The sequence below is a fragment of the Lissotriton vulgaris genome, chromosome 1_1 (genome assembly GCF_964263255.1).
Source record: "Lissotriton vulgaris chromosome 1_1, aLisVul1.2, whole genome shotgun sequence".
NCBI classification, from domain to species: Eukaryota; Metazoa; Chordata; class Amphibia; order Caudata; family Salamandridae; genus Lissotriton; species Lissotriton vulgaris.
The window spans coordinates 1,529,957,612-1,530,101,790 of NC_141685.1; the positions used below are offsets into that span (position 1 = coordinate 1,529,957,612).

The following is a 144,179-nucleotide window of genomic DNA, read 5'->3' on the forward strand; positions in this document are numbered from 1 at the left end:
GAACGTATTTACAATAGGTATGTACATATTTATATTTATATCTCGTACCTAAGGATGGGGAAATAGCTATACACACACATAGGTTTTCTACAATATCCCACTCATACCAGCTAGTCTCACGGCAACTTAGGCCCAGACTAATCTACCCTGGGGCAGTTCTGATTATTTACCATTACACACTGATCACCATCAGTGCTCACTCGACACGCAATCCGGCGTGCCTTACGCACTAGGCTGCAGCCCTAGTGCTCTCTTCCTTCCAATCCCGAGGCCCTAGACACTGGTATCCACCCCAGTGTTCTCTCACTCGCAGCCCGATCCGCAATCCGGCGGATCTACACACCAGTGTCCCCCCTGGTGCTCTCATTAACGCTGCTTACCAACGACGATCACTCTCCTATGAATACCTTTGGAAGGAATCTCTCATTGGCTACTCGGGGTGATACTACAATAACAGGAATTAGCACAACTTGCCAAATTGAATCATGTACCTTCTGCTCTCAGCATCGAATGGTCCCTCTCTCCCTCATTATTTAGTCACCTCTTACCTGACCGGGATTTACATCCGTTCATGAAAATGATGTCTGACTAGAAGACCAGGTTACCCTGATTGAACAAGAATACAAGGCACATGTTGGTTCACTAAGAACTGGGGTATTTTATTACAATGATTATAAACACAGCACTATACTATAACATATATCCTGCAAAGAAAAGTGAAAGGTTAGAATGTACACACTATGCAAAGTGGGGCAGAGGTCACCTTATGAGCACAAAGTCGGGGTTCGACAGTCATTTAGGTTCCCTTCTCGTCTGTGCCTTGGCTCGTCTCGGAATCACACCTCAGCAGTCACGAGTACACGTCTGCACCGCTATGCTCGGTCTCCTCCGCTTCTCTCCAAGTCACTGGAACCTTCCTCTTTATTAGCTGCTGTCTCTCTCTGTCTCCGATCGCTCCGCACTACTCCTCTCTCCTCTTCAATCTTTCTCAGAGAGTATTAGCCTCATGATCTTTCTCGGACTTCAAAATGGCGACTGTCTGCCTGGAAATAATTAATGGCATTGATGCTAACGGCTAGCTGCCGCCTACAGACTGACTGACTCATCACAGCCTAACGCTTTCGCTAATATGGAAGCTTGTCCTTTCATGGAAAGTTAAGGCCAGTAACCTGCCGCCCACCAAATTTTTGTACCTCCCCGTACCAAGGACACGTTCCCAGCCGGCCGGCCTGATGTTGTGTCTTCGAAGTGGAGAAAAATACAGTCTTTCGATAAGGGCCAGCCTGAGCCAGTTCTCTCCAAGCGAACAACACTTCGAAACTAAAACATTACACTTGACCTAGAAGCATCTCAAGCTGCCGGGGCAGAAAGCAAGATGGAGTCTCTCCCGTTTGAGGCCTACAAGGCCCGAAATAAGCATAACTCCATAGAAGGTATACTAACACTCTTGCAAAAGGACGGATTATAACTAATACTAATGAATCTATCCCCTAGCTTAAGTTTATAAGCCCTGATCTAAGCAAAAGGGTACGAAAGTGCATTACTGTGCCTTATGAATAGGCCCTGTTTATAGTTCTAATCCCTGCACTAGAAGGATAATGGGCTGGAGTCACCTCCAATCATTCTCCCTCAAAGGAGGGCCGAAAAAGTCGGTCAGAAAAGTGGCCCAATAACATACAAATAGCCCTGATTCTTCCATAACAGGAGGAAAGCTAACAAGTTCTTGGGAACTTGTAGGATATAGAGGCCCAGTTGTCCCTCATTGCAGAGGTAGCAGGGAGCAGGCCAACATAGCTGAGCAGAGTGCATAGGCAGTACAGCAAAGCAAGTGACAAAGGGGCAGTCCTTCCTAGCAGCGTTGTACATCATAGTTGCAGAGTCTCCTCCAGACCCCAAAGTGAACCAATTTGGGGATGTCACAGCGAGGTCCAGTACTAATACCAAAATGTGTCTTTGAAGTGTGGGAGACAACAAAAGACAGCTGTCTTTGATCCTCAAAAGGACCCTGCCCTTTCTTCTCTGGCTCCAGGCACACTACAGGCGGTTATATAGCTATTTGTGTTGGAATAGGCATAGCCCTATTCAGGTGGAGGTGTCAGCCGCTCCCTCCTTCTATGTTTAATAAAGTCTTAGTGCAGGGCTATATTTTGACTTGATAATGTCAAAGCTTTCAAAGGTTAAAAAGATACATTTTTTAAAAATTTGAAGAGCGTTCACTTTCACATTTGTAGTCCTGTCAAGTACCACTCATTAGTGGTCATACTAGTGCTGGTGTCCGCATCACCACACTAGAATGTACATTTATTTATTTCCATAATTTCTTTTTGTTTAACTTTTTCTGCTGTGCTGGCTGAAGGGCACAAGGACCTGAGAGTGGCATTCAAACAATTTGCATAGTATTATTTAAAATAATTTTGTTTGTGTTTACAAATATCATATTGGTTTTGAAGGGATATTTCTTAAAATATACATTTATTTATTTTCATATTTTATTTTTATGTAGCCATTTTCTACTATACTGACTGCCACAAGGGCCTGAGGGTGGCATGCAAAGTATTTAAAAATAAAGTAAAACATTCTTACCTAGCCTGCTTCTGCAAATAACGTTTTTGTTCTTTCTTAAATAAATGAAAGATTTTTAATTGATATTTCTTATATTATAATCAATGCATATTACACTCATTTCCTAACTTATTTGTATTTAGTGGTTTTCTTAAATACTGATAGACCCAAGGGCTTCAGAGAGCTATATGAACTATTTTAAATACAATATTTACTTAATTATTTTGCAAAATTGCCTTGCTCAAAAATCAAAGCTTTTGCTGACTTCCTAAAAATTAAATGTTTGTTTCAAATTGATATTTCTTATACATTTAGCTATTTAATATGTCATAATGATTACTGGGCAATCAACGACGTTGAATAGCTGATGCAGAAAAGGAAATGGCCAGCCGTCATTTTTGGTAGGAACAAAATTACAAGTGTGTTTCTTTGTGGATGTGCAACCTGGCTTAGTACCCTGGCCCTCTTCAGAAGTCAGTCTTGCTTGGCAACACAGAAATTCTCTGAAATAATGTATGAGTTTTCTTTTATGAATGCCTAGAAGAACTGATTTTTCAGTCCATTTATCACAGAAATAGTGCGGAAAATTGCACCAAAAAATGGCAATTTTTAAAAATTTTCTTCGCGGGGGGAGAACCCCCCCACACCCCCCTTATTGCCGTCGGGCCCGCTCGCTTCGCTCGCTCGCTCACGTTCGTTGATGCCTACTTCAATAGCCCCACCAGGTTCAAATTCCACCAGCCGCCACTGGGGATCACACCCTTCGATAACCCCTGCTCACCCCCTTGGTAGCTTGGCAGAGCAGAACAGGCTTATCTCAGAGGCTGTGTGTTAAGCAATTATGACCACATACAGTAATAAAGTGAATACACTACAAATGGACACGACACCGTAGTATTATAAAAATAAGTATTTTTATATAAGACTTAGCACAAGACCAAATAACGGCAAAACTGTACACAATCGGAATAAATACGTTCGGGAAGGAAAAAGGATAGTTCAAAGGTAGTTTCTTCTTTAGCACAAGAGTCTTTTAGTATCAAGCAAATCTTCTTCTTGGAAACAAAGTTTGTAGCAACAGGGTAACTCACACGGGAGCTACACAACGCTGGGGCAAAGATAATCCACAGGTTCGGCGTCGACCGCGAGGAGCGCTGCGCCGGGCCTGGAGTCACACGGACCCCCAACAACACAGTACCTTAGGAAATTGAAGCACACGATGATCAGCGGCGTCGAGCACTCCGGCGTCGCGTCTTCGGTGTCGATCAGGCCACAGCAGGCGTTGTCGATGATGCAGTTGCACAGAGTGAGCAGCGCTCACGGCGTCGAAGGGCACACGGTTGATGCGATCAGCAGCGGGGCAGACACGAGGTCCTCTGGAGTTAGAGCCGTACTCCTACTCACTGGCGTTGCTGCTGGCGTCGGTTGGGCCCAGCGTCCGATCGTCGTGATTGCTGGTCCTTTCAGAGAGGCTGGATTCACACTTCCAGCAAATAGCACTTTTAGCGGATGAAGTCCTTTAGCCCTGTGACTTCAGCAGGAGACTGGCACTCTTCCAGTCCTTGGAGATTTTCTTAGCAAGCGTGAGAGTACACACACAGTTCCTCTCTCCTGGTTCCTTGGCAAAAATAAAGAAGCACTGCAGGATTCCCCCAACAACAGCACACTGGCAGAAGGGGTAGGCAGTCCTTTAGATCAGCAGGCTTCTTGTCCTTGGTTACAGGGTTCCTTGTCAGAAGTGATCTGATTTCCTAGTTCAGGGGTCCTTCTCTTATACCCCTTTTCGTCTTTGATCCCTTTGTCTATGCCGGGGGTTCCCCAACATCCTGGGTCTGCGGTGGGTGGAGCTAGGTAGTCGCACCTGGTCTATTCATTGAGCCGGGCCGGGTCCTCAGACGCCCCGCAGGAGGTGGAGCCAGCATTGATACTGGCAGGAGCAGAGCTATCGCCCTCCTGGCAGGAGGTGGGGCTAGGATCGTCCATGGCAGGCACAGAGCCATCAGTCGCTTGGCAGGAGGTGGAGCCAGCATTGTATCAGGCAAGGCAGGCTATCAACAACTACTCTCCCCCTACTCTCAACGTAAATGTCCCACTCATCCCACACTGACTCATCCAGACCTCGTGGAGCCACCCAGCTCCTGTCACACACACGTAAGACCAGCAGAGACCAGATATGGTTAGACAAGAAAATAGACACTTTCTAAAAGTACTACTTTTGAACCCAGAGTCCAAAAACCATCCACACCAACGGATGCGTAATTAAACCCCGAGTTCAGGGATACCAAACTCGACATTGCACCGTACTCTCCGAGCCAGCTAGGATCATAGCCTTAATAATCCCGGCGGCCCATTCTATCCAACGGAGAGCAGGCTACCTCGCAATAGTGAAGCACTAAGATGGCGGCACTTCACTATCAGGACATGCCAACCTGGTCAGGCTTGTCCTACCTTACACTTACAATGCACCCTGCCCGGGGGCCTACCATAGGGGTGACTAACATGAAGTTAAGGGAAGGTTGGAGGGGCTGGCAGGTAGGTATACCTGCGCAGCTGACGTGACAGTGCAAGACTGCACGTGGGTCTCGCAATAACCGACCCGTAGACATTCTTTTCCAAGGCCGCTCCTGTGGGTGGCACAACACGTGCTGCAAGCCCACGAGCGGCATTTGTATTTACAAGCCCCGGCACTCCTGGTGCACTAGACTAGGGACTGACAGTAAACCAAATAAGCCAAACATGGATACAATAGATACATCATTTTAACAGAGGGAGCACTTGCGCTATGGCACTGATCAGCAGTGACACGGCGCCCAAAGCATATACCAGCAAAACATCGTAAAAACAGTAGAGGCAAACAGAAAAATGGAGGAGAGACTCAAGCCAATGATGTCAGGTCTAACACGTGTCCCCTCCAGCTGAAATGTGGGGAGAACTACCCTTAACCTAGGGAGTCCTCATCACTAAGGCGGAAAAATCTGGACAGACCATCAGCATTGGCGTGATCTGTGCCAGGGCGGTGTTCCACCGTAAAGTCCATCCCCTGTAGAGCAATGGACCACCTCAACAGTTTTGGATTCTCACCCCTCATTTGCATCAACCATCTGAGGGGCCTGTGGTCTGTCTGAACCCGGAAGTGAGTCCCAAACAGGTAGGGTCTTAGCTTCTTCAGCGCCCAGACCACAGCAAATGCTTCTCTCTCTATCGCACTCCACCTCGTTTCCCTGGGAAGTAACCTCCTACTGATGAAGGCTACAGGCAAGTCTCGGCCCTCTTCATTCACCTGAGCTAGAACAGCCTCCACGCCATGCTCTGAAGCGTCCGTCTGAACAATGAATTCTTTCGAAAAGTCGGGTGCCTGGAGTATAGGTGCGGTGCACATTGCAGTTTTCAGGGTGTCAAAGGCCGTTTGACAGGCATCAGTCCAGATCATGTTTCGTGGCTGCTTCCTGGAAGTCAGCGAAGTCAAGGGGTGCACAATGTTACCGTAATCCTTGACAAACCTCCTGTAATAACCCGTGAGTCCTAAGAAGGCTCTCACCTGCGTTTGGGTTTTGGGCGGTGCCCAAGCCAGGATGGTATCGATCTTGGGTTGCAGGGGGGCCACCTTACCACTCCCTACTTGGTGCCCCAAGTACACCACAGAACCCTGCCCAATCTGGCACTTACTGGCTTTGATTGTGAGGCCTGCTCCGCGCAGGGCCAACAACACTTCCTGGAGGAGGCGCAAGTGTTCCTCCCAGCTGGCGCTGAACACTGCGATGTCGTCCAGGTAGGCGGCGCTGAATTCCTCCAGTCCAGCCAAGACCTGGTTGACCAACCTCTGGAAGGTGGCGGGGGCATTCTTCATCCCAAAGGGCATCACCCGGAACTGGTATAGCCCATCTGGTGTGGAGAACGCTGACCTCTCTTTTGCCCCATCGGTCAAGGCGATCTGCCAGTACCCAGACGTTAAGTCAAATGTACTAAGGTACCGGGCAGCTCCCAACCGATCGATGAGCTCATCAGCTCTGGGGATGGGGTGCGCGTCAGTCTTCGTGACCGAATTGAGCCCTCGGTAGTCCACGCAGAACCGGAGTTCTGGTGAAGCACCAGGCGCTGCAGCCTTCGGGACCAAGACCACTGGGCTGGCCCAAGGACTGCTAGAGGACTCAATCACCCCTAACGCGAACATTTTGGAGACCTCCTCCTTAATGTACGCTCTGACCTTGTCAGTCACCCTGTAAGCCTTGTGCTTCACAGGAGGGCTGTCTCCGGTGTCAACGTCATGGACACACCAACGCGTGACACCCGGAACCAAGGAAAACAGATCCGGGAATTGTCCCAACAGGTGGCGACAATCCTGTTTCTGCTCAAGGGTCAGTGTGTCAGAGAGGACCACACCATCCACTGACCCGTCTTGCTCCTTAGCATACAGGAGGTCAGGAAGAGGCTCACTCTCCTCCTCCGTTCCAGCATCTGTAGCTAAGAGCATGCCCACTTCGGACCTTTCTAAGTGGGGCTTCAAACGGTTGACATGCAGGACCCGCAAGGGGTTCTTGGGAGATTTCAAGTCCACCAAGTAGGTGACATCGCTCTTCTTCTCCACAACCTTAAACGGTCCAGTCCACCTGTCCTTGAGCGCACAAGGTTCCACAGGGGACATGACCCACACTTCCTGACCAGGCTGAAGTTCTACCAGAGTGGCATTCCGGTCGTACCATCGCTTCATCTCCTCCTGGCTGGCTTCCAGATTCGCCTGAGCAAGTTCTCTGAAGCGCCGAGTCTGGTTCCGAAAGGCCAGCATGTAACTGTATACATCCTGGGGAGGTTTCCTGGGAGATTGCTCCCAGCCTTCCTTGACCAGACTCAAAGGCCCTCTTACCGGGTGACCGTATAAGAGCTCAAAGGGGCTGAACCCTAGAGCCTTCTGCGGTACCTCACGGTAAGCAAACAACAGGCATGGCAAGAGGACGTCCCATTTCCGCCTCATTGGTTCTTCAAGACCCATGATCATGCCTTTCAGGGTCCGGTTGAATCTCTCAACCAGCCCATTTCCTTGAGGGTGGTAAGGAGTGGTGAACTTGTAGGTTACCCCACACTCCTTCCACAGAGACTTCATATAGTTCGAAATGAAGTTGGTGCCTCGGTCCGACACCACCTCTCTGGGGAACCCCATCCGGGAGAAAACCCCCATCAGTGCCCGTCCCACCACGGGGGCCGTCACTGTCCTGAGAGGGATGGCTTCCGGGTACCTCGTGGCATGGTCCACCAAGACCAGGATGAACCTGTTGCCCAGGGCTGTCTTGGGGTCCAGGGGCCCAACAATGTCAATACCCACCCGGTCAAAGGGGGTGCTGACCACGGAAAAGGTTGGAGGGGAGCCTTCTGCTTCCTTCCGCTTTTCCCACTTGCCTGGCAAGTGCGACAAGTCTTGCAGTGGATGTCTACATCCCTTCGCATCTGAGGCCAATAGAAATGGGTGACAAGCCTGTCATAGGTCTTGTCCTGCCCCAGATGTCCAGCTAACGGTACGTCATGAGCCAAACCCAGTAGGAAGGCTCTGAAGCGCTGGGGTACCACCAGCACACGGGCTGACCCAGGCTCAGCAGCCTTAGGCTCGCTATACAGGAGGTCGTTCTCCCAGTACACAAAATGTGACCCTGACTGATCACCTGAGGATTGGGCTGAGGCCTGCTGCCTCATGCCCACAAGAGAAGGGCACACCTTCTGTTCCGCACAGAATTCCTCCCTGGAGGGACCACCATCCTGCTACCAGTGGGTCAGCTCGGGCAGATCTCCCAGTTCGGCAATTTGTTCCCCTGTGGGCTCCAGGGCATCCCCCTCAGGGTCTACCTCCTTCTGGACCACGGGAACGACGGGGGCCGGTTTCCCGCGCCTCCTGCCTCTTCTCTTCACAGCTGGGTCCTGGGCCGTACTTTCAGGCTCCGGGACCCCATCAACACCCTTACTCGCTGTCATGGATCGAGTGGTTGCACACACCCACTCTGGCACACCCAACATTTTCAAGTGCGCCGCTCTCTCCACCTTAGCCCAAGGGGAGTCTTCCAAATCATTGCCCAGGAGACAGTCGACAGGCATGGCGGGCCTCACAGCAACCTGAAGAGTACCTGAAACTCCCCCCCATTCAAAGGAAACCTGAGCTACCTCACACTCTTTCTGGGAGTTGTCGGCAGCTATCACGGGGTAGAATGCGTGGGGAACCACCTGCTCTCTGGACACCAAGTGACATTTGACAGCTGTCACACTCGCTCCGGTGTCTCTGAGAGCTTCCACTCTATGGCCATTAATGGTCACCCACTGCCTATATTTACTAGTGTTACTAGGCAGAGGGGGTGGAGGGACCATTTGCATGTCTCCTAGCGAGACCAGGGACATTTCTGCGGGACCCCTCCCACCATGGACAACCATCTCCTCCCCTCCCAAGGCTACACTTGCCAACTGACGAGGGGGCGCATGCGGCGGTGCATTCGAATCCTTCTTGGGACACTGGGGGTCATAAAACCGGTGTCCCACCTGCCCACAACCGTAGCAGGTTAGGGGGCCCCTATGAACAGGTTTACCCGTTGGAGCCCCTGGCTTCTTCTCAGGGGCAGGCTGGGAACCTTTCCCTTGGTTCCCTTGGGGATTACTTTGGGGCCCTTTCTGAGACTCCTTCTGTTTACCCTTGTCCCCCCCACTCTTCTGCTGGGGACCCTGCCCACCTTTGGCTGAGTCTCCCACTGGACCCTTGTGGACCCTGGTACTGACCCAGCGGTCCGCCTCCTCAGCAAGTTTTCTAGGGTTAGATATCTTGCTATCAATCAGGTGCTGGCGCAGCTCTGGAAAACAGTTATTAGACAAGTGCTCCCACGCAAACAAATCATAGAGAGCTTCATAACTTTCCACTTTGCTGCCCTTTACCCAACCATCCATGGCTCTGCAAAAATAAGACACATATTCAACCCACGTCGTACCAGGCAACTTCTTGCATTCTCTAAAAGCTTGTCTGTACTGCTCGGGGGTTAAACCATATCGCAACATTAAAGCATCTTTCATATGAGCATACGACATCCTATCCGCAACAGGCATGTCTAACAGGGTATCTCTTCCCTCATTCACAAAGCGACCCCACAACCCCGCTCCCCAATTCTTCTCAGGGACCTGGTGGGCCAACAATGCTAACTCATATGCTTTAAACCACTGACCAATATCTTCATTCTTATTGTAATCTTTGATCACATCTTTCGGGAAGTAAAACTTACTTTCTGCAGGCTCGGATGGAATGCTGCCACCAGAGGGATTCAACTCTAACTTTTTAGCTTGGATATCCAGTTCCCTCAACCTGGCTTCACGCTCCAAAGCTAACTTCTCTCATTCAAACTCCAACTTTTTGATCTCTAAGTCAGCTTCCCTTCTACCTCTTGCATTTTCTAACTCCAACTGCCCATTTATCTTTAGCCTTGCCATCTCCATGTTGTAAGCTCGCTCTTTCGCCCTTTCGTCTCTTTCTTCAGGGGAAAGACCTTTGGAGGAAACACTGCTTCCGGGAGAGGGCACAGGTCCATTCACTAGCACCTCCTCATCCCCTTCCTCTGTGGGTACCACCACCACATCAGAGGGATTTCCGGATTCCCACCAGGCCTGTAATGCTTTATAAAAATCATCTTTTCTCGAGAGGCCGGTGGTAGGAACTTCAAACTGGTTGCAAAAGTGTTTCAGCTCATCTTTCTTGTATCTCTTTAGCTTACTCCTCTCGAACTCTTCAACAACAACGATGGCAGGGGCAGTGACTCCGTTGTCACTCATGGTTACAACTGGCAGTGTTCAGAAAATCAAGTTTCAGAAAAGCGGAGAACAAAAATAGGATCCTTCCGAATCAGATTGTGACTGCGCTATGGTCTGCTTTCACTATGTAGCGCACACTAATCACTGTACATGGGTCATAAATGCAAGGTCCAGATCCTCTCGCTGCTGCCAATGTTAGAACCGGCTGTCTCTAGTTGGCAGAGGTATGCACTTCTGACAAATAGGGACACTCCTTTTCTAGTCAGGGCAAGGGGATCACACCCTTCGATAACCCCTGCTCACCCCCTTGGTAGCTTGGCAGAGCAGAACAGGCTTATCTCAGAGGCTGTGTGTTAAGCAATTATGACCACATACAGTAATAAAGTGAATACACTACAAATGGACACGACACCGTAGTATTATAAAAATAAGTATTTTTATATAAGACTTAGCACAAGACCAAATAACGGCAAAACTGTACACAATCGGAATAAATACGTTCGGGAAGGAAAAAGGATAGTTCAAAGGTAGTTTCTTCTTTAGCACAAGAGTCTTTTAGTATCAAGCAAATCTTCTTCTTGGAAACAAAGTTTGTAGCAACAGGGTAACTCACATGGGAGCTACACAACGCTGGGGCAAAGATAATCCACAGGTTCGGCGTCGACCGCGAGGAGCGCTGCGCCGGGCCTGGAGTCACACGGACCCCCAACAACACAGTACCTTAGGAAATTGAAGCACACGATGATCAGCGGCGTCGAGCACTCCGGCGTCGCGTCTTCGGTGTCGATCAGGCCACAGCAGGCGTTGTCGATGATGCAGTTGCACAGAGTGAGCAGCGCTCACGGCGTCGAAGGGCACACGGTTGATGCGATCAGCAGCGGGGCAGACACGAGGTCCTCTGGAGTTAGAGCCGTACTCCTACTCACTGGCGTTGCTGCTGGCGTCGGTTGGGCCCAGCGTCCGATCGTCGTGATTGCTGGTCCTTTCAGAGAGGCTGGATTCACACTTCCAGCAAATAGCACTTTTAGCGGATGAAGTCCTTTAGCCCTGTGACTTCAGCAGGAGACTGGCACTCTTCCAGTCCTTGGAGATTTTCTTAGCAAGCGTGAGAGTACACACACAGTTCCTCTCTCCTGGTTCCTTGGCAAAAATAAAGAAGCACTGCAGGATTCCCCCAACAACAGCACACTGGCAGAAGGGGTAGGCAGTCCTTTAGATCAGCAGGCTTCTTGTCCTTGGTTACAGGGTTCCTTGTCAGAAGTGATCTGATTTCCTAGTTCAGGGGTCCTTCTCTTATACCCCTTTTCGTCTTTGATCCCTTTGTCTATGCCGGGGGTTCCCCAACATCCTGGGTCTGCGGTGGGTGGAGCTAGGTAGTCGCACCTGGTCTATTCATTGAGCCGGGCCGGGTCCTCAGACGCCCCGCAGGAGGTGGAGCCAGCATTGATACTGGCAGGAGCAGAGCTATCGCCCTCCTGGCAGGAGGTGGGGCTAGGATCATCCATGGCAGGCACAGAGCCATCAGTCGCTTGGCAGGAGGTGGAGCCAGCATTGTATCAGGCAAGGCAGGCTATCAACAACTACTCTCCCCCTACTCTCAACGTAAATGTCCCACTCATCCCACACTGACTCATCCAGACCTCGTGGAGCCACCCAGCTCCTGTCACACACACGTAAGACCAGCAGAGACCAGATATGGTTAGACAAGAAAATAGACACTTTCTAAAAGTACTACTTTCGAACCCAGAGTCCAAAAACCATCCACACCAACGGATGCGTAATTAAACCCCGAGTTCAGGGATACCAAACTCGACATTGCACCGTACTCTCCGAGCCAGCTAGGATCATAGCCTTAATAATCCCGGCGGCCCATTCTATCCAACGGAGAGCAGGCTACCTCGCAATAGTGAAGCACTAAGATGGCGGCACTTCACTATCAGGACATGCCAACCTGGTCAGGCTTGTCCTACCTTACACTTACAATGCACCCTGCCCGGGGGCCTACCATAGGGGTGACTAACATGAAGTTAAGGGAAGGTTGGAGGGGCTGGCAGGTAGGTATACCTGCGCAGCTGACGTGACAGTGCAAGACTGCACGTGGGTCTCGCAATGACCGACCCGTAGACATTCTTTTCCAAGGCCGCTCCTGTGGGTGGCACAACACGTGCTGCAAGCCCACGAGCGGCATTTGTATTTACAAGCCCCGGCACTCCTGGTGCACTAGACTAGGGACTGACAGTAAACCAAATAAGCCAAACATGGATACAATAGATACATCATTTTAACAGAGGGAGCACTTGCGCTATGGCACTGATCAGCAGTGACACGGCGCCCAAAGCATATACCAGCAAAACATCGTAAAAACAGTAGAGGCAAACAGAAAAATGGAGGAGAGACTCAAGCCAATGATGTCAGGTCTAACACCGGGCTATCTAAAAACAAACTTTTTACTGCCTTGAACGAATCATATATCAAGGGAAATCCTCAAATATACTTCAACTACTCCCTCAACCCCCAGACTCGTAACAAAATATTATACATGAGGCTGCTAGCCCTACCAATCTTTGACTTTAACCCCCAGTGGGCTCGGTGGAATGAGCAGCCCAATTGCAGGTTTTGTAACTATAAACATGAGTCCTGGCTCCACCTGCTTTGCTGTTGCCCATTCTTTACCACCGATCGACGTCGCCTACTGATCCCCGTCTTTCGAGAACAATCACTGAGACACTGTAGCGAAGCATCGACTTTGTGTTTTAGTAACAATTCAGCCCAGGCATTAGCAAGAGCTGGGAAGTTTGTCGATATCATTTTAACTGCACTGCATAAACGCCCAGCATTAAGAACCTGATCATGTTTTTACATATTTTAAAATTTTATTCTAACATGCATTGCTCTGCTTGTACATTACGGTTTTTATTAACTGTATAATAAAGATAAGAAAGATAAGATACATGTTTGTGGACATTCCTCAACTTCTAAGGCAAACAATATCTTGGAATGCCAACTTGAACATCATGAGTGGCATTTATGACTGCAGAGATCTCCGCCCTTTTGGTGGACATCTCTGCCATCCTGAATGGTTCAGGCCTAGAAGGAATCCCTCTGTGAATTCCTGGCAAGTGTAACAATGGCAGTCAGTTGTAAATATATGTTAGGGACCAACTTTACCTTCGCGAAAAGGTCCCATTGACAAGAGTGTCCACACGTAACTGTTTTAAATATTGTCTCTTTAAATTATTTGTAAAGCTTCCAAACTTCACTGGGCTCACGAGGGCATTCTGTACCTTTCATTCCCTCAAAGTATGGGTCATGTTCAGAAACATCTTTTTATTTTGCAACATGGTGCTTCATTGATTCTGCAAGATGAAGATTTTCTTACCATTTGATACCAATGAAGCTAAAGAATTAAAACATATGCTGCAGGGAAAGGAGCGGGGGGATCCTGCTGTTTCCCCAGGCCAAACTATGCAGGGGCATTCACCAAGAGGAACAAAAATAGAAATCATTATTTAATGTGTGCTGCGCTTCAACTGTATAATTAATCAGGGAGGGTGGCATTCAAATTAACATCACAGCCTGTTCTTCTTCAATCGATTAGATTCCAGAAATCCATTAAGTGTCTTAATATAAGACAAATTGCACTAATTAATTTGAAAAGTAAGTATTAACGGAGTACGTGCAGTTATGTCTTTATGAGGTATGATACAGATATATGATTACTGCCACAACTCTCAAGAAGTCTGCCTACATACCTAAATGCTACATAGATATTTTCTGATACTTTAGTAAGTTATAATGCAAGTACTTAATGTGAAATGTACATTTTATTAAATTAGCGTAGAGATAATGTAGTCATAACTATGGTCAGGAGCATTTCTTTAACACATCGGTCTCTGTTACATCAATGGTAGGGTCACCAATAGCTGGAAAGCTTCATTTGAGCAGACAGTAAGGGGCATATTACCAAGCAATAGCGATAATTATCGCTATTGCTTGGTTAGAGACAAAAATTTACCGCTGAGCTGCGGCGATTGTTACCGCAAATAATCCTTGGTATTACCAAGGTTTATCGCAAATGCGATAAAAATTGCCGCAATGCATGAATATCGCTGAAAAGTCAGCGATATTCATGCATTACCGAGCTAATGCTCTTAGCCATGTTATCCACCTCCCATTGGATAACATGGCTAAGAACTTGTTAGCTTTTGGAGATATTCGCGCTTAGCGCGAATATCTCCAAAAGTTGGTAATAGGAGATAGCGATGTTAGCGACTGTTTTCAGTCGCTAACATCTTGGCACGCCCACTTTGCATATCATTAGTGATAAATATCACTGACATGCAAAGTGGGGCCCAGGATGGTCGCTATCTCCTACTAGCTGTCGCTAACTGGTGTTTGCGACAGCTAGGTAATAGGGAGATAATTTTATCTCCGCTTTTTTGGGTTTTAAAGCCAAAAAAGCGGAGATAAACCCCCTTGATAATATGCCCCAGAGTGTTTTCCACCCGGCATTTCCCTGGTGGGCTGGAGCATTTGCAAGTAGGTCTTTAGGGCAGGTACCTCGCTCACTTTCTCCTGCTTCTCTGGGTAATTACAGCAGGCACAGGCCGTCATGTGGATGGTTTCTCGTCACTGCCTTCAGTTATGGACGGAAGATCCTTCCAGTAGCCACACTGCCGCGGACACTTGCACATCAAGCAGGCAGTGCTGCCAGGAAAGAGCCCCAAACAGGAAAAGCCACAGAGACATAAAAAAAACTGTAGTCCATAGAGACAGCTTCTGGAGTCTTGCATCATCATTACCTGGGCACAGATTGCACCTTCAGAGGTGAAAAAAATTGGATCCAGGACTTGAAGTACTGAAGGAGGAAGCAGGTCTTCAGGGCAAGGAGAGCAGGCAAGAAGAGACAGAGCAAGGAGGTAAACGGGGAGAAAACTGGCACTAATCAAGAGAAGGAAAATTCCCAAATAGAGCCAGGAGTGAGGAGCACAATGAAATCTACCACTCGAAGCACTGTGATGCAAGAAGCAGAAGAATGTCATCCCTTTTATACAAAAACAGACAGGAAGTTACATCAAAAACCCGTGCCACCTTTTTGGATTGGGAAAAAGGCCATTTGTTGGACCTGACATATGAGTCATCCCCAAACTTTTTCCCTTCACCCCTTCTATTTTCTGAGTTGTAATTTTGATAGCGTTACAACTATGTGCACTTTACTGGTGCAAATGAGTGCTAAAGTGCATGTGCTCACTCCTTGGTAAAATTGGCCTAGACCTGATTGGCACATTTATTTACCTATAAGCCCTAGTAAAGTGGAACAACATAATCCAAGGGACCATAAATTAAATGCTACTAGTGATTCAGCAGCACTTGTTTCCCATCCACTTAAGTAGCCCTTGAAAACATGTCTCAGGCCTGCCATTACAGTCTGTGTGCAGTTTTACACTGCCAATTCAACCTAGCAAAATAATCCTTTTGCCAGGCACCAGCACTTAATAGTCAACAATTGCACCAATTACAGCTTGCCACATGGGTGTGCTGTTTATCTAATTTAGAGATGAGCACTATCTCAGTTGTTTATTAAGTCAATATTCATTGATAATACCTGCCGACCAAGTTCTTATAGTGTTGGGGCCTGGAATAGTCTAATTTCTCAAACTTGTAGGCATGTGGTGGTTAGTAGTTGTGTTGGTAGGGTCGCGGGCTGCACTGGTAGGGGCAATGTGTGGTGCAAGCTGTAGTGGCCTCCTGACAAGGGCAGAGGCACTTAGATTTTTACAAATTAAGCACTGCCCCTCAGGTAGGATCTGAACAGCACATAGAGCAGTGTGCACTGTGTTTAAAAATTGGGGCATGTGCGTTTACCTTTTACATGTCCTAGTAGAGAAAAACTCCTAAATTCTTTTTTCACTACTGTGAGGCCTACCTCTTTCATAAGGTAATGTTGGGTTACTTTATCACATTTTACAATTGATACTTTTTGTTTGGGAACAGGTAGAAAAGTCATGTTTGATGTGTAAATAATTATAATGTAATATCGTCTTTAATGGAAAATTTGGATTTGTGAGAAATTAGGGCCTGCATGTAGTGCCCCCTTCCACAGTTTTTGCCCCCATTTGACCCCATTTTTACCTACTATGTGTTGATTTTCTGACTCTGATTGTGCCCTGGGCTCTTCTAACTTGACCCAGTCCCTGTGCTCTGATGATTAAAAGCACATAGCAATTAAATATAGTTACAATTGGTACTGGCATACCCCTGTAAGTCACTGGTATAGAGTAAGGCAAGCAGGATTTAAACTACTCATAAGTCACTAGTATTTAATAGGGCAGTGGCGTTTAAATGCCCAGAAGATTCCCTGCACTGTGGTGTGAACTCCTTTGTTTCCTCTGTCAATTTAAAGGCAGCCCTGCTTGCAGACTGTCTTTAAATTTTAATTATATGCACATTCGATTTTGGAATTAAAGTTACTTCCAAAGTAATAATCTACCTTATTTTTACATATGTCTCTCCAAAAGTCTCCCCTAGGGGCCCCAGTGGTAGGGTGCCATGTAACTATACGCAGGGACATTATAAAAGATGATTTATAAGCCCTGGTGAGGGAAAAACTGCCAAATTAGTTTTTTTTTTTTTTTGTATGTTCTTATATAGCGCTCCAATCACCCGGAGGTATCTCGGCGCTTGCATTGGGAACCCGTCCTGGCTTTTCCCTGTGAGATAGCCCCTACAGGGCATCTCCAAGGTGAAAGCCAGGCATCCCGCCGCGGGGGGGGCCGTTGTGGAGATTAAGCAAGCTTAATGCCCAGAGTTGCAGAGTGTGAACCCATGATTAGGGCAGGCACCGAAGCAAGAATTATCAAGTCCGTGGACATTTGAGCTCAAGACCCTGCCGCGTCAGGATTTGAACCCTGGTCCCGGGTCTGACCTCTGCTTCAGGGTCTGCCTGCTCTAACCAGTGAGCCACACTTCTCCATTGTAGATAATTAGCTCCATAGCCTAACATTAGAATATTTTATGTAAGTATAAATATTGGCAGGAGCTAGTTGAAAATGTCATTCAAGGACTTAAAATGATAGCAATGATATATCCAACTACTTGCCACTGTTAGATTTATAATAAGTATCTGAGTAAAAAAAGGTATTAAACTTTATTTTCCGTAATCCAAAATCCAGCCTTTCAGCTGCCCACTCCTGATAGACAAGCCTCTGCCAGGCTCAGCCAAGCTGTGTGAGGTTGGAGTGGCCTGCTAGAGAGACAAAGGATGTCCTGTGGGTGGAGAACTGCAACTGCAGAAACAAAAGACAGGATGAGGTAGGGGTGGGAAAACTGGTCTTCAAAGGCAGAATGACACTTTCGGACTGCACAGTCTCACCCCCACACCCTGAAATCTCAGCCACACCGGAGCCCCTGTAATTTAATTAGGGAAAGGGGGAAAGGGGAGTCTTAAGGATTCTAAGCCACGCCAATGGGTTGGCTTAGACTGATCTAACCATTAAGGAGAGAATTTCTCCATGTTTGATTTTGAAAGAATAGTGCTTTCTGGGACAAAAATATGGCACACTATAGAGGAAGTGGTCTTACACCTGGGTGGTGTCCTACATCTCATTGGTCAGGGGTGCTCCCCTGCTGGATGTCCAGGAACACAACATACTTATGGAAGAGTTGTCAAGCAACTCAGATCTGCTGCCTGAAACTACAGTGAGAAAAAGGACTGCTCTTCTGGAAACCTGATCTGCACCCCTAAGGTCTGCAGTCTGAAGGACTGCATCTGTTGCATATTCTGGTACTACAGCCTTAATGACTTTGCCTTGCTTCAAGAAGGATTAAGAAGTGAACTCTCTACAAGCTACGGGTTCCAGAGCCCACCTGCATCATCTCCACCAAATAGTTCCCATTCTGGAGTGTGTCCACTGGACCTTTAAGGCTTTGGCCAGGTGCATTGTGGGAATTTTAGTCTCAATATCCCATGGACCAATTTAGAGATTCTAGACCCCTGGATTGGTGTTATGGACACTTTGAACCCTCAAGGAGATATTTTAGAAGAAGATCCAGAAGTCTGGATCAACTATTGCAAAAGCTCCATACATTTACCAGGTTCATTGTTGTGTTCCCAGACACCAAGAGGCAAACTACACCATCTGAACACTTGCCTGGTGTTGTGTACCACTTTCCTGCATCAAGAAACACTGGAAGTCGGTGCAAAGAACTTTTGGCTTTGTCCCGGTTCAGCACAAACGTTTTTTAAACCCTTTGAGCACTATTTGCTTCTAAGCATTGTTTTATTTTAACTTTTTTTTCATATCTCTGGTTCCATACATTGGGGTTTTTTCATTTTGGTGTCTTTTTGTTCATGAAAATATAACCTATTTTTATAAATTGGTTTTGAATTGTTATTGTGTGTTGTTTCCTACTTATGTAATGTATTTTTTTTAATGCTTTGCACACCGGTCTCCTAAGTTACACTTGCCGGGGGGCACTATGTGGCGCACAACCAAGATGGCAGCACGCCTGTGAGGCTCTGGTTGCTTGGCTCCCTAATATTTCATGTATCCTTTGCCTCTGCTGAGGAATCCGAAGATGCACACTGGGACCGGGTAAAACAAAGCATCTGCTATCTCTGGTGACTCTTTCAGCTGGGACCTCAGCTCTGTGTGGTGATTGGAGCCGTGTAAGGCGGGCTGCGAGAGGCACTTGTGATCAGCTCAGTGCCCTGTTCGGCGGCGGCACCCACTCGAGCGGCGTGGTTGGTGGGCCTCATTACGCCCGGGCGCCGACTGCGGAAGACTGCGTCCGCTACGAGCATTGGTACCACCAGCATAAGGATTTGTACACTGACGAGAGAGGATATCGGTGGTGAGTGTTGCTGTCCCACGTCCCTGTCCCTGCCGCGGCTGACTTGGATAGACTCCTGCGGCCCTGCTTGGCATGCAGACTGTGTCATATCAGCACTCACACCTGACAGGCATTGATCAATCACGGCACTCGGCGAGGATCAGACGGAGTATCTCTGTGCATGATAGCCCTTCACTCCACAGAGGCGTTGTGAATACCTACAACGGGGTGCCGAATCAGTGCTCTGGGACCGACTGTGAACCTTTTTGGACCTTAAGCAATATTATTTGCACGCTCAATTCTTTCTGCCTAGTGCAAAGCCACTGGGAGGCTCATTGCCCAGCCCGGATCTTATGTGCATGCGGGGGCCTCCGGCTTTGGTGGACAGTACTCATATGCCTCCCCCGTGGCGGTGCAGTCGGGACAATACCTGTATACTGCGCTGACGGCCCTTGTATGGATGGTGGCTGGAGACTGGACTATGTTGTCCCCCCGGAGGTGCAATAAATACAGTACTGACTGCGCGTCCATCCGACCTGCTTGCTGCTACAACAACTTACCCCACATAGGGATTGCTTGGTGCAAATCTGCACATCCCTCGCTAGCGAGCCGCCCAGTCCTGCCCCACCTGTGCTGAAAACTAATGGAGAGGGGGAAGACCCTGAAGGACAGAGAGTTCCATGGCAGAGTTCAATGGCAGAAGTCTCCATTTGTAATCTTTGTGCCTACAGTGCGCAGTTCCACTCGCACATGCCTGGGGCAGAACATACAGTCCCCGCGTCCGTCTTGTGCAAGCCGGATCAAAAGTCCAAGCTGGTGTTTGATGCCAAGAGGGTGGCCACGCGCTCGAACTCAGAAGACTTAAATCCAGCAACTGGTGAGATGGCGCACGCACCACCCCCAGCGCAGGGAGATGAAGTCAAATCATTGCTTCTGGGCTTGCAAACACAGCATGTCCGATCTGTACAAGAAAATGGATACCATGAATACCCGCCTGGATTTGCCAGTTCAGAAGGTGGACAAGCACGACGGGCAGTTGAAAGAAGCAAAGAGGCCTATATCAGACAATGCGGATACCACCTCAAAACTGCAGCAACAGGTGTCACACATGGATAAGCTGCTTAAAGTAATCTGAGCAAAAAATGAAGACCTAGAAGCCCGCATCCACCGAAACAACATCAGGATCAAGGGAATTCCAGAAAGCACCTACACGGGTCATAGGGTGGAGTACATTGAGAGATTGTTACTTGGCACCAGTGAAGAAGATCCTTTCTCCTCCCAGTTCATAGTGGATCGTGAGCAACACTCCCTGGGACCTCGGCCCCCTCCTGGTGGGTCCCCAGGCCAATTGTGTCATGACTTCTCAATTTTCAAGATCGAGATGCCGCTCTGAAGCTGGCAAGACAGCATAAGAACGTATCAATATGAAGGTGTGGAATTCACCATCCTTCCCGATTTCACTGTGGCTGTGCAGCAGGGGCGAAGCAAGTTCATGGGAATTAAACAAAAGCTCTGCAAAACCTAGATTGAGTACACCCTTCTGTATCCAGCCTGCCTGCGGGTGTCCCATCATGGGAAAAGCACCATCTTCACAAATCCGCACCAGGTGGAAGAATTCTTAAAATCGATCCATCTGGCTCTTCTGGGGTTACTTCAGAGGAGCGTGCTTCTTGGTCGCCTTCTCCTCAAACGGATTGATGACTTTCTCCAGAGGACAAAATGTGAAGCAAAGTACAAGACCTCTCATGGTACTAGCGCTTCTCGCCAGCGCTATATAAAACTGTTAAAATAAAAATAAATAAATAAATAGCCCCTGTGGTATGATTTTGAGGGCCTTTCGGAGTAATAGTCTGGAGGGGGTGAGAGGATGACTATCAGCTGTATCCAGATAAGTGACTCTTAGAGCTGCAGGCACCATGTTAATCCCATTTGTAAACTTTGTTTGTAATTATGCTTTAGCATGGCAGAGGGTAACACTCTATGATGAGCCAAGCGACCCCCTCCTCCCCCCTGCTGGTTCTCTCCCCTTTGAGACACTAAGTCCGTCACTGTTCCTGGTGGTGGGAGGAGTGGTTTTTGTGCTTCCCTAGTGACCCCTCACATGGGAGAACCTCCTCACCACTTGTTGGTCATTTTTGACTTTATGAATTGTATCTATTTGCTATGCATTGTCACGGCAGAATCAGGGTTTGTATGGGTGGACTGATCCCAACACGATTGGGGTGCCATGGCGGGTGGGGGTGGGTAGAGTTCTGTTACTGTACTTTAAACGTTCCAGCATGATACATCACCAACTGAATGCAACGTCACACATGGCACCGCTTACATGCAGACTACTTCATATGGCATAATTTATTACCCTGATACCTTATAGTTATGGCAATGAACACTGACCCCTTACAGATCAATATACTCACGTGGAATGTCAGGGGCATGGGCGACCCCTGTAAATGTAGACAACTCTTGACATATCTAAATAGACACCAAATAGACATAGCTGCACTTCAGGAAACACACACTGCATCCCACTAGTTGCCCTGCTTCGGAAATAGATAGGCGTTGGTCAGAGTCTTCTCATCGTATTCGTGCTATTCACGGGGCACACTCCCAAAGGTACTCCCTTTGTCTTGGGCGGCTTGTTGGGGGACATCTCTGGTAGGATCCCAAATGATGTAGGGCGGTACAGGACGGGTATCTGATGGGAACACTTTTTTCACCAGGAATACCTTGGATTCAGGGATTGTGTTCTTTCAATACACACACAGTTATTCAGATAGCTACACTATGTTTTCGTTGACCCATTGTTATACTTGGTTTTTTCAGGACATCTCTGGTAGACATTGCCTGCTCTGGGGTGTCCTGGGTAGGCAATCAATCACCTTGGTCTGCTGCTACGGCCCTAACATTGATGGCCCCAAACATTACACCTCTCTTTGGGGCAGATCCTAAAAGTGGGCTTGACACATATCCTTTGGAGAGGGGATTTTAATATGACACTGTGCCCTACACTAGACAGTTTTCACCCTCAACCACATCACTACACAAAAACACTGGAGACACTTTCACAGCTCCTCCAGGCCCACAGACTAGTAGATGCATGGAGGCATGCTTACCCAGGGCAGAGAGAGGGCACATACCACACTACCGCCCGTGCCGCTTTGTCTCATTTAGATTATTGGATTGGCTCTCGTAGTGTGGTCCCTTGGATTGCCACTGTAACCCATATGGCCAGAACATACTCCGATCATGCACCCGTGCTTCTACACCTGACTCTCCCATGCTCCACTGCCCCCCACCCCCCATTCAGCTGGAGGCTGGTGCCTGAAGCACTCTTGGGCATGGTTTTTCAGGGAGAAGAGATTTCAGATTTTTTTAGCCGTAACAAAGGTTCAGTAGCTAGCATGAGCACTCTTTGGGAAGCTTTTAAAGTCACGTTCCGTCGATTCTGCATGGCAAAAAGCTTTGGGGTGCTTCGTGACATTCAATGCAGTTTGTGTCGACTGGGGGCGAACTCAAACTTTTAGAAGCAGACATGTGGTGTGATCCTTCGGGCACACAGAGAGCTGTCCTTCGGGACAAACTCACTGAATATATGGATACTGCAGAGCGGGAGACTCGCTTCTGGGGGAAACACTTCATTGAACGTCGCTATCGGGAAGGAGAGAGACCGGGTAGGGCACTAGATATGAACGTACAAAAGCCCAGATTCTCTATCTATATTTTATAGGTGCTGGATGTGTCGGGCACACACCACAAAGATAGGCATGACATTCTCAGCACCTTCACCTCTTTCTATGAGACACTATACATCCCCCGGCGTATCACCCCCTCAGATTTTATTCCTTTCCTAAAAGACATTGCCCTGGGATGGCTAGGTGAATCCGAACGGGAATTTCTGGCTGCACCTTTCGAGGTAGACGAGTTTAGAAAGGCAATTATGAAAATGAAATCCAGAAAGGCACTGGGATCTGACAACCTACCGGTAGACTTCTATAAGACTTATATCGAACAGCCATATTACAGGAATTCTATAAGGAGTTGTTGGAGGCTCAAATTATACTGGGTACCATGGGGGAGGCTCTCATTCTCTCCCTACTGAAGCCAGACAAACCTACGGATCAATGTGATTCGTATAGGCCTCTATCTCTTATTAATACGATGTGAAGATCCTTGCCATGCTCCTGGCAAATAGACTCAGCCTCTTAATGGAGAAGTTAGTATTACCAGATCAGGCAGGTTTTATACCTGGAAGGGCGACCTCTCATAATTTGTGAACGTTATTCTCCCTTATGCACAGTGTTGATCCTAAGCTGGCGATCGTGGCAGTCTTTTTAGACGCCACAAAAGCCTTTGACTTGGTGGAATAGGACTACCTATTCACCATACTACAATGCATGGGACTCGCCGTTGGATTCCTTTTGTGGGTACGTCTTCTTTATGCCTCCCCCACAGCTCGGCTGCGTATAAATGGACATGCCTCCTCCTCCATCATGCTTACAAGAGGCACTCGTCAGGGATGCCCTCTCTCCCCGCTTCTGATTGCCCTTGCAATTGAACCCCTTGTGGCGAGACTTCGGCAAATCCATCCGGAAAAAGCTCTTAGATGCTTTCTGCATCCCATATTGGTCTTGTTATATGCGAACGATGTTAGTTTATATGTGAAACACCCAATCCATAATCTCAATCAGCTGCTGCGTGAATTTGTGAGATTTGGTGGTCTATCGGGCCTTAGTATTAACTAGTCCAAGTCTCAGGTTTATCCACTTATCTCAGTGGCGGTGCCATTCCCTACCAATTATCCCATAGAATGGTGTGCTGAGAATGCTGGGGTGGCAAACAACCACGTCTACAGTGGGATTTACTCACTTGTCCATACTCGCAAGGGGGTTTTGACATGCCCAATTTTTAATTGTACTATCTGTGCGCCCAGGTGCATTTCGTGCACCATTGGTTTCACCCCCCCAGATACACACCCCAGGTTGCCACAGACAACTGGTTAACGCATCCCATCCTGCTAGACGCGATCATCCTGTCAGTGCCTGAAAGTAGGCCTGAGGCACTGTCTTCAGTTGACTGCACTATTAAAGCTTGGCAGCGCCTCCTTCATATACTTAAGGCGCTAATGCTTTACTTTCTGCTATTTCCACTCACATACCACCCGAAAGTGCAGCTGCTCCTAGAGGCAATATTCTCCAAGACTGAATAAAGTTTCAGATCAGTAACTGGGGTGACCTTTATCTAACTGGTACATTTAAAGATGTGTTGCAATTCTTTCAAAAACCACAAGCGTCCTCTATGGATATTTTTCTGTAAGTGCAACTGAGAAAAGGTATTAGGGAATACACACCATCATACCCCAAGAAACCCCCCACAGTTTCCCCACTACAGCACATGCTGTGCACCCCTGAGGCCCTGCATCTGACCTTATACTACAGTCTATACACGGAAATTGAATACATCCTTGCCTGGCACGTGCCAAATGGAGCATGGAACTGGGATATGACATTACAGACCAGCAGTGACACTACTGTTGCAAACAAACCGAGCTTGTCTCCTCGAATAGTCAGCTCTGTATCAGACGCCTATACATTTTTACATCGTACATACTACACTCCTGCCAGGCTGCACCGTTATGGCCTGCGGGAGAATGCACACTGCGATAGATGCAAATCAGATAATGCTGACTTTTTTCATTTGTCATGTTTCTGCGAGGCAATACATTTATATTGGCAACAGATGTTCGAAGCTTTGACATACATGACTCTATCTATACTACTAATATAAAGAGAGAACTGTGTCCTTTGAGCCAGGTAAACTCGAAAAGTACACCACCAATCAAAACACCCAAGACATCTTTGAAAACCTCACGGCAAGCAGAAGGACATAGGCTATTAAAAATAAAAAATATACGGTTTAAAAAATTTAGAAATAAAAATAATGTAGTCCCTTGCAAGTAGCGCCAGCCGCGACGTCTGCGTGATGACATCATTTGCACTCCCAAGACTTCCTGAACACTTCCTGAAATGGCGGTGAAGATCGCGACCTGCTGGGAGGACTGCCACGGCCCTGCTTGCTGCTGGGCGAAGTGGCGGCCTGTGCGGGCGTGGCGCCTGGATCGGGACCGGCAGCTGAAGTAAGGATCAGGCTCTCCGGGACACGGGCGAGAGGGGGCCGGGGCGGAAGGCGGCCGGGCCGGGCTGGGAGGGGGCCGGGCCTGGAGTGCACAAAAGCCTCAAATGCTTCCCTCAGCCCCTTGCTGCCCCAGGCAACGCTGGGGCGGGCTGCTAGTTAGAAATACAGATGTCCCCACTGCTGGCGTTGTTGCGGTAAACCGAGGCAATTCCAGCTGCCCAGCGTAAATTCTTCACCTTTAGCATACTACTGGCTAGGCGTAGGGCGGCCTGTAGATGAGGTAGGAGAAGGGCGCTGAAATTAAAGGAATGGCTAGGTGATCTGATTCTGTGGCAAGAGCAGCTGAATACTTATGCTGAGTTGATCCCTGCTCCTTCCAGACCTCGAAATATATGGGCTCCCGTGAACATGAACCTCATTGAACACCCACTTCCACCGGATGCTGACACAAATTCATTGCCTAGATACAATATGTGCTCTAGACCACCTACAACTGGGTGCATATACTCTATGTATTACATAAGATTTATCAACTGCACAGCCTGTTTGTTCCCCATTGCTATTCTTGTGGGCTCCTTTTTTCAGGCCTTAGCTATATGTTCCTGTATAAAGGACATGAACAGGATGACGCCCTCTGATGGACATAAGATGCCAAGTAGAAAAGACTCAAAGGATATTGCAGATAATGTATACATTTCCTTTTTGTGTCATGTGTTGCCGTGCTTCAGTGATTGTACATATGCAGCAACCATATGTTTGACATGTTTGTTCGCAGAATAAAACATAAATAAATAAATACTTTTTTCTTTAAAGTTACATCTGCCCGCTCGTTGTCAACCCCCAAGAGTTGGGCAAGGGAACAATTTATTGAGACCTTGACTAAACCTTTTTATTGTGCTTGTGGCCTTATTTCTAGTGGTAAATCCTTAGGTATCACTACCAATAAACCACTTTCCACCAGCATTTTACATTATACTTCTGAAAATGTCACATTTAGAAAGTTATACAGTGAAGACAATACATTGCCAGAATCGGTTTGAAGGTACTATTTTTAATACAGTAAAAAAAATTCATTTATATGATCAGATTCATTAATCAACATTAACTGTCATCCTATTTATCACTTTTTTTTATCTCAAAGGATGTTTTGCATATCATATGCACCAAAACAAAATATGATTAATCATTACCATTGCAATTTGTCCCACTTAACCAAACGTTTGTGCCGAACCTACACCATTAAATACAAAGAAATCGAACCACATTCACATGACTATTATCCAGTTTAACTCATTAAACAGAACCATGGTACAGAGTGAGCGTCTTATTTGTCCTGTTCATACTCCGTTACGTTACAAAAAAACAGGGGTTGAAACAAGACCTTCAAATAAGAAGCAGTCCAAATTTTCAAGTGTTGGCTCCTCATGTGAATTAACTAATTCAACTCAATGATAAAGGATGGTGACGCAATTCAACCCACTTCATTAAAGGGTCTCATCAGGACATCAAATCAAATCAAATCAAACCAACTTTATTCGTTTTTTCATAGTAATAGAAACACCATAAAAGTTCATGAAATACATTTTACACATTTGCTCAATTTATAAAAACAGTTAAAAAACAGAAATTATTTATTACTGTTCTATTTAAGAAAAAAGGGGAAGAATAAAAAAAAACAGTTTATAAAAAACACACTTAACTATGACGTATAATCTTTGTACTCAATTCATCAAATCTTGATTAGGGCAAATTAGAAACTGATCGGTATCAAAGATTGGAGCCATGGCGTATGCAAAATTTAAGAAAGCGTGCGATCGCTTTTGCTATTAGTTCATTTTCAAGATATTGAACCGCCAAATATGCTGGGCGGCATTGGCGTAATCCCCAATGTTTCAATATGGGTAATAGCCAATGCCTCCGGGGTGCCACAAAGAATTTACAAAATAGTGTTGTATGTATAGTTACTGTTTTGATTGAAAATCACAAGGACATGGTAATAGTTTTGATGACTAGTCATTCTGTATGGGAAAGGAGACCATTAAATGGAACATGTTAAACCTAAAACGTGTCAGCAGCAGTTTTTCGAATTGGGTTACTCTATACATCAAGTATGGTTCTACAGAGAACACAGTTTGTACCAATAGACTCTGCTGAACAGAAGGTTTCTGAGTCTCTTTTAGCAGACGTACCTGGCGCAGATGCGCGAGGCATGCTTTCTTTAAATCTGACTTTGAGATATTGTTTAGGGATAATGGATCAGTAAAAAAATGTTCATATCCCATATCTGTTAAAAGGGCTTTAATGTAAGCTAACCATTTTATCCTTCTGTAATGATCAAGTGTCTGAATGTCTTGTATGATGGATCTTGTTAGGAGACATTGTTCAGTGACCCAAATTCGGCGCCATAGCATTACAGGCTGGGCTTTTATGATGTCTTCTAGATAGTCTATGCCCAGCTCTACATGGCAAGCATATGTAGAGGAATTTTTCGATAATCCAAGTAAGAATCTTAGAAAAGAATTTTCCACTTTTTGTAGTTCAGTCACGTTTGCGAAGTCCCATATCCCCGCTCCGTAAGTGGCGGTGCTGGCACATTTGGCATTGTATATTTTTAACATTCCTAACGATGGTTTCTGGACAAGTTTTTGTGCAAATGATCTTAATGCCGTTGTTGCTCTTAAAAAGGATAATTTCCTGGCGTTAATTGCTGCCTTCGATTTAAAGTTTTCATCGATTACGATTCCCAAATATTGAGTAAGTAAGTTTTTATTTATGTTTTGGAACTCGTGAGAGGTCCACATAAAATTTACATACACAATAACAATCCAATAGTACACAAAAAGAGGAAACAACACACATAATTAATACAGATCTAAAAAGCATTTAAAAAAGTTAAAAATTCTGGAACAAAACATTTCATTAGGGGGCTTAAGAATAGCATCAGAAAAGGCACTAGCAGATAAGATTCCAAGTTCTAAGCAAATTGGTCTCACCCATTTACGACGAGATTTTGTCAAAGCCGGACATATGAATAAGACGTGGGTGAGATCTTGGATCGAGATGCTGCACAAGGTACATTTGTTAGAGGAACCATTCCACTTGGCTAAAAGGTTATTCAGTGGTAACATATCTTGCCTTAATAAAAACCAGAAACGACGAATGCCGTGTGGGAGATTCCAAGTAGCGTAGAGTTGCATAGTTTTAAGATTAAAGGAACTAATCACCGGCAGATCGCCTTTCTTTGACCTTATCTGGTCTCTATCCAACGAGAAACTTAGCTTCCACATTGCTAATTTTAAGGAAGCTTTTAACTGGTAAAGGGATAAAGAAAAAAGTGTAGATTCCTCCAATTGCAATAACGTGACCGCCTTTCTAAAGTTTTTTACAATTGGGGAAAACTCCTTTAAAGGACCTAATAATTCCTTTTGGATAAGGTGTCTTAATGAGGTTGGTTCACATTTAGCTAGGTGAAAAATCCATCTTACTATCCCAGCTAAGCCCTGAACCCAACTACTTCTCATGCCATACTCAAGCCTAAGAGAGGCTACAGAGCAGGCGGTATTAACAGAGGTTAGTTGACGCAGGAGTCTACCTTCAATAGTGTGAAGAAATCCCCAGCTACTCACATCAATAAGTTCAGTGCCATAGAGCAGGGAGGCCGGGATTTTTGCACGGAAAGCTTCAAGCAGATAGGGAGAATGCCGTTTTCCTGTGGCTTTATAGAGTGCATTTAGGCCCTTACCCTGCATCAGAACCTTGCGCGTGTTATTCTCAATATGAGCCTTATTGCTCATATTACCACATATTATTTTCCCTAAAAACGTATAGGATTTCACAATTTCTAACTTTTGGCCGCCTATTGACCATGTGAAATTCCCATGAGAGTATCTTTTCTTTCCGATTAAACACATAACCTTGCTTTTGGAGATGTTAATCTGTAAAAAATGCAACTCTGCGAACACATGTAATGCATGCAGACGATTTTGCAAACCTTTCGGTGTCAGATCTAATAACAATATATCGTCAGCATACATTAAACATGCAATAGCTTTATCTCCCAAAACAGGGGCAATACCACTACTCAGAGACAGAGCTTGAGGGAGATCATAAACATAAAGGGAGAATAATAAGGGGGCCAGTAAGCATCCTTGTTTGAGGCCATTGGCAGAGGGTATGGAGTGCGACAAACCTCTTTCACCTCCCATCATTATTCGGCACCAAGTGTCCGTATGGAGGTTCAGTATTAAATCCAACAGTATAGGTGACATACCTAAGGCCGATAGTTTCCTCCACAGCAAAGGACGGTCGAATGCTGTGGAGAAATCTATGAAGGCTGCATATACTTTTCCCCCCCGGACCTTGATATATTTATCCATAATCACTTGTAAAGCTGTTAAATTATCCAGGGTGCCGTGGCCTTTACGGAAGCCCGTTTGCTCAAAAGGAAGAATGTCACATCGATCCACCCACTCAGTCAATAATCTCAACAGGCATTTAGCAAAAACTTTGCCGATGGCGTCTAAGAGAGCAATCTGGCGGTAGTTTTGGGTAGAAAGTCGATCGCCCTTCTTGAAAAGGGGGACCAAAATACTCCCTTTCCATGAAGGAAGGACTGACCTGCTTAAAAAGCAGTATGCAAATACAGGAAAGAGAATTTTACTCCATTTTAAACTGCTCTGCTTTAGAGCAGAAATAGGCAGCTCGTCTGGACCCATAGCTCCAGATGAGCGCATTTCCATTATTGCCTGTTCTATAGACTTTTCAGACGGAGATTCCTCTACGGCCCAAGGAACCGCCTTGAAACTTCCAACAGGAACAGAAACGCCATTACTTGCATCAAGATTTTTTATATGGTCAACCCAGACACGTTCCTCAATAGGGATGGGTGAGGGCATCGTCCTTGCACCACAACCCCTACCTATTAAGGACCAGAACGCTCTTGCTTGGCCATGAAAAGTTGCCTCCCTCAGTTGTATCCAAAGTTGGTCCTCCCTATCTTTACGTAATCTGAATTTCAACCTTTTCCTTCTTCTTTTTAACAGGGCTATACATTGAGATCTTTCGGGGAGAATATTCAAATATTGGTCCCTTACCAATTTATTTATTTCTTTGTTCAACAAACGAAGGGAACTAGGAGGAGGGATCGGGGGCCTATCTCTTTTGGGATGTCTAGCTAAAGAAGTCACTTTCATCAATAGATCTGAAAAACGTACAATTTCAGCTCCATCCCAGTTGACCAAATCGGAGATTGCTTCATCAAGGATGCTCTCCAGCCCCTTAAGGGCCTTTCTATCCCAATGACATCTCCCTGATGCGCTACCGAAACTGACCAAGTCCCTATTTAGCGACCAACAGTCAGACATGGGGGGTAGAATATTTAAAGAGATGTCCAAGGTAGAATGGTCGCTGAGACACGTTTTAGAAATCACCAGGTCATTCAATAAAACAAAAGTAGAATTAAAAATATTGATATGTTGATGTTCTCTCCAGCACTTCTCCTTTCACAAATAGTCTTTTGGGTTTTGCACTTTTTTTCCCCGCATGCATAGTAAAAGTTTTTTTTACATGTAGAGTCAAATTTAAGCTCAACATGAAATCACAATATTTATCCAATGCTCGCTGTAATTCCACAGGGGTTCTAGCTAAAATGACCGCATCGTCGGCATATAACAAGGCAGGTATCTGCCGACGACCAACTGAGGGGAGATCTTTGCTTCCTTCCAACATGGCCTCAAGCCCATTTGTATAAAGGGTGAATAAAAAGGGGGCCAGCACACATCCTTGTCTGACCCCCTTTTCCACTCTAAAGCTTTCTGTGTGTTGGCCCTTGGTCCCAAATCGCACTCTACCTGTTGTTCCGGTGTAAAGTTCTCGGAGGAAATCCACAATAGGAGGGTCAACTCCCATTGCTAAAATGATTCTCCACAGTCTTGAATGTATAACACAATCGAAGGCTGCGGACAAATCTACATGCACCATATGGAACGCAGTCCCCTTAGCCTCCACATATTTCCCTGCCAATAAAGACAGGTTTAATGCTTGGTCTACAGTACCTGACCCCTCTTGGAATCCGTACTGTATTTCTGATATGATGTTTTGCATAGCTGAACATTCCTGCAGTCTCTCGAGAACGATCCGACCAGCGACCTTCCCAAGAGAGTCCAGGAGTGAAATAGGCCTGTAACAGGTCGGTGAGTTTCGGTCTCCCTTTTTAAAGATCGGGACAAGTACTGATGTTTTCCACGATTTTAACAGACCTTCTTCTGTGGTGGCATTTAGGACATTCGTCAAGAGCGGGGACCAAAGATCTTCCTCATGTTTAAAAATATCAACAGGAACCCCGTCTGGCCCCGGGGCTTTACCTGTTTTTGAGGACTTTAGTGCTTTCTTTACCTCCTCGTGTGTGAACTGCAAAGTTAATGGATAAGTGACTTGGTTCAATGAATCTATATAATCCATGCCATGTGATTTCCCTATACTAAAAACTTTAGAAAAGTGGTTTACCCATTCATTGTTAGTAATTGCAATATCAATGGATGGTAGATCCTCTTTGTCTGTAAGATATGGTGACCTTACTATTTGCCAGAACTCTGCGCTATCTTTAAGTTCCGAACTTTTCCTAAGACGCTCCCATAAATCAGCTTTTATCTCTTGTTTTCTGGTTTTTATCGCTAGGGCGTATTCTTTTCTTAGGCTAATGACCTCCTCTCTATCTCTTCTATCCCTTCCTAAAGCTTTTTTTAGTTTTGAGTATGCTTTAGTACAGGCTGGACTAAACCAGCCTTTCTTCACCTGATTTTTTTTGTTTATGGGATCTAGGGAGTGCCTTCTTTATATTTTGTGAGATAGCATTGAAACTAGTTATTACATTGCTACTTTTTATCTCACACCCCAGGCAAGTTAGAATATCTGCCTTACATTCAGTGACTATTTTTGCAGTAATAGCTCTTTTATCAATGTTATCCCACTTTAAAGTATAGCCATTCAAAGAGCCTAGCTCAAGATTTTGTTGGTCTAGTAATGTCAATATGTCAAGTTCTTTTTGTTTTTTTAAATCACTCAAGGCGATTATAATTGGGAAGTGGTCGCTCAGCGGGTTTTTAACTACTTCGAATAGTTCGATGTTTGGGCCTTTATGTGCTGAGATCAGGACATAATCTATCAGACTCATTAGTCCCCTACCGTTAAATGTTGGTGTAAAAGGTACTTGGAAAGACCTCAATTCATTTGCGAAGCCCAATTCTAATTCTGTTATGACCTCATTCATTTTTTCGCCCCCAATGGAATGTGTGAAGTGTGTTATCCTATTGCCATCATCTTCCTCAATTCCACACTTATCAGTGTTATTATTCACGCATAGGTGGAAATTAAAGTCGCCACCCCAAAGTATTGTACATGATTTATTAACATATTGCTCCTTTAAATCTTGGAGAACTAGGAAAATCTCTGAAAGAAGGTTAATCAACTTGTCTGCTTTCTTGTTGTTATAGAAATTTACTGTGACATATATCATCTGTTTAGTTCTCTTTAGAATAAATATTTGATAGTTCTCTTTTAATTTCAAAGTAACGATTTCCTCGTTGCATAGAGTATTTGCTATGTAAATAATTAGACCACCACTACTTCTTCCAGATGGAGATTTTTTTGCTGGGGAAAAAAAGGTCTTATATCCCATCACATGTATTGGATCAATAGCCCAGGTTTCCTGGAGACATATAACACTACTCGTGTTAACTTGGTTCAGGAAGTTGGGGTTCGTCACTTTAGCCAGCAAGCCAGGTATATTCCAAAATGTTAAATGTATTGGGGAGGCAGATGAATTATGACTAGAGGGAATAGGTTTAATTAACAGATTTTCCGGTGGCATAGCACTAATTCCTACTTAAAATGAATTGGCCACATCGATCAATCCCATTCGGGTAGAAGGAACAGAAGTGTGTTTGTCAAAGACAGTTACTATATCCTTTTCCTCTCTGTCCAAAATGCTATCTATCGCCTGCCCCTCTGAAGTTAATGTATGCATAGTTGGCCCTTCAGAGTGGTCATTCTTTTGTCAATCATTAAAATCCAGAGTGGACAGTGCACTAAACCTATTTTGGACTGGGATGCTGTAAGAGTTGCCTGATGCAGCAGCAACTTGATGCCAGCGAGGGTCCCTGTATTCTTTATACGGCATTGTGGAAAGATAGGGATGAGTCATGAAGTGCGGATGTATCTGTGCTTGGTGTCTTTGTTTGGGAACATTCGGATAAGTAAATTTGGGATACTGATGTAAAAGGGGGGAGTTGTTTTCTGTCATCTGATGGTGATCAAAAAAAAGGAGTAACTAGATTAGGTCCCATGGTTGTGTGAGTTGTAATCAGGTGCCTATAAAAATATCCCACCGGGAGAAGGGTGGTATTAAATTCCCAGACTGAAGGTGAGGGAGCCCTTGCCAAGGTTTTTTCAGCCCATTGTGGATTCTTAAAACTTATGGATATACAATCCCCTTCAAATTTTTTCTTCAGGGGGCCTATCCATCCTACTCTCTGAACATGATTTATTTCTCCTGAGCATTCTATCGGAAAGTTACAATTTACTATCAACCAATGCAAGATCTTATTTTTCAAAGAGGAGGAAGTTTCCTCCTGTTCATGTCTGAGTATAGGAACATTGACCAGGACCAGTACATAAGCACCACAATTAGGTGGCAAATTGATTCGTGGAGGAATCTGTCTTGAATTGTACGGCGGATCATGTAATGGTCGAGGTTTTTTGAAAGTTGAAAAAGTGGCATTTTGTTGGTTAGATGCCTTTGTCATGCCATGGGATGCTACTATCTTCTTCCCTGCATTTGTAGTTGTAGCCTGGGTGTTAATAGTAATGTTCGGGGTAGAACTACTTTCTATGAAAGAGTTATTTAAAGGACTTTCTTTGCCTGCAGAAGCTACTGTTTTTGGTTTTGTCGCCGTGTCTGCAGGTGGGATGGCTTTGGCTTTCAGTTTGGAAGTTATAGGTTTAGTAGTAGTTGTTTTTGGTCCTGTAAACTTTTGGGCCTATTTTTTTCATGATACGGGCCAGTCTAGATTCAATTGGTGACATAAAGATGGCCAAAAGGTCAGCAACTCTTTCAATTAGTTGATCATTTTATGTGGGTGCGTCAGGGTTGACCGCACGCGTCTGAGTGTTCCCCTGGATATCTTCAGTTGAAGCCCCTGTATGTATGGTTATTCTACTAACAGTGGGATGTTTGATTGTACCTTTCCTGATTTGTGTTTTTGTTATGTTACGTTGTTCTGTAACAGAGGGAATAGGCTTTGTTGGTTGCTGCATCCGTTTTCTAGTGGCACCCTCTTGCCTGGGTCTTGTCAGTGACGCACTATTCTCTTCTACAATTTCCGGAGTGGGATCTATATTTAAATCAGGTGTCTTTTCTAGTTCATTACTCGCATCGGAGTCGCAGTCAATGAATGGATCTGTTGCTGACAAGTTGATCTCATTAGGGATAGTGTGAAGGTCAGCTCGGATTTCTCGAGAGCAGCCTGCTTGTACATTATTATGTTTTGCTGGTGTTTTTACAGATAAAATGCTGCCAAGAGAGGAGCGTTTGGTTTTTAGTAGCTCTTGTGAAACCCTACGCTTGGCGGACTCTAGGTCTTGTGAGACTCTACGCTCAAGGAGTGAAATACTGAGGTCAATTGCATCGTTTGTTCTCGTTATGAAGCTGTCAATAGGGCCAATAATGGATGCCCCGGCCGCAGCTGTCTTACTTCTACTTCCCCTGGTAGACATTATATTATGCAAGTAGATACTCTAAAAGTAAAAAAGTTCACTTGACTCTAATGATCTCAGCGCAAAATAGTGCAATACCAGGATACTACTGGCCCTGTGATGATGATTTCTTAGCTAGTCAAAATATTCACCGCCAAATTTACCTGCTGGATATGAAAGTAATGATGTTAGGGGGATATACCCAACCCGACCTCCTTGTCCTCGGAGGGCCACAGAGGGCCCGCCCTTTGCCCGGGCTTAGCCCGGCGCTCCCGCGCCGCGGATGTGGGGCCTGATTTAAATGCGCCGCCTGGAGCGCTGTAGAGGGCTACAACTTCCGGTTGTGGGTCAAGGGCTGCTGGGCAATGTAGTATGCAGTCCCTCTCGCTCTTCCCTACTCGGCGGCTGCAGGTGACAAGCAGCGGCGAGGGGAGAGCGGAACACCAACACCGGTCCTCCCTCAGTAAAACGATGGTTGCTGGGCAAAAGGTATGGCGTCAGCAGGTCCGTGGCAAAGTCAGGCACAGTAGCATTTCTCATCAGGACATAGAACTGGCACAGGCTGTGAAATAATGAAACATTGAAAATAGGCATTGGCATTCTGGTGATTATGTGGGGAATATTGTTCTTAATATCACCCATCCGATCACTTCTACCTTTGATTTCAGATCAAAATCATTGTAGAGTTGTATGTCTTTTTCAATTAGTGAGCAGCTTTGCGAAAAAAAAGAAAGTTGTCTAAGATTTAGAAATGCCCATGTCAAAAACTGTAAGTGGATAAAATCAATCAAGGAATCCGCCAACTAATAATACAGCATTATTCAAGGATTTGTTGAAAAATTCTGTCAGCTTCACTAGTTAATCTTTTTCATGACTATAATCATTAGAGAATGATTTTAAATGGACTGTTTTATAAGTCATCCAATCTGATCCCAAAGGAGGCAACCTGGAACACAGTCTGACTAAAATGTAATTTAGCAATTTAATACAGTGATCGTTGGCCTTAATGACATGTCTGAACTTCATAACCTAACACACCAAATCGGGGTGCATTTGAGTTAAGAGAAAATTCAAATATCAGATCTTTTATTTTCCTTTCTCTGTTTCAAATACAAGAAGATGATATGATGAAGAACGAATACTGTACAAAATGTTGACATCCAGCCTGAGATGCATATGCCTTTATGATGTTGTAGCCCATATGGACTAAACTACTAGTTCCAATGCCCCAGAAGGCGCTTACTACATGAGCTGCAGCGACACAAAAAGCCCCAACAACTTGAACACTGCACCTGTATAATGCTTGAAGGGAGTCCTACCCAAAAGTTTACTGGGAACCAACTGCAGACCGGGACCTAGCTGCTTGCTGATCCACCCCAGGTGCATCACAGATTGGCCTGTCTTCACAGTAGCTCCAAAAGTAAATCCTGTTCAGCAGCTGCTCACAGGAGGGTTACCCAGCCTAGTGGAGCCTTCGTTGGCTACAGGCTGCATCGTCGTCCTGGTAGAGATTTTCAACCTTCAAAAAAAGTGAGAAAGTTCAAACATAGAAATCTTCACTGCAAATTTGTTCACGGATTGCCTGATGACGGTGCCTCCTCCTTGGACATCACCGGCTGCCTTGCCCAACTGAACTTCCACTTTTCAGACATTTTTCTTCAAAATTTCTTCTAAGTGCAAAAGTAGGCCAAGATGGGGATCAATCCACTATATGTATCTGAACTGCACTCCATCTCGGTCAGCCATAACTTTTGGCGTTGTACCAGTCTCATGTCACTAGTAGGCCTGGGAGGGGAACTCTGCTCCATTCATAGAGTTTGCTGAGTTTTCTGCACTCCACGCTCCATGGAGCACACTAAGGGGCATATTATCAAGGGGGTTTATCTCCGCTTTTTTGGCTTTAAAAGCCAAGAAAGCGGAGATAAAATTATCTCCTTATTACCTAGCTGTCGCTAACACCAGTTAGCGACAGCTAGTAGGAGATAGCGACCATCTTGGGCCCCGCTTTGTATGTCAGTGATATTTATCACTAATGACATGCAAAGTGGGCGTGCCAAGATGTTAGCGACTGGAAACAGTCGCTAACATCGCTATCTCCTATTACCAACTTTTGGAGATATTCGCGCTAAGCGCGAATATCTCCAAAAACGAACACCTGCCCCTGAGCAGTTCTTAGCAATGTTATCCAATGGTAGGTGGATAACATGGCTAAGAGCATTAGCTCGGTAATGCATGAATATCGCTGACTTTTCAGCGATATTCATGCATTTCGACCGATTTTTATCGCTTAGGAGATATACCTTGATAATAGCAAGGTTCCTAAGCGATAAAAATCGCCGCAGCTCGGCGATAAAAATATCGCCGCTAAGCCAACATAGCGATAATTATCGCTAGTTGTTGGTAATATGCCCCAGAGTTCTGAAAATTGTTTTCCTTGCTTGTGCTCACCACCATATATTTTTCTAAAGTGGTATGGGATTTTTCTTGTTTTGTGTTTTTAAATTATTACCGTTTGTATGCTACATACATACCCTACACATTGCCTGTAAGTTAAGCCTGGCTGCTTTTGTGCCAAACTATCAGAGGGTTAAGAGCACATTAATTTCGTTTTTTTTTGTTTTGTGGTTCACCCTGACAGGGATTGTGGCTTCTGCTTGAGGAGGGCTCACACTCTCCTCAATCAAAACCCCAATTTCTTACACCAATGAACAGACTTTTATGGCAGTAATCTTTGAATGGGGAGTTTATGTTTTCCCAAACTTATTGACGCTAAGAGAAAGGCAGGGTATAGAGTCAAGATGGAGATGCTGTTGCTGTCCTGATAGCTTGGCACCCCATGGAGAGTACCATTGCAGGACAACATTGCACCAGTAGGTCAACCTCAGTAAGGTTCATACCTCCAGCACCCGCCAAAGATGTGTCCAATGCCTGAATGAAACTAAGAAAAAAGTATGCCCTCTCTCAGAACTCCAGGTTTGTCTGGGAATTGTCAAAAAAACACTTTACTAATACTGGGGCTTCAGGAGAGATACAGAGGAAAGAGTAAGAAGGAGAGTAAGATGATTGAGAAAGAAGAGAGCAAGGCTGGTTTGAACATTTTTGCCAGGGCTGCTTTTGATTCCCGGGCCAGCTCTGTATTTGAGCATCTGAATCTCCATGAAATAAAAATATTATCCATGAATATAGCACATACAACGATAATTGTATTTCAAAAACATTAAGGGCCAGATGGAGGTGGCTAAATACGAGCAGTAATGCAGAAATTCACAGAATTTCTGCGTTACCGACCGGTATTTAGCCATGTACAATTTAGGTAACACCAAACGCCATTGCAAATAAGAAATCGCTAAAAATAAGGGAAACCAGTTAGAGATTACTTAGTTTACGATTAGCAGACACCGAAACCCCAAATACTGAATCGCTAAATAAGAAATCTTTAAAAACTCGCAAATTGATGTACCAAAATTCGCTAATACTGATTGTTACATTTTTCTGTATTTAGGAGTCGCTAATTACCACTGACTCAAAGCAGGCGGTAATCAGGTGCACTGCATTTAAACAGCCCCAAAATGCAACAGTATGACTACAATGGCGGCCTTCTATTTATTGCAAGGCGGCTTTGTATGCAAGCAGCTGGACTGAGGATCTGGAGTCAGGAGGAACGCGTGTACAGACTGCGCTTTACATTGTTCCAACTGACTGAGGCTGAAATCCATGAGAAGAACAGGCTAGACCCCAAACCATCCTAGACCCAATACGGGACCTGCACCCACTCCTGAAGCATCAGACACCAAGGGTGCACGCTATACCAACACATGTTCAGGTGCTCTGTACCCTGCACCTACTTGCATCAGGTAGTTACCAGGGGGTGATAGCTGTGGCAGGTGGTGTGTCACAGAGTTGCTGTCCCTTTTTTTCAATACTTTCCTGGATGCCATGATGCAAAGAATGCCTCACTACATGCATTTCCCCAGCACACAGTTGGAACTGCAGAAAACCAAGATGGATTTTATCAAAAGGCACAGTTCCCACATGTAATAGGGTGCATTGACGGGACACACCTACCACCTGCAGCTACAAAGTACACATATCGGAACTGCAAATCTACACCTTCTATCAACGTGCAGGTAATATGCGATGCGGACCACATCATTACTTACATTGTAGCCAAATTTCCAGGAAGCATCCATGACTCCTACATATTCAAGAACAGTGGGATCTACACATGTCTGGCTGGGGGCGACTTTGGAGAAGAATGCCTGCTAGGTAAATCAATGTGACATACCCTGATGTATACCTTGGATGAATGGCACTTCCTTTCTCACTCAGGTGAAAGCACATATGCAGTGCGGGCATTTATCCTGATCCATGTCTCAACCCATCTACCCCAAGTGAGAGAAGATACAATGTGGCATATAGATCTACGCTCAATGTTGTGGAGCGCACATTCAGACTCTTAAAAAGCAGGTTCCTCTGTGGCCACAAAAGTGGAGGTGCACGTCAGTACCACCCCATCATCTGCTGTAAAATAATAGCAACATGTGCAATGCTGCATAACCTTGCCACAAAGATATGAACAGCAGTGGATCCAACTGACTTCGAGGACGAGGGTGAGGATTGTCCACAGCCAGAGCACAGAACAGCAGGTGTGGCAGCAGCACCAGATGGGAGACACAGATGGGCTGAGATCACACGCAACTATTTCTGAGTAAGTAAGGAGTCACAGCCAGTAACTGTAATTGAGTGACGGTGTTTTATTAACCTTAAGTCAGGCAAGAGCATAACACAGCGCCACAACATGAAGGCCTCAACATGCCAGGCCAATATGCTATAGACATTCCAAAGGCGAAATGGGTTACATCACCCATTTCACAATACCAGGTGATGACTTGCATTATTTCCTGCGCCGACGTGCAGCACTGCTGCGTTCCCTAGGCACACTGACCTCACTGGCGGTCTGTCCTGTGGCAGCGCTGTGCCGTTTGCTGCGCCTCCTGGACTCGGTTATCTGGGGCGTGATGCTACTGCGGCTCGTTGCCTCTTCACTATCCCCCAATCCCCTGCACCTGTAGTAACTATTTGGTTTGTTTGTAGCACTTCCAGTGCACTGGTCACTGTGACCAGCCCCCTTGCCACGTTACGGCTGCAGTGGGCCATCTTCTCCTGCATGGCCACCGAGCACCTGCAGAGCACAGAGGTGGCAGTGGAGAGGCGGTTCACCGCCTTAGTGTAGTTGTCCAATTTCTGCTGCTCCCTGCGCCTCGCTAAACGATCCTCATCCATTTTGCTGCACAGTAGCCTCACTGCCTTTTCCCTCATGCCCTTAGCCACAGTATTGTTCATGCTGCTAATGCCCTCCTTGATTTCCAGCATGTGTCTTTTCATGTGGACCATCTGCCATTGCACTGATCTGATTGCCTTGCCTTGCAGGCGCTGCACCTTGAGCATATTCCCTTCAAGACCGGTGAATGCGCTTGGATCCTCACCCTGTGCAACAGGACTGGCTACCCTTGCTCTGGGGCGTCTGACACCTGTGTGGGCGCGCTTGGTTGGGGACTGTGTGCCTGCAATGTTGTCATCCTCTGCCAGCGTGGAATATTGGTCTTCCATGCAGTCCTCCTCGGACACCTCCATCTGCTGGAGGCTAGCCACTGTATGCCTTCTGGCTCTCTGTGGTGGTGGCAGTGGTGATGGTGGTGGTGGTGATGGTGGTGTGGTGTGCTCTGCAGGCGACAAGATCTCCTCCTCCTGTGTTTTCTCTCTCCTGGGTGCCTTTCCTGTGTCCCCTTCTGCAGCCCGGCACAATGGCTCGCCTGTGGAGACAGAATGTACATTTGCTCACTTGTCTGGCAGCATTTGCGTAATAATACATTTCATGACTGCCAATCAAACTAGCTGTCCTCTGCTTGCTAATTGCTGATATGTGTCACATGCCTTTGGGTTCAGTGGAATGACTGTTATGATATGTGTTACTTCTGACTACATCTCCCATAATGCGTTGCTGGTTGTTAGTAAAACATGTACTGGAGTGGGACTCATACTGCCTCATTGGGGATTGGGGTTAGGGAGTGGGGGGCAGAGCATGCTGTGCATGCATCTTACCTTGCCCGTTGCCAGCTCTGGCTGAAGCTGTCTGCATCCCCAATCCCACTCACGCTCTCCAGCTGGAGGCTGGACTCCACCAGGAGATCCAGGGCAGTTGGAGCAGGTGCTGTGGATCTCCCACCACCTGTCTGCTTGGCTTGCTTCAGTCTCTCTGCCAACCTCTCCTTTGCATGCTTCCTGAGGTCATACCAGCATTTTTAAGTTCTTCAATAGAGCGCTGGGTTACACCAATTGCATTAATCCTTTCCTGGATAACCAGCCATATCTGCCTCTTCTGTGATTCAGGGACATGCAGGGAATTTTTGCCAAACAGTTCATCATGGTCCTTTGTCACCTCCTCAATCAGGACCTCCAGCTCCCTCTCACTGAATTTGTATTTCCTTTTGCCATCTCCTACCTCCTTTTTCTTCCCTGGTTGTCCATTTCTGTTCTGGGATGTCAGCAAAAACTTGCAAAAGTTGCTCCTGGGTTGTTTGCTGTGCTCCCTGCCTCTCCAGCAGCTTCAGGATCAGTGCAGCTGCATGGGTGTGGACAATTCCTGGTTGTGAGGTCATGAGGAAGCACAGAATTGGCTGATTCAACATTTCGCGATTTTTCAAAATACCGGATTCGCTAATTACCGAATTAGTATTAAGGAATCAGTGATTCGGTAATTGTTTTAGCGATTTTTGCCGAATCGCTAATATTTACTGATTTTTTTATCTACATCTGGAATACAGAGTTTTTAATTACGAATCTGTAAAATTCACTATTAAGGACTCAGTATTTCAGTTTTACCTATATCTGGCCCTTAATGATCAAATGGTCACATAGTATCTTTCCTTTTTATCTTTTTTCCAGATAATTCATTTGGGTTTTCAATGCCTCTTCAGTTAAGCTGCACTTTCCCAATCAATTGGTGAAAACCCCCTTTCACTGCAAAGGTCATACTCTGGAAGCTGCTTCAACAAAAATCTCAGGCACACTCTTCCAGAACATTAGCCTTTTTAATAAATCGAAGCACTTGTGAAGTGACTTTCAGCAGCTAACAAGAGCCCCATCTAAATGCTCAGAGACAATAAAAATATCCTTTATGAAATACTCCGAAATTATTCCCACGAAATCCCATAGCACTTGAGAATCAAGCCAACTTTCTAACTTTCTAACTTTGTGAGCATCTCATCTCTTTCTCCAAAAGATTAATTAGGTAAAGGAATGGCTGATGTGATATTCAAGCAGTCCCCTCTTTGCCTGGCTTCTCTTGTGATTCTTTGTTTTCATTTTCATTTCAGATCACCTATCCCCAGAGAGTCAAATCCATTTTGAGATCACTGAAAGTCATGCCTTCATCTTTTGTCACTGCCTGAGCATGACTTCTCAAGAAGTTTGTTCCAATCATCACTCCTATCATCAATTACCTACTCAACATTTCCATTTAGCAAGAGTTTATAACAACCACCTCAAAATGTATAGCCCTCCCTTTGCTAAAAAAACTCTTACCAGGACCCTACCTCCTTGGTTAATTATACATGCTTCATCAACTTGCTGCTCCTCACCAATGTGCATTGAAAATGTGCTGTTTCTCAACAGATTCATTTAGATGCCCTTAACGGCCTTCCACCCTAGCAATCAGGTTTTAGGCACAATCACAGAACAGAAAGTGCTTTTTTCATTTCTGGAATTAAGGGTGGAGGTACACTTTTGAAGGTATTGGCTGCTCATTAGTCATGCCGGACCTATCTGCGATAGTACTTCACCCCCCCCGGTCTTGTTGAGGCGACCGTGTTATGTAGCTCAAGCTGATTGCCACATGTTCGGATTGTTTAAGTCAGTCTTGCAAACTCACTCAAAGGAAGTTTAATTAGGCCCTTTTCTTTTTTATGAAGCCCTTCAATGGTGTGTTGTGTTATACTACAGGGTTCGCCACTGTCACCTGCTTAGTTGAATGCATGCTTTGCCCCTCTGCCTAATTTCTTCGGGGACTAATCATAAGTGACAACATGCAAATGTTTATCACATGGTCAGAAAACAAGAACTTTGTGACTGACCTACTTAAGTTTTCAAAAGTATTACAAAGTATATTTGTGACAGCTGTTTTAAAAATATCACTGTTAAAAGCTCATATATTTAGGGGTTGCGAATTACAATTAAAAACCTAGTCCTGTACATATTTGTGAAAATGCATATTTTCCAGGGGGTCAGATTTACATGTTCTAACTCCAGCCCCACAAACATAGGGGAAAGCGCATGTACAGTTAGAAATAAACGATACTATTCAAAATCCAACCCCATAGGTTAGAGCATATAAGGTGCTCAGTTATTAGCCTAATGATAGCCCCATACATTTTATGAAAAAAAAGAATTACTAGTGTTAATCCACTCAAACAAACATTAGAGAAACTAGAACAGTATTTAGAGAGGGTCGGATTTTCTAATCTTATTCCAACTCCACAAACATATGGGAAACACACACATATTATTGAGGCTCTGATGTATGACTCTATCTCCAAAGCCACAAGCATAGAGGAAAAGCGCATATACTAGATGAGGTCACATTTACTATTTTAGGCTGAAACCCACACACATTCAGGAAAGTGCATATATTATAGAGGGTCTGATCTACTATTCCTACCCCAATTGCCTAAATACTAGGCAGATTCATACATTGTATTGAGTCCAATTAATTTAAAAGCACAAAGCGCCAACTATGGTTATTTGGATGTGCAGGATCAGAACAAAGTCACAAGTTCAAGGCAACCCCTTGAAGCACGGGCCTGGATAAAGACATTAGGGACCCCATTAGGATGGCGGGCGGGAAACCACCCCGACTACCATGGACGCGGGAAACAACCATCCGCCGGGACCATGGAGAAACCAGCAGTCAAATTAGGATCACCCGCCAAAAAAGACCGACCGCGGCGGTAGTGGGTGAATAAAAACCACCTGACGTGGCAGGTGACAATGAAAACCGACTGCGCCGGTCGGAAACGCAGCAGAAAAGCAACAACCCGCCACAAGCATAGCGGAGACACCGCATGCGAAATTAGGAAATCCCCAATGGTAACGCGGTACGATCCACTGTTTCCGACCGCCACGGTCGCACAATGGAGTGAATGGGAGAGCCAGCAGAAGAGCTGGAGCATAGCCACCGCAGGGGACGATCCTCACAAAACATCGCAGTTGATACAAAAACACCACAACAAAGGCAAACATTGAACACAAAAAGTAGCCAAGCCCACCCAATACACCAAACACATCCCAATGAAACAAATATATGCCAAACAGGAACATACAATTTCCAGGACAACTCCCACAACAAGCCTGACAGCAAAACTCCATTGGGACACAACCACATAGCTGAGTATAAAACCATCTGCTTCACTGATCACAATCCTTTGAAACACTCCAGAAGAGAAGGGCATACACCAGACCTTATAGGAAAGGCAAGAGAACACAGCACACATACCACCACCACCATCACACCAGTACCAACAATCCCGCAGCACATAACACACCTCACACACAAACACCACACTCACAGCCCACACCCTTGCACCCACGAACACTTTACACGCTACACACCATGGCATCACAGAAAATGCCCAAATTCACAGAGAGTGAGTTGACAGTCATGGTAAATGAAATAGTCAGAGTGGAACCACAACTGTTTGGTAGCCTGGTTCAACAGACATCATTAGCCACAAGGACAAAAATGTGGCAAAGGATAGTCCAAAGGGTCAATGCAGTAGGGAACACCCCGCGATCCAAGAAGGAGATCATGAAGTGGTGGTATGATCTCAAGGGGGTTGTCAAAGAGAGGAGAAGCAAGAACCGGGAGCTGGCTGACAGGACTGGCGGTGGCCCTCCCACTCCGTCAAAACCATTCACACCATGGGAGGAGACGGTGCTTGCCATGCTGCATCCTGAGAGTCTCACAGGAGTATCCGGGGGAGTGGAGGCTAGTAGGTACAAACAAATGTTAACCAACACACTGATATGTACTTTCTTGCACAACCCAAACACCATTGCATTGCTCACCTTCACCTAACAGGTAGGTAGCCATCTTACCTGGGAGGTCTGTGTGGGGGAGGGAGGCCTGTACCACTACTCCCACCATGCACCCTGTCCCACACCCCAGCAGGATCGATCACTCCCTCACCCAGAAGCACTTGGAAGCCATTGCATTGTTCACCTTCACCTAACAGGTAGATAGCCATCTTGCAAAGGAGGCCAGTTTGGGGGAGGGAGGTCTGTACTACTACTCCCACCATGCCCCCTGTCCCACCCCTAAGCAGGATGTAGCACACCACACCTACCCAGAAGCACTTTGCATCCATTATATTGTTCACCTTCACCTAACAGGTAGGTAGCCATCTTGATTGGGAGGTCTGTGTGGGGGAGGGAGGCCTGTACCACTACTCCCACCATGCCACCTGTCCCACCCCTAAGCAGGATGTAGCACATCACACCAACTCAGAAGCAGTTTGCAGCCATTGTATTGTTCCCTTTCACCTAACAGGTGGGTAGCCATCTTGCCTGGGAGGTCTGTGTGGGAGAGGGACACCTGTACCACTACTCCCACAATGCCCCCTGTCCCACGCTCCAGCATGACGCATCCCTCCCTCACCCAGAAGCACTTGGAAGCCATTGCATTGATCACCGATATCTAACAGGTAGGTAGCCATCTTGCCTGGGAGGCCAGTTTAGGGGAGGGAGGCCTGTACCACTACTCCCACCACGCCCCCTGTCCCACCCTTAAGCAGGATGTAGCATACCACACCAAACCAGAAGCAGTTTGCAGCCATTGTATTATTCACCTTAACCTAACAGATAGGTAGCCATTTTGTCTGGGAGGTCTGTGTGGGAGAGGGAGGCCTGTACCACTACTCCCACCATGCCCCCTGTCCCACACCCCAGCAGGATGGATCACTCCCTCCCACCCACAATCATGTGGCAGTCATTGCAGTGTTCTGCTTCACCCGGGTAGGTAGCATGTACGTGCAGTCACACATCTGTACCAATGAAATGGTGCCATATGCCAACACCCGCCCTCTCAATGTACAAATATGCACACCGACCCCACTTGACATACACAGTGTGCACACAGGTAAGCGAAGGGAACGGTCACAGATAAACAAGAGTCACACACCAATGGACATGCACAAGGAAGACCGTGCACAACCATGCACAGCACACACTGATGAGTGCATTGCCATGTGGCCCAATCAGCAAAGAGCATGTAAAATCACTGAAAGCATGTGTGGGCTCATAAATACAAATATGTACATTACAGGTCAAAGTCATGCAGTACAATGCAATGGCCACTCCATGGCCAGATATAACGTCAGCCAGGGCATACGAATCAACATTGGGAGAACCATCAAACTCCTTTGTGCTGGTCCCTACATGGGAACTGGTCCCTGTGAACATGATCACAGTACGATTTGCATGCAATACATCGACATCTGACTACATGCACGAGCAATGTATGTACCTCTGCATCATGTCATGAGGCACAGTATTGCACATAGCATAAGATGTGAAGATCAGTCAATTGTGTAGTGTACAGACACTGGATGACAAACAGCTAACATAATTCCTGAGTGCACAACACTGAGCATTCCCCATCTAAACCACAGGTCACCAAGAACTCACTGCTGAAGACAACATCAATGACCAGCAGAGCCAGTCTCCACCCCCGGTACATGGACTCTCGAATGTAGTCTCCCAGGATTTTCGGGACAATGAGCTCGGGCTGGCCCATCTGGTGTGCCAGGGAGCACCAGGTCCCAGGATCCCATCCTCCCCACCACCACTTCTGCAACAACAACAGCACAGCAGAGCCCTTCTGTTATGGCCTGTGCATCCACTACCACCAGTGCCACCTGCAACACCCTCCCCGTCCCAGGGGATGACCAGCCCACACCAACAACTGTGGACCGCGGGGAGAGTGTGAGTGGACCCACAGTGGCGAGGCACCATTTCAGTGGCAGCAGGGCAGGTGGGAGGGCCAGGGTTACCCCCAGACATAAGGAAGTTGGGACCCATCCCTGGGCCACTTCACCAGAGTCATCGGGCCTACAAACAGGTCTAGGGACAAAGTGGCAAGTCTGATGAACTCCTATGCGAGCTCATCTTGCTGATGAGGTCCATCGACACCCGCATCGGTCAAATGGTGGACCTCATGGGCCAGCAAGTGGCGTTACTGAGGGACAGGCCTGCATTCCAACCAACACCTCCAGCCCCCTCTGGTGTGCTGGAGGATGACAGTTCACCATCCTCCCCTGCGGCCACTGAGAGGGGTGAGTCTTCAGAAGCCTCTGGCACCACAGCAGGGCCCACCCCAGTGAAACGACCAAGGGGCGGTCCAAAGAAGAGCCTGGGAGTCTCTGGAGGCAAAGCACCAGCCAAACATCAGTCAGAGCCAGCCCTGATGGCAACCCTCTTCCCCACTGCATTGACTGTTTGGACTGTCCTTCCCCACACTGACTTGGGAATGGCACCTGTCTGTTGGACTGGGTCACCACATCAATGTGGTGTCCACTCCTTCATCTCATTTACCATGACTGTCACCTCACTGCTCCATCACCACCTTCATGTTTATCTGCCCGCCCCCTCACATGTCAACTTTGTAAATAAAATACCTTACACACCTTTATTGTGTCTGCTTTGTCCTTTGTGCAAGATGTAAAGTCTTCAAGATGCCCATAATGTATCAGAAAGACGTACTGCATGTAGGAATGGATACATTTGAGGCACCCAGGGAAACACAACAGAACAACATTCACTGGTGTGAGTGTGGCATCACAGACATTACACTACATAGGCCATCTACATATCCCAACATGCAGATGATACAATGGGCCACAAGTGTCAACAAACATGTCCCTTATACATTCACAGATTACATGTCACTGTCACACATCCACACATAGGCCTTCATGACAACAGGAATCACACCCAGACAATGTACATGTTGTACATAGTCACCCACCTTCAAGTGAAGTAGCGGGTGATGAGCTGTTGACGCATGCACCTCATTGCTCCTCTCCACTGTCCTCATCACTGGACTCAGGTTCTTGTGCAGGGGGGCCCTGGGTCCTCATCATCATCAAGGAGCAGGGGAATCTGCTTGCGAATGGCAAGGTTGTGAATCATGCAGCATGCCACTACAACCTTACTCACCTTCCCAGGCGAGTATGACAGTGTACCTCCAGTTTTGTTCAAGGCAGCGGAAACTTGAGCAGGCCAAAAGTACTCTCAACCATACAACGTGTCCTGCCATGGGCCTCATTGTATCTGATATCAGCCGGGGTCCTGGGATTACGCAGTGGGCTCAGCAGCCATGGACAGCTGGGATATGCAGAGTCACCTAGGAATGACAAACACACATTGCAATGTTGCACAGGCAGAGGGCAGCAAATCACACACCCAGAACGCCATACGACTAGGCATACTCACCCACTATCCAAGCACGCTCAGGAAGCAGATTAGCCATCAGCCTGGGCACAATACTATTCCTCAGGATGTAGGAATCATGGGCTGAGCCGGGGAATCTGGCACACACATGTGAGATGGTCATATCGGCCAGGCACACCACCTGCACATTGATCGAGTGATAATGTTTTCTATTACGGAAAATGTGCTCACTCACCTGTGGTGGCACAAGATCGACATGCTGGCCATGGTCTCCTGGAAGAATCCAGTGGCAAAATAATGAAGGGATGCCATCACCTAGTAAGTTGGTTGAAAGCTGTTGGATAGTGGCGACAAGGCTGCAGGTGGGGCTCCAAAAGATCACAAAGGGTTTTCAGCGTGGCTTTGTCGAGATGGAACTTGCAAATGATTGCTATATCCTCCATGTCCTCCAGCAGTATCAAGAGACGTATCAGATTCGGCCTCCTCCTAGTTGAGATGAAATTGCACACATGTCAATGACATCCATCATGAGATAGCCATAGCATAACATGATCAGGATGAAACAGAATGAACAAACACTGACTTGAGGGATCTGTGACACACCATGTTACATGGGTATAAGTTTGAGCCACACAGAGACTACACCTCTCCATTTACAATACACCAGTATGTAAAACACCACATAGGTCAATGTGAATGCGTGTCATCCAGCCATTGTGCAACAAATCAACACAACTGTCTCATACTCACCTGTTGTATCTGTCACACTTCAATGCATCATTCAAACTTGGCACACATCCGCAACACAATGATCAAAGTTAGCAGCGAATTGAAAATTGCGTGTATGAGCACATAGATAAGCACAAGTAAGTAACAACACCATACGATGAGACACACCTTGCCAAGGTCATCAATGCCCCACAACACATTCATATGTGTACATATTGTAGAGTCCTCTACAACACTGTCCTACCTCACCAACCATCTAATGCATTTGTGACATGTTAGGGACTACAGACCAATGTATGTCACACATACACAACCATGGCCCATGTAGGCACCTGTGGAGTCAATGGAACATTGACATTGTGTGCAAGATGATGTCCACTTCACCATGTAGCCACTGTGCACTGTTGAAGTGTTCCTGATGGACATTGACATTGTATGTGCCACAAATTGCGGTCGCTACCACCTGGCCCCGGCGTTGTGTCACCAGCACACCCCCTTCACACAGGTGCAGTAGTCATTGACATGAAGACATGGGAAGATGGCAGTTGGTATGCTTCGCCACCCTACTCGCGGTAGCTGCCGCCTGGCCCCGGCGATGTGTCACCAGCACCACCCCTTACACAAGTGTGGTTGTCATTGGCATGGAGACATGCCCAAATGGCAGTTGGCATGCTCCGCCACCCTACTCATGGTAGCTACTGCCTGGCCCCAGCTGTGTGTCACCAGCACCCCCCCTTACACAAGTGCATTAGTGCTATCCATAGAGACATGCTTAAATGGTGGTTGGCATGCTTCGCCACCCTACTCTTGGTAGCTATCGCCTGGCCCAGGCGGTGTGTCACCAGCACCACCCCTTACACGAGTGTGGTTGTCATTGGCATGGAGACATGCCCAAATGGTGGTTGAGATGCTCCGCCACCCTACTCGCGGTAGCTACCGCCTGGCCCCAGCGATGTGTCACCAGCACCACCCCTTTCATGAGTGTGGTAGTGCTAGCCATAGAGACATGCCCAAATGGTGGTTGGCATGCTCCACCACCCTACTCGCAGTAGCTACCGCCAGGCCCCGGCGGTGTGTCACCAGCACCACCTCTTACACGAGTGTGGTAGTGCTATCCATAGAGACATGCCCAAATGGTGGTTGGCATGCTCCACCACCCTACTTGCGGTAGCTACCGCCTGGACCCGGCGGTGTCACCAGCACCACCCCTTACACGTGTGCAGTTATCATTGCCATGGAGACATGGGAAGATGGCGGTTGGCATGCTCTGCCACCCTACTCACGGTAGCTACCGCCTGGCCCAGGCGGTGTGTCACTGCCATGGGGCATTGCCTACAGCCAATGGGAGCGATGATTGCGGTGACATGATGCAATTTTGAATATTGCGGTAGGCATGCTCCGCCACCGCGGAGGCGGGCACTGGATGCTTTTGAAAGATGCACCATTGCGGTAGCACACCCGGGCCCCTGCGGTGCATCACCGCCATGAAGCATTGCCTACAGCCAATGGGAGCGATGATTGCATTGGCATGACACAATTTTGAAGATCGCAGTAGGTGTGCTCCCCCACCACGGAGGCGAACATTGGATGCTTTTGAAAGCTGCACCATCGTGGTAGCGCACCCCGGGCCCCTGCGGTGCATCACCGTCATGGAAGATTGCCTACAGACAATGGGAGTGATGATTGAGGTGGCATTATGCAATTTTGAAGATCGCGGAAGGCGTGCTCCGCCACCGTTGAGACGGTCATTGGATGCTTTTGAAAGAGGCAGACCTGGACAACCAATTGTTGCAGCTTGGCACCTTAGAAACGACCCAGGGGGCTACAAATGTGTGGGAGTGAGCCTCACATTTCCACTGCTCACTGAGCCTGCTGCCTGGGACCCTCATCTGCTGCTGCCTCCAAAGCCTGCTGCCTGGGACCCTCACCTGGTGCTGCCTCCAGAGCCTACTGCCAGAGACCCTCATCTGCTGCTGCCTCCAGAGCCTGCTGCCTGGGACCTTCACCTGCTACTGCCTTTAGAGCCTGCTGCCTGGGACCCTCACTGCTGCTGCCTCCAGAGCCTGCTGCCAGAGAACCTCATCTACTGCTGCATCCAGAGACGGTTGCCAGGGACCCTCACCTGCTGCTGCATTCAGAGCCTGCTGCCAGAGACCCTCATCTGCTACTGCCTCCAGAGCCTGCTGCCCGGGACCCTTACTGCTGCTGCCTCCAGAGCCTGCTGCCAGAGACCCTCATCTGCTGCTGCCTCCAGAGCCTGCTGCCTGGGACCCTCATCTGCTGCTGCCTCCAGAGCCTGCTGCCTGGGACCCTAATCTGCTGCTGCCTCCAGAGCCTGCTGCCTGGGACCCCTCAACACCCAATTCCACCACAGGTGTTCCATGTCCACAGGGATGGCCAGGACAGAGAAGATCCGTGCCAGTCCATTCACAAGTGAGGAGCTGGAGGACCTGGTGGACGAGGTGCTCGCACAGTACCCAAGGCTGTATGGTGCCCCAAATGTTGTGGTAAGTCATCGTAAAGGGAGGTGTAGGGCAGGGGGGGCAAACATGTAGTAGTACTTCTGTAGTATATGCCTGAGGGTGTGGGGATGTGTCATACACTGACAAACATGCTGTCTCCAGGGGGAAGGAGTGTGTGTCCCAATGTCACAGTTTTCCCTGCCTACAGTTGTATGTTTGAGTGGAGTGTGTTACATTGTCAGCCATACAGAGCCACCGGATGTTGTCCATGCAGGTGCCAGGACAGTAATTGCTTGACTGATTGTTCTGTGTGCCCCTATTGTCCGACTCAGTGTGAACCCAGATGCTCTGCACAGTGCACGCCCACCAAGACGAGATGACATCACTGCACTTACTATGTCCTTACTCTTGTTCATTCACACGGAAATCCAAATATGCACCATCTGAGCCCGGTATAATTGCACACTACCACACTTGTGTTGATGTATATTTTGTTGGTGAGTCCATGTACCCCGACGCCACACACATGACATACAGATATGTTCACAGGACATGCTCATTGAACGCTGCCCAGTCATGCACACAGTGAGTCTACACACAGACACAGGTGAATATTTGATGTATGTAGTGGCCCGACATGCATAGGACTGGAGATGTGTGCAAGCCACAGAGGGGGTTCAGTGCAGTCATTCTGCATGTGTGTGAGATTATCACGGACCCTATACACCCTGATAAATGCATGCAATCACATCCGCTTGGCCCATGCATAGTGCCCATGTGAGATGTACCCCAGGGTGGGATGGACAGAGATTACATTTGGTAATGAGTCTGTGTCTTGCTACTGTACTGATAGATGTTGGTACATGACACTGTGTCACTGATCATTTCCCCATCTTTTCTCCCATGCCTGCAGCTCAAGGTACACCAATGTAAGGCCATGTGGAGGGCCATTGTAGCAAAGGTGCGAGCCCTGGGGGTATCTAACCGATGACGCACCCACTGGCACAAGAAGTTGGACGATATCAGCCGGTCATTCAGCATTGGGATAGTGTGGGGAATCTATTTGGGGGTGAACAGCAGTGTCCACTCTTTGAGTGTAACTTCATGTATGCATACTTTGCATGCACCTTGATCGTAGAGGCCCACACATCTGACAACAATGTGCCCCAGAGTACAACCTGGTGTTTGGCATGGGCTACTTGCCATTGTGGACTGTCATGTCCTAGTAGGTGTGTGTGTTGTCCCCTCCTGTTTCCTCAATGTCTGTCAGTGGCAATAAGTGGTGTGCCCACATCATTTCCCTAGGTGTGGGCAGAGCAAGTTGTGTGTCTGGTAGACTTCATCCATGGGCAGGGTGTTGTGCTGTGTGGCCTTAACATGGCTCAGTCATGGTAGATATTCAGGGTTACAGGCACTGTCTATGTAGTGAGTTGCCGCAATGTGATTACAGAGTGTGGTGGTCAACATGTAGATGTGGTCATCTTCTATACTGCATTGATTGAATAGCTTTGTCCTGTTGAAGACACTAACCCAACCCTGCATATCTCTCTCACACAGATTCACCAGTGGACACAGAGGGACAGGAGCCACCTGAAACCAGTGGTGGCGAGAATATCACTACAGCTGCACAGGAGCCCAGTGACACAGAGGTCACCAGCGTATCAGAGGGGGGCCGTAGTATGCAGGAGGAATCCCTGCCTGAGACACAAAGTACAACATCATCTGATGCCAGCGGGGTTGCATCCATGTTGGCAGGCACAAGGAAATGGGCACTCTTTATCATCTTCTACCACACAACGGCCAGTGCCCACCCTCCCATCCACTTCCTCTGGTGCTGCCTGTGTCTGTGTCAGTAAGAGGGGACGAGTTACATTTATACCTGGCACCGCTGAGCCTGCACCTGTCCCACCTGCTGCCCTCAGTGCTGAGTCTGTTGAGCTCTTGCACCAGCTTTGTGTGGGCCAGACAGCCCTGCTCAATACCTTCAGTGACCATGACAAAAAATTACGTCAGGTGGTTGCGTAAATGGAGGGCATACAATCTGACGTGGGTGGGCTACACCATACAGTCCAGGCTTTATCGTCCACAGTGATGTCTGCCCCTCAACAGGCACATACTCCCATTCCTGCTCCAGTGCCTTTGTCCACCCCCCAGGTCAGTGGCCACATCGGATGATAGTGACCATGGTTTCCATGAGTCACAGTCACGATACAGCACAAGAAGCACCCAGCAGAAACAACCCAAGTGGGCCCACCCGCAGACACCATCCCCACAGAAGAGCAGAGCCACCCCAGAATGCAAAGAGTCCGTCAGGGAAGAGCAAGGCCGAAAAAGCAATGAAGCAGATATCAGGCTCACATGCCTCAGAGGCATCACCAGCGAAGGACTCTCCTGTCCCTAAAACTTCACGCAGAGCTAGGCGTGCAGTGTATATGCCCACTTAGGAGGTGTTATATGGCAAGGGTACACCTAAGAAGGGTTCAGGGCCACATTCCCCTGCCGCATCAACTCCAATTCCAAGCCCAGTGAAGCAGGTGAAGGAGGGCTCTGTAGGGACTACTCCGGGCAAACAGGCGAAGGAGGGCACTGTAGGGGTTACCCCTGGTAAACAGGTGAAGAAGGGCACTGTAGGGGGTATACCTGGCAACAGGGGAAGGTGGTCCAGAGGCATAGCCAAACAAAGTGTTCCGCAGGATCCAGCACGTCACCAGACGGAGTGCCAGTGTGTGCACCTGATGCGGGTCTGTTGGTGTGTGTTCATGTTGTGTCATCACCAGTTCTCTTTGACCCCAGTACATGGAAGGCATTTTGAATTCCCAAGTAGTGAAAAGGCACCCTTCAAACCTCTCCCACCCACACTGTGTCACAGGTCTGCATCATTCCACCTCCACATGCCACTACACCCCCTGGTCCAAACAGCCCTCCAGCTTGCCAGCCACTGATAGCCCTACATCACCTGGGCCTCTCTCTCCCCAGTCAAGTGGTCCTGCTGTCCCCAACACACAGCCAGCTCCAAGTCTGCTTGACAGCCAAGAGTGAGTAGTAGCCCGCCTCACACACCTGTCTCTCATACAGGTGTGCTAGCCCTGCCCATTGTTTACCACCTGGGTGTGTTGCTGGCCATGGAAGGGTACAGTCAAACACACTCACTGGCCCTGTTGCTCTGCTGTGTTGGAGTCTGCCCTGTGCAGCCTCTCATGTACTTGCTGTGCCACCTGCCATGGACACTGGCCCTGTTGCTCTGCTGTGTTGGAGTCTCCCCTGTGCAGCCTTTCATGTACTTGCTGTGCCACCTGCCATGGACACTGGCCCTGTTGCTCTGCTGTGTTGGAGTCTCCCCTGTGCAGCCTCTCATGTACTTGCTGTGCCCCCTGCCATGGACACTGGCCTTCCTGTTTGAAGTTTGCCTGTGCATATTATCTTGCTTAAGATCAGCATTTTGTGCCTTGCTCTTGTCTACTATTGTTCTACTGTCACATCTGTGCAATATGTGAATAAAGACAGTTACATAAGTTGTCTGTTTTGTCAGTGTCCTTGCTGATTAAAGGGGCATATTATCAAGGGGGTTTATCTCCGTTTTTTGGCTTTAAAAGCCAAGAAAGCGGAGATAAAATGATCTCCCTATTACCTAGCTGTCACTAACACCATTTAGCGACAGCTAGTAGGAGATAGCGACCATCTTGGGCCCCGCTTTGCATGTCAGTGATATTTATCACTAATGAAATGCAAAGTGGGCGTGCCAAGATGTTAGCGACTGGAAACAGTCGCTAACATCGCTATCTCCTATTACCAACTTTTGGAGATATTCGCGCTAATCGCGAATATCTCCAAAAGCTAACACCTGCCCCTGAGCAGTTCTTAGCCATGTTACCCAATGGTAGGTGGATAACATGGCTAAGAGCATTAGCTCGGTAATGCATGAATATCGCTGACTTTTCAGCAATATTCATGCATTTCGGCCAATTTTTATCGCTTAGGAGATAAACCTTGATAATAGCAAGGTTCCTAAACAATAAAAATCGCCGCAGCTCGGCGATAAAAATATCCCCGCTAAACCAACATAGCGATAATTATCGCTAGTTGTTGGTAATATGCCCCAAAGTTCTTTTGGTGTGTGCATTTGGTTGACTGTGCCCCAAGCTCAATATGTCACTTCAACATTGCCAAGCTCTTTGCCCGAATCACAACAGGGTCTTCAGTCTATTCAGACACTGATAAATGTGTTATCTGTGACGTCTATTTTACCTGTCATGCAATTCTCTTTTTTGTGGTTTGCTATTGTTGGCTACATTGTTCAGATGTCAGGTTGGGGAACACTGACAGCACAGGATGTGATGCTGTGCACAGGTTGGCATGCAGGCTGGGCAATGTCATCATGTATGTGTGTTATTCTTTTATGTGTGCCCAGCTGTGTATGGTTATCTTGTGTTGGCCCTTAATCCTGGTCCCATGGTCTACATGAGATGTGTGCTCCTGGGTAGTCAAGAGGTGTGCAGTGTGAAGGGTGCGACTTTGTAGGGGGTGTGGATGTGTGTGTGCCCCTGGATTGTGAAAGTCACACATGTGTCACCCAGGAGTTGTGTGCCTGTTGTTTGGATTGTTCTGCCCTGTGGATTTGGTTGCATGCATATGTGTGAGTTGTCTGTTGTGCACTGTGCAGTTTGTTGGTGAGTCCGTGCTGTTCTGTCTGACTCCTACTTGTTGTTTTTGTCATTTATGAGTGTGCAGAGGGTGTGACTTGCATATCAGTGTTGTGTTTGTTTGATCATCCATGTGTCTTGATAGTGTTTATGTGGACTGTGCAGCCCTGCTGCTCCACACTGCCATTGTGGTTGTGTTTCTCATGCATTGCAGGCACATGATGCTTTTTATCCTCCTGTATGGCATGGTGTGCGTGGTGTAATGCCATCCCTTATGTGTGCCACGCATGCCTGCCCATTGTGAGTCTGCACTCCCTCTATTTGAGTATGCTACACCCTTTAAATGTTGACTACTGACTGGGGGAACTTCATTCACTTACCTGCCGCCACCGCCGAGAGTCACTCCACGCCAGCAGAGCAGTCGACCAAGCCGCCCACCGCCGAGAGTCACACCGGGCACAGCAAACCGCGCCGCCGCTCCGGGAGGACCACAACTCCCGGCAGGCATCGCGGCAGCACGAGGGAGTGACGCGGAACGCGCCAGCAGGGCGCAGGGCGCACAGCCAGCCAGCTAAAGGGAGGAGGAGACCGGCACAGCGGGGGGAACTTCATTCACTTACCTGCCGCCACCGCCGAGAGTCACTCCACGCCAGCAGAGCAGTCGACCAAGCCGCCCACCGCCGAGAGTCACACCGGGCACAGCAAACCGCGCCGCCGCTCCGGGAGGACCACAACTCCCGGCAGGCATCGCGGCGGCACGAGGGAGTGACGCGGAACGCGCCAGCAGGGCGCAGGGCGCACAGCCAGCCAGCTAAAGGGAGGAGGAGACCGGCACAGCGGGGGGAACTTCAGTCACTTACCTGCCGCCACCGCCGAGAGTCACTCCACGCCAACAGAGCAGTCGACCAAGCCGCCCACCGCCGAGAGTCACACCGGGCACAGCAAACCGCGCCGCCGCTCCGGGAGGACCACAACTCCCGGCAGGCATCGCGGCGGCGCGAGGGAGTGACGCGGAACGCGCCAGCAGGGCGCAGGGCGCACAGCCAGCCAGCTAAAGGGAGGAGGAGACCGGCACAGCGCGGGGAACTTCATTTACTTACCTGCCGCCACCGCCGAGAGTCACTCCACGCCAGCAGAGCAGTCGACCAAGCCGCCCACCGCCGAGAGTCACACCGGGCACAGCAAACCGCGCCGCCGCTCCGGGAGGACCACAACTCCCGGCAGGCATCGCGGCGGCGCGAGGGAGTGACGCGGAACGCGCCAGCAGGGCGCAGGGCGCACAGCCAGCCAGCTAAAGGGAGGAGGAGACCGGCACAGCGGGGGGTACTTCATTCACTTACCTGCCGCCACCGCCGAGAGTCACTCCACGCCAGCAGAGCAGTCGACCAAGCCGCCCACCGCCGAGAGTCACACCGGGCACAGCAAACCGCGCCGCCGCTCCGGGAGGACCACAACTCCCGGCAGGCATTGCGGCGGCACGAGGGAGTGACGCGGAACGCGCCAGCAGGGCGCAGGGCGCACAGCCAGTCAGCTAAAGGGAGGAAGAGACCCGCGTCACGGGACGCGAGCGGGACGCCCGGGGCTAAGCCCGGGCAAAGGGCGGGCCCTCTGTGGCCCTCCGGGGACCAAGGAGCCGGGCCGGGGCCACACCCTTTTCAACCTTCTATCCTCACTGCTCGTTTGAGCAGCTCCCAATCACGTGAGTGAGATCCTGTTTTTACAATATTACATCTCGTATTAAGCTAGCACGGAACTATCAGCCATTATGACCACTAAAGTTACTATGGACAATTTTCTTATAAAGAAGGTAGCGCAAATTAACAGCAACAGGAGGGCTTCACTGGGTTTGGAACATTCACCTGCTATTACTATTGCACCAGAGCCCCCGGTTACTGTTCCTGATATGTCTGTGGTAAAGGAACACCCGGTTCCTGCAGGCAAAGTAACTATTGTAACAGCTATGGTCCATGCGGGCCACCATGATGAAATCCCTTGTGTTCAAGCTCCCACAGTGTTGGCCTTATCATCTACAGGAACAAATGATCCTGTAAATAAAGAATCCCCTAGAAGATTCAAGAAAGCCCCAGTAAGACGGAGGGGGAAGCAAAGCAAGGCGAGCCATAAAAGTACACAAGGAGGGGGGAGTGTGCCTGGAACTGCACCTCTACTCTTTGAGTTGAGGTCTTCAAATTTGGGAGGAATGGGGGATGCTACTTCACAGAGTCGACCTATAGACTCTGTGATGCTTATTGATTTCTCACAATCAGGGATTACAGACAATACTGATAATTTTCCTCTTGACCCCATTACAATGAGCAAGCATCTTTTGTCTAGTACGCCAACTAGCTCATCACTACTGGACTCACCTACAGGGAATGATAATGGTAGGTTATCAGGATCCCCAAAAATGCCCATTGAGTCATCTTCAAGGTCTTCTATTTCCCCATCCACTGTAAGAACAAGTAAAAAAAGGGGGGGTGAGCCACTGTGTAATCGAGCTCAGAAGATTAGGAAAGGGGTAGCTCAGTCCCCTCAGTCACAAAGTGGTCAAACTTCATTAGGTGAAGAGGCCATGATGGCCAAAATTGTAGAACTAATCAGGGGTGTGATGCAACCGATTCTGGATAAGACCAACATGATGTGTACACACTTAGACATCATAGAGAAAAAGGTTGAACAGAATTCCCTCCTTTTACATGACCTAATAAAGGGCCCGGGAAAAGCTAAGACGAATCCCATAGTAAAGAATCCCATAGTAAAGGCTAACCCTCTCGTAAAATCTAAAGTTATAGCTCCCCCTATAACATTAGCTCCTATAACGCCAGTAACCAAAGCACCAGCACCTGTGTTAAAAAAGAAACCAGTGCAAGAAAAGGGAAGAGCAGGTAGCCCCACGATCATGCTATTAACTCCCACACCGCAGCCGCCTATAATTCAGCCAGCGGCCCCAGTAACTAAAGATCAAACTCTGAAATCTGGGGGATCTCAAAATCAGGGAGGCAGAAAGGACCCTCTAACACCTAATCCGAGAAATGAAAATCCACCAACCATCGCCTTAGAAAAGACAGGTCACACTATAGACTTACCCCCAGATTCTGCCCCTTTCGTTATTGTAATGGCAGGGGTTCCAGAACTACCTACAGGTAAATGGGAAGATCACGTTGCCTTACGGAACAAGGTTACTTTTTGGCTCCGAGACAACAGACCGTTGCCTGCATCTATCAATGGTGAAATCCTAAGTGTAAGGCGCGCCTATTGGGTAGGAGCCAGACCTAAGGATAGAAGGGGTGATGTAATAGTCATTAATTTTAAGGATTATAGGGCCGTGAGGCACATTGGAGATTGGTTCGATGCCAGTAGCAGCGATGCCATCTCCACACATCTTTTATCCTATTTCTATCCCTATGCACCATCAAAAGATCATAATAAACAGGGCTGGAATAGGCAGTTTTTCAAGAAACCATTTCACCAACAGCGGGGGCATAGAAACATGAGACCATGGGATAGGCCCGGTTCAACGAGGCCACCACCTTTGATGGGTTATCCTGTTTATGTAAATGCTCAGGACCCCCATATTCACATGCAAAGGTTGAAGTTGTTCTATCCCAGACATCAGTCGCTAGATTACCAATACCCCTCCTTAAATAATCAATATCCACCATATCCGAAGTCTAACCCCCTACAAGGGAGACCATGGAATAACAGGGAGTTCCACCCATACATGTATAATCTACCTATCCAAAATCGCTTCCAGATTTTCACTGGTCTGGATGGGGTCGATTGACAGCAAGCTCAGATATCCCAAGAAAATCTGGTTGGGAATACATTTTTTCCTCCAGCGTTTCAACCTTACATCAAGGATATAGTTCCCCCTAAAAGTACTGAGACTTTGAGCGAGCTTCTCCAGGATATGCCAACTCTACAAAAGGTCCCTAACCCTGACAGTTTGTCATCATGCGACAGAGATACTCTGGAGCAGATGCAATCTCCCATAGTTGTTGTTAATAATAGGTGTGGGGAACAGGCAGGAGATGGCCCGACCCAGATGAAGAATGATCCATGCGCATTGTTGTTTTGGAACATAGCAGGGTTCAGGCAAAAAATTACTAATCCAGCCTGGGAGACAGTAATAAACGGCCAGGACATAGTGGCCTTGCAAGAAACATGGACTCAGGAATCAATCCATGTAAATGGTTATAAAACCTTTTTCACACCCGCTGTTGGAGGTCATTTTGGTAGAGCTAAGGGTGGATTGACCACGCTTGTTTCAAATCAACTTAAAATTAAACAAGCTCATTGCCATTTAAATTCCAGTTATTTCCAACTTATAACCCTACGGAATCTTAAAGGAGCTGTGGTGTTAATCATTAATTTTTATAATAATGTCCCGAAAGATGACATTCTGGTTGTAATGAAGCAGCTTAAGGAGGAAATTCAGTCAGAGGTAGACAAAAATGAAAGGGAGTTGATAATTTTATGGGGGGGGGATTTTAATTGTTCATTATGTACTAAAGGGAATCAGGGACTATGTGGCCTAATGACAGAGAGAGATATGCACTTGACACATTTTGATCATACTCTGATGGGGGACTTGCTTAATGAATTATTATTCATGCTTGATTTAGGGTTTGCAAATGAATCTGCCCTAGAACCCACACCCTTTACACCGACTTTTGTTGGTAGAGGCTTAGCAACAACCATTAATTTCATCATCGCCTCCAGTAACCTTAATCACCGACTGTTGGGGGTTACGAACATCCAATTACCCATAAGTGACCACCTCCCACAATGTCTTAAAGTAGTAGACTTGTTCCCAGACCCATCGACGGCCGCGCCTCTAGTCGAGACAGCGGTTGATGTTGTCCTTGGGAGACAAAATGGGTACACACTTAAATGGAGCAAAGTAATCCCCACAACCTTTTTTAAGGAACTCTGGGAGGTGTGCTCTAATAGTTTTAGGATTTGCCTAAATGACAACTCCACTAATGATCAAATTATTGAGCATTTTGGAATAATTGCTATAAACATAAAAAGCAGCCTAAGGGTGGAGGCAAAACGTAGAGGCAAGGGACCCAAGAGTTGGTTTAATAACGCATGCACTAGGGCATTGAATAATTTAAAACAGGCAGTACACAGATGCCCTAGGGATAAAAATGAAATAAGAGAGTGCAGATACACATATACTCAGGCCCTGAAAGTAAGGAAAACCGCGTTAAATAAGGAGGCAATAGATTCCCTTTGTGAGGCCTCGCAATCTAAAGATTCCGCTGCATTCTGGAAAGTAATTAATACCCCTTTCCCATATGAAACTCATACGGCGCGAATCGAGATAGCAATATACGAGGACAAATGGGTAGATCATTTTTCAAATCTTTATAAGGCACAGGAAGACATTCGTGGTGGGGGTCCTAACTCTAGCTTGGATGTACAACAGAGTTACAACTTGGTTGTAACACTTGATGAAGTACTTCTAGCCTTGAGATCTACCAAAGGCGGTAAGGCTGCCGGACCAGATGGGATTCCGGCAGACCTATTTAAAGCTAACACTGAAATCTGGGGGCCTATGTTGGTACAACTTTTTAATGCAGCTCTCTCAATGGGTCTGAAAAAATCCTGGTTCACCTCAGTCATTGTCCCGATTTACAAGAAGGGGGATAGGAACAGTTGTGCCTGTTATAGACCAATATCCCTTCTTGACTCATCAGTAAAAATTTTGGGACGTGTTGTGCTGGCAAGACTTCAAAGTTGGGCAGAGGAAAACGACATTATTAGTGATTTGCAATTTGGTTTTCAAAAAGGGATTGGCACAATTGAGCAAGGCTTAAACCTAATGCTTTTGCAGCATAAGTATATAAGGATAAAATCTGAACGCTTATATTTTACTTTTGTCGACCTTTCATCAGCGTTCGACTGTGTATCACACTCTAAATTGTGGGGTATAATGAAAAGTTTGGGAGTGGATAATAACATTATCTGCTTCTGGAGGGAAATCTACAGTGGAGCCACAGCTTCTGTTCGTTACGGCAGGGGAGGAGAATGCTCCAGACAATTTAGTGTAGGTCGCGGAGTGCGGCAAGGTTGCGTATTGGCACCTTTTCTATTTCTTCTTTATATTAATGGGCTCGAGCGTCACCTGCTGCAAGAGTGTAGGGATATACCCAGGGTGGGGAGGAGGGAAATCCCTGCGCTCATGTATGCGGATGACGCAGTACTCATGGCACGCACTCCTCGCGCTCTGCAAAAACTAGTAGTCAGTTTTGAGAAATTTATGCTGAACCTGGACCTACTGTTAAACTGTAGTAAGACTTTTACAATGAATTGTGGCCCAAAACCAGGTAAACTGATGAAGCTTATGTTTTTAAATAATGTGCCACTGGATAACACCTCAACCTTTTCTTACTTGGGCATTTTATTCCATGAATCAGGTTCCTGGACAAATGCAATTAAGGCTAGAACTCTTTTATTTATGAAAACGATCATGGCCCTACAGAACTTTGTTAGAAAATTGGGCAGGAAACCGATAAAAGAAATGTTAACCATATATAAAGCTACATGTTTGTCTGTGGCTATGTATGGCTCAGGTTTGTGGGGATATGCAAATGTTGATCAAATCCAGCTGGTAGAGAATACATTTTTGAGGGGAGTTCCAGCAGTTCCACAGTGTGCAGCCACATTCAATTGTCACGCTGAACTTGGTCAACCGTACATAACGGATATTATCAGAATTCAACCTATCCTACTGTGGCATAGGGTATGGACTACTAATGAATGCGTTATGAACCGGGCCCTGATACGTGACACCCTCAGTTTGGACCATGTGGACAGAATGGAATGGCTGGGTTATGTAAAGCACTTTCTAACCGAGATTGGATTACATTCATATTTTTCGGACCCAACCTCAATGGATATTATTTCCAGGAAGACACTAAAAACCATCTGTCTGGACCACCTGGTGGATAAGAGGAAGAGAGTGGAAATTTTGAAACCTTCAGTACACTCTCATCTTCCTACTCTCTGCGAGACTAACACTGTACAGCCATATTTATCCCTGTCCATGACTAACTATGATCGTTTTCTTTTAACTCGTTTTAGATTTTGTATATTTTTTAGATTAGTATCTTTTCCATGCATGAATTCATGGAACCACATTTTGCCCACCTGTTTGTGTGATGGTACGTCACAACAATCTGATATACACATCCTTTTTTCCTGCAAATTTTATAGTGCCATACGTAGGAAAACCATTGTCCCTTTTTTTAAAAACATGAATTTAACTAGATGTCGCCCAGCTTTTTTAGAAGTACAGAAAATGGACACGATTTTAACTGTTACTGTGATTTTAAATTATTTAAAAAGTGTTTTTAAATTCAGGAAACAAATGCTAATTGAAATAGCTTAAACCTCCTACTGATCTACCTCACTGCACCAATAATCATGAGATGTAATTATTGTAATTATTGTAATCAATGTATTTTGTTTTATGTCTGTTACTTTTATGGTTACTTGTTTTTAACCGAATAAAGTTTATTGAACTGAACTGACTACTGACATGCAAGACAGTTCACTTTGATGTCAGCTGTCCCCTTGGTTTACATGTGTGTGTGCCTTCCCATCACTTCATTTGTGACACTGTGCTTTGTGGTGCAGTTCCTGGGCCAGGGTCGGACTAATTTGCATATAGCCAAGTTCTGAGCTGGGATGGTGCAGTGAGCTAAAAAACGGTGATGGATCAAGCCCTGATCTTTGGACTGGGTAAGAGTGGTCTGCTTAATTCAGACACTCTGTTCATCACCACCCCCTTTTCTGAATCGTTTTTGTCCACCATAAGAGTGGAGGGGTATACTCAGATGTGAGTCCCTTGCTCATTGCACCATCAGGATTCAAGCAAGGCGGGGCCGAAGACGGCTGAAATGCCAGAAACCGGTCCCCGGAAGCTTGTTTCCTTCCCAGTATACGAATTGGCTTGGTAGTTTGGTCTGCCCTGTTCCCATGATGCACTGGGCCAGGGTCGGACTAATTTGCATATAGCCAAGTTCTGAGCTGGGATGGTGCAGTGAGCTAAAAAACAGTGATGGATCAAGCCCTGATCTTTGGACTGGGTAAGAGTGGTCTGCTTAATTCAGACACTCTGTTCATTACCACCCCCTTTTCTGAATCGTTTTTGTCCACCATAAGTGTGGAAGGGTATACTCAGATGTGAGTCCCTTGCTCATTGCACCATTAGGATTCAAGCAAGCCGGGCCGAAGACGGCTGAAATGCCAGAAACCGGTCCCCAAAAGCTTGTTTCCTCCCAGTATAAGAATTGGCTTGGTAGTTTGGTCTGCCCTGTTCCCATGATGCACTGGGCCAGGGTCGGACTAATTTGCATATAGCCAAGTTCTGAGCTGGGATGGTGCAGTGAGCTAAAAAACGATGATGGATCAAGCCCTGATCTTTGGACTGGGTAAGAGTGGTCTGCCTAATTCAGACACACTGTTCATCACCACCCCCTTTTCTGAATCGTTTTTGTCCACCATAAGCGTGGAAGGGTATACTCAGATGTGAGTCCCTTGCTCATTGCACCATCAGGATTCAAGCAAGCCGGGCCGAAGACGGCTGAAATGCCAGAAACCGGTCCCCGGAAGCTTGTTCCCTTCCCAGTATAAGAATTGGCTTGGTAGTTTGGTCTGCCCTGTTCCCATGATGCACTGGGCCAGGGTCGGACTAATTTGCATATAGCCAAGTTCTGAGCTGGAATGGTGCAGTGAGCTAAAAAACGGTGATGGATCAAGCCCTGATCTTTGGATTGGGTAAGAGTGGTCTGCTTAATTCAGACACTCTGTTCATCACCACCCCCTTTTCTGAATCGTTTTTGTCCACCATAAGCGTGGAAGGGTATACTCAGATGTGAGTCCCTTGCTCATTGCACCATCAGGATTCAAGCAAGCCGGGCCGAAGACGGCTGAAATGCCAGAAACCGGTCCCCGGAAGCTTGTTCCCTTCCCAGTATAGGAATGGGCTTGGTAGTTTGGTCTGCCCTGTTCCCATGATGCACTGGGCCAGGGTCGGACTAATTTGCATATAGCCAAGTTCTGAGCTGGAATGGTGCAGTGAGCTAAAAAACGGTGATGGATCAAGCCCTGATCTTTGGATTGGGTAAGAGTGGTCTGCTTAATTCAGACACTCTGTTCATCACCACCCCCTTTTCTGAATCGTTTTTGTCCACCATAAGCGTGGAAGGGTATACTCAGATGTGAGTCCCTTGCTCATTGCACCATCAGGATTCAAGCAAGCCGGGTCGAAGACAGCTGAAATGCCAGAAACCGGTCCCCGGAAGCTTGTTTCCTTCCCAGTATAAGAATTGGCTTGGCAGTTTGGTCTGCCCTGTTCCCATGATGGACTGGGCCAGGGTCGGACTAATTTGCATATAGCCAAGTTCTGAGCTGGGATGGTGCAGTGAGCTAAAAAACAGTGATGGATCAAGTCCTGATCTTTGGACTGGGTAAGAGTGGTCTGCTTAATTCAGACACTCTGTTCATCACCACCCCCTTTTCTGAATTGTTTTTGTCCACCATAAGCGTGGAAGGGTATACTCAGATGTGAGTCCCTTGCTCATTGCACCATCAGGATTCAAGCAAGCCGGGCCGAAGACGGCTGAAATGCCAGAAACCGGTCCCCGGAAGCTTGTTTCCTTCCCAGTATAAGAATTGGCTTGGTAGTTTGGTCTGCCCTGTTCCCATGATGCACTGGGCCAGGGTCGGACTAATTTGCATATAACCAAGTTCTGAGCTGGGATGGTGCAGTGAGCTAAAAAACGGTGATGGATCAAGCCCTGATCTTTGGACTGGGTAAGAGTGGTCTGCTTAATTCAGACACTCTGTTCATCACCACCCCCTTTTCTGAATCGTTTTTGTCCACCATAAGCGTGGAAGGGTACACTCAGATGTGAGTCCCTTGCTCATTGCACCATCAGGATTCAAGCAAGCCGGGCCGAAGACGGCTGAAATGACAGAAACCGGTCCCCGGAAGCTTGTTTCCTTCCCAGTATAAGAATTGGCTTGGTAGTTTGGTCTGCCCTGTTCCCATGATGCACTGGGCCAGGGTCGGACTAATTTGCATATAGCCAAGTTCTGAGCTGGGATGGTGCAGTGAGCTAAAAAACGGTGATGGATCAAGCCCTGATCTTTGGACTGGGTAAGAGTGGTCTGCTTAATTCAGACACTCTGTTCATCACCACCCCCTTTTCTGAATCGTTTTTGTCCACCATAAGCGTGGAAGGGTATACTCAGATGTGAGTCCCTTGCTCATTGCACCATCAGGATTCAAGCAAGCCGGGCCGAAGACGGCTGAAATGCCAGAAACCGGTCCCCGGAAGCTTGTTTCCTTCCCAGTATAAGAATTGGCTTGGTAGTTTGGTCTGCCCTGTTCCCATGATGCACTGGGCCAGGGTCGGACTAATTTGCATATAGCCAAGTTCTGAGCTGGGATGGTGCAGTGAGCTAAAAAACGGTGATGGATCAAGCCCTGGTCTTTGGACTGGGTAAGAGTGGTCTGCTTAATTCAGACACTCTGTTCATCACCACCCCCTTTTCTGAATCGTTTTTGTCCACCATAAGCGTGGAAGGGTATACTCAGATGTGAGTCCCTTGCTCATTGCACCATCAGGATTCAAGCAAGCCGGGCCGAAGACGGCTGAAATGCCAGAAACCGGTCCCCGGAAGCTTGTTCCCTTCCCAGTATAGGAATGGGCTTGGTAGTTTGGTCTGCCCTGTTCCCATGATGCACTGGGCCAGGGTCGGACTAATTTGCATATAGCCAAGTTCTGAGCTGGGATGGTGCAGTGAGCTAAAAAACAGTGATGGATCAAGCCCTGATCTTTGGACTGGGTAAGAGTGGTCTGCTTAATTCAGACACTCTGTTCATTACCACCCCCTTTTCTGAATCGTTTTTGTCCACCATAAGTGTGGAAGGGTATACTCAGATGTGAGTCCCTTGCTCATTGCACCATTAGGATTCAAGCAAGCCGGGCCGAAGACGGCTGAAATGCCAGAAACCGGTCCCCAAAAGCTTGTTTCCTCCCAGTATAAGAATTGGCTTGGTAGTTTGGTCTGCCCTGTTCCCATGATGCACTGGGCCAGGGTCGGACTAATTTGCATATAGCCAAGTTCTGAGCTGGGATGGTGCAGTGAGCTAAAAAACGATGATGGATCAAGCCCTGATCTTTGGACTGGGTAAGAGTGGTCTGCCTAATTCAGACACACTGTTCATCACCACCCCCTTTTCTGAATCGTTTTTGTCCACCATAAGCGTGGAAGGGTATACTCAGATGTGAGTCCCTTGCTCATTGCACCATCAGGATTCAAGCAAGCCGGGCCGAAGACGGCTGAAATGCCAGAAACCGGTCCCCGGAAGCTTGTTCCCTTCCCAGTATAAGAATTGGCTTGGTAGTTTGGTCTGCCCTGTTCCCATGATGCACTGGGCCAGGGTCGGACTAATTTGCATATAGCCAAGTTCTGAGCTGGAATGGTGCAGTGAGCTAAAAAACGGTGATGGATCAAGCCCTGATCTTTGGATTGGGTAAGAGTGGTCTGCTTAATTCAGACACTCTGTTCATCACCACCCCCTTTTCTGAATCGTTTTTGTCCACCATAAGCGTGGAAGGGTATACTCAGATGTGAGTCCCTTGCTCATTGCACCATCAGGATTCAAGCAAGCCGGGCCGAAGACGGCTGAAATGCCAGAAACCGGTCCCCGGAAGCTTGTTCCCTTCCCAGTATAGGAATGGGCTTGGTAGTTTGGTCTGCCCTGTTCCCATGATGCACTGGGCCAGGGTCGGACTAATTTGCATATAGCCAAGTTCTGAGCTGGAATGGTGCAGTGAGCTAAAAAACGGTGATGGATCAAGCCCTGATCTTTGGATTGGGTAAGAGTGGTCTGCTTAATTCAGACACTCTGTTCATCACCACCCCCTTTTCTGAATCGTTTTTGTCCACCATAAGCGTGGAAGGGTATACTCAGATGTGAGTCCCTTGCTCATTGCACCATCAGGATTCAAGCAAGCCGGGTCGAAGACAGCTGAAATGCCAGAAACCGGTCCCCGGAAGCTTGTTTCCTTCCCAGTATAAGAATTGGCTTGGCAGTTTGGTCTGCCCTGTTCCCATGATGGACTGGGCCAGGGTCGGACTAATTTGCATATAGCCAAGTTCTGAGCTGGGATGGTGCAGTGAGCTAAAAAACAGTGATGGATCAAGTCCTGATCTTTGGACTGGGTAAGAGTGGTCTGCTTAATTCAGACACTCTGTTCATCACCACCCCCTTTTCTGAATTGTTTTTGTCCACCATAAGCGTGGAAGGGTATACTCAGATGTGAGTCCCTTGCTCATTGCACCATCAGGATTCAAGCAAGCCGGGCCGAAGACGGCTGAAATGCCAGAAACCGGTCCCCGGAAGCTTGTTTCCTTCCCAGTATAAGAATTGGCTTGGTAGTTTGGTCTGCCCTGTTCCCATGATGCACTGGGCCAGGGTCGGACTAATTTGCATATAACCAAGTTCTGAGCTGGGATGGTGCAGTGAGCTAAAAAACGGTGATGGATCAAGCCCTGATCTTTGGACTGGGTAAGAGTGGTCTGCTTAATTCAGACACTCTGTTCATCACCACCCCCTTTTCTGAATCGTTTTTGTCCACCATAAGCGTGGAAGGGTACACTCAGATGTGAGTCCCTTGCTCATTGCACCATCAGGATTCAAGCAAGCCGGGCCGAAGACGGCTGAAATGACAGAAACCGGTCCCCGGAAGCTTGTTTCCTTCCCAGTATAAGAATTGGCTTGGTAGTTTGGTCTGCCCTGTTCCCATGATGCACTGGGCCAGGGTCGGACTAATTTGCATATAGCCAAGTTCTGAGCTGGGATGGTGCAGTGAGCTAAAAAACGGTGATGGATCAAGCCCTGATCTTTGGACTGGGTAAGAGTGGTCTGCTTAATTCAGACACTCTGTTCATCACCACCCCCTTTTCTGAATCGTTTTTGTCCACCATAAGCGTGGAAGGGTATACTCAGATGTGAGTCCCTTGCTCATTGCACCATCAGGATTCAAGCAAGCCGGGCCGAAGACGGCTGAAATGCCAGAAACCGGTCCCCGGAAGCTTGTTTCCTTCCCAGTATAAGAATTGGCTTGGTAGTTTGGTCTGCCCTGTTCCCATGATGCACTGGGCCAGGGTCGGACTAATTTGCATATAGCCAAGTTCTGAGCTGGGATGGTGCAGTGAGCTAAAAAACGGTGATGGATCAAGCCCTGGTCTTTGGACTGGGTAAGAGTGGTCTGCTTAATTCAGACACTCTGTTCATCACCACCCCCTTTTCTGAATCGTTTTTGTCCACCATAAGCGTGGAAGGGTATACTCAAATGTGAGTCCCTTGCTCATTGCACCATCAGGATTCAAGCAAGCCGGGCCGAAGACGGCTGAAATGCCAGAAACCGGTCCCCGGAAGCTTGTTTCCTTCCCAGTATAAGAATTGGCTTGGTAGTTTGGTCTGCCCTGTTCCCATGATGCACTGGGCCAGGGTCGGACTAATTTGCATATAGCCAAGTTCTGAGCTGGGATGGTGCAGTGAGCTAAAAAACGGTGATGGATCAGTCCCTGATCTTTGGACTGGGTAAGAGTAGTCTGCTTAATTCAGACACTCTGTTCATCACCACCCCCCCTTTCTGAATTGTTTTTGTCAACCATAAGCGTGGAAGGGTATACTCAGATGTGAGTCCCTTGCTCATTGCACCATCAGGATTCAAGCAAGCCGGGCCGAAGGCGGCTGAAATGCCAGAAACCGGTCCCCGGAAGCTTGTTTCCTTCCCAGTATAAGAATTGGCTTGGTAGTTTGGTCTGCCCTGTTCCCATGATGCACTGGGCCAGGGTCGGACTAATTTGCATATAGCCAAGTTCTGAGCTGGGATGGTGCAGTGAGCTAAAAAACGGCGAGGGATCAAGCCCTGATCTTTGGACTGGGTAAGAGTGGTCTGCTTTATTCAGACACTCTGTTCATCACCACCCCCTTTTCTGAATCGTTTTTGTCCACCATAAGCGTGGAAGGGTATACTCAGATGTGAGTCCCTTGCTCATTGCACCATCAGGATTCAAGCAAGCCGGGCCGAAGACAGCTGAAATGCCAGAAACCGGTCCCCGGAAGCTTGTTTCCTTCCCAGTATAAGAATTGGCTTGGTAGTTTGGTCTGCCCTGTTCCCATGATGGACTGGGCAAGGGTCGGACTAATTTGCATATAGCCAAGTTCTGAGCTGGGATGGTGCAGTGAGCTAAAAAACGGTGATGGATCAAGCCCTGGTCTTTGGACTGGGTAAGAGTGGTCTGCTTAATTCAGACACTCTGTTCATCACCACCCCCTTTTCTGAATCGTAGCTCTATTTCCGGAATTATACACGGTTACGCGCACCCTGTGATTGTCATCTTGAGTAAATTGTGTATTATATTTTCTTTAGGGGGTCATTTTCTGCATCACAAGCATTACCTATAATTGTTGGTTATTTTGTGCACTGTGATTTCACTTCTAATATGGCTTCAACGAATATGTCTCAACCTACGCCGTTTTAAAATGAATACGGGGAACCCAATCTCCCGTGGAAGGAATGGGTGAGAGTGTTTGAATCGTATCTTATTGCTATTGGGGGAGAGAAATTCAGTGCGTTCAAAAGGTAACATGTCCTCCTACACAATCTAGGCAACCAGGGTAGGAACGTTTTTGACACTTTGCCAGTTCTAGATTTGGATGAGGCGTCGAATGCTTACGAAGTGTCATTAATTAAGCTGCGATTACATTTTGGTGATAAAGTTAACATTGTGTTAGAACGCCACAAGTTTTTTTGTAGAGTATAGAGAAAGGATGAACGTATTGCTAGTTATGTGGTAGTGTTGAGGGGTTTAAGTACTTTCTGCCAATTTGGGGAACTCAATGATTCCCTCATAAGAGATCATATCGTGAGATGCTTTAGTAATAGCAGAATACAAGAGAAGTTACTCCAAAAACAACCTGATTTACATGAAGCTATCGAAATAGCTAAGTCAATTGAACATGCAGCGAAGTGCATGATAGAGATAAGACCTAAATCAATTCATGGGGAGCAAACCAATGCTGAAAGCAACTTAGTGTCAGAAATTGAGGAAACCTCAGATGAGGGAGAAGTATTAAAAACTAAAAAAGGGGAGAAATACTCAAAGGTTGACAAATCCAAATCTACTAGTACCAACAAACTCAAGTGCTACCGTTGTGGCAGCAATAACCATATGGCGAATAATCCTACGTGTCCTGCAGTTTCAGCAATGTGTAAGAAATGTAATAAAAAGGCCATTTGTCTAGGGTCTGCCATAGTCTTATTTCAAGATATTCTACCACTTCTAGTTCTCAAGAGAATAAGTTGCAAATCCATTAATAATTGTATTTCAAATAAGAGAGTCAGAAGTTGCCAATCACATAGAATATCCCCAATGTGAGGTCAGTATTGAGGCAAGATGGTTACAATGTACGCAGACTCTTGTTCGCCATTCACCTTGATGAATATCTCGGATTTTGAGAATATCAACGTGTGTGATGAAAATGATTTATTGGGGGTGGATATCAATCCCCATAGCTATACCAAAGAACCAATTCCGGTCAAAGGTATGATGAACTCTCACATCACCTTTAAAGACCGTGTGGAGGAAGGTTCAAACCTACTGGGATGGCAACATCAAAAAGAACTGGGAATAATACTTAATCCTAACAGCCTTGAGCAAGTCCTTTCCATGGGCTCACCTAATTCCAGAGACAATTGGGTTAAACATTTTCCTGAGGTATTTTCTTCGGAGTTAGGTCTCCTTAAAAATTTCCAGCACAAGATTAAACTCAAGGCTAATGCTAAACCTATCACCCACAAGACTAGGCCCACACCACATTTAATGAGTGAACCCCTGAGGAAGGAGCTGGACAGACTTCAAAATCTAGGAGTCATCCGCCCTGTAGACTGCACCGCATGGGTTTCTCCTGTGGTCATAGCTAAGAAGGCCGATAACAACGGGATAAGATTATGCATCGAGCTTAGAGACCTCAATGACAACATTATTGTGGGAAGGTTTTCCCTTCCTCGCATTCCCGAAGCATTAAGCACCATGGGTGAGGCGTGTTGTTTTAGTGTTCTTGACCTATCGAGCGCATACCAGCAGGTGGAGCTCCTTCCTGAGTCAAGAGAACTCACGACATTTACCACTCCTTTAGGTTCCTTCATGTTCCTCACTATGCTGTTTGGTCTGGCATCCGCGGCTGCGGTATTTCAAAAGATAATGAAGCCCATCTTGGAAGGAATTCCTCATACGATATGCTTCCAAGATGACGTTTTAATATATGGTGCCACTAGTGAGGAACATGATACACATCTCAGGTCAGTTCTAGGAAAATTCAAAGAAGCAGGGCTCACTCTCAATGAGAAGAAGTGTAGAATTGGAGTGGCGTCTGTGGATTACTTGGGGCACTCAATTTCCAGAGAGGGCTTCTGACCTAAACTTAGCCTTTTGGAGGCCATCGAGAAAGCTCAAGCTCCCACTCATAAGCAAGAATTACTTTCTTTCCTTGGGCTGGCGGAGTAAATGGCAAAGTCTGCAAAATACTTTGCGGACATTGCTGGAGATCTCAGAGATCTCACCAAGAATCCTTCCCAATTCAAGTGGTTAGAAAAACACTAGAGTGCTTTTGAGGCCATTAAGTCAGCTATCCTTAATGCTCCATATTTGTGTAACTTTGACCCTTCAAGGAAAACCATTTTGACCACAGACGCCAGTAATAAAGATTTAGGCTCTACCCTGTCCCAAGTCATCGCAGGCAGAGAAAGAATAGTTGCTTTCGCCTCTCGTACCTTGAGCAGGGCAGAAAAGAACTATTTGGTAATAGCTCTTGCCTGTTTCAGGGCTGTGAGACACTTCGACTTTTACCTATGGGGCATTAAGTTCACCATTCGCACGGATCACAAACCCTTGATGCACGTTTTCAGTTCTAGGGGGGCTACCAGTTGTACAACCAGAATTGCCAAATGGGTGTTAGGATTGGAAAGTTTCATTTTCAAAGTTGAGTTTGTTGCTGGGGAACACAATAAGGCAGCAGATTTCCTTTCAAGAGCACCATTAGACAAAGTGGAACAATTTGAAGTTCCAGAATTTCCTATTTTGCAAGTACATTCTACTACCATTAGCAAAGAGGAGTGGGCTGAGAGTATGAACGGTGATCAAACCATCAGCAGGTTGAAGGATCTAACTATAAATGGGAAAGGAGGTCTGGGACTACCCGACCTGACGCTATATTACCAAGCAACACAACTCCGCACCCTGGTGGAGTGGAGTAAGTGGGAGTCAGAGCGGCATTGGCTTTTTCTGGACCAGGCGGTGGCCGGCCGGCCCCTGCAGGAGGTCCCTTTCCTTCATAGACAGCATAGACCCCCTAAATTATATGCCTCTCTCATCACCAGAGTCCCGCTGGAGGTGTGGGATCAGACTAACGCCCGACATGGTCTGACAACATTCCCGTCACCCCTGACACCGTTGCTGGAAATTCCAGATTTTGGGCCTGGCAGAGACATACGGGCGTTCGCTCGGTGGCGCCCAGCAGGCTGTGGGGCTTTATTTCACCTGTACTCCAACGGAGGGGTGGCACCATTTGAGCACCTGGAAACTCAGCCAGTACGAATATTGGCTGCTTTTTCAGAAGACAGACAAGCGACTCATCTCGGACCTCTACCGATTGCTTCTGGAGTGATACTCGCGAGTCTACAATGCGGGGAGGGCGCGCTGGGAGAGGGAGCTGGAAAGGGATCTGAGCAATGCGGGGAGGGCACGCTGGGAGAGGGAGCTGGGAAGGGATCTGAGTAATAAAGAATGGGAGGACATTTGCTATTGGACACGACACTCTGCTTACCACATGGGCCTGAGGTCCACCTTTACCAAGCTGGTGTCATACTGGTATTACACGCCCGAACGGTTGCACAAGATGGATTCTTCCCAAGAAGCGACTTGCTGGAGAGGATGCGCAGAGACAGGCACACTAACACACCTTTTGTGGGATTGCACGCACATTCAGGGATACAGGAAGGTGGTTCTGGATGAAATTGATGCTCACTTCGACACGGAGATTCTGAGATTTCCGGCCTATGTCCTTCTGGGGCTTCCTAACACCATTACTTTTCCCCTTAGAGCTAGAAGAGGGCGACTGATCACGATAGCGCTGGGCTCCGCTGTTCAGACTATTCTGGCCTTATGGTGCACGGCGCAGGTGCCTACCATGCAGGGCTGGCTAGGCAGGCTTTGGTCAGTCTTAGGAATGGAGAAGTTGTCCCTGGTGAAAGCAGAAGAGGGGGCCAAATATGCGGAGTTATGGCAACCCTTTTTGTCCCTGTTGGCCACAGAATTCAGGGAGGTGACATGTCCCGCTATCTACGGCTGCTACGACTATCTCAGCTAGATGATGGCACTAAGGTTGAGTGAACGGATGCGAGTATGGATTGAGGAACTGGACTTGGAACGAGGGTGGTGGGTAGGCAAGTTGGGAGGGGGGCGGGGAAAGGGGGGGGTTGGGGGGGTTTGCTCTCTCTTTTGGCATTTGCACTTCAGCATTGCATTCAACCTCTATTCGGTATAGCACTGGGACTCAGTTTGCCATGTAGGCTTTGTGATATGCTTTATTCTGACGATCCGGTTTCATATCAAGCATTTGTCGCACATACAATGTTTGCTGTATGCTTACTGCACTACCTGAGAGTCTTGTGTTCAATAAAAAGATTTAATACTAACTATAAATGGGTGACCTGAGAATCGCAAAGTTGTTGATGAAGAGTTGAGTAAATTCTGGGAAGTGAAGCATAAAATTAGCCTTCACGAGGATTTGCTCTGGAGAAAAGACAAAATAATACCCCCAAAGAATTTACTAGATAAACGGATTGACCTAGTCCATGAAGGACACTTAGGAAAAAGCCTCACTAAGAACAGACTCAGGGAGCACTACTGGTTTCCAGGTATGGATTCATTGGTGGAGAGCAAGGTGAAGAACTGCCATTAATGCGCAAACAGCGACAAATCCAAACATATTCAGAAGGCTCCATTATCCCCAGTGTCAATTCCAAGTAAACCATGGGAAAAACTGGCGTTGGATATCATAGGACCAATCAACAGGTCGGGCATGAACAAGCGGTTTATCTTCACTTTAACAGACTGCAATTCACACTGGGTGGTGACGAAACTGGTCAGTGTAATCACGACTGAATCTTTAATCGAATTTTTGAGTAACTCCTTCTCTAACAAAGTATTCCCTCCGCATTGGTTACGGACAACGGAGTACAGCTCACATCATCAGCTATGTCTGAATTCTTGGAGAAGCTTAAGATTGCACATCTCAAAACAGCATTGTACTGCCCTCGGGCAAATGAAATGATCGAAAGGGTGAATAGAATGATTAAAGAAAACATCCAGTTAGAATGTGCTAATGATGTCCCGGTAGAGAGGTTGATTAGGGAGTTGTTATGGGCCTATCACACTACTCCCAACACAGTAACTGGCATATCTCCTTTTTGTTCTCTCAGAAGAAGGAAACCTAGTACTACGTTCTTCCCTTCTTGGATGGGTGGGGGAGACTTATATACTCAGTCGTTTGAAGAGGTTAAAGATAAAGTAGAATCGCATCAGGCCAGATATAAAGAACTGTATGATGTGAAACATGGATGCAAGTCACAAAATTGGGCAGCAGGAGAGTTGGTGGTGGTGAAGAGACCTAATCTCAGGGGCAACTATGAGTCAAAATATTTAGAGCCCAAAGAATCATAGAGGTAAAGAATAACACAGTGACCTTAGAGAATGGACAAAACTGGAGCATGGACCGGTTGGCAAGATACCATGATACCGGGGCTCCTGCGAAGGGGAACCCCCTTGGGACCACCGGCCTAAGGGTGCACACCAAGAGGGCTACCATTACACCTAACTGGCACAAGGACTACAATATGTATTAAATGTGTTAGGTATACCTGTATGATCCTGGTTTCTTGATTTGTTAGGAAAGGACCACAATATGTGTTAACTCTGTTAGGTATACCTTTATACTCCTATTTCTTGTTTTGTTTGGAGGAAATATGTGTTATAACCTTTATACTTGTCTTCATTCACATTGGTACTTCCCTCCTACCCCCCTCCTTTTTCCTCAATTGGAACGTTCCTCTGTTCCCTGAAGGCTACCTTAGAATCTTGAGAAAAGTAGGCTGAGAATGACTACAGTACTGTGAAGAAGTTTCCTGTGTATACGGATGTATGTCGTTACAACGCATACTTTTACTCCGCATACCATTACAACGCGGTATTTACAACGCATACCGCTACAACGCATAGCGCTTTGGGGTGCTGGATAGTGGTAAGTATAATTTACTATTCTAACTCCAGTCCCCGTGGACCCTAGGGAAGGTGTTGGATAGTAAATTAAACTTACCTCTTATCCTAGAGCGCCCCCCAGCGCCATGCGTTGTAACGGTATGCGTTGTAATGCCTGCGTTGTAGTGGTAGTGCGGAGTAAAAAATGCGTTGTAACAGGTGCATACCGTGTATACTGGTGGCTTAGTGGTGGCTGTGAATAAAAGACTTACCATTTCCTTGGTTCCGGTATTCTTTATAACACATGGATTTTTGCAGAACCAGCCAGAAACCTCACTTCCAAGGGCCCAGGACTGGATTGGTACCATTTGGCAGGGCAGGACTCATAGGTGGAAGAGTCCGTAGACTGCAGAAGGGTTGAACAAAGTCTTTGATGTCCTTGAGATGTCAGAACAGGAGGCAAGCCAGCAAGCTCTTGGAGTTACTTGGTTCTGGGGATGTGGAAATTCAGTTCCAGTCCTCCTCACACCAAGCAAGGGTCAGCAGGCACCATGGCACAAACAACAGAGCTGGAGTCCAGGGAGCATATTGTCAGTCCTTTCAGCAGCAAAGCGGTCCTCTTCCTTACAGAGTGTCCTAAGGTCCAGAGTGTACTGAGTTCGTGGTGTCAGGCGCCCAGATGTGCCTTTAGAGTGGGGGAGGCTTCAAAGAGAGGCCTGTTAGGGATGTATGACGGTACAACACGTGGTATTACCATGCGTACCGTTACAACGCAGGTTTTACGACGCAAGTCGTTACAACGACTTGCGTTGGGGGACGCTGGATAGTGAATAGTTTAATTTACTATTCCAACTCCAGTCCCCGTGGATAGTAGAGAAGGTGTTGGATAGTAAATTAAACTATTCCCTACCCTAGAGCGCCCTCCAGCGAAAGTCGTTGTAACGACTTTCATTGTAAAACCTGTGTTGTAATGGTACTGCGTCGTTAGAGTTTTGTTGTAAAGGATGTTTCCCCCTTTGAAGGCCTTTGAAGTCCTTTGAAGTCCACAAGGTCCCTACCCATCCTGCCCTGGCTCCAGACTCACTACAGGGGGTATGCAGCTCTTTGGCTGAGGACATGCACAGCCCTATTTAGGTGCAAGTGTCAGCTCCTCCCACCCATTTAGTCCAGGAAGGTCTGAAATTTGCACCACATTACAACCTTAGATCAGAATCCATGCATAAAAGCAAGTGCAGGAGGGGTCAAAATGTCCCTAACTCAACTACACTATTTAAAATACATTCATAGAGCCTTCGAAAAATGCCATACTTCTGCTTTCTGGGGTAAAGTCTTAACCTATCCTAAGGGGCATTGCAGGCATATGTTAGTAGTTTCATGAGGAGTTGTAGTGTTACTGCATTCTCTCTTACATCCATAACTGTTAAATTGATTACCCAACTGCTTATAGCTGCCAGCTGGGTAATAGAACAAAAGCAAAGGGCCAAGATCCCCTCAAGATGTTACTTGGTACAACGAAATTTGGAGCATTTATGAGATGAAACATCTCACAGCTGTAAAAGGCAATATGGCTTGACAAGTTTGATCAAATTTGGTAGCCATTCTATACATATGTCAATTGAGCAACTCAAAAAATTAGTATGTGTAATTTTATTACACCTGTACTGTTGTGTTTGAGGACTGCCAGTCATTCGGTTGCTATGATCTTATACCATGAAAAACTTTCAGCAAAGCTGTAAAAAAATGCACAGTTATTTGTCGGGTGCTGAAATATGCATCATAGTTGTAACAGACACATACACACCTACACCCTTGTTGCTGTAACAAGCGTGGGCATTGCACTTTACCTGGAAAGAAGCAGAAACAGCGGATGGATTGCTGCTGGCAAACACAGATGCCCCCAAAAAATGTTCGACACAATTTCAGATCTCTAGCTGAGTTGCTTAAGGAAATAATATTCTGAGGGCCAGATTTATGATCCTGTCACACAACGCAGAACAGCACACTGCTTGACAGGGAGAGAGGAGGAAAGCCCATATCTACAGAGATATGACACTCTCCTCCCCTCTCCCTGCTGAGCGCCATGCACATACCACTACAGTGCAAGGTTGTCTGCTTGAGTCTAGCATAGGTTTTGTACTGAAGGGCACCCTTCCAGTACAACATTCTATGCCTAGACAAACTGTAAAACCTTTCCTAATTTGTATGTGTTGTGTACAGTGTAGCACACATGCACAGTCAGAAAAGAAAGGAGAAATAAGTGTATTTCTTCTTTTAATGGCTGCTTCAAAGTGGCGTTATTTTTTAAAGCAAAACCCTGTCTACTTTTGTTATTGGAAAGGGCTTTGCATCAAAAAATATGGCTGGTTGCACGGAAACACATGTGTAACATCCTGTGATGCAGCGTAGTGCAAATGAGCGCTTTTGCTCTTTTGGTGTACTTTAGGGCGCCTTTTCTAAACAAAACAAGGTTTGCGCTAAAAAATAAGTCCAACAAAAAACTTTTTGTATAGGTTTGCGTCACTTTTGTGATACAATCCCAGTGCAAATGTTTGTAAATCTGACCCTGAATCTTATCTCGCGGCACTGCTTTTGTGACAAAGATTTCAGATACATGATCTGAAACTTACTGGGCCATTTAGGATTTAGTGACATGTAAGACCTGCCATAAATTGGCTGGGGTCCTACCTCACAAAAACAGAGGCATACTCACATCATTCTGAGGTGTTGGAAATTCCAAATTGGTGATGCTAGAGTCTCAGCTGACTAATCTATTAGAAACCTACGACCCAACAGCCCATTTGCCACAAGGCCCCCAGGTCAATGTATTGGACTGTCCACCTTATTTAGGGCAGGACTTCTGACGCATATTTTGCCTGCCTTTATCAATAGTCTCTCTTGCATGAAGAAATCTTCCTGGGCTTGAGGACCATTACTTGTGTGCATTTCATATGCAAAGTGCAAGTTTAGGGGATTATAAAACACAAAAAAACTATGCACACCAGCCATCAGCAGATGTTGGTCTGCCAGAACAGCAGTTCTGGTGGAATTTCTCACGCTATGTCACTAGAAGGACGTTCGCTGAAACAATTGCCAACAAGCTGGTGAGGACCACCAAATGCGGCATGTGGTCCTCTTCTGTCTGGCGAAGGCAAGGGCCTCTGCCATACCTGTAGGCCACCAACCTTACTAAATTAACTCCACTAGTTGCTCATTCTCCTCAGATAATTATATATTTCATAAAGCAGGTTATTAATGCTTCCCGTTCAGTCCTTCTGTTGAGTAATGACCCAACCAGGAGTTGGAGTGAGACTGATCTAACTATGTCAGTCATGCTTCAGCTGCATATGGTCATCCTATTACGGGTTTTAATTTTTATAGTGTTCGTGTCAGGATGTTTTTCTCAGTTTAATATAGAAACATGAATACAATTTTACATATAAAAAAAAAATAAGAATAATTTAATATTTTTTGTAGGATAAATCTCGGCATTCAATGTGAACAGTACACCCTGAAGAGTGTTGATCCACTGTTGTCTCCTTCAATAAGAACTCTCTGACTTCTGATTTTGAAGGAGTTCTGGTACTGTAAGCTTGCTACTTCAGCGCCTTGAAGGACCTCTATTTTAAAACACAGCTGCGCATGATAACACGCTCTTGCTGAGATCAAGGGAAGGTAATTTTAATGTCCTCGCCTCCAAACAAGAAGTAAATTGGAGATGTAGCAACAGGTCAGAACAGAAACCATGCAGTTTAATTATACCATTAGTGTAGCTCACCCGTGGCTCGCCCTTTCAGTCAGAACACAGTTATTTCACTCTCCACGGGTCGTTCGCGGATTTCTCTCCTCATTATGAAGTTATAGAAACAACAATCAAATCTATTTCATAAATGTCTGCCTGTTTAGTTTCTCTTTTCTCTGTAATAGCGTTTATTTTCAAGGATTACTCTGCTGGCAATTAGAATAAGTGGTTATGGAAAACTACCCGTAATTAGAATGAATTCAGGGACGTTTCATTCCAGGCGAAAGTGTAAAGTAGCAAAAATCTCCCTGAAGTTTGCTTTCTCAACTTTGTGTTAGTTTTTTTCAATACACAAACACAATCTATAAAATGAAAAGAGAGAGAGAAGCATGTAAATTACAAATGACCATAACAAGGTTAAAATAATTTACTTTAGCAGAATAACAAGAACCCTAAAAATGCATTAATATGATCATATGTTTCACCCATAATCAAATGAGTGCTTTTATTTAAACAGGAGGAATAACATATTCATTCATGCCACGGGAATCAATAGTGAGCACCGCCTTCTGTGCTGTAGGAAGGAAGAAATGGAAGTAATGAGGCTTTCGAGTAACAGCCTGGATTGTCTTTTGTGGAAGCCTGCTGTAAGTCGCAGATAGATCCAGATGGGACACGCCCATTACATTGATCATGTGACATCTTCATCCTCTCCTCTCCACATCTACGGATGGATGGGAGGATGGAATTTCCATTTCAACAACAAAGTCCTGTTATCCCACATTTTTCGACCCGGAATGGGAATGATATGTGCACATGGTTTTACTAGATCATAAACTGTTTGTGGATCCTCATAACACCCTGCAAAACTCTACTTTTTCCAATTCAATGTAGTATTGCCCCTGAGCAGATGGTAAAGGGAATCTGAATCCAATGTGGGTTGTGGGGATGTGACTGGAGGGTTGGGACTTGTTCAGGGCAAAGGTGTGACAGTGGCCTGGCTAGAGCTGCACTCCATGTTCTTCTGTCCCGTGGTGTTGTAGGAATTTCTCGAGGACTAGGACTTGCAGATGGTCCCATTTCTTGCTGCAATTTTGACTTGGGCGAATCTGACATCGGTGAAACTGAGCCTGGGTGTCCTGCTCCTCAGAGTGCAGAGTGCAGTAAAATTGTACCCATTACCAAAGGGTATGGGAAACTGGGCACCTAACATATGCAATAGCGATATCCCATTTAGTGATACCACTCTGGATGAAGCGTAAGGAGTTTCCCAGTAAGTTAGTCAGTGTGACCAGATGTGTGCCAAATCTGGTATCAATGCTAAGATAAGATTTAAGCCCTGTTAGACCTGAAAATCTGTCCAGCTAAGTGGTGCCACCCCAGCCCTGGACCCTTGGATGTGGACCTAGGGTGCTTGCTCTCTAGCGGAACCGATGCACCCTCTGCTGTGAGAGCAGAATTGGGACATCACACTTTAAATTACTTCGGAACAAATGCATCACCACGACTGCATTGAAAAGAGCAAAGCATCACCTCTACTATGTAGAGAAACCCAGTGAATCACCTTTAGAACCATTGCATCTCAGAACAGATGAATGACCTTCGGTACTGACCACTGCCCCTGCTGCGTGAAGGAAATCAACACATCACTCCCTACTACATGGGGAACACTGAGACATTGTTCGATTGCATCCCACATCTTTATGGATGCAACCAGGATTAAGGTACTTTTGTTTAGCGGGTCTCACTGAGTCCCTGTATCCGGCACGCACTTCATCTTGGTCGCCCTGAGCTCTTGACTTTGTCCCTGTCCGGTGTGAGCAGATATCCCAAGAAAGTGCTTATTTCTTCTAAACACTTTGCTACAGTTTATTCATTAAAATTTCATATCTTAAGTTCTACTTATTGGATATTTGTCGTTTTGGTATTGTTTTATTTATTAGAGCTATTTTTCTAACCTGGTGTGGAGACTTTTGTGTGGTGTTTTTACTTCTTTACTATTTGAATTGTTGCACAAATACTTTACACGTTACCTCTACGTTAAGCCTCACTGCCCTGTGCCAACCTACGAGAGAGTGAGCCTATGTTAATTTAAGGATTTCCTGCTTCTTACCCTGACTAGGAATGTGTTTGCGGCTTGACTGGGGCTCATACCCCAGTCAACCTACAACCCAATTTCTTACAAGCCCTGATTACAAGGTGGCTGGATTTCTGTATGGGTGTAACATGTAGCCAGAAATAACATTTCCAGTTGTTATCACCGTACAAAAATCTGACTATCATGGGTATTTGCCTCCGGAAGGAGGAATGACATGCAAAGCCAAATTTACTGGGGCCACATCTCCATGCTGTGTGACCATTCTGGGAACAAATATGCTTCCATTTACCACCTGCTCTGAGTGTGGTGCCAGTCATGGAAGGCTAGTGGTGGGAAAGTCTTCAGGGCACAGCAGATGATGTGGGCTAGCAGGGGGAGGTTTCCATGCTCCCCGTGCCTTGAGAAGGGCTCAGGCGAGTAACTGGGGCCGATACCGGGCTGTGTTTTCAGTCTAAGCACCATGTACTATTATAGGACTGATTTTCTAGCCAGTAAATTCAGATAAAGTGTTCCCACACCCAGGAAATGCACGTAAGGAAACATTGATTGGTTATAATTGGGCAGAGTAGTATCACACCTACACCACCAAACTTATAATTTGTTCCTAAATTGTTTATAAAAGGAAGTGTAAGATACCAATTTGGTTTCATTGCCTTATTTTTAAGGCACACTGAGCTGAAAGTGAAAAATGTTACTTTGAAAACAGGGGGCCTCATTTTTTAGGCCTTGCGTCAGTTTTGCGCTTCCAATGAGTCACTTTTTGTGATGAACCGGTGGCGTAAAACATGCCTCTTGTTGAGCACAATTTACAAAGTGACGCATCTAAGTAGATGCGTCACTTTGTAAACCCCTGCACTACATTATACCTGCATCAGGTATAATGTATGCGGGGTGCGTTCCCCCGCAAAAAGCCTTGTAGAAGAGATGCAGTGAAATCTATGAGATTTCACTGCGTCACTTCTAGGACGCCGTTGCATCAAAATCTTGCGCCTGCCTCACAGCAGGCGTAAGACTGAGGCAGGCCCTTCCACATGGGGCCTGCCCCATGTGAAAGGACGCATTGCTGGAGTTGCGTCACTTTTGTGACACACTCCAGCAATGCGTCACTTTTGTGCTTACAGATGCGTCAGAAATACTGACATATCTGTAACTCCTTGCGACATGATGCGTCATACATTAAATATGACGCATCATGTATGTCGCAAGGAGTGCGCACTGAGAAGTGACGCATCACTGCTTTCACGCAGCGATGCGTCATTTCTCATAAATGAGGCCCAGGAAGTTTTCAGCTTGATGTTTAATCAGGCTCTTGTTAGCACACATCCTAACGATCAAATTATGTCTTATTGTGAAAGCCTCAGTGAACTCCAACAATGAAACAACTATATCAGCAAATAAGGATAACATTTGTGACAACCATTAATACGAGGAATGGCATACCACCACTAAATCGGATGGGTTATATCATATGTCAAATAATATCATATCCAGAACATTGACCCAACCAATGTATCACAAGGTAAGTCTAAGTAAGCAGAATTGTAGTTAAGAGTAGCACATGTATATACTTAAACTGTTATATATTGGTTAGGTTGATGTTGTAGATGCAATATGTTTGTTAGTCAATATTATCGATCTTGATATAGTGTCTATTGGACCTGACATCCTTGGCTTGGTTTTTTTTTACAACTTTTTGCCTTCAATTCTCCTGTTTTACTGACTTCGTTTTGCTGCCTACTTTACCATTGCTTTCCAATGCAAATGTGCTTGCTCTCTAACATATGGTAAAATTAGCTTAATCTTTAATGGCATATTTAATTTACCCATAAGTCCCTAGTAAAGTGGTATAACATATACCCAGGGCTTGTAAAGTAAACACTGCTAGTGGGCCTGTGCCATTTATTGTGCCACCCACAAAAGTAGGTATTTTTAAACTTGCCTCAGGCCTGCCATCAAAGCCTGTGTGTGCAGTGAAACACTGACATGTCGACCTGGCAAAATAAGACTTTTGCCAGGCCTAAACCTTCCTTTTTTTAATACATGCATGTCACACCTGCATAGGCCCTACACAGCTCAGAGGGCAGCAGGGGGCATTGTATTTAAAAAGATTGGCATGTACTTTTAACCGTTACATCTCCTTGTAGTGAAAAAATCTTAAATCTGGTTTTCACTGCTACTTTACCTGCCTCTCCCATAGGATAACATTGGGTTACAGTATTACATTTAATGAGTGATACCTTTTAACTAGGAGCAGGTAGAAAAGTCAAGTTTCGTCTCTAAAGACTTGTTCAAAAAACCCTATCCAATGGTAAAGCTGGATATTAAGTCACAGTTCTGAAAATTGCACTTTTAGAAAGCTGGCATTTTCTTGTCCTAAATATTTGGTGCCTGCAGCCTGTATCCTGGCTCACATAACTAGTTGTAGCTGGCAATAGGTCTTTGTGTATTACTCCCAGATAGTGAGACAAAGGGCAATGCCTACTGTAGGGATGGGCCATCTCGGTTAAGATGAGGGAGAGGAGCTGTCACCCACTATACTTTCACATCGCTAAGACTCTGACTCAGCACAATTACAAAGGGTTTCACACCGTATTTTTTCAACCAGACAAGCTGGGCATAGGGCAGGGATGCAAGATATTCCAGACACCTCTGTGGGGGAGAACTCTGGAAGATTCTTCCACTTCAAAGTGGCACTAGGTATAAATATTGGACCCTCAGACCCAACTCTTCCGTACACTCCTTGAGGGCTGCTCACCTTGTTAAGAAGAAAGGCTGAACCTGAACCCATCACCCCAGGCTGAAATGACTCCAAGGGGCAGCTGACTGACCTCTTGCTAAAGCTACAGGGACATAAGAAGCTCCAGATGCCTCTCTGCAACAGTCCAGCTGACATGCTGCCTGGACCTAAAACTAGACATGTCTGATCCCAGGGGGCCTCTCCTGGAGTGAGTTCCTCATCCCCAAGAGGTGCCCCTATGTCCTGGACCCTTGGTGTGGCACCAGTTGTGCTCCTCCTCAGAGAAAAGGAGAAATTCTAAAGCTTTAGCTCTTAATGACCACGAACAGTCATATTCATGCCAAGATCTTGCCACCCACACAAACCATCAACACAAAGCTCTGGTGAACCAGACTCTTCGAGCTGCAGCGACCACAAGTGATGACCGACCATGCAAGATCGTAATTTGTGCTACAGCATTGACAGCCTGCGGTGACCGCAAAGCCGAATCTCCAGCAATGCATTGTCATGTAGTTCCTACAAATCTATATAGGATTAGCACATTTAGACAACATAAACTAAGGGATTGGTGTCCAGACTGAGTCCCGACACCCCTAAAGGATGTTAGCCTTTAGACCAGAATTTTTACAGTTCCACTATAAGCCCCCTAACCTTACCAAGGAGAGAATAGTTTCTGGAAATTATCCAACAAGACAATCCATCCTTCACATAGTCTCAGAGAGATACACAGAATAAACTATGAGAATGTTTTCAATAAGCACTTATTGACCCAGCGTCATTCTAGTATAAAACATGTTTGTTGCGACAATCATTAGACTGAAACAGATATATAAGATTACAAGCGCCAACAGAGTAAACAAAAGGTAGAATTTTACCATAGTGCTAAAACAGTGAATATATGCAGGCATATAGATACATGACAGTAATCAAGCGTGCCCCTAAGATGCAAACCCTACCTGAGTGCACCTAATCATACCTAGCATGTATGTGAGTGTAAAGCCAAGAATCCCCTAGGAAAGTGCTAACACTATTACTTGATGGGAGAGAACGAATGAGCCCGTCTTGGCCTTCAGTTGGACACCCCGCAAGGAATGTCAGACCACTGCGTGCTGGAGTTTCTGCTTGCAGGGACTTTCAGCCTCTTGTTTCAGCGTGGAAGCTTCTCCTCTGGTTACCCAGCGAAGATGTGGTTCTTTTATACCCAAAAAGATGCTCCTCAGGGGTTCTACCTAGATGTGTAATGGTACTTTGGGCCTTTCGTCCAACGATGGCGATAGCCGTAACTTTTGTACAGAGTTATTATCCAGAAGATGGCAATCCTGCAGTGTATGTTCTGTGTAGGGGATTAAGATATGATACTAAGAATCCTCATGCATAATAAATGAGGTTAGGTTTCAGAAAAAAAACGTATGGCATTTCGTATAAATGCCATGCCATATGCACATAACTAGGTAAAAGGTCAGCGCCAGAGCTGTTATGCAGAGCAAGGTAGGACAAACGTAGGTAAAAGTTTGTGCAGCTACCTAGGCTTATATTGGGGTACATTGGGGCTCATAACAGCCTAACAGGATCTTAATGCTACAGCAATGAGCATCCAAGACACCCGGCCTGCTCTTTGCGCTACATCGACAACCATCCGTGACGTTGTGCCTGCTCCTCACGGCCTCCTCCACTGTGATCAAAACTCTTTACATTGGACTTTGGAAGGTAACTTTTTTAGTGGGAATTACCTGGTCCCTGTAGCCAGACTGCACTCCATTACGGCCAGACTGAACTTGTAACTTTCACCCAGTCTCATACAACCAGATAGCTGAGACTGCACTATATCTACCTGAAATCATTAAAAGTTCATAGTTCCGGTCCTACTAATTGGATTTCTGTCATTTTGGTGTAAATAATCAAAATTGACGTGGGATTTTTTCTTGAGCTTTGTTTTCACTTTATTGTTGTGTGCTGCATAAATACTTTACATATAGCCTCTAAGTGAGGCTTTTGTGCCAAGCTACAGAGGATTAAGCACAGGTTAATTTGGAGTTTGCTTGTGTTCCATCCTGAACAGAATTGTATTTGCTGCCTGAGTAGGGTTTCACCTTCCTCAACCAGTAACCCAATTTCCTAGTGTCAAGTACCCCTGGGGAACGATAAAAATTTACAAAAAAAAATCAAATTGATCCCATTTTATTACTTCTTTGACTAATATGGCAGATGATGTCAGGGTGATGCACTAAAGTGAATGAATACATTTGAACGCACTTACTTATTTGAAAGCCATGTACCAAAGGTGCTGCACAGAATAATCTAACAGTACATAATAATTAGCAGAGGAATGCTAAAAAAAATATGCAGGGCTAACTCTCAAAGATAAATCTAGGTTTGGAAATGTATCCACATGTAGAAATCAGCCTACTACTGAATGTGTGAATTTCCAAACAAATGGTATTCGCAAACAATATGCTTAGATACACATACAATGGATCCATTCTGTGTTGCATGGTAAAAGGACAGGCAATACTGAGTCCTGAATTACCATTTCTGGCTTGCATTGCCACCCCTGGATTGTGCAATTTCACCTTTCATTCCTGGCATGGGGTAAAATATGCTGGTTCCACAATTATGAGGCCCATTCCCACATGCAATTCCTTATTTTGGGCATTTTAAATACACAGCCGTTGGCAAATGTGTTTGGAGAAACATTTGTTTATGCGGGATGTCTTCATGAACCTAATAAAATGTGTAACCATGTGGGGTGGTATCTCCTGCAGAGATACTACTGCTGCAAATTTACCACTCCTAATGACTCATTATAAAATCCTGGGTATAGATGTGTTTTGACTTGGCCCTTTCTGCAGGGTCACCCCCAAATGTTTTGCCTTCAATCTTCCTATTTTTGCTGGCTATGTTTTGCTGGCCTTGGGACTTTGTTCACTTTACTACTGCTAACAGTGCTATAATGCTTGTGTTCTTTCCCTAAAACATGGTGAAATTGGACTACACCTGATTGGAATATTTAATTTACTTATATGTCCCTAGAAAAGTGGTATACCGTATGCCCAGGGTATATAATTTAAAACCTACTTGTGGGCCTACAGCAGTTATTGTGCCACCCACTTAAGTGGCTCGTTTAGCCATGTTTCAGGCCTGCCATTTGAGGAATTATATATACTGTTCAGTGATATCGCTAGAACTCAAACAAAAACTGATGAGGGAATCAGATTCATTACTACATCTAATGAGGCAAATAAAAAAATTAAGAATATTTTATGTAAGAATTAGCAGATGCTTAAATGTGACTCCATTATACCCCTCTGACCCTTTTAACCACTTTATCCAATGGCCATTGAGGACAGCTTCTCTCTCTGAATCTACAAATAGTATTTTTCTTTTTTTGGAGAAGGCTTCCTCTGTGCTGCAATTCCTACTTGCCTGCAAGAGTTTCTCTTAAGGGATACTCCATTTCAAAGGATCCTGATAGTCATTAAGGGTAGGAAAAATGATGTTTCCTGCTTTGGGTTTCCTAGAGTCTAGTGGCAATATTACCATCACATATCGCTATATGGACATACAGAACAGTAATTTATTTCTTTGATAATTTCTGATTTTAGCATTACATTACATTTGTTGTTGTTAAGCCTCTTAACAAATCTCTCAGCCATATCCTGTATTCCTTGCGAAAAGAGCTCTATTTAGCGAAGCCACAACACCAAATGATCAAACCCTGCCAGTGTTTCCTCAGCAATGGACACTTATTACTCCCGTCAGCCCATCTTGAGCCCGGCATAGCTTGGTGTGAGATATCTGCCCATTGCTGTTGCATTTCTGTCTAAAACTAGTGTTATTAAACATGAAAACATTATTTTCCAAACAGTATCTTGCAAGCTACAACAGCATATTAGTGTGTGACAGAAACCAAATTGGTCTTGCTCAGAGAAAATACTTCAATGCTCTTAAATCCTCCTCCTGTCTGCTACTGGTGTATGAAAGTGTTACATCAACTGTCAGGAGTAGGTAACAATGTTCCCATTTTATATCAATTATTTACATTAAGAAATCGTACATGTTCCTTACATAAGATAGTAAACCTGTCAAAAAAGTGTCTGATAAAATGGTATACAAATTTAGAGCTGTTCTCAAGGAGGCTCCCAATCGATGATGCACTCTGTCTGGGGGCAGATCATTAGTGTCTTTGTGTACTTTAGGCAAGTGGTAAAGAACTGAGATACTTGTAAAGTCACATTTTAGATATTTTAATTGGTCTTCTTCTAGTAAACCTTGTTCTTTCCAATTGCAAATGTTCCTCTGTAAGTAAGTTATATTCCTTCCGTGGAATCACTTATTAACATTCTTGTGTAGCAAGCTATCTCATAGCTTCAAATGGGAGTATTATGGAATTCCCTCCCTTACCAGCTGGGCAGATTATTATACTCTTATCTTTCAACAATGTGACCATGTTAGATTATCTTTGTACTTATACTTCATTCTACTGAGCCTATTAATTTCTATTATTGTATTCTCATGAAATGCATCTATAATGTCATATGTCAAATGTGGCATGAATGTTGATTTAGGCTTAAAGTTACTGGAGATTATTCTGTTATAGATAATCCCTAAATTGCCCAGAAAGTGTTCTACGTTACTTTTATCTATTCCAGTACCATTTCCAACTCATATAATGCTATAAACATATCAGCATTGCTTATCTTCAGTTTGCAATTATCTGGTAATGCTCTGTTCTCACTTTCATTTGTAGCTCTAAAGTTACATATAAAGTGGATTTTTTCAATTTCAATTTACATACTAGTCTGAAAAGATCTATTTGTGTTTGTACACAATCACATTTCATGGTAGGGCAAAACGACAAACCCAGCTTCAGAACCTCTTTCTTTTCAGAAGTGAGTGTTTTGGTAGCTAAATTAATAATAGTTTTATGACCCTTTTCCATCATTGGTTGTGTGGCTCACCCCTGTTGTTTGATCCCACAAGGGCTGTTGTGGTTTTCCCCTTCCACTTTCTAAATTGGTTCCTCCTTCTTTTCCTTTGCTTCCTCCTCATTTGCATCCACATCCTCTTCCTCTTGTTGGGAGCATTATTTTTATTTGTCCTTTTCTGAGAAGGTGGTAATCATATAAAAAAGTTGTTTTGATAATCGCCTCTCCTTTAGAGACTACATTTCTGATTATCCAAGACATCACTTTCTTCCGTCAGTTTCGACTCCTTTTCAACTCCCATTGTACTGGTTAGAGCCTGATTGCTTCCCTCCTGTTCCACTTCTCGGTAAAGGTAACCATATTTCCTATTAACTGTTATTATTAATCCCCTCTCAAATCTTGAACATCCCTCAGGAATTATCTTTGCATAATCACATCCCTTCTAATTTTTGTAAGCTATCATTCATATCCCTCATCAAAGTGTCAATGGTTTATTTTTCACGCTAAAAGGCTTGTCTTGGGGCAATCCATTATTTGTTCAATTTCTTTCAATATTTGTTCACAGTCAGAATGTATACCCTTTATCAACATTGTCAACGTGGTTTAAGAACATTGGGTTGAATTGTCCACCCATTCTTGCAACTTCCCAGGATCTGAATTGTAAAATGAGGGCATAGTATAGATCTGGAGGCCCCTTTGGATTTTCTTATTGTTTAGGTAATTGTGAAATAACCTCCAACCGTTTAGAACGAGCAGTTTTAAACAATTGTTCTAGTTTTCTCAATAGACCCATCACTTTAATTTCCTTAGATGCACCGCCCCTTTTGTTATTGTTTGTAGTGGCCCTCTGTGTTATCCTGAAAATAGTGCTCTAGCTGCCTGCATCCTTCGGCTCTCCCTCTCAGTGGCCATGTTTGAGAAAAAAGGCAAATAGGTCTAGTCATGTTCTAAACACAGTCAACCGCTCATAATGTAGGAGTTCCTCCTTCCTGAAATCCTATCAATTGATGATCCAGTCAGGGTGGCTTGTGGGTGTTTGCAGTCACCGCTTACACTCAGATCATGTGACCCCCCACCTGCGCTATTGCTGAAACCCAGTGGTGCAGCATATAATAAGTCCTCAGACCCAAAGACACTGTCCCCTCTCCGTGATTTCTGCTTCTGTCAGCTCTAGTCTCTCTGATACTGCCATGGTATCATACTCTGTGGGGTCATTGTCCTTTGACCTTTGCAGTCAGAACATATTCAAGTGTCGTGGGATTGTGGGGAAGGTCTCTTTGAGACAGCTCCGTATGTGTTTCTTCTGCAGGTGTGCATTGATTGAAGTCAATTATCCACTATTTCTCAAATGTGCTCCTGACCTCGATGCCCTCGTGGAGGCAGCGGGTCAATCCGTGGAGCTGCTGATAAGGATCCAATTCTCAAGCCCCATAAATTCCTCAACGCATTTTGGCCACACAGAATCTTATTAGTAAAAAGTTTAAATGTGTTGGTGCTCCGTATATACAGTGCAAACGTGAGCAACATAGACAAAGGACTAAACCACAGTCTACAAGCAGTGACACCATATGTAACGTCGTTCTTAGATATGGGGTCAAATATATAATACTTTGGAAGTGTGTTCAGACCATTTTTTTTATAAAACAAAACCACCTAAAAAACACGGCACAAAAGTGAGAAATGTTCATGCATCCCTACCTCCACCCTCGAAAAAGACTGAGACCCTGTCTGTAGAAGCTCCAACACAAGACACCAGCCGGAGAGATGAGGAAAAATAGACCATGTGAGAAGTTGACCCCGACACAAAGGGGCAGATTTACAAGCCCCTTGCGCCACTTTTATCATGGGGAAAGTGACGCAACGTGGGCAAGGGGCTTGTAAATCTGACCCAAAGTGTCTGTCTCTGGGTATGTTACCTTTGTTGAAAGGATTGTGACAATGTACAGGGTCTAAGCAGTGATGCCGCCAAATTACTTACTGAAGTAGGTTAATTACGCTGAATCAAACATTGTTCCTCGTCACATTCCTGGTTTCTGCCCAGACCCTGTTTTTATGGTTGATTTTATCTATTCATTTCTGTTTGTTATTGTTTCATTTCTTCCTGTGGGAGGCTCACCTTCTTCTCCTCGCTGGAGGGAGGAAGAGCTAGGCTTAGAAATATATTGCAGCTACTTCTGAAGGTGGGTCACCCCGATAGATGAGGACTCTGATGAGAAACAGAAGTACTGAGTGTAATGAATATTACTGGAAAGTAACTTGACATTCAGTCACAGTACTATGGTTCATTTGCTGCCTGTACTGAAGCTAAACTGACTAGCAAATGAGATCCAAAAATGGAAGCTTTTAATTTGCATGATTCTTTAAAGTCCAATTGTAAAGTGGTAGTTTTATAAACTATTGCCACCTATAATTTACATATACTTAGAGTGCTCATGCTCGGATAACTTGATTACGTTTCTGACTTCCCTGCTCCTGATTTGATGGCTTTCCTCCCCGTTTATGAGACTGTTCCACCTTGGATCCTTCTGGTCCTATAGTGCCCTGATTGGAGGACTATCCAGTGCTTAATATGAGCCTGTGATTTCTGGTGCTTGGCACCAGCACTTAAATGTCAACACTGGCACTTACGACAGTCTACCACATGGTGGTGTAATGTGTTAAATTTAAAGATAAGCACAACAGTGGTTCATTATTACAATAAAATGCATTCAAAATAACCAATATTTACCATCCAAGTCATTCTTACAGCTTTGGTGGGGCTGAAATAATCTGATTTATCACACTTCTCAGTTTCAGTTTTTAACGTCTTTATTTCGATGTTTTTCTTCATAAAAGACAAGCGTATAAAAAACACACAGCAGGTAAGTAAATACAACCATATACAAACAATTTAAGTTATCATAGATCATGTTTAAAAAGCAATTAAATAGCATAGAAAGACGATTTTACCAAAGTTAATACATAAAAAAAATTTTTTTTAAGATAATACGAAATTGCAATCCAGTAAGCATAGATTTAGGACAACTCATTAGGCATTCAGCTATTGGCTCCTTGTAAGCACCTTGCTCTGATAATCCAGGCCCACCCAAGATATTTTGCTACCCCTATGGATAGCCATTCTGCTGTATTGTATTTTAGGGATAACAATGCTTCGTTGCTCACTCGGGTGTTTAATCTTTTGCATATTGGTTTTAGCCATTTACGGCGTGGAGCACAATAGGCTGGGCAGGCAAACAGGAAATGCCCTAAAGATTCCTTCCGCTCAGGACACCAGGGGCAAGACAAGGACAGATGGTTGTGCCACTTGTTGGTAAATTCTCTTATTGGCAGCGTCCCTACACGAAACTGATGGTACAGTTTCCTGACAATGCATTTGAGGATGGTGTCCCAATAAATCTCTGTGTGCGGAACCACTTTGTAAGTCAGAAACATACTAGTTAGGTTGGATTTATGAGAAAGCTCTACCTGTTCCTCTTTGACTATGCACCAATATAATTGTTTAAACTCTTTTTTCGATGGAAAGGTGTGATCTCCCGGCTCAGTCCATAACGATTGAAGACCCATTCTGAATAGGGTATTCTTAATAGATCTAAACCAGGATATATCCCCTGCCCCTTGTAACGATCTCACTTCCAGTAATTCTTTGGCAAACATAGATAGTTCAGGGGTGGACCAGATACTTCTCCATAACAAAACCATCCTATATTGGGCAAGATGTTTAATGGAGTGGAAGCCCATATCTAACATGAGAGGGAGTGATGGTGTTGATGGTGGGAGACTCACTAGGCTGCGAAAAAATGTGTTCTGTATTTTATCCAGAGCGGCCAGATCTGCGTTCCCCCATAAGTCCGCCCCATACAGTATTGCTGTGCTGATTTTGGCGCTATAGATTTTACGTCCTGGTAGTACCCTTTTAGTCATGGAACATCGTTGTTCCTTCACAAGACATCCTGATAAACGAGCAAATTTTAGACTGAGTGCCTCTATTTGTTCCTTCCATCGTAGCCTATAGTCGATGACAACCCCTAGGTATGTCATAACCTCTACTTGTTCTAAGATAGTCCCATTCATGGTTACATGACCCCTCTGAGGTCTATTCTTTGTCAGGACCATAAACTTTGTCTTAGAGACGTTAATTTCAGGTCATTTTGGCTACAGAAGTCCACAAATTTATTTATTGCTAACTGGAGGCCCGCCTGCGTTTTTGCCAGGATTAAGGTGTCGTCAGCAAAGATTAAAAGGGGAAACTTAGTCCCACCCAAGGTTGGCGCATCTGTCGGGGTTGATGAGAGGAACTGGACAACCTGATTGATAAAGAGTAGGAATAGGGTTGGGGCCAGAACACAGCCCTGCCTCACTCCACGGGTCACAGGGAAAGAATCAGTCACCTGGCCCTGACAACCCCACCTTACTCTAGCGAAGTTATCCTCATGCAACCTGATTATAAACTCGAGAAGGTCAGGTGGTATACCCATCCTTCTTAGTGCTGCCCACATCTTTTCTCTCGGGACTAGATCAAACGCAGATTTAAGATCCATGAACGCTGCGTATATTGTGCCTCCTCTTAAAAACACAGTCTTCCAATAGATCATGACAAATCTGAGCACTTGGTCGACTGTGCTTATATTAGCCCTGAAGCCAGCCTGCAGTGGAGACAGGATATTTTCATCTGTCATCCAAAACTGGATTCTGCCCAACAGCATTCTGGCAATCACCTTCTGCAGGGCGTCGATAAGACTGACGGGGCGATAATTCCCCGCGTTTGTCTTATCGCCTTTTTTATACACAGGTAGGATCTCCGCCTCTTTCCAAGATTTGGGAATACTGGCACCTCTCGCTATGGCATTGGCCAATAATGTTATATAGGGGACCCATTTTTCTTGATCATATTTAAATAGGTCCGCTGGAACACAGTCCATACCAGGAGCTTTCCCGTTCTGAACTAATTTTAGGGCATTAGTGGCCTCCATTTCCGTGAAAACTAACTGATCACGAGGTGGGGCTACAGTCGAGACCCAGGTATTCTCTCCGGGGTTGGAAGAGCCCAATTCTGTATTACCAAACTGCACCGAAAAGTGCTTAACCCAAGTCTCCACCGGAACATGGTTGGTTGGGGTTTGCAAGTCCCCTGACCCTCCCCATTTCACTACATGCCAGAATTTTTGCTGGTTAGTGGAGAGACTGGCCTTATATAAGTCTAGCCAACGTTGTTCGTTCCAATTTACCTTTGCCTGCCTAAGCACCTTCCTATAATTTTCCCTTTCTTTTCTGATATCTATTGGTAGTCTGGTTTTAATAGCAGCTATCAATGAACTGTGGGCAAGACAACAGGATTTGTCATACCATTTGGCTCCTGTGTGAGTCAAGCCGGTTTTCCTCCCTCCACCTGATTTAATAAAAAAAGTTTTAATTTTGTTAAAAAGGGATTCATGTATCACACCAATTTGTTCCAGTGACCCCACGTCATCTAGCAGTGGCGCAATCAGCTTAGTCGATGCCATTACCTCTATCGAAACATTTTCAACAGTGCAGGGGTCTTCCAGAAACCTAGCCCACCGTACCCTTCTGCAGTCATTCGTGAGCACTGCATCTGCAGTGACTAAATTTGTTGCACTATTTCTCAAAGGGTCGCCATTTGCTAATAAGTTTATTACTAGGGGGTTGTGATCACTTTCAGGCCTGGAGACTATTTCCATGTCCACTAGTGAACTCCAGAACTCCATCTTGATTAAAAAATAATCGATACGACTCGAGCTGTGGCAGTTGTCAAAAGTAACATTACCCACCAAATCGGATTTTGTCCTCCCATTTGCCGCCCGCAAATTCCATTCTAGGCAAAGACCAAGCCACTGCATGACGGCCTCTGTAACTTTCTTTACAGTAGGGATGGACAGGTTAGGAATATTCCATAACTGGTCTACCTCACCATAACGCCCATTATCCAGATTGGGGACAGGTTCGAATGTACAATTAAAATCCCCAGCCACAAAAACACATTTATCTCTACCAATACTATTCAAGAGAAGATCTAGATCATCAGCCGTTTTTGATGACTTCCCTCCTGGTCGGCCCCTAGCATATATATTGATTAAAAAGAGATCATGGCTGGTTGCACAACTCAGTTTCAAACCCAAGATATCATTACTCAGTATTGGTAGATCAGAAATCCTGTAACCCAAAGATTGTTTGATCCAAATAACCAAGCCCCCAGATGGACTACCTTTTGGGCCTTTACAAGCTGGTTTGTAGAAGGTCAAATACCCAACCCGATGAATGGCATCAACTGCCCAGCTTTCTTGAAGTACAATTATATCATAATGTTCTACAAAAAAAACCCAATCAACATCCACCAATTTCCCCTTCAGTCCTGCAATATTCCATGATAAAATCTTGAGGGTATGTGCTGGTGACTCTGGTGGTATATCAACAGGGTTGGCAGTTAACCCACTTCCCTCGGATATTGGAACGAGATTTGAAGGTTCATCCATCCCTTTCTTTCCATGGGGGGTATTACCACACTTTGGCTGTATAGGATCTACATTAATTACAGTATGTATTGTTATTGTACTATTTTCTGAAACCTCTGGGAATCTTGGGGCCAAAGGCCTATTGTTAAGTCAATCCACTCCATCAAGACCCATTATTGGGGCAAACCGATTGAAAAGATGAGGCTGAAACATTGGGTATATTGGTGTTTCAGGAAAACATCTATCTCTGGGTCTATACTTCTGAGAGTGGAATTGAGATGATTGTTCCCTAATAGAGTTATATGTAGGGTAAAAATAGTGCAGGGACAAGGTTTGAACGTCACCCAGTCTACCATATCTAGGTTCCCTGCTGATGTAATCGGCCACCCATGGGTCTCTAAAGCTGATTACCACACAATCCCCATCAAGATCTTTTTTACTATACCCCACCCAGTCCACCCTCCTGACGTTAAGGATGTCGGCTTTAGACGTTGGAGGGAGAGGACGGTTTTTATTTAACCAGAATGTTACTTTGTTATATAGATCTCTGTGTGTTTCCCTCTTACCCTCTCCTAATGGGGCCACTCCAGTTAATATGATGGTAAAAGGAAGTGACTCAGGTGGAAGATTCACACATTGTTTCCTAGGTACAGGATTAGTCCTAGACCGTATACCTTGGTCCAGATGGCCAGTAGGTTTAGATGTTTTCCTTTGTGAGGGCTGAGGAATAGGGACATTAGCAACCTTCTGCAGTGGAGTGTTCTCAGTCACCTGTTTATTTTTAACAAGGGCAGGTTTCTGCTGGGGAACTTTTGTGGCAGGTGGTCCTGTGTTGGCTCTATTTACCCTGTCCCTAATATTCGCCGGATTTTTCAGGGGGTGTGTTGGTTCAGTACTCTTAGAAACTAAAGGTATGTGGATTCTCTTCGTTACAGCTATGTTATCTTTTATTAAAGAGTCTAGTGAGTCCATCTTAGTGTTCAATAGCCTGGTCCGCTCAAATAGCGTAAGGAGTAAAGATTTAATCAGTAGTTCTATTTTAGCCAAGAGAATGCTTTCAACAATATTTACAGTAACATTGTTTCCCTCAAGAGGAATGACTACTGTAGGTGTTGTTGTCAGTGGGGGGGAGCCGTTATAAGCTCTCTGCCCCATATTACACCCCTCCCTGTCAGACGAGTCTACCCTTTTCCTCTTACCTGGATTTTGTGTGGGCGAGCTCTGGGGATTAGAAGATATGTCTGCTCGCTCCGTGCTTTATATGAGGTTGGGAGAATCAGAAAGACCAGTATCATTATGGGATAAGTCGTGGTAGGTGGGAGTATTATCCAGTAAGTTATCTTGAGCTGTATTTATAACAACCCCCTCAGAGTCCGAAATTAGACTAATAGGTGCAGTTTCTCCTACTAAGTCAGTACTTATATTAGTTGATATATTGGGCAATTGGGTTAATGGAACCGGGGAGACGACCTCATTAATTTTACCCAGTGAAGAGCGCTTACCTGTGACCAAATCAAGTGATAAGCGCTTTTCAGCAAGAGCTATTTCTTTCTCCAATATACAGGTGGTACGTTTAAAGAACTGATCAATAGTACCTGTAAAGGTTCCATTGGTGGTAGAAACCTGGACCTGCCTTTCCCTACCTGAACGAAGTGTCATATTAAAACAAGTCACCAAAATATTCTATCACAGCCCTCGGAGTACAAAATAATAATATGCACAACCCGAAGTACGCTAACAGATAACCCGACAATATGTCAGCAATAGAGGCCAATTGATGCGATAGGTAAATAAGTACAAACAGGTAGTTGTATACCGGAAGTCAAATGAAAGGGGGGTGGCCCGACCCAGCCCTTACCAGCCCCTGACGGCCACAGACGGTCCCGCCCTTGTCCCGGGCTTCTCCCGGGACGCTCCCGCGCAGCGGGGTTAATCCGTTTGATTTGTGTGGTCTAAAGAAGAGGGAGGAGCCTGCAGGGAGAGCTGCCCAGGTGGGTTCAATGAGGGCGGGCGGGCGCTCCTGGGACAGGTAGTCCTGCGCCTCCGCCTGCTCGCAGCCCTGCAAGTTTGTTTGGCAATAATCCCCTCCGGTAACAAATGCTTTTAAAACTGCTTTCCACACGTTGCTGAAGGAAACGAAACGAAGGGAAGAAAGGTCAGTTCTGCTCTGCTGCTGCTAAGGAGCTGCTGCCAGGAAAGTAAACTGCAAGGTATCCCGCCGGTAGACCGATTCAGCTATCTTTTCTTCAGTCCAGTGGGGGAGGAGCCTGCAGGGAGAGCTGCCCAGGTGGGTTCAATGAGGGCGGGCGCTCCTGGGACAGGTAGTCCTGCGCCCCCGCCTGCTCGCAGCCCTGCAAGTTTGTTTGGCAATAATCCCCTCCGGTAACAAATGCTTTTAAAACTGCTTTCCACACGTTGCTGAAGGAAACGAAACGAAGGGAAGAAAGGTCAGTTCTGCTCTGCTGCTGCTATGGAGCTGCTGCCAGGAAAGTAAACTGCAAGGTTTCACACTTCTAGTATGCAGTTGTGTTGTCACTGCTGTCAGGGGCAATTGTTGGTTCAAGCTGCAGTGGCCTCCTGATGACGGAGGGCAATGTGACTCATTTTCATTTTACAAATTAAGCACTGGATGTATCCTTCCACTATGGACATCTGACTTTGCTCTACAGTGGCCGCTAAAGACTATTGTCTCTGATGCTTCCTCTTGGCCATCGCCCTGTGACCTCTTAACTCATCCAAACACCATTGGTTTGTAAAATTATAAATGGCTTTTTTTAACGTATTAATGGGTTTGTTTTATTTTAAGATTGTGCACCTTTGTCGCGGGCTATCTAACCCAAAAAAATCAATTGCAAAATCAATACGTTTTACTGCTGAGACAGTGCTTTCTCAATGCTTGTTTCAACTTTGATTCTGAGTTAATTAAGTATACATAGATTTGGATGTTATCCCCTGGTCCCGCCCTCTCACAGTCTGACCAATGATTGACAGCTTATGTCAAATGTTTGAGTAATGACTTCCTTATATGCGAAAATTCGACGAGTAAAAAAGATTTTTAAACATGAAAGCGATGAATAAAGAATTCTTACTTTGGCTACTGAAAAATACCAAGGTTTCTCTGTTTTACCGAAAAATAAAAAGATCTGAATGCCTTTTCCACACTAGCATTCTTTGTACCATTATCTGAAACAAAAACTAAACATAAATATATTTCCTTGTCTCTACACAGTTGCTAACAAGACGTTTCCGGAAAAGTTTCCATTGTGTGCACTGTGGCAAAAGATCTACATGAACACAGTTGAATTGACTCTGAAGAGAGTTGTTACATTAATAAGACATCATAACAGAACAAGTAATGGAGTCTCTGTCACAGCCGCGTGCGGGATCGTTTCCAGGGGCTGCGCTCCGAGCAAGCTGTACTGTTGTAACATTAATGCCTTATCAAAGCTTCCGTCAAAGAAGGAGCTCTGATCGATGTCTATTTGCCACAAGTGAAGAATCACTAGCAGCTGCTCACAGTATGTACAGCAAGCTAGGGTGTATCCCTTCAGGCGAGGCGCACAGAGAGCCTACGCAGGTCACACAATCTGCTTTCATCTGTAAATGTTATTTATTTATTTATAAAGTTTTATATAGCGCAAACGTGACCCACGAGGGTATCAGAGCGCTGTACAGTATACAGTATAAAACATAAGCGGATGATGTAGTATACAAGCATTTGAAATGTGTCAATATGTACAAAAGAGAAATAAAATATATAGATAACAAACATAGGTGACCGGAATCAGCAGGACATTGCACAATAAACGGTTATTGAGCATTAGGTGGTTGTGCTAATAAACATACATATAATATACTCCTTCGATTCACCATTGGTATGAAGTATATAGATAATATAGTAGATCCGAGGCCAACTAAGCTTTATGTTAAATACAGTAATTGAGCATTAAGTGGCCGTGGTAATAATCATACATATAATATTCTCATTCATTCCACCAGAGGTAGGCAATGATATGTGGCTCTTATAGGTGACTCGTTGTCAGCCTAGAATTAAGACTTAGGATGTTAATTTGTTAATTTGTAGTATTTTTACCTTTTCTTTGAATGCGGTAAAGGAAGAGATTCCATGCATCGCAGGAGGTAAGGAGTTCCAAATCTTTGGTGCAATCCCTGAGAAAGCTCTGCAACCAGTTCTCTTCTTATAGAAGGATAGTGGCTTCAGGGGTTAAGTACTCACACTACGAAGTTGTCGGCAACCTCCTGACCTTTCTAGCTTTAGAGCTAAGTAACTGGGTGTATTGGTATGTAGAGCTTTATGGGTCATGCAGGCAACCTATCGGTGTTTTCTAGCCTCGTAAGGCAGCCAGTTCAGGGCTTTCAGGGTCTGAGAGCTGTGGCTGTTTCTTTTAATTCCTGATACCAGTTTAACCACAGCATTACGTGATGTCCTCAGCAGAGCCAGCTTGTATTTGGGGAGACCGCAAAGAGTGTTGCTTCCATAGTCTAGTCTTGGTAGCACTAGGGCTTGCATTGCCATGTTTAGGTTGGCCTGAGGAAAGAAGTGTTTGAGTTTCCTTAGAATACTCAACTTGTGATATGCTCCCTTGGTAGCATTAGAGGTGTGTGACTGTATATTCATGTGTTTGTCTATGGTGATTCTTAGGGATTTTGCTGTGTCAATGATGAGGGGAGCACAGTCCGAGGAGGTTAGGTGTTTTAACCATAAGTCTATCTTAGGTGTGTGATTCAGTGGAGAGATGAGAATGAATTCAGTTTTTTTTGGTATTCAGCATGAGGTGGTTGTTAGTGAGCGAACTTTGCGTGTTCAATAGAATAGCATTGAGGGAAATGAAATCTTCTGGAGAGGAGATTTTCAAATACAGTTGGGTGTCGTCCGCATACAGGTGATATAGAATGTTCGCTGATTTCAGTGCATTCGCCAAAAGTTCCATTAGTAGGTTGAAAAGAATGAGTGAAAAGGCTGATCCCTGAGGGACACCCAGGGTTACCACAGAGGGTTGCGAGAGTGAGTTCTTCATCTTGATTCTTTGTGTTCTGGTATTTAGGAAGGAGGAGAACCAGTGCTAAATTTGTGCCGGTGCTTGCCGGTGCTTAGCACCGGCACTTATTTAACAGGGCCGGGTCTTTTGAATTTTCCCCTCGGGTGGGGGGCCCAGGAATTAATAAACATAATTACACCTGTCTTGATCTCCTCATCTCCGTCGGTTCAGATGGCTGCCAGGCATGTCTCCGGAGGATGGCCCACCGATCTCCATGCAGTCTTTTGAATTTTCCCCTCGGGTGGGGGGCCGAGGAATTAATAATTGCACTTGTCTTGATCTCCTCATCTCCGTCGGTTCCGATGGCTGCCAGGCATGTCTCCGGAGGATGGCCCACCCATCTCCAGGCATGACTGCATCACGCTAGTGATGTCAGCAGTGCCTGCCTGCCTTCCACGCAGGAGCATGTCATTCCCGTTGGATAATTGCAGTTAAGGCGGGGGCGGGCTAATGGGTGAGCTGGCTGTGAGGCAGGCTGGGAAAGTTTAGTTTATGTCTCAGCACAAACTCTATGAAGTCAGTGTAAATTAAAAGTGCGTGCCATACTTTTTAAACAGCTTGCACGCACTGTACTCATTTCAGCTGAAGCCGGCCATACATGATTAAATCGACCTCCTCTATGCTTGTGGCCTGGGCCCACCAAGTGTGCAGGCCTGCTCAGAATAAGCCTGTTTCCGTTTTATGCCACTGGTCTAAAAAATGTGTGTTTTGAACCAGAGCAAGAGCATTTTTGTGGACCCTTTCGATTCCCTCCGACGTGTTCTCCAGCGGCTTTGCCTTCTTCGTCCTCGCTATGGGCTTCCAGAATTTAGGAGTTGATATTTATCCGGTCTGGTGCTGGTGATCTTTGGAGCAGTGGCGATCCGATTGCAGGGGCTGGGCTTCATCACCATGAGCTCCCTAGGCCGCCGCCTCACCCAGGCGTTCTCGCTCATTTTAGCCGGTCTGCTTGACTCGTTTAGGTAAGCTAAATGTATACATTATTTTGAAACTCATTATCATATTCTACTCCTACGGGGTATATTCTTTAACTCGTTATTAACTTTAATCTGATAAAACAGCCGAGTCACGGCCTCCGAGTTTTCACTTCACTTCTGTGTTGTGTGCCATATCAATGTTTGCAGTCTGTGTGTAAAGTATAAAAAAATACAAGTCAGATCACTCCCTTCGTGAATGCATATTCTGTGTGTCTGTGGTGTTATGTGGAGAAATGATCTATGTTAGTCTGTAAAAGGAACAAAAACATTAGCAAGGCTTGTGATTAAGCCATAATGCTTGAGAGTGCATTCCTCTGCTCTGCCTATAATGTGCAGATTAATCCATGTTCACTTGTGATTGAGAAGTGCTCCAGCGCCTACAAGTGCAGCCAGTTTGTTAACTGAGGCTGCAGTTAGCTCTGGCGCCTTTGTGCACCACTTCTAATTTATCTAGAAGTGCAGCCGTAGTGAGTTCCTGAAATTGCTTTCGTCTTTAATTTCAATCCGTGCAGCTACTCTTTCTAGTTCCTACAATTACTGCTATATCTACTGTATGGCAATGTTGGGCTTTTTCACATTCTTCTCCATTTCACCACAACCGACTATCACTGAGTTTATATGTGTTAACCCTATGAGCGCTGGCACATTCTGGGTATATATGAATACAAGTACTGGTGAGGGGGGAGCCTAAACCTAGATTGGAAGTTGGTGCCCGTGACTGCGACAGAAAGGTAGATTACATATGCTCTACCAGTGTTTAATTTGAACTGGCTGTTGCAGGTGGGGCCCACAAGCACAGACCATTTCCTATTTTTCATAATCAGAATTTTGCCGAAAGCAGAGAGACAAAAACATAAAAAGGGGAAAGAACGAGGAAGAGAAATATGGAAAACAGTGACACAGGAAGAAGGCAGTAACGAAAAAGAATGTGCACGAGTTAAGGGAAAGGGGTGACTGGTGCTGGACGAAATAGGCATAATGTGGAATCAAGAATATATAGTATTGCTATGCAGCTTCCCCAATATTCATACTGCCATCTACTGGATTTGAGCAAAACTTTGGGCGCCAGCACTTACTGTTTTACAAATTAAGCGCTGCGGCAAACTGCATCACGTATCAGTTTTGGTTGCCCGGAAGTGGGGCGTCGGTGGGGGAGGCTGTGACTAGGAGTTGCTGTGTCTATGAGAGGTGTTCTGCCCTGGGGAGCTGACCAGACCAACAGCATCAGCGCCATCAGGCATGTGGTCTGGATGAGTTTATTCTGTTGCTCTGCTGGAGGTGGGTGTCACACCAGTAGCTGCAGGAAGAAGAGCATGTCTGCACTATGAAGCAGGAGCATGAAACCACTACAGGCCTGCACTGTGCGTGTTCCTGGTCAAAGCTCTGAGGTACAGTCACTAATACACATTATCAGCTCTCACCCATGTGCAAAATGCTTTCAGATACATGCATCGCCCTCAGACCAGTGAACAGCAGCTTTCAACACACATGCTTTGGAAGGTGGTTTGCACTGTTTTTAATACGGAGGCCTAGCCACAAAACTTTCCTGGATGTCTTTCAAAATTATGACCAAAAGACGCTGTGAAAAGGGAGTACCTCACAGAAGAGGTGAGGTAAGGGAGCTCAGGGCCTCCAAGCATGATGTTACTAGGTGCAATGACTTTTTTTAAAGCTATATATAGACCGATAATACCTCCATTAGTCAAACTAAATGCCATGTTTGTATTAATTACTCTCATTTGAATTTGGATTTGCACTGCTCTCATTCCCTTTTCTAATGTTCTTGTTCAATCACTTTCCACTTCCTTCCTCCTCTGTCTCTAGTGTGTGGATGCACACTTTTTGTTACTAGAACACTTTTAAAATCTGTTTATTTAATTTGTGGGTTCTTCCATCTCTTTCATTTTTCTTGCTCAATTAAGAAGCAATTGAGATGTTCCTGTTGATTTGTTAAACCCTGCACTTGCTTGCAATTATAGACTGCATGCCGCCCACAAAGCTGAAAACACCAATACCCCACTTGACATCATTCAGTTAACTGCAACATAGTGGATTTTCCACATCATATCGGACAAAAGACCAGCTGACTAGAATGGTCTTAAATTGAGGTGCAAACCCATGGGGAACCATAGTGTTTATTGAGCAGCTCAACGGAGATGCACATGAAGTGTGGAAATTCTGTGAAACAACGAGATAGACCTTTCAAGTGGGGATAGCATGTAATCCGGACCTAAAAAAGCAAAAAGGCATCTAATTTTCAACATTGGCTCTCTTGCATTCCTTTGGGATAGGGACTGTAGAACACCCAATAGTTGCTACTGTCATGCTGCTTCCCTTCAGCCACCGTCTTGCATGGAAGCTCCCACAATGCATCTGTCCAGGGTCCATAAAATAAAACTTTGCCACCATGTGCTATTTTTCTGGTACGTGAGAGTCAGCAGTGCCGGTTGAGGATGTGGGTGGGGTAACTAGAGTAAGTGGGTGGAGCCACTGGTAGAAGAGGGTGGAGCCGAGGGAAGTGGGTGTGGCCTCCTAAAGAAAAATTGAGCACCTGCACTTCATATTTTACAAATTAAGCACTGAGGAGAACCATTGCAACACTGTGCCCGAGAGGCCCATCCCTTCGTTCCAGTAGGGACAAAGGTTGTCATGCTTCACCGTATCGAAGGAGAAGTCAAGAAGTATCATTAGGCATGACTCTTTGCGGTCAAGCATTTTTGGTATGTCGTCCATAATGTGAGTGAGTGCAGATTCAGTGCTGTGACCTCGTCGAAAGCCAGATTGGTGACTGTCTAAGACGGTGTAATTCTCAATATGGTTGCATAAATTAATTTGTAGACATTTCTCCAACTGCCCGCCAAAGTGGGAATGTTGGATATAGGGCGGTAGTTGTTGTGATCAGATGGGGTGATGTCAGATTTTTTTAGTCTAGGTGTGACCTGCCCTATTTTAAGACAGTCCGGAATGGCGCCTTGTCTCAGAGAGGTGTTTACAATTTCAGCCCATAGCAGTAGGATAATTGTTTTTAACATTTTGAATAGGGCAGGAGGCAGGGGGTCAGAGAAGTAATTGGAGGGGTTGATTGCTTGTAGAGTGTTATCAATTATTTGTTGCGAGATTGGCGAGAAGGTATGCCATGAGGCATTATTTTTTGTGACTTCCCCAGGAATATTAAAATGGACTTTGAGTCGTGTGCCACAATTAGTTACTTGGGCCATAAATTGTGGGAGATCCTTCTTGGAGTGGATGGCAAGCTCGATGGCCTTAGTCTTTTCGCAGAAGAAATTGGCAAGCACATCACAGGTAGGTGTAGCCAGGTCGTTTAGTTCCCTAGAATTAGTTGTGTTGCATGCTTGTTGTTTGACGATTTAAAGAGGTTTTTTTGGACGGTTGATTGCTTGGTTCAGCTGGGTTCTGAAAAAGTTTGCCTTAAGAATCTTCCTGTTGTATGAGTTCCTTAACCTTCTAAGGTGATCAAGGTTATCAGTGGTGGGTATTGATTTCCATAGTCGTTCATCAACTCTAAGCTGGTGTCGCTCTGAGTTCAGGGTCTTATTGAACCAAGGTTTGGAACTTATGGAGGAGACATTTTTTTCTTGGAGGGGCGCTGTAGAGTCCAGGATTTCAAGCAAAGTGGAATTATAGACGGTTGTGAGGTCATTTATATCAGTCATGTCCTTCATGTGGGTCAGGGCAGAGTTGCATCGGTTTACCAAGGGGAGGAGGTTGATATTTTGTAAGTTCCTTTTCCATTGTTTTGTTTTGGAGGGATGGCCCCTTTTTCGAGTAACTTTGATATTGATGGAGAAGAGGATGCAGTGATGATCAGTACAGTTGCATGGGGTGATGGATTCTAGTAGGAAGATGTTAATTTTTGCAATGATGAGGTCCAGTGTCTCTCCCTTGTTGTGAGTTGGGCTGTCACAGAATTGAGATAGCTTCTGTTCTGACAAAAACTCTTTAAGACAGCCTACTCCATGATCGTTTGCTTTGTTCCAGTGGAGATTAAAGTCAACCAAGAAAATTTGAGGTACTTGCGAGTTGACGTTATATGCAATCACCTACATTAGCTCATCGATAAAAGTCAAGTTATCAACCGGGGGTGGTAGAATATGTGAAGCTTGCTGGGGGTGCGCTTATCATCAGAGGTATTAATACAGAGATAATCGCAGGAGGATAGTCCGATGAATTCTGTTTGCTTGACTGAGATTGAGTTACGATAAATGCAGGATAACCCCCAGCCCCCCCGAGTTTCCCATTTCTGTTAAGGCGGATTAAGTCATGGGTAGGAGGAACCAGTAAGTCAAGGATGGGAGAGGAGGAACTATTTAGCCATGTTTCGGTAAGGACAAAATTATCTAAATCATTCTCTAGAATGAGGTTCAATATTTCAGGAGCATGTTTGCTAGCAGATCTGCAAATAATGAGCCCACACTTCATCTTTTTATTAGAGTGGGTTAGGCTAATATGCTCTCTTTGATATTTGTCAGGTTATTTTTATTTATTAATCTGTTATTGTTAGATGGTTCTCTGAGGGGACTAGTTACAATGGATTGCATAGTGTCACATTGCGACTTACTGTTATCAGTTGCCCGGGCATAAGATATGAGGAGGTTGTCTATGTCTCTGTCAGATAGTTCATCACTCGCCCTCCTAATCCAAGATGGAGAAGGTAAATTCCCCAGATTAGTGTTTTCGGGGTGTAAGAACTTGGGTATGTGTCCACTAGGTTGGTTGCTGATTTGGTTATTGTGACTAGTGATCTCTAGGTGTGAATTTGTGGGGATGTAATTTCTCGTTTGGAGACTGATTTGGTTCACGGTGTCATTCGTGGCTCTGTGTATGTTTAGAAGTTCTTTAGTAATAGTCGATAGGATGTGCATCTCGCCTGAGGCTAACTCCTTGAGTTGAGCAAACCAGACGGAGTTTGGAAAGTAGGTAGTAAGTGTTGGTGTATGATCAGTTATGGAGGGCGATCCGCCGGTAGGGTCTGTTTGGATGAACACGTTCTCCAATTTCTTGGGGAAACCTTCATTAGGTGTGGTTGTATGATCAGTTATGGAGGGCGATCTACCAGTAGGGTCTGTTTGCATGATCATGTTCTCCAATTGCTTGGGGATAACTTAATTGGGGGTCGATATGAGCTGAACTGAGAGGTTTGTTGTGGGGTCCACGTCAGGGAGTGGTGTGGTATATAAGCGAGGCAGCTGGATAGGGGTGTCGCATGCGGTTGGGGAATGGTCATTGTGCGCTGTGATTGGACGGGTGGGATGAGTGTAGCGGGTGTTAGGGTCCTCTCAGATATCGAGGAGGACAGTGGGTGAGGGGGATCTTAGCAATCTGCTTTGGATGAAAGGGTGGAGAGGAGGTCGGTGTGGGTGGCATCCTGTTTGGTGCCATCACACTCGCACATCAGGGATACATGTGGTTCATCTGTTATGAAGAGATCTGAAGCTAAACCTAACCCAGTCCCTTCTGGACTGAGGGATCCAGGTGTGTCAGCGACCAATACACCTAGGGGGTAGGGATTACAGGGGGTTGCTGCACTGTTGAAGTTTGTGGCTAAGTGAAACCCTGTCTCACCTGGGCCAAGTGACCCATGTGTATTTGGATCTGAGGTGTCTGCGGGAATGGGCCTGATGTTGGTGACAGCATTTGTCAGTTCGTAAGAGTTTGATGTGATATGTTGAAGAGGAGTTAGGGTGGCATCATGATCCTGAGGATGAGAGGATGCGGTGAGTTTGCTATTCTTACTGTTTACTGCTTTCTTGAGAGTAGGGAAGATCCTGTCTATGTGTCTAGATTAGCGTTGGAGGCTTGTATAAGAATATTAACATTGTTGTAGATAGTAATGGTGACATTCGCAGGGGATAGGTCTAAAGCGGTTACCGACAATTTGAGGACATGCAGGTTCTTGTTCGCTTTGGAGATTCGGAGTAGTGCGTAAAAAATATTTCTCCATTGGGCACTTTTTTTTGTGTGGAAGATAAGGTAGTTGGATATTACGCCTTTGTTAATGCACAAGTATGGGTCTAAAATAAGAGTCTCAGGGTGCTTTATCATTAGCCAGTGCTTGAACTTCTTTGTAGTATTTTTTGAGATGTTGGGCGGGTAGAGAATGGTAAAGGCATTGTGGCCTAAGGGTTCAAGATCTTCATCCATATTTTTTCTTCTTTGTTTCCTACCTTCCCCGTCCGTTGTGGGTAGTTTTAACTTTCAGATTAGTTAAGCTTTGACCTACCGATTTATTTGAAAGATTTGGTGAACCCATCTTTGTGTATGTTGAATGAGGAGATAGGGGTGTCAGACCTTCAATATGATTCACATTGATATGGCCACTCTGTATTCTCCCTCAAACTATCTCTGCAGAGTGGTCCCCTTTTTAGGTCAATATTTTAGTCAAGCTTGCAAGGGAATAAAAGTAAAACCTCCTTAATTCTTTTTCATTTAATAAATCGTGAACGGTAATGGAGAAATAGTGGGCTTATTTACTAGTCCCTTGCGCCACCCGTACCTCACTTTTCATGTTTAAAATGATGCAAAAGTGGCGCAAGGGGCTTGTAAATAAGTCCCTCACTATTAAAGGTTTACACGTAAATGCTTGTAACATATAGCAAACGTAAAAACAATCAAAACCCAACACACAGCATATTCATGATAAATGGCTTCCATGCACTGACAGAAATATACTTTATTCGGCCGGTTGTTTACACTGATAAAGCAGTTAACAAATAGTGCATTTGGCATTAAAATATGTTACGAGAATTTATGCGTAAACCTTAAATAGCGAGGGGCTTATTTACAAGCCCATTGAGCCACTTTTGCGTCATTTTTAACATGAAAAGTGAGATACGGGTGGCGCAAGGGCTAGTAAATAAGCCCCCGATTTCTCCATTACCTATCACAACTTATTAAATGAAAAAGCATTAAGGAGGTTTTACTTTTAATCCCTTGCTAGCTTGACTAAAATATTGACTTGGGGCAAGATTTACCAACATATCAAGGAATGCAGTGCAGCAGGCAAAAATACTGTGATGCGTTGCGTGAGGGGGAGGGAGCAAGAGAGCGCTGATGCAGAATTTTGCTGCCATGTACCACGCACACACCTTTGCACCATATTGCAAGGGTGCGTGTGTGAGTCTAGCATAGGTTTTCCAGTGGAACAGTTGCCTTCTAATACAAAATACCATGCCTAGACAAGTTTTAAAACTGTTCCCAGTTTGTATGTGTGCAGTACAGTGCAGGGCCATGCAAAGTAGCAAAAGAAAGGAGAAATGAAAACATTTCTCCTTTTAATGCCTGCTTTCAAATGCTGTTAATATTTTACACAAAAATCTGTCTCAGATTTTTGGTAGAAAGGGTTCTGCATCAAAAAGCACTGGTGGTTGCATAGGAACGCCCTCTTGAGGCTAACTAATGCGAAGGAGTGCTTTGCGCTACTTTGCAATAATCTTAGGCAATTTCCAGTCCAAAATAAGTTTTACGCTATAAAAAAAAATTGTGCTGGTTTTCATTACTTTTGTAACACAAACACAGCGCAAAAAGTTTAGTAAATCTGTCACCTCGTGCACTAAGTCATGCATAACAAACTTTGAGCCAGATTTCATAAGGGTTTACACCACAGCAAAGTAACACTGAGGGGCAAAAAAATATCAAAGAATAGTGCTGGCGCTCGCATGATGAAATGCAATGCAAACGCTAGCACATATTTACTTTTAGGCGCATACCAGTATTTGTGTGGAATTTTAATGATTGTGGTGCCCTAAAATGAATTTGCATTGTGCCAAAATAAAAAATATGTAGGCAATGTTGACGTGGAAGGACGGAACCCATGCAAAAAGGCCTCCACAGTGACACTACATGTATTTATGAAAGACAAACAGTGTGACGCAAATCTTTATGAAAGTAAAGTGCATGACAAAAATCAGACATTTAAAAGGAGGGATAAAAAGTAGGGCTATTCTCTGGAACATGCACCATAGCACTTCATTGTGTGCAAACAACCACGCAGTCATAGCAAGACACCGTCAACATATTCTCGACCTGCCAAAAGGACAGCAACAGACGAAAGAAAACATCTTCAGGCAGAGAATTTTTTTGTTTGACTTGCATGAAGAAGAAATAGTAAATGCATCCATGTTCACCAGGGAAAGATCATCATCCTTTTTAGAACCAGTGTCCCTGGTTGGCTGAGGTAGGTACCTTAGGCAAAATAGCGACCCTCGTTTCCACGTCAGGGAAAGGAAGGAAAACTTCTGAGATAGCCCCCGCTCACCCCCTTGGTAGCTTGGCACAAGCAGCCAGGCTTATCTTCAATGCAAGTGTGTAAAGTATTTGCAACCACGCTCCCAGCAACCCAGTGATGACACCACAAATGGACTCCACACAAGTTTCATAAAAATGAGTATAGATTTATATAAAAAGATATACGAGAAGACAACACACAATAAAAATCAAACATATGCGTATTTGTAATATTCCTCCTGGCCGGTTGTTAGGCCAGCCTGTCGTTGTATTTTCTGGTGATATTAATGAGCAGTTCTAAACGTTCCACTGAAATCCTAATACCATGTTATGCAGTTCATAATGCTAGAATCAGGCATGTTGCAATGTAAAAATAATGCAATGCGTAACACAACAATCAGGCACTTTGTAATGTAAGAATAATTCAATGCGTAATGCAACAATCAAGTACTTCGTTATGCAGAAATAATGCAATGCGTAAAACACTAACTTGGTTGTTCGTTATGCAGGTACTTTGTTATGCAGAAACAATGCAATGCATCATAGCACAATCAGGTTGTTCGTTATGCAGAAATAATGCCATGCGTAATACACTAATCAGGTAGGTTGTTATGCAGGAATAATGCAATGCGTAATACACTTATCAGGTAGTTCGTTATGCAGAAATTATGTTGTTAGAAATGACTATTCTGGTTGGCTAAGGCTTGCGCCAAAGTCAGGCAGAAACAACCACTCTAGTCAGGGCACTGAAGTTACTCGCTGAAGATAACCCCTGCTCAACCCTTGGTAGCGTGGCACGAGCAGTCAGGCTTATCCCAGAGGCAATGAGTAAAGCGTTTGTGCAACACACACACACACAGCAGCAACACACTAGGCACACCACAAAAGGAACTTCACAGAAGGTTATATAAAAAATAGCCTTTGTATTATCATAAACACATTAGAGACGTAATCACACATTTACACTATGTCAACTGGCACAGGCAATATTCACAGGGGATTATATACAGGACCAGGCCAATCGGTTCATGGTCGGAACCATCAGAACGGGTAAGTAAATGCCAAACACAACCAGTAACTACTGGTACAATAATGACCTCAGCATTATTACGTCAGGCATAAAACACATTACGCACTAACATCCTTGGGATAAATATATTACACATTAGGTATCACCAGCATAAACACATTATGTCTGAATCATAATTAGGCCAGAACATTGTGCATAAATATCCTAAGCATAAACAAGGTATGCAATCACTGTAGGCATGAACATTCATGCATTGGTCAACACGTTAGGGCCTGGCACACTACCAACACTCTCAACTGACCCGAAGACCAACTGGCCTTTCCTAGGGCTCAAATGCCCTATGTCCAGCAAAGTCAGGGCTCTAAAGGAACATCAACTGGCACTCTGGCTGCCAATGCAGCAAACAAGAAGTGCGCAATGCACTGGGGTTTAGGGGAGTGTAACTCTCCCCCCTCCTCATCACCAAAATGCCCCCAAACATTGCAGCTGCCCACTGTCTGGCGAGGCAGCTGTGGAGTTAGGTAAGCAGTGGTACCACTGGGCCCAAGTCCCTCTCCAGGACTCCTGAAAAACAATTGTGCCCAACGTTGCAGCTGTCCGCCACAGTGGTACAGCTGGGAACCAAATAAAGAGGCACGGGCACCACTGTCCCACTCCTGAACTTCTAACAACCAGTTACGGCCAAGTGAGCACAGATAATGTGCCCCAATCGTCGCAGCTGCCCACTGTCAAGCGGGGCTGCTGATGTAAATGCCTTGGCACTATAGTGCCCTGGAAACCCTCAATCGGTCCCAACCATTTAAAAGACAATCCCCACTCTCCGGGGCTTGGCAGACTCTCCTCCTGCTGGGCTCTTTCTCAGAACTCTGCTAGGGCTAGGGACGACTCTGGCACTGTGCTAGGATCGGGCGGACACAGTCTGCTACCCTCGTTCTCTGCTATCCCCTACTGATATAGGAGCCCGCCTCGCACCCAGCACCTTGTTGCCTGTTTCCTTCGCCGGCCACAGGGTTCCCTCCTTCCTGCTTCCGGGCCTCAGCTGCAGGAGGCTCTGCTCCAACCAGGCGAATTGCCTGACTTCTGGGGTCGCAGCGGTGATTTCTCTCGGTGACTCGACGGGGTGGGCACCCGCTTGTCTAACGCATCCTCAATGCGGGGTGGGCACGCGCAAAAAAGGGACAAATACGCGGGGTGGGCACCCGCTCATTAACTCCAAACGCGGGGTGGGCACCTGCTATCACTTAAAAAGTATAAAGCGGGGTGGGCACAGGCTTGGCTGCACAAACTGCAGGGTGGGTACCCGCTTGGACTATCCATAAAGCGGCGTGGGCACCCGTGATTCTCAGCATCACAGGGGAACTCCTACGATGGGAACTCCCTCTCAATGGGCTGCAGCTCAGCGCTGCGAGGCCCACGCTCTCCCATCTTATTATAATATAGCGCTCACGAGGCAGTAGGTGCAGCCAAAGCTCCAGCAGGAAAAGTCTTTAGTGGTCAAGGGGGCAAAGCTGGGCCTAGGCAGGCCAGCACACAGGACCCTCCAGTAGGGAGGCAGCTCCTTGTGGAGGTTCCTCCTGGAGCCCAGCAGCAACACCAGACCCCCAGTCATAGGAACAGCATTTTTCATGGTGTTACAGCCCCTCTCTTTATACCACTTTCCCCTTTTATTCTACACAAACAGGGCTTAGGGAAACCAGTCCCAACTAGTTCTGGAGCACTCTGTTTACCAGGCTCCTCTTCCCTATTGTTAGGTGGGGGCTCGTCATCAGACACACCACAGGGGGACGGAGCCGGCATTCACAAGGGCAGGCACCATCCTATTCAGGGACCAGGGACTTCTCCTCCCACCATTCCAAATGTAGATGTCCCTATTCAGTCTAGCGCTGACTCACCTTGCCCATCCTGGAGCCACACACACCTCCCCAGCCCCTGTCACTCAAAAGCCAGACATGCAATTCACATCATGCAGGCAGACACATAGCACACCGAAATGCCAACTTCTAAATGTGGCATTTCTAAAATAGTTATAATAAATTTGCGCACATCATTGCGTAGCATTTATTATTACTATTTCAAACATACCACACTTGACCACACTGCACCTCTCATATCAGGAATTACCACAGAAACACTTATCAGGGAGTGACCAATGCATTCCTATGGCAGGGCAGCCCCACAGTAGTGAGAAACAAAAATGGCTGTTTTTCACTACCAGGACATGTCACACACTTAATGTACATGTCCTATCTCTTACCTATAATGCACCCTGCCCATAGGGCTAGCTGGGGCCTACCTTAGTGGTGAATGACATGCAGACATAGGGGGGGTCACCGACATGGCACACACATTAGGTGCCACGTCATAACAGCAGTAACACTACGTGCAGAGGCCCTGCAATGGCAGAGACCTGAGATAGATTTGAAAGGTTTCTTTGGTGGGTGGCGCAATCAGTGCTGCAAGCCCAACAGTAGCATTTAATTCACCGGCCCTGGGTATAGGAGATACCACTTTACAAGGGTTTGACAGGTAAATTAAATAGGCCAAACAGGTGTAGACCAATCTTAACACATTTATCACAGAGAGCACACACACTTTACACCGGACAGCAGTTCTCAGAGGCCTAAGACCACCAACACCATGTCAGCAAAAAGATTAGGAGAAAGGCAAAAAGTTTAGGGATGACTCTGCAAAAAGGGCCAAGTCCAACAGATGCAATGTGTAATACGACAATCAGGTACTTCGTTATGCAGAAATAATGCAATGTGTAATACAATGCTGCACCGATCATGGTGCCTTAGGTGGTCTCTCAGCTACTCCTTCTGATTCGTAGTCAGCTTCTGTCAACAGTTGCCTCCAAGATGGGTATGGTGTAACAAAAAGTGCAGCTCCGCACTGTGGCCCCGGTACTACCACTCCCTTGGCAAGTACGAGAACGATACGAGCCGAAGCAGAGGCTTGCACTGCCGGAATGAAAGAGGCCGAGGGCGTCTCCCTCCGAGCCCGCACCCCGCCCCAGGCGTCGACACACATTATCTGGGGGGTGCAACCTCACTCTCCTCTCTTCTCCCAGAAATTTGGGCCTCCGGTGCAATCTTTGTGAATTCTGGGCAGCGGGACTCAGGACCTCCCTCAACGAGGTTGGCTCAAGGTCCCGCTCTGGCAACGGCGGGCTCAGGCCGGCAGCTAACCTCCTCTGGAGCTGCTGGTCTGGGCCACTACTGCTATGAAGATCATAGGCTGCCACAGGGCACACACACACAGCGTCACTGAGACTCACTTTAACTCCGGGTGCATGATAACAAGTCAATCCTCATGAAGGTCTCAGACTGCACAAAGCACACGCACACAGCATAGCTGAGACTCACTTCTTTTCCGGGTGTACACAATAACAAGGCAATCCTCACGAAGGTCTCAGGCTGCACCATGCACACGCACACAGTGTCTCCGAGACTCACTTGGAATCCGGGTGTGCACGATAACAAGGCAATCCTCACAAAGGTCTCAGGGTGCACAAAGCACATGTAAACAGCATTGCTGAGACTCACATGGACTCCGGTGCACGCGATAACAGGACAATCCTCACGAAGGGCTCCTGCTGCAAAAAAGCACACACACACACACAGGGTCACTGATCCACGCTTGAACTCCAGGTGCCCACAATAACAGGGCACTTCTTATGAGGGTCTCAGGCTGCAACAAGCACATGCACACAAAGTCACTGAGACTCTCCTGAACACTTTTGTGTTCCTAAGTTTCGGCAACAGGGCGTCAGCTCACCTCGGGCCCTTAGGGATAAGTTACTTCAGGACACAACACAGCAAAGTCTGTTCAAACAGGGGGACACATCACACAGCAAAGTCCCTTTAGCCGCTCCTTGGTTAAAACAACAAACTACAGGCCAGCCCCAGAACACACTGCAAGGGTCAGTCCTTGCCTTCAGTCTCTTCAGTTGTTTCTTCCTTGGCAAAGGGTCCTCTTGACCACGAAGAAGCTTCAGTCTTGTTCAATCTTGATCAATCCATTCAACAGTGAAAAATGAAATGGAGATTATTTCACTGTCAGGACATGGTACACGGAATGCAAGAGGGGGAATGCTGTACTGTTCCTATGTAGAAGCGAGGGCGGTTTAGCTGGCATGACCAAAGGTGTACACGTGGCACCTTGGGGCATCCATTGTGTTGGATGTATTTGCCTCACACATCCCGAGGGATGTCATGCTTCATCATCGGCGTTTGCTCCTCGTCGGGGAGGCGGTGCAATCCCCGACGGGCTCACCTCAAGAGGGGCTCTTTGGCGGAGATCTTTTTTCCAACAGCCTTATGGTGAAGTGGGGGTGTGTGGGCAAGAAAATGTAAAGTGATAAGCTGAGAGCTAAAATGTAACTGGGGGTAAGGGGATCTTTTATCCAGTTTGTCGATGTCTTTTAGTACTGCCTGCTCAAAAGTCAACACTTCGTTTGGAACCATTCCATTATGGGGTGTGAAGGTTGAAGGATTGTGTAACCCTGAGTCTGTCATTGGTTCGCAAGGTTTTCCTTTTTTACCCTTGTCTACCTTGAATATATCTCTCTCTAGCGGGACGAGCACAGTTCCCGCTTTTGTGCTATTTAAACGAGGCGGTACTAACACAATAGCGCTATCAGCAAAACGGCGTCACTGCTCTATTTTCCTTTGTTTACCCTGAATATCTCTCTCTAGCGGGACGAGCACAGTTCCCGCTTTTGTATTATTTAAACGAGGTGATACTAACACAATAGCGCTTTCAGCAAAACGGCGCCACCGCTCTATTTACCTTGTTTACCCTTGTTTACCTTAAATATCTCTCTCCAGCCTCATCTAAAGGCCCTCCCTGATATCTTTTCCCGCCGACCCTCATGTGGCTGGTAGTCCCCAACCTAATGGTGAGTAGGGAGTGCAATGTTTACAGCGCTAGTAAGATACCAGTGTGTGGTTCTGAGTTGATACACTATTCCCTTTCTGATACTCACCATAAGCAATGTTTTACAGCACTCATATGCTCTCAATGGTGCCTACAAAATGCATGAAGTCTGATAGGGTATTACACCCCTCATATTTTTTGCTGTTTAAACCACTGTCCTCATTTTTGCTGTTTTTAATCACTGCTTTTAAACATCACCTTGAGACACTGTTTTCTCCCCTTTCACACAGTCCTTGAGTGTACCTGGCACATACACGCTGCTCACTCAATGTCCTCAGGCATGCTTATGTTGTGCTCAAATAGTTCACAACACCGCCTGCATGCCACCTTTTCCCCACCTACTGGCATTGACTTGATATTCATTAATGACTGTTGCAAAATGTATTAATCAGTGTTGTTCCTTTTCTCTATGTCTAGGCATAGGATACTCCACAGAGGTAACACACACTACATACATGACATGAGCATGTTCCCTCTTTTTGACACTCCTTCCACTTGTTATATGGTCCTGAAGAATCGCGGGTAACTTTTCCCACTGCGAGAAACATGTCGACCACCTATGACCTCTAGTCTTTACCAGCGTCACTCAACCTAATTGGGTTGACACCTAGTAGGCTAGTTCCACGTTTTAATTGTAGCTAGGGGACCCCCAGAATAAAGTAAATTCCGGTACCCCCAGTTACATTTTAGCTCTCAGCTTATCACTTTACATTTTCTTGCCCACACACCCCCACTTCACCATAAGGCTGTTGGAAAAAAGATCTCCACCAAAGAGCCCCTCTTGAGGTGAGCCCGTCGGGGATTGCACCGCCTCCCCGACGAGGAGCAAACGCCGATGATGAAGCATGACATCCCTCGGGATGTGTGAGGCAAATACATCCAACACAATGGATGCCCCAAGGTGCCACGTGTACACCTTTGGTCATGCCAGCTAAACCGCCCTCGCTTCTACATAGGAACAGTACAGCATTCCCCCTCTTGCATTCCTTGTACCAGATACGGACACAAGCTGATACTGGACCTTCCACCACCCTGAGTGGTAATCGGTGTCCGTTTGATCAAATGATCAGCCATTCTCCCTGTTTCTTGATAAATAGGACATGGTACACACCTTAGTACATGTCTTACCTTTCTCATGCACTGCGCCCTGCCCAGGGGGTACCCTGGACCTACCATAGGGGTGGCTGATATGCATAGAAAGGGAAGGGTAAAGTCTGGAAAGTGAGTGCACTTGTCAGAACAATATGGCAGTTTAACAAACTGAGCGCCGGTAACATGTAGATAACACCAGTATATCAAGCCTGTACATATGGTGACATTGAATTGAATCAACAATATCATTCAACTCCCAATTGATGTGTAAGGTCATGTACCATATAACTTACTGTTCTGTGAACCAAAATCCTTTGACCTTTCACATGTAAAATGCAGATTGGACAGTGTTCCTATTAAATCTATTCCTTAACAATGCCAACATCTAACATTGCTCTCCGTGATCAGCACCATAGTTTCAAAGGATTATCACATAGATGTGCACAGGAGACGGTCTGCTACTCATCCACTGTTGCTATCCATATTTTCTCAGGAACTTCAGTATTTGTCATCACCTGTCTGTGTGCCTTCATTACCCTAAATAACCGTATGAAGGACCAGGCACTGACAATCCCAAATGAGAAACATCTGCCTCACAGTACTTTCCTACTCCTATGTAGTGCCACTCATTAGGAAATACGAGAAAAGATCTCAAGCACTCCAAAATAATTAATAATTAATTCCTTAATGCTCAGTCTTCTTATATTCTTTATTTGAAAACAGTAGGCAATAATTATCTGTCATTTTCTCCACACACACTCGCCAACACGTGTTTCGTCTTTGAAGGTTAATACACCAATAGACTTCATCAGGGCTAGAATAATAATTAATAAGTGGTTTAATATGGGAAACACTTAGTGCACATTGAACTGTCACCCAGGTCAGTCTGACCAAAATCTCCAGAAGCGTGCAACCCTTTTAAATACACTGCATCCTGCCCTTGTGGCTGTCCAGGGTCTACCTTAGGAGTGACTTATGTGTATTAAAAGGAAGGTTTGAGCTGGCAAAAAAAAAATATTTTGCCAAGTTGAAATAGCAGTTTAAACTGCAAGCACAGGCTCTTCAATGGCAGGCTTGAGACATATCAAAAGAACTACCTAAGCGGGTGGTGGCACATTCAGTGCTGCAGGCCTGCTAGTAGCAATTACTTCACAGGCCCTGGGCACATGTAGTGTGGCACTTCACTAGGGGCTTACAAGTAAACTAAATATGCCAATTAGGTATAAGCCAATATTACCATGTTTGAGCAGCAGGAACAAGCACTTTAGCACTGGTTAGCAGTGGTAAAGTGTACAGAGTCCTAAGGCCGGAAAATGAAGTTAGCAAAAGCAGGAGGTCTGAAAGACAAATGTTTGGAGGAAACTGCACCAAGGATGCTAGGTCTAACAGTGGGCTAACTTGTGAGTAGTTCTCTGTACAGTAGCAAAAGGAGACAACAGAATACATCAACACTCGGCAAGAAGGTACCCAGATGAACATTTAAAAATAGTCCGTAGACAACCCATTATACACCTGGCAGCTCTTTGATCAAGACCACGCAAACAGCTATTTTGCCTATTTAAGCCTTGCAGGTCTCAGCTACTTCAGGACGATATTGTGCAGATACATTAACATGCACTGCAATTAGGTGCCCAGTAACCCAATGTATTCTGAAGTGGCAGAACCAGCAGGGAGACTTCAGCGGTGGCGCTTCTGCACAACTATACCTGAACATAGGCTTGGATTCCAGATAATGGGTGCACGCTTCCCTGTTAATATACCCAAGAACCCTGCCCTTCGAGATGCTCGACACGAGCTCCCCACATAATTAATCAACGATTTGTAAATAAACCCTGTGAAAATTACGAGTGACTACATTTTCTCAAGAGCAGCAAGTTGCCTTGGAGCCGCTTCGGTGCACTAAGGAATGGAGTTTCTCCCTCATTCATGGCTATTGCGGCTTAATTTTTGCTAATTGGTTGACCCAGTGGATTTTGACTCAGCCCGTATTGCCGTTTTGCTGTCTGTTTCCTGCCATACTTCTTGGGCCTGCGCTGGGACATCGCGCCACTGCCCCTACCTCCAGACACTGCCTAATTTCGTTTCTGCCCCCGAGCGTGGACTGCGGACTGCCTGGGACTCCATTTCCCAGAGGGCAGTGCGCTGGGACATCGCACCACCGCCACCACCACTACCACCGGACACTGCCTAATTCCGTTTCTGCCCCCGAGCGTGAACCGCAGACTGCCTGGGACTTCATTTCCCAGAGGGCAGTGCGGTCTCATGTGAGGAGCAGAATCAGCTGGCCTACAAATCTCTCTAGCTGCTCCCGGAGCACGGGACGCACGCGGGCTCGCCTGGGCAAAGCTCGGGCCAAGGGCGGGCCTGTCCTTGCCCGTCATCGGCCGGAAGAGGCTGGGCTGGGCCACGGCTCTTGGCGGTTCATTTCTGATAACCATTTGAAAGTACTGTGTATATAATCACCATGCTTGAAGGGTGATCTTACTGAGGGTTTTTTTTGCCTGGATTTGGACTTGTGTTGGTCTATGTGGTGGTATTAACTGCTAGAACTTGCTTTTTTATAATCAATCCAGCAGGGGGAAACTAAAAACATCAACTGCCCCGCCCAAGAAGAAGCAGACAAAAATGGGGGAAGGGACCTGCCTATCTTTATTGAATAATCTGACTGGTGCAATGGGCGCTTTTGAAAAGCAAATATCAATTGTTGAAGAGGCTATTATTTCAGATAAATCTAATAGTACAGAGGCCCTTATTGTATCCACCACTGTTAGAAATAATACCAACATAACGATTGACCCCCAAATGGACCCACAAATGGAAAAGCCAAGCAGTTTAGATGGTACAGAAGTTAGAAATGATTGCGTGGTAAACCTCTTTGACCATATTGTTGACACTGATTCAGAAAGTGACCCTCAGCCACCCATGAAACGACCCCAAAATCCTGATAAACCTCAAAAAACAGAATATGGAAAGTAGTTTAAAGGGTTTGGCTGCAATAAATTCAAAACAAACAAAAGTAATAAAAAGGGCAGGACACCGGCACATAATAAAATCTGCGGGTGGGAGAAATTCTTAGTCAGTGCTGATGCAAAGATACAGAACGAAGTTTTAAAAGTGAAAAATAAATTGGAAGCCCTTGATACTTACCTTAGGGATATCTTAGAAAAATTTAGTGGAAGATTGGGAGTAATAGAAGGTGCCCTGACCAAAGCCCACAATAAATGCGAGCTCTTATCAGATCCTAAGGTCACACAATATGCACAAAATTATGTTACTTTTTTAGATCCTGGTACACATTTACAAACGCATAATCAAAGTTCACAACCATTATTTGGAAGTGGAACTGGAAATGTGGGGAACAGTTCCAGATTAACTACACATAACGGACGTAATATTAATCAGCTAGAGGGGCAAAGTGTGAGTAATAAGACAAATGTAATGAGAGGTCTAGCGTTTGAGAATCAAGTGCCATACATAGATCTACCCCCACCTGTAACTCCATACACTGTGTTACTAATCATTGTGCCGAGGCTGCGTAAAGGGACTGAGGAGACATGGGAAAGTTTAAGAAATAAATTGTTATCCTGGTTGGGGGGCAGAACAGGCTTAACAGATAGACTATTTAACAAGTCTAAAATGGCTAGAAGGGTGGGCTGGATAGGAAGGGGACAAAAAGCCTGGGACGGAGACTGTGTGATTTGGAATTTTAAAACCCCGTATTTAATTGAGACAATTTTAGGCAGGGTGCTTAATAGTTCAAATCGGGAAGATCAGATTAATATTGTGCCATTAGGATATTTCTATAAACCCAGCCACTTTGGTTATATCACACAGAGAAAAGTCGCTCCATTGACAACTCACAGTACAAGTTATGGAATACCCACTTTTAACCACATTATTATGTTACAAAATTTGGAAGAAGTGGATTGACAAAATGGGTCTGATAATATTTGTATGAATGGAGTACCTAAGACATCTAGTGTACCTAGTAGGGATAGAGTGCCAAAGAATTGTATGGTTGATGTTGGCATGGGGTGTTGGCTTCTATGGGAACACATGAAACTGTAGCACATCGGAATATATCAGAAGGCGACCTAGCATTGTTTGTTAAGTCAGGGAATTCTGTCACTACTGATGATGCGCCTATGACAATGATGGATACCAACCTGGGGTCTAGTATAGTAGAAAGCCTGGTATCTGACAGAGCCCCTAGTGGGATGGGTAGATGTAACTTTATGTTTTGGAATATAGCAGGCTTAAAATCTAAAGTGAATAATGTACTGTGGTGTGTATTTATCCAACAATTTGAAGTTTTCAGTTTACAGGAAACATGGGTGACAGAACCAATACATATTAATGATTACACAACCTTTCATATGAATGCTATAGCCTCCAAACATGGTAGAGCAAAAGGGGGGCTGTGTACGTATAGCTCAAACTTAGTTAATTTTGAAAAAATAGATCTGGTGTGGGAGGACTGTTTTTAGCAAATTATTAGATTCAAGGTTGATACAAACTGTTTAGTAATACTTGTGGATTATTACAATAATATTCCCCAATGTTCAGTGGTAGGGGTTGTGAAGGCCTTACGTGGACACCTGTATAAGTTGCAGGAGTTAGGGAGTAAAAATCTGATTATTTTATGGGGGGGGAGATTTTAATACTGCTCTTTGCCAACACGTGGATAGTGGGAACTGTGAATTTACATATGATATGGAGACTTTTCTCCCACATTTCTCACATACAATGTATGGTGAATGTTTCAATGAATTAGTATTCGAGTTTGACTTGGGTCTTGCAAACATTTTAACTAGACCCCCTGTGCCTCTCGGTCTTACGTTTAATCGGCATTGTTCCTGGTTTCTAATCGTTAAGGCTCAATCGTCAATGATTTCTCCCAACACCAGATTGCATTGAGTGACCATTTTGCTCAGAGTGTGGGTGTATTGCTATTTAGACAAAATGTAGGCAAAGTCAGCAGCCCAAATATTATTTTAGAAAATATTGCTTTACCTAGCCAAAATGGTTATACCCTGAGTTAGGAGAAAGTGGTACCCTCAGATTTTTTGGTTGGGGTGGTAACTAATTGTTACGAGGTGATTAGGGTATGTTTGGATGAAAATACTGCACCTAAGGATATCATTGATAGTTTTACTATGATCACAGATTACATTAAAAAGGCGCTCACTATTAACACAAAGCGTAGGAACACCTGCAAAGGGAGAAAGGGGTGGTTCGATCCAAATTGTACCCAGGCCTGTAGAAACAATAAGCACGCCCTCCCTAAAGAAGTTAAAGATAGGGATCAAATCAGAGAGGCACGGAAAGAGTATAAGCTGGCCCTAAAAGGCAGAAGAGATAACTTGAAAGCAGAGGCCTGGATAGCCCTTCGTGAAGCATCAACTGCTAAAGATTTGTGTGCATTCTGGAGGACAGTTAATGCACCTTTCTTTAAAGATTAGGCGGTATCTACTATTATGGTGGCTATCTCAGAGAATAGATGGATAGAGCACTTCTCGCTTTTGTATGATGTAACAACCCCACAGCCATATGATACAGGGGGCACCGAGAGTGAGCATGACATATTAATAAGGAATGTCGTGGAGGACCAAGGTTTATTGCCTAGGGATTTTGGGAAAGCAATATCATTTGAGCTTAGTGAGTTAAACCTGGCCGTTGCCACAAGCTCGCGAGGTACGGCAGCACGCCGGGATGGTGTCCCTGTTGATATTTTTAAAGCCAATACTGCTCTATGGGGCCCTTTATTGACACAAGTTTTTAATGCATTTAGTTAGACTGGTTTTATCTCAACATGGTATGAGTCCATCCTTGTCCCAATATTTAAAAAAGGGGATAGGAATGACCCCGCCTGTTATCGACCAATATCAATGTTAGATTCAACAGTGAAAATCGTAGGTCGGGTTATATTGAATAGGTTTCAGGACTGGGCAGAAGAACGGTCGGTGATAAGTGACTTACAGTTTGGCTTTCGTAAAAAGCTAGGCACAATTGAGCAGGGCCTAAACTTAAACATTTTATTGAATAAGTATATTAAGGCAAAAAGGGCCCCTGTATTTCGCCTATGTCGACTTATCATCGGCATTTGACTGTGTGAGTCACAATAAATTATGGCTTATTTTAGAGGAATTGGGCGTCGAATCTGTTTTAATCTCTTTTAAAAGAGAGTTTTATTTAAGGGCGAGGGCACAGGTACTGTTTGAGATGGGTGGAGAATGCACGGGACACTTTAAAGTGAAATGAGGTGTTAGGCAAGGGTGCGTCCTTGCACCGTTTCTTTTTACCTTGTACATAAACAATATTGAAAAGGTTTTAGTTCAAGAATGTAAAGACCTACCTGAGGCTGGTAAGCGCCCTATTCCTGCATTATTATACGCGGACGATGCAGTCCTAATGGCCCGCACCCCTCTGGGATTGCAAAGGGTGGTTTCCAGTTTTGCAAATTTTATGTCAGATAGAGGTCTCACCATTAATTCTTCTAAAACTTTTATAATGAATAGTGGGACAGGATGTATAAAGACAGAATCCATTTTTATTGATAATAAACGGAGAGAAACCACAAAGATATTTTCCTATCTTGGAAAATTGTTCGATTGTATGGGGTCATGGGTGCAGGCTGTTAAAGCAAGGAGATTATTATACATTAAGATCTTATCTGCTCTATCTAACTTTAGCAGGAAACTGGGCAGACGTCTCATGGTGGAACTATTAGATATTTATAAAGCAAAATGCGTTAGTGTTGCTACGTATGAAGCAGGCACATGGGGGTATGCGAACGTGGGTTCACTTCAGGTAGCTGACAACATGTTCTTAAACTTTTTATTGATGGTCCCTAACAGCACTTCCTCCTTTGTGTGCCACACTGAATTAGGACTGACATATTTGGAAGATATTATAAAGATCCAACTAGTCCTATTGTGGCATAGGATATGGATCACAGAGAAGACAAATTTTAATAGGGGAGTTTTTGAAGATTGTAGGGGCTTGGATGGGGCGATAAGGATTGGATGGTTGTCGTACGTCAAATCATTTTTATATAATATAGTATTTCATGAATTTTATGATAAACCGCTCACTATGGTTGGGATGAGCAGGAAAAATCTAAAGAATATTTGAGTGAATTTCTTTGACGGAACGGAGACTGTGTACTGAACTGAATAAAAATTCGGTTCAGGCACACAATCTCATATTAACAACTTTAAGTCTTCAGCCATACTTACGCCTGTCTATGAGTGTCTACGACCGATTCCGACTTATGCGTTTCCGCCTGGGTACTCTATATGGATTAATAAGCTTCCCAGTTGTTAATGATTGGTCAAAACAGCTCTGAAAATGCCTGTGTGATGACACCTCTGACCAGTCTACAATACACGTCTTATTCTTTTGTAAATTTTATACCATACAGAGGAAAATATGGATTGTCCCTGCTTTAAAAGAATTAGGTATGTGGTCTTGTCGCCCAGCTTTTGTGGCATTTCAACAATTAGAGACAGTTTTTGTTGTAGCCTCTGTATTGGCCTTTAAAAAAAATGTTTTTAGATTTAGAAAAACGATTATAATGTGATAAAAGCAAATGAAATTAAGTCTATATATGTACTCCTGTGTCCTCTTATGACGTTTTTTGTTATATGTATTTTAATGATAATGTATAAAGACTTTGCATGTGCTTTTATGGTTATATATTTGTGTAACCGAATAAAGTATTATTGAATTGACATATATTGGACCCTAATATTAAGGACTGAATAACCCCCTGTGTTTCACAAAGTGGTTCCACTGAAGTCCTTTTTGCCCAGGGAGCACACATACATGGGAAATTTCCACTCCTAAGGACTAAGAATAAAATGACCACATTTTGTCCTGAAGCACACTGGATTTCGTATGACACCAATAATCAATAACATTTGTTATGTATTGTGGGAAAAAAGTTGTGGTGGTATTTTCAAACAAAATTTGAAAATTACTTTCACATATAACCATTTGCCTTTCTGGACTTTACCATTGCTTAGTAGTAGTAATGTGCGTGTGCTCCCAATTTAAACCTGAACACATTTCTGTACACCTGATTGGCACCTTGTTAAATTAGATCCATATGTAGTTCATCTTATTAAATGTAGCCTGTTACAGTTAATTCAAAGGACACGTGTGGACAGCAACAATCATAGTGAACAACACTGCATTGACTGTTCGGTCTGGACTGTTTCCATGAGGCAGGGTCAAGACGGATTTGCATATGGCTGGGTTCAAGCTGGGGTGGTGTATTGAGCAGTGGGCAAAAGATCGATGGATTTAACCCAGATATTTTTATTGGAGGAGAATCTTTGCACTGTCAGCATTCCGTCCATCATTTGTTTGCTGTAACACAGAGAAACCTTTACCGCACATGAGATGTTTGGCCATCAGTTGTTTGCTGTAAGACGGACAAAGCTTCACTGCACATGAGAAGTTTGGCCGTTTCGTTTGGCCAGCGTGAAACGACCAGCCAAACACCTCATGCACAGTGAAGAGACAAGGGAGTGCACTAGCTCTCCCCCACCACAGTGTCATTCCCTGGACCCGCCCCCAAGACTCGTTAGACAGAGATCTGAGTCTGGTCAAGGGGGATAAAAAAGAATGATAATAAAGCGGGTTAAAAACCTGATTTATTATTGTTTTATTTGCGGGGTGGCAGAGGAGCAGTGCTCTTCCTCCCCAATGAAGGAGCCGCCACTGTAAGCTACAGATCAATCCAGGTCCCTGGGACTTGTCGGACTAATCATATCCTTATGTGATACTCAATTTAATACAGGCAAATGTCATGTTACACCTGCAAATGAGACACCACAAACTTGTGAATATCTTTTGACCCTAATGATGTCTGGTATAATACCATTTCCATGCAATAACACATCTCTACATTATTTTTCCAACATTATTTTATTTGCGGGGAAAGCACCGGTTGACAGAATTAAGAGTCTGATTCAGATTTTTGTGGATGCAGAAAGGGTAACAAAAACTTTCTGTTTACCTGTCTGCTACCATGTATGTGCATTCATCTGATTTACAATATGACTGCAGTGGCGTAACAATAGCCCCTGAGATGTGGGGGCCCCTGAGCTACATGGGCCCCCTTCGGGCACAATCAGGCCTGAGAGCTCTTGACTGGGTCAGGAGCATGATGGGCCCCCTCCGTGCACTTTGCATGGGGGGTCCTCAAGTTTTATTACTTCTCTGTATGACTGACTAATGATATTGGGCCAACTGTCCTCCATCTCGACCACATTTTAATCTGTCTGTCGAAAGCGTTATAACTAAACATGACGACTGGAGCTACAGAGACACACTTCTCCTTCAGCCCTATTTAGAGTATAATCTTCGTCCAGGGAAAGAGCATAAATAGCTAAACCCTACCCACAACAACCTCGGAACCTACTTCAACAACATGTCACTATTGCTGCAAAGGCTTGGCCTGTATCTTACAGTCCTAGATAAGAAACACCACAAGCCACTAGAGGTAATTTAAAGTTCAAAAACGTCATTTAACATGCACGATGTTATTTTCAATGCTAAACAATTATAGTTAATGATCCCCAGATCACATCTACCACTAATTTAAACAATCTTTCTGTTTGGCTGCATGTCTAATAATACATACCTGTAAGAAATTGGGTTGTTGGTTGAGGGGGATAAAACCCTTCTGAAGCAACAACCACAAATCTTCTCAGGGTGAAGCTACAAGCAACCCTAAAAACAGTGGCGGCTGACATGGATTGAGCATGGCAGGGCGGAGGGTGGGAGGCAAGGAGGGGGAAGGAGGTAAAGTAAAGAAATGTTTTTTTACCTTACCTCCTCACCGCTCCTTGCCTCTCCCTGTCATCCCTCTGCACCACAGGAACCAGGAAGTACACCCAGGCACCCCTGACCAATCACAATTCTGTAATGCAGCATTTTGATTGGTATGCAGCCAGGCTCCCCTGAACAATCACAATGCTGCAATGCAGTGTTGTGATTGGTCTGAGCACCTTGGTTCGTCGTTCAGCCAGGAAATGGGGGGCCTGAGCATGTTCTCAGTGCAGGCTGTAATGCAGCCTGCATGCAGAACATGCATTGTGTGCATGACTGTTTGGCCAGCCCGAAACAGCCAGCCAAACAGTCATTGTGCTCTTAGGAGTGTGCCACTACTCCTCCCCTGCTCAGAGAGCAAAGAAGACCTGCTCTACCCACCAAGCCCCATCAGGAACAAATAAAATGATGATAACAACAAGTTATATTCATCTTATTTTTCATTTCTTTCCACTGCCGAAAGCAGTGGGGCAACGCTTTTCCACCTTAGCAGAGGAGCCGCCACAGCCTAAAATTAACCTATGCTCAACCCTCAGGTAGCTTGGCAAGGAGCAGTCAGGCTTAACTCAGAGGCAATGTGTAAAGTATTGGTGCAGGACAGCATCGCAAATCATTTTGCTGTGCTTCGCTACATCAATTCAAAGGACAAGAAGGCCTTGCATAGTATTTATAAGATACAGTGCAACCTGTCCTTTCAGCCAGCGACTGTGCATATTTTACAGCTGTGCACCAATGCAGGCACGCTTACACAATGGTGCAAGGTTATCTGTGTTGTTGGCATAATTGTTTCTGTGCAGGAAGGGGCACCTTACTGCACAAAATCAATAATGAGAGGTATTTCTCTTTCCAGCATGTGCTGCAGAATGCAGCACATGTTGGAAAGAGGAATAAATTAGAAGAAATGTACATATTTCACCTTTTTACTTCTTCTTTAGGGATGTGCAAGGCTTTGGCGCTGTTGATTTTATGATGGATACCTGATGTTGTTAATCTGGGGCAGCGTCAAAGTCCATGGGTGTTGAGTGGGAACACCTAGAGCAACACTCATGGAACACCTCTTTTACACAGAGTATGGCAATGCAGTGACTTGCGCTGCTTCTCCTACCTCCATATCTACAAGGCCATGAAAAGCCACATAGAGTTCCTTACGTGGCCTTGTAGGTATAGCTAAGCCCTGTGCACCACAAAAGGTGACGTTCCGGTGGCACACAGGGATTGTAAATATGCCCAACCGAGTCAATTTTAATAAATAAAACAAGACCAAAAAGACAAAAATCCATTCAGTAGAACTGGAGATAATCAATTTCAAGTTTTTAGTAGTTAGTAAAACTTGTGCCAAAAGGTGTAAAGTGCCAATTGGGGATAACTGGTCATTCTGGACCGGGAATTAGTTACAAGTACAGGCCGACCGCAATGGAGTGGAGGCTGGCCACAGATACCCAGTTAGGCCCCCTAAACAAAGTACTTTCAATCCTGGTTTGCAGAGAATTGCAAGAATCTGCATTGGAGACATATCGCTCAGCCAAGGCAAATGGTTCTGAGGTGCAGCGAGACTGCGATGCGAGGTCCTAGTGCATCGACATTCAAGATCTCATCGACAAGGGTTTGGAATGTGGAGTGCGGTATTGGGGATGCATTGCACATTCTGGGTGATGAATCAATTCCAAGATGCTGCAAGGCAGCAATGCGGAGTCATCATCAAGGCTGCAATCAACAAGAAATGTGAAGTTCTGCAATGAAGATGTGTCACGCAGCGGGTTTCCCGAATACAATGTGGGCGATGTCGGCGATGTGAGTCTTTGCTATGGGTCCAATTTATGCAGCAGCAAAGATGTGTTTGTTCTGCTCAGAATTGTGCCATGCAGCAGAGGAGTGCACTGGTTCCGCTGGATCCACAGAGGCTTCCGTAGCACCTTAAGCCCACTTCCAAGGGTCCAAGACTGCGTTGGCACCATTTGGTAGGGTAGAATCACAGATGGCAAAGTCCAGGTGCAGATGCAAGGTTGTTGAAAGCCTGTTATGTCCTTGAGGCTTCAGATTATGAGGCCAGAAAAATAGCACTTGGTGTCTCTCTGGGGTTCTGGGTTTAAGAGATGTAGGACCACTCCATCTAACTCAGGCAGATGGCCAACAGGCATCAGGTCAGTATAGTACAGCAGCAGCACAGTAAGGCAGTAGTCCAGCAAAGTGGCAGTCCTTCAGCAGCACAGCAGTCCTTCTTCCGTACAGAGTATCTACAGGACCAGAAGTGTACTGAAGTGGTGGTATCTGTGGTCCAGTATGCATACCTAGTTGTGCCTTTGAAGTGGGGGAGGAGCTACTAAAGGCTTCCCTTTTAGGTCCCCAGGTATCTTTCCTCCCCCTTCCTGGCTCCAGACTAACTGCACGTAGTATGCAGCCCTTTCTTTGCAAGCAGTTGAGTGGAAGATCAATAAATAAATTAAATATTCACCTCATACCTGTCTAATTCAACCCTTACAACTCAAATGAGAATAAGAAAGTGCATTTTCATTAAGTGTACATCTTTATATTAATATGTGATTCGAACACTATAAAAAACAATTTTCAGGTTTTTCAAAAGGTAAGGAGAAATAATCCCCATTTACATTTTGATTTTTAGGCATAATCCGCTACACTATTTATATTCTAATCTACAATACATTTTAAACACTTTTCACACACTACCCAATCAAATGAATCAGTAATGTATTCCATGTGCAAATGTAATACTACCCAGTCGCTGACAGGAAATTCCTAAATGTAAAACACATTATAGCAATAGATGGGCACTCACAGTCATATGTAAACCATTGCACTCACGTCCTAAACCTAGATGTCACCATACATAATGTATGGCATAGAATATACGTGAAGCACTATCTCATAAGATTTTACTACATTTGCAATTAAAATATTTTGCTGTTAAATGTAGTCACACACGCTACCATTTTGAATGACAATTGTATTAGGGCCTCACAGTAACACTACCGCCTCCTTTAACCCATATGGGAAATGTAATAAACTAAATCTCCCACATTGAAATATGTGGTAATTGACAAAACCTTCAAATTGAGTACATTTTTAACCTACGCAACCCACTGTAATATGCAATCACAAATGGCAAATACCGTTACATGTTTAAAACAAAATATAGCTTCAAATAAAGAACAGTCACAAAGGGCATAATTATTTTAATTTTAATAAAAAGGGACAAGAAAACTCTTCATCCTCTGGGCACTGTAATGAATTAAAAGTAAATGTTTGAAACTAAGTCTGGGGTGGGTTATAAATAAATAGTGTCCTTTCACAGTCAATTGTGCCTCCAGGCCGTGTTCTTGCCTTTATCATGAATGTCTGCCTCATGGGACTCTCCTGCCTCCTGGAAGTGATGGTCATCTGGACACCTAGGTCTTAGGGTTAGGGGGAGGTTAGGATCATTTCAGGAGGGCCAGGGCATGTTTGTTGTAGGGAGAGAGGGAGGCAGGAATGGTGGGGAAGCTGGGTATGGAATGAGTTTTAGGCAATTGGTAGGTATAGTTGTTTTTGGGGTGGTTTATGGAAGGAGGGCGAGTGGAATGGTGGGGCGTAGGGGATGGGCAGTTTTGTTGGAAGGGAGGTTTTTGTGGTTTTGGGCAGTCTGGTCTGTGAAGGGATGGTGATGGGAGTGGTAGGATTTAAGTATATGAGTAAGTTTCCAGGAATATGTAGGTTTTGGTGTTTTGGGGGTTATTAGGTCAGGTGGAATGGGTGAAGGAGGTGGAGAGATACGGCAAAATGAGAAGTGGTGTTGGTTCGTGGAATGGGGTCAGGTGTTTGAATTGGATCAGGTGGTGGAATGGGGCAGATGTGCCGGAATCACAGGTGACAGTTGAAGCACGAGGAGACAGAGAACCTCTGTGTAAGGCAGACAGAGCAGAGAGCATGCCATACAGGATGTCAGTAACTTAAACCAGTTGCTCACTGGCACACACATACAACAATGCTGTCTGTCCCACAAAAAGGTACCTAAAGACATCAGGTGCCTCCTCTCTACACCACTGTTGGCAGGATGCGCATAAGAGGAGAAGTACCTGGAGCAACAGAGACCCTGGCCCATTTACACAATGGGTGTTTGCCATTTTCCTTGGATGTAGGAGTGAAAGTGGGGATGGTTGTCCAGGTACTAGGACAAGTACTAGAAAAAACACAGGGGCAGTTGCAAACTCTTGCATAGAGACATCTGCCAGAACAAGGGGATGGCCTGAATCTAAAGCTTCCAAATCAGATGTAGTAGAGATCTCCTGGTCAGTCCTATCACACTCAGTGTCACTGGGCCCCTTCATGTTGGTTGCTCCACCTTATGAATCACAGTGGCTCTATTGCATCTAATTTGAAGTTTGACCAACGTCGTCTTCTCTTGCTACAAATGAAGATCAAAGCACACATATGGGCACATCACTTATGTACAACAGATGTCAAAATCTAAATATAGACAAATCAAAGAGACAAAAATCCTAAACCATTTACTATATTCATTTAAATTACGGCTGTAGTAAAATCCTTTGCATCCCTTTCACAGGAAATATTAAGATGTTGTTAAGCTGAATTTAAAACTCTGTGCACTTAATCCTATTTAAACTGTAAAGCGCTAGTGCTCGAGTGTTCAAACAGAATATATGACGTTACAACACAAACAATTACCAACAAATGCTTTTACAACACGGTTTTTACATCGCAACTACCATTACAACGCATTCCATTACAACGCATTCCATTACAATGCATAATACTTTTAGGGCAACAGTAGGGTAAGTGTTGGATAGTGTAGGGGTAAAAATTACTAGTCCCACTCCTGTGAGTGCAACAGTAGGGTAACTGTTGGATAGTGTAGGGGTAAAAATTACTATTTCCACTCCAATGAGTGCAACAGTAGGGAACGTGTTGGATAGTGCAGGGGTAACCATTACTATTCCCATCTACCCCAAAACCCATACCCACCCTAAAACAGAAAAATCTCTATTACTTACTTTATAATGTACACAGTTGGAATGGCATCCGTTGTAATGGTGTGCGTTGTAACGGCAAGCGATGTAGAGGCAGTTGTGTTGTAGTGATATGTGTTGTAATGGCATATATTGTAATGGCATGCGGTGTAAAGGCTGTTGCTTTGTAACAGCTGTGTTGTAAAAGCAGTGCGATGTTATGACTGCGTTGTAAAGGATGTTTACCCTTCACACATGATTATATCATGATTGACTTTGTACCTTGCCTATGGTATACTAGAAACACAGAAGTTAAATTACTCCTGTTGAGTTCAACACCTATTGAGCCAATCACAAAATGGGCCTGTAAAACATGACTTCAGGTCACATAGGTGTAATCTGAAAACAGAAGCCTAAAATTCGGATTGAAAAACAGTCAAAATAACCCTTGCTGACAGCCGTAAAAATGAGTTTTAATTAGCATTATTTTACAGCTTGGTACATCTTGTTATCCACAAGGTCGGGCGCCTGATGTTTAAAAGTGGAGCATGCATACCATTTTAAATGACATGTCCTTCCTGTAACTAGGACTATCAAGCGATATTAGTGGTAGGGATCTACCTGAACTCTATGAAAAATCTTTCACTCATTTGTTTTAGAGATATCCATTCACCAGTCCAAGGAAGAGGGGAAAGGGTATGTCAACAAGTCAAAAGAGCCTTCAATCCACATCAAGATCTTGCAACAATACAGGAAAGGCACATCATTAAGAGGTACATGCTGAACCAGGACACTATAGAAGTCTCAAGCATGCATGTTCCCTTCCAAACTTTTGCTGGATATTAACATCCAGAAGCATACAAAAAAGCAATGGATGGGATGCTCAAGTTAATCTCAGACACTGGTAATTAATCAGAGCCACATTGGAGTCCATCGTTATTTTGCAGACCTTGCCACCTCAGATTTTTTTTTTAAGTTTCAAAAGGAGTTTTTCGAAATATAGATTGCAACACATAAACTTATAATACTCTTAATGCAAAAAGAAAAGCAACCAAGTCAAAGAAATAATGAAATTACAATATAAAGGGAAAGAGAAAAGAAAAGAAAAAGAAAGAAAAAAGGAAAGGGAAAAGAGAAAGAGGAATCGGGAAAAAGAAAAAAGAGGGAAGAGAGAAAGAGGGAGAAATCACAGAACAAACTTCGAATAAAAATGCAGTAAGAGTATAAAACATGTAGAAATTCTACATGAGCTGTTACATAATAAAAAGAAAATATTCATGTAATATAGGAAACTGGAGGATATAACCACATCATGGGGGTTTAGAAACTTCTTCACGAGAGGTGGTATGTAATGGGTGAGATTGAGCAGATACATTCAAAAACTCAGTAACTGGTAACCATAATAAATCTCGTTTGATGGCAAGCTGAACAGGATATACATATGCTCTGTCAAGTCTATGATTGTAGCAGATACCATACCACCAAGCTTGAAAAAAGACATTTGCTGCATTCTTCCATGACTTAGTGATCTGTTGAAAAGCCACTGCTAAAAGAAGATCAATAATGGAAATTTTTGGGGGGTGGGAGGACCATATATCAGATACACTACCTAGAAAAATGTGGGAAAGGGAAAACGGAAAGTGAGTAGAAAAAATAGAATTTATTTGTTGCCAAACTTTGGACCAAAAAAGATGAATCAAAGGACATGTAAAAAGCATGTGTTTGAGATCAGCAGATGTATGAGGACAAGACCAACAAGTTGAGGAGATAGACGAATCAATAGCATGTAATTTGGAAGCGGTGATGAGAAGTCTGTTGTAAACAAAAAATAGCGTTTTAGTAGTATTGGCTGCTCTAGACGATTTTCGTAATTTATTCCATATATCATGCCATAAAGGGATATGGAAAGAAACATCTAAATCAGATTCCCAATCAAGTTCAGTTTTAGACTTATCACGGAGAGGAGAAACACTCTGCAATTTTGTATTTATTTGAGAGGCTGAAGAAGAAGATGTGAGAAAGGGAATAGTAAGAGAGGAAGACAATGTAGAAGGAAGAGAAGTAGAGAAAGAAGTATAACTAGATTGAAGAGTCACACACAATTGGTTATATTTGGGAAGGAAAGAATCAGGAAGAGAGAAACGAGATTGGAGAGATGAAAAAGGAAGACAAATGCCATCCTGAAAGAATTGATGAACCCAAAAGAGACCAAGAGAGTGCCAATCATTCCAGAAAATCTTTCTATTGTTGACCTTAATCAGAGGATTATACCAAATGGAGGACTGTAGAAAACAATCTTGGTCATCCAGACCATTGAAAAAAAGAGGAAGGAAGAGTTTCCTAGAATTTTTAAGAATAGGAAGAGATAGTTTCGGCGGAATATGTGGCAAAGAGATAAAGTCCTTAAAAGTAAAGGGATGAAAGAAAGAGGATTCAACTGTAACCCATAGAGGAAAAGAGGAAATATCAGCAGAAGAATGTAATAGAAAGGAAACAGAATGAGAAAGAAAAAAGGAAGTATGATAAGAAGAAAAATCCGGGAAGTTAACTCCACCTAAACATTTAGGACGTTTGAGTTTGGCAAAGGACATCCTAGTTTTTTTATTTGCCATAGGAATTTTGAGAGGATAGAGTAAAGGGATTTATAACAAGACTTAGGAAGATTAACAGGAAGATTAGAAAGAAAAAATAAAATTATTGGAACTAGCATCATTTTGATAGAGTCTAATCTACCCCACCAAGAGATAAATAAAGGATGCCATCTAGTAGTGGATTCTGTTAAAGTAGTCTGCAAATTGTTAATATTTAAGGCAACGGTGTCTTTAATAGAAGGAGTAAACCAGAGACCTAAGTATTTTATTTTAGATGAATTCCAATGAAAAGATGAAGTCGAAAAATCAGACTGAAAACAATATTTATTAAGAGGGAGAATTTCACATTTATCAACGTTAAGCTTATAACCAGAAACTGCTGCATAGGACGATACTTCGGATAAAAAGGCTGGGACAGAGGTTTTAGGTTGGGAGATAAATAAAAGAATATCATCCGCATAGGCAGACAGCTTCAACTGATTTTCCCCATAGGGAAAACCAGAGATATCATTGTTTAATCTAATCCGGGATAAAAAGGGTTCTAACGCTAAAATAAAAAGAAGAGGCGAAAGAGGACAACCCTGCCGAACTCCTCTAAGAAGAGGGAAGGAAGAAGAAACTAGACCGTTAGCAAAAATAAAGGATCTAGGAAAGGATCTAGGAAAGGAATCCAATAAAGATATATAAGAAATTAATTTGGGACCAAAACCAAACCAAGATAAAGTAGACAGCATAAAAGACCAGTTGACTCTATTGAAAGCTTTCTCAGCATCTAGTGCGAAAGCAGCCAAGGAGAGAGAAAAGGAAGGGGATTTACTGAGAACATTAAAGAAAAGGCGAGTGTTGTCCGAAAGATGGCGACCCTTTATGAAACCACATTGTTCTCGATCAATGAGCTGAGGAAGAATTTTATCTAAACGTAAAGCTAAAATTATTGCAAACATTTTATAATCTAAATTGATTAAAGAAATAGGCCGATAGTTTTTGCAAAGAGTGTGATCCTTATTATCTTTGGGAAGAAGACAAATTAATGCTTCTTGAAACGAGCCTTCAGATCTCTGAGAGGAAATAAAGTAAGAAAATAACTGATGTAATTTAGGTATTAGAAAAGAAGAAACATTAGAAAAGAATTCGATTGAAAATCTGTCCGGACCAGGAGCTTTGCCTCTTTTAAGAACTTGGATTGCCTCTAGTATGTCTTTAGGAAGAATATCCTTATCTAGGGGCAAAAAATCAAAATCTGACACTGAAGGGGGAGGGATGGACGAAAGGTAAGTGTCAATATGAGACGGTAAGGGAGGAGATTCAGGAGTATAAAGATTTTGATAAAACTTTGTACATTCTTCCAAAATATCTTCATCTTTATGTAAATATACATTAGAAGAAGACAGGATTGAATCAATTCTCGTGCGCTCTTTTTTAACTTTAAAATAATTAGCGAGAACATTACCTGCTTTATTTTGCGAAGAGTAAAACTTAGCACTAGATTTAAGTAAAATCAAGTTGGCAGAATTGGTAGATAATTTATTAAATGAAAGTTTCGCGCTAATGAGTTGAGTAAGGACAGAAGGTGATTTGGATGAAAAGTAAGAATGTTCAAGCTGTTTAATTTGAGATGTTAAAGAGGATAAAGATTTGGAAGCAAGACGACGTTTCTTGGCAACATATGAAATAATGAAATCCCTAGAAGCAGCTTTAAACGTGTCCCAAATTAAATGAGGAGAAGTGTGGGGAGTCTCATTATCTGAAAAAAAGCGTGAAGCAAAATCTGGGAAAGCAGTAGTGAAGGATGGATCTAAAAGGAGAGAATTGTTAAATCTCCAGCGTCGTGTACCTTCAACAGGAGGGAGTAAATCAAGACCTAGGGAAACCGGAGCATGGTCGGAAATTAAAATAGAACCAATGTCTGAGTGAGTAATGTGTTGTGTCAAAGCTTTAGAAATAAAGAGATAGTCAATTCTAGACTGGGAGGAGTGAACAGGAGAGAAAAATGTGTACTCTTGTAAAGTAGAATTACAAAGCCTCCAGGAATCAACTGGAGCTCGTTGGGAAATAGTGTTTGTAAATTGAGTATGAACCTGAGAGGGAGAAAAACGGGAGGAAGATTTCCTGTCAAGAAACTGGTCCATAATCATGTTGCAATCCCCACCAAGAATAAAATAATCATCAGTATATTGCATAGAGGAGGAAAAAATTTGGGGCCAAAACAATTTGTCAGGTGCAGTGGGAGCATAAAAATTAAAAATAGTGAGAGGTATTTTATTAACTAATAATGACACAACCACCCACCGACCCTCAGTATCGGAATTTTGAGATATAAGCTGAACATTCAAACGTTTATGGCATAAAACTGCAACCCCATTACGTTTACCCGAACCAGGGGAAGCAAAAACATGGCCTACCCAGTTACGTCGCAATTTAGGGATTTCAACATTTTTAACATGGATTTCCTGTAACAAAGCTATATACGCTTTCAAATGAGCTAAATGGGAAAGAACGCGTTGTCTCTTAATAGGAGACCCCAATCCTCTAAGATTCCAAGAAATTATATTAATCGACATTTAAAATAAAATGTGAACAATATCGAAGATGCAAGAACAATGAAACAATAACATGAGTATATAATAACAACTTATCCAAATGGTAAAATGAGATTAGAAACTGAATTTAGTGAGTTGTAGCATGTATCATATTGCCAGTGCCATTGTAATGTTGCCTTAAGGGAGGACAAAAGTATGCAGCAGTGTTTGATAAATGTTGCTGCAAGACAATGCTAATTATGTGGCATAATGTGACACATTTTGTAAAAGTATCAATTCATTGTGTTGTAATTTTACAGATTAACACTGTCCGACAAAGGTTTCACCTTATTAGTACTAGTTTAACAACCAAATAAATTAACAATCAACCTTTGTGAGGTGCCTTCTGCTGTACAGCAACAAGTGTTGCCGCACTTATAGTAACTTTTGAAACAAAAATAATTTCTGCAAATTATGCAGCAGACAAGTCCCACTTTGGACTTGTAGCCCACAAGGTAAGGTGCACATTATTTTAAAAAGACACGCAGAAATGTAATTTTGCAATTTCCTAACAGTGACAAGACCGCAAAAGCTATTTGCAATGTGGGAGGACCTGGCTGTCCTATGAAAAAAATACAGATTAAAATTGTATTTTTGTAGCTTGGGTTCTGGGCCAGCTAGAAAATTTAGTGAACCATTTTTCTCAATATTTATTAAAAGTCCAATTTAATCGTGAAGTTGGGTTGCTAATTTTTGGGAGAAGTAACTTTTAGAAAGTTACCTTTTTCCTTTCTGAAGCACCTGGCGGCTAATATACATATAGAGCTCACCAGCAGCTGTCAATCTTGTGCTTGACCATAATGAGATGTGAAATTCTCCTAGGAGCTACACAGTAGACCACTTTGATTGACTGTTTGAATTTAATGGGCAGGGATCACTCTACTGAGCTCAGCAGGACCTTCAGGGTGCTGCTCTTCTTGCAGGCACACAGTGTTTAATTCTGCCTGAGAAGTCTGTCCGAGGCACATGTAAAACATTTGTGCCCTTGAAGGGGTTCAAACCTGACCAGTACTCAATGCCTGTGTTTCACCTGTTTGGTTGCTGTAGGACCCTGTTTTTGTCCTACCAGACATCTGTTTCATATTTTTTTATGGGTCCAGGGCCTGATTAAAACTGGATTTTAGTGTTAGATGTGGGTCGGCACTGGCGATTTTCCTACTGATCTCCCAAACACACCCCAGCTGTAAAAGTCCAAGTTTAGTGTGTCTGAAGACTTTAGTCGATTGCCCTAGCTAGAGCCAGAGAACGTTAATCCCATTTTTTAGAGAGTTCCCAGGAGTTACCTCATTCACTTGTTGGTCCCAACCATAATTGTTGCACCTCAAGACACCATCCTGAGAACGATTATTGGACCTGCAAAAGATCAGAAGTGGACTTGACCTGTTGTCTATAACCTAAGAGGAGCCCTGAAGGACTGGACCTGTTCCCTCCTGGATCCAGGACAAAGAAGTTGACTGCAAAGGTCAGTTGGCTGCAAGAGACATTTTCCCTAAAGTGGGCAGCTGGCCAGTGGCAACTGGACCTGAACTGAATTTTGCTGCTGACCTCTACTTGACAACCTGAGAGCCTTTAAGAGCAGAAGCGTTTGGAAACCTCTCCTCCAGAGCTTCATTTGGACACACGGGAAATAGTTTTTGGCCTGCAGTTCTACAGCTTCAGAATTTCAGCTTGGTCCCGGAAAAGGCTCCCAGTGCCTACAAAGAAATGACTAAGGACCTGATTACAAGTTAGGTGGTGATGCAGCAGGCCACCCTTCCAGTGCCCCACTACAATACCACCAAACCCGTCACGCCTGCCTGATTGCGACTGGAATCCAGCTCAGATGGTCCTGCTTGGTGGTCCCATGGCAGTGCCTTTCAAAGGCTTGTATGTGAGCATTTGAAAGACAATGCCATGGGAGCGCCAAAGCACGTTCCTGCATGGCATGGACTGTACAGTCCATGTTGTGCAGGAACAGGGGATGCATACCTGCAGGTGGGCACACTATGTGCCCCCTGCATGCACCCCTAGGCCCAGAGGCAACAGGGGCCCTATAGGGAACCCTTAGTTTCCTCACGTCACCCTTTTCATGGTGGATCCACTGCCATGGAAAGAGTCACGTTAGTGAGGAAATTTGTGATATGCATATTACAGCATTACACCGCTGTGCCACTGCTGTTGGATCCGTAATCCCTAGCGGTTGCAGCGGTCTCGCTGGCATAGTTGTAATACGGTGGGCTGACTGCCAATCTAGAGTTTCAGGGACTGCCACCACAGGTTCAGCGGTCAGATGGACTTCCAAATTCGTAATTAGACCCTAAGTCATATTCTGCATTTAAACTTAGAACATGTTCTGTGAGAAACAACCAAAGCTGCAGATTGTAAGCAGGACCAATCTGCTTCAAGTATCCTACCTTCAGCTCCACGGCAATGGCTACAGTTTCAGTGGTGACCCATTTGGGGAGGAATTTTCTTCACAAAATATTACAAGGTCACTTTCTTTCCTGGGACTTTGAAGATATTTTAATGTTTTTCTTCCTATACAGAAGTGGTACTTTGAAACTTTTTCAAGTGTTTTAGCTTCCAGACTTTTATCGGGACCAATCTACTTGGTATATCCACCCTGGGCTCCAAATGTGCCCGGTTCTTGATCTACTGCTTCCATAGACTACTATTGGTGAGTTGCTCATTTAGGTGCTATTTTCACTCAAAATTTTAAAAAATCATATATTTGTATCCCATGATGGAATTAGTGTCATTTTGATTTTGAATTCTTCTCTGTGTATTAATACATGGAGCTGAATTTGAATTGTATTGTGTTTTTGACTTTTTAACTGTTTCGGAACTGCTAAATGCTTTACACATTTACCTTAAATTAGGTCTGTCTGCTCTGTGCCATAGCTATTAGGGGGTTGTTTGATAGAATTGTGTTGCCCTGCAGTAAAATGGGATAGAACCATGAATATGTTTTTCCCCCAATTGGGCCGCTTCCATGTCTAACTCCTTTAGTCTTTGTGACTTTGTGATTTCATGATCATCTCCAACGTTAGGTTCCAAATTCAATAAAGTAGGCAGGAGGGTTATGTCCACAGTGTGTCATGGGGCAGAAGTTGTGCCCTTTCTTTAAAACTATTATAAAGTGATGTGAGATGCATACCTCTGTAATTCCATATTCTTCATATTAGTCTTCTGTTTTTATCCACTACTGTATGCATTGGGTTAATAAAATACTGCTTCAAATGAACGGAATGCGTTTGTACTTGTTCTTAAATAAGGTCTGGATGGACTACTTTAAAAATGAGAAACTGTTGACAATTGGCACGATAACGTACGTGTAGAGTCTAAAGAGGGATTTAAATGAGAAAATAAGACAAAAGGAAAGACAATTTTGAAAAATGTTGACAAAATTATGTGTACACAAAGGAAGAAGCAAACAGCTTTCAGCTGTGCCACTGGCTTTGGGGCAGAGTGTCGCCCCAATACTTAAAGCCATTGTACCCAGGTGCCACCGGGGCAAAGTCCCCATACCAGTGTGCACGCAGTAGTGGATAAAAACAGAAGACTAATATGAATAATGTGGAATTACAGAGGTGTGCATCTCACATCACTTTATAATGGACTTTTCGTAACATTGCCCCACCATGAGTTTGCACCTGACACTTATGAGGAGCTCGATGAAAAACACTTTGGAAACAGCGTTACTCTGCACGTACGGCGGAAGATCTCGTTCATAAAGCAATGTTTTACTGAAGGGGCATTGAAAAGAATTCAATACGAACTATAAAGCATTTGCAATATTGCGCAACGGTTTTAAAATCAGTTTTGAATATTTTATGTTGCACCCACGGCATCTAGTATGATTGCATATATGTTGTTTCTTGATTTCTATTTAAGATGTTGAAAATCCCGTTTTCATGCATTATGGGCATTGTAGAAATTTGCAAATAAGGATGTGGTTTCAGTGGGGAGGGGTAGTCAGCTGGTGAGTCAGGAATAAGGATTGGAGGAGGAGCTAGTACACGTGAGTGAGTTTAAAAGTGGTGTTTTTTTTAAATGTTTGGGAAACCGTTTTTTCTAACGCTGAGAGAGGAGGATGTGTATGCCACAGAGTTGAGGCAGGTATGTGAGAGAGGGTGAGAAGTAGTTACATTTATTCCACAAAAACACAGCAGAACAGCATGTTAGTGAGATCAGGGATACGCATGTCAGGCAGCAGATAGAATGGGGGCTTGCAATGTGGGATTTAAGAAACAGATACGATAAGGCGAACACTCGAGTTGGGAAAGGCAGTTTGGGCTCCACAGGAGTAAGATCAAATTAAAGCAGTATTATGGGGGTTGTGACAAGCATGAGAAAGTGCGCGTGATAAAGATGTGGAAAACAAGGGATGGAATAAATATTGTGTTAGGAGACTACTGTGGTTGGGCAGGAAGGATGGGTTAAATCTATGTGAAAAACTAGCAGAATATATTGAGAGGATGAGAGGAGAGGTTTAAGGATGAGGAGAATGCTCGTGTTAAACGCGGTCTCAAAAAGCAGGGCACAACATGAGGAAGATAGCTTATATCAACTACTGAGGTAGATTCTGTTTACAACATATGGGTTGATATATCTTGCATAGGAGTTTTAGACACAAATCGGGGTGCAGTGTTTTATTTAATGCTGTTATTTGGATCATGCTAATGAGAAATGGAAGCTAATGCTTGTTATTTGACATTTTCAGTTACCCCAGACAAAGGGCTTAAATAGCCTGAAATGCATTGGGTTAATAAAATACTGCTTCAAATGAACGAAATGCGTTTGTACTTGTTCTTAAATAAGGTCTGGATGGACGACTTTAAAAATGAGAAACTGTTGAAAATTGGCACGATAACGTACCTGTGGAGTCTATAGAGGGATTTAAATGAGAAAATAAGACAAAAGGAAAAAAAAAATTGAAAATTTTTGACAAAATTATGTGTACACAAAGGAAGAAGCAAACAGCTTTCAGCTGTGCCACTGGCTTTGGGGCAGAGTGTCACCCCAATACTTAAAGCCTTTCTTTAAAACTGCCAATTCAAAATGTATCATGGTTTAATTTGATAGATTACCCACTATCATTTCTTGAGTTATTGGGTATTGAAATAATTATTACAAATTAATTTTAAGCAACATTAGGGAAAGTGCTGAAACCAGAGAGCTTTGACTTACTATTCCCACTTCACTCTAAGCAACTGTAGGGAAAGAGGTGGATTCAGGAGGAGTTAGATTTACTATTCCAACTCCAGGCTAAGCAACAGTATGGAAAGTGTTGGACTGTGGGCTGGTTAGATTTATTATACCCACTCTAAAGCAGAAGTAGGAAAAGTGTTGGACTTGTGAGGAGTTTCATTTGGTAATCTGACTCCAATGTAAGAAACATAAGGGGAAGTGTTGTACTTTAGAGGCATTGGATTTATTAGTCCCATTTCTATCCAAGCAACAGGAGGGAAAGGGTTAGACTTTGGAGGAGAAAGATTGACATTTCTAACTCCACTCTAACCAACAGTAGGGAAAGAGTTGGACCTCAGAGGAGAAACATTTACTAATCCCACTACAGTCTTAGCAACAGTAGGGAAAGTGTTAGAATTATTCAGAGGGTTTGGATGTACTATTGCTACTCCAGTCTAAGCAAGAGTAGGGACTGTGCTGGGTTGTGGGGGAGTTAAATTTAGTGTTCCCACTCCAGACTCTGAGGTGAGGCACCTATGCTGATTCACTTGCATGGACCACACAAACGCTGATTCATTCAGAAATATGCTGAATTTATGAGTGCACATACACTAGTATTGGATTATATCCTCAATGCCTGAGCTAATTCAAGTCTTATGTTCAAGTAATTGCTGTGAAGCTTCTCAAACATTTACTCTGTATGCACTGTGGCCTACATTTTCCTGTACTTGGAGCGTCATAGCTCCATCGCATAATTTACTCCACTGTTGTCTTGGCAGTGCCAAACCAAGGTTGTCCTCCAATGGTCCTGATGAAGACCCCGTTAAAAGGAATGAATTGCCTTCCTCCAGTTTAAGGGGTTGAAATGTCGACTTTACTTATATTCTGACCTGTTCTTACCTATTCAACCTAGAAGCGGGAAACTCTTTATGCATTCATGGCATCTCATTACTTGGGTTGTTGGGTTAGTCTTTTGATCCATTGTTAGAGAGGTTGTCCTAAT

General features: G+C 44.9%; 1 pseudogene; it reads right to left on the reverse strand.

The window, feature by feature from the left end:
- Positions 1-39,934: 39,934 nt before the first annotated feature.
- On the reverse strand, positions 39,935-71,644 carry LOC147750773 (uncharacterized; annotated as a pseudogene).
- Positions 71,645-144,179: the final 72,535 nt, after the last annotated feature.